The following is a 120467-nucleotide window of genomic DNA, read 5'->3' on the forward strand; positions in this document are numbered from 1 at the left end:
GGACCGGAGCTGAAGTAACAGGATGGTAAAGAGCCCTTAAAGCATTAGTCGTCTCCTCCTCTGGGATGCTACAACGGTTCATCCCAGGCCTGTAAGAATTGGAAAAAGTGAGTTATCCACATTGAATAACTTCTAAGTTCGCCAACATAACAGCAATTGACCATCAAAGGCAGTATTGAAAACTTTGGATCAACTATAACACTGATAATAAGAGAAAACATTTCCAAAGCAGCAAGTCACGTGACAAAGATCCTAAAAGAATACATATTTTAAAGTGGCTGTAAAGTGACAACTTACAGCCAGGAAAGCATCCTGCAAAGCCATTTCTCAGGGAGATTTTTGGGATTAGTACCAAGTGGGAGTAGTCTCCATGTTTTACACTTATCACATAAAACCCAATCTTCTTGGACCAGAGGAATCGATCCACCTGGAGCTTCAGAACTCGGACCATTTTCAAGGGGAGGAGCTGGCCGGAAAACGGATTTAGCATTTTTTTCTAGTGTTTTTTCAGAATTTCTGCCTGTATGTTTTTCTCGATACATGTTATGATCTTTACTTAAATTTCTTTTTCCAGCAAGTTGAGAATCTTTTAACCTTCCTGAGGATGTCATTTCCCCAGAAACTGATTCATTGTATTCATTTTCGAATTCTACATCTCCAAAGAAGTCCTTATACCAGTCCCTTGGTTTCTCATGCTCCTTCTGGAGATCAGGTGTGCCATTTTTAGATATGAGACTATTATTAGTCTGAGAACTCTTGCAACTTTTAGGAACCAAAGAAGACTCAACCAATAACTCATCTTTTGCCCTGTATGCACCTTCAGAGTCTTTATTTTGAGCTTCCTTCCGTTTCCTCTTCCCCCCAGTTGATGATTTCTCAAGAGATGATTCCAGGCCTTCCTCTTTAACTGACCCTCCTTTCTGAGTTACTAATTGTTTCAAGAGATCAGGCGGTTCGGCAGCAGTGTGAGCTTTTATTCCCTTAGAGGCATTAGACTCCGACTGGTCCAAGACAGGAAGCTTTTCTGCCTTATATACGTCCTCCTGAGGGCAAGCTGCAACAGTACCTATTAAATTTCCTTCTTCAGATTCAGAAGCCTTGACCAATGAGCCAGACCTCACACACAATTTCTCAACTCGGCTAGCATCATGAGCAGGTGCCGAACCCTCCAAATGTTCCTTCTCAATAAACGGGGTTAAGGCTTCTTGCTTTATCCCATCTTTCACAGCAAAAGCTGCAGGGGACATACCCTTTGATGGATCGGAAACAATATGCTGAGAACTCGATAAAAGTGGAAGCTTCAAAGCATTACAGACGAGCTCCTCATACCCAAACGCATCACGATCATTTTCTTCCTTCTTCAGTGGAGAAACATTACTCTCCACAAAAGCATTATTTTTCAGATATGGTAATTCTGTGAAGTAATCATCAACCTTTTTCTGTTCAGTAACTATATGGTTGCTCCTACTGGAAAGAGATCCATTCCATAATGGCCCAGACATTTTGCTTGTTTTGTCACCTGGTTTAGTTTCACTTATTCCCCTCAACTTCCTTTTTTCTGTAAGATGAATCAGATCCTCAGATAGAGGGGATAGAAGAAGTTCCTCAGAATAAGATGTCATAATCTGCTTGAGCACCGAAACAACAAGAAAAGCTTAAACATTTTTTACAAAAGATAAATTAAACAAAAAGTTCCCGCAAATAAATATCAACAACAATATTACCTGAAGAATATTGGTTGGTGATGCCTCAGGCACACCCAAAAGTTTACCACATTGCCTTCCACTAGTTGTGGGACTGTCGTCCATCGAAGAGGATGGTGAAACTACAAGACCAAGTCCACTGTAGATTTCAGCATTCTTCTGTGCTGACAGGTTTTCAGAGCCAACTTTGATCCGGACCTTCAGTGTTCTCTGATCACTCGCAGATTTTTTATTTGTTCCACTTTTTAAGCTTGATTGTTTAGCATGTTTAGATTTTAAGTAGCCATTGCCTTGCAAGGAGGTTCCCACTGATAAAGGTTTTCCTGAAGCGGAAGGGGGCCTTATTGATGGAGAAGCACTTGATGAAGCTAAAGAATTCTGCCTTTGATCCTACATCAGAGAAAAATCAATAAATCTACTTAACATGATTTTAGGTTAAGGTATACTTTCTATTTCTGCTTTTAAGAGGACTTGGGGGATAGAAAAACATCAGTTGAATACCTCTGTGTGGGGCTTTCTTGGTGACTCATAGTTATGAGCCCCGGCTGGACTTTTTGTATGGGACCAAGATGGACTCCGCTGATATGTAGGTAAAAAAGAACCATAGCCACCAAATTTTGCCCCTATAAAGTATTTGATTAGTACATAACATTCTAAAATCACATCTACATGGCCCTACAGTTACATAACTGGTTGTACTCGTTCTAACTTACCCAAATTCTCAGCTGAAACACCTCCTTCAAAATCTTTCTGGAGGTGACCCAAAAATTTATGGACTTTTTCCTCCTATAAAAGGAACATGAAATGCGGAACATATCTATTAATTAAGGAGAACAAGAATGAAAATCAAAATCAAGCTTCATTACTATATAGCACCTAATACTACAACCCCATCAGCTCACAGTGATGGAAGGAAACTTAACATTTAACATGTAGTCAATGTTGTCTGTCTTAAAAGCCACTATCATCTACTAAACAAAACTCCGGCTTAATTAATCAAAAAGAAAAGGTAATATCCTCTAGGATTACACATAAGCACATATGGAATACAGATGACCGTCAGATATTGGTAACTAGCAGCTCAAGTTCAATACTCAGTAGCATCATTGATCCAATTATTCCATAAACCCAAATATAAATGACAGAGCTCATTGATGATCACAATACACGGGTCAACAATTTATAAACAAGATCCAAACTGCCTACTGCATACTTGAGAATTAACATAACATTACAAACTGAAGAAGCGAATCATATAGAAAATTAAAATATGGTAATAACTAGTTAAGTAAAGATCCTTACAATGTAAGAGAGAGCAATATCAGGGTTAATGGTGGAATCTTCTCCCTCCTGATAACCAAGAGCCTCCCCTTCTTCTAGCTCAGTTTCTTCCATGTCTAATCCCAAACCCATCCGCTTTCTACCATCTCTACTGCCCACAGATAACATCTCACACAAATTGAAACCAAGGGAAACAGATATTACTAACAATAACAATCAAAACTCCCTTAAGTGAACTTTTTTCCTCCACCGTTTACTTTTCCGCCAAAAAAGTTTAAGGCATATATACAATAAGAGCCCCCAGAAAAACCCTTTAATGTTTTTCCCTGATCATACTTAAAACTCCGATTTCCTCACCAAACAAAGAAATAGAAAAAAGATTATTTTGCTCGGCAATACACCAATCTACATTCGGGAGATGAAAAAATCGGCAAATTGTCAATTTATTTTGAATCTGAGAGCTTGCTTGATTCACGTAACGTGGAAATTAGATCGTGTTATGCGATCTCTGAAGCTCAAAATGTTGAGCAGGAACAAAAAGTAAGAGAGAAGGGACTCTGGTTTCAGCAGCCGCGATTGTTTCTCTAAGAGTAAAAATAAAATTGGAAAAATAAAAGCTTTTACAGGAAAAACACGAATATTCTAAATTCTTTTATTTTATAGTTTTTGGAAAATAAACACTAGTAGTATTATTACATCGAATTTCTGTTTTTGCCCCAACTGTTGTACTACTGGTTTATTACCTTTTTGCCTTTTGGGAATATATAAAAATACACAAATTTGTCCCACTATTTTCACTTCTAAGATTAATTTTTCATATTATTTTATGCATGTATACGAAACTACTTTAGTATTAGTATTAAACTTGAACTACTTCATTCAAATAGTGTTGGTATAAGGTTTTTTAGAATTCTGTTATCATGAATATTATAAAACTATTTCAGGATTATTTGAAATTTCAATGTATATAAGTTTTATTAATTTAAAAATTGAACTTATATTATTATTATTAAGTACTCGACTGATGTTAATTACACTTGCACACAATCTCAACCATCATTATACGTAGGTTTGGTGTCATGGTATTTATGGGTCAAATATATATATGACTTACCATACCTTGTGTGGGTCAGCTTACCAAAACTTGTACACGCAGCTTTCGCATGAAATTCAATTAATCCACCAAACTTATGTGCATAGATTTGAAAAGGCCTAATATAATTAGATTAAATTCATATCATATTTGTCAAATCTGCATTCAAAATACGCATTTTTGTTTGCAACTTCAATCGATTCGTACCTAATTTGTAGTGTGCAGATTTTGTATGTTACGTATAAACTGGTTGAATCCATACCAGATCTGCCAATCCTATGAATTCTCTTGTATACCTGATATACATTGGTCATTGGTCAAGTTTACACTATAATTACCCATTCTTAAATAGGTTAGATATATTTTCGTCAAGATCAAATTCACTATTTGGTCTCCATTAAATGTCTCATATTATTTTATTTGAACAGTCCCCAATTCTACTCACAATTATTATAAAACTAATATTCCATGTAAAAGTGAGGTCCACATTCTACAACTTTTTCACTCACCTTTCTTCACAAAGTCAAATAATTTCTTAAAGCCCGCATCGGTCAATATGAGACATTTAATGAGAACCACAAGGAATAGTATATTTAAATTATTAAATTTTTATTCCATATTTTATATATATGGTTGCCAAAAATATTAATAAGTCACAAAATATTAGGAGTATGTAGCTCAATATTACTTATATAGTAGTATATTTTAAAATTAATAATCATTGACACGCTATACTTGATTTAAGAGTATTTTGCCTGTAAATACATGAACTTTCAATATTTTATGATTTTTTCCCTAAACTTTTATCTTTGAATATAAGTACATGAACTTTAAGTTTTTCTTATTTTTCCCCAATAAAAAAAAATTCAGCCAAATTAAAGCTGATGTGGAATATACTATACTTGGCATATTACCATCTAAGTGGTGAAATGTGGCAAGTCAATATAACATGTTGTTAGTATGTAAATACACGAACTTTCGAAGTCGTTCGATTTTTTCTCTAAACTTTCATTTTTTTTTAATTTAAATATTTTTTTCCCAACGAACCATTTCTAATATTATTTTGTGTATTAATAATAATTTTACTCTTTTTTCAAAATTGTAATTTTTTGTTGTTTTAGAAAATAAATTTTTAAATTATATTGAAATGTCTAATTTGTTGAAAAAATAATAATTTTAAGAGAGACACTTGTAAATTTTGTCTTTCAAATTGCATTTTGGTAGAATGAAGATCTTTTTCGTTTTTATAGGATTATGTTATCATGAATAATAGGAGTATAAAACTATTTCAAGATTATTTGAAATTTCAACATATATTAGTTTTATCAGTCCTGATATAAATTCATTTATATACGTAACATGTTAATTTATTAGACTTGCACACAATCAGCATTGTAATTTGGTAGTAGTATTTTGTGTTTCGCATGAATCATCATAAGTAAAAGAAACAATAACTTGAAAATCCAAAATGCTTAGTTTCTCAAGAACTACTAAGATACTTCACCATCTGACTTTCCTTCTGGTTGAAACCACATCTAGTCTATTATAAAACGACACATTGTCACTGCTGCAATCAAGAATCACCTTGTAACACCCCATCAACCATTATCTTCTTTCCTAAATGCTTTCATCCACAACCACGTCTTCGATATGACCAACTTTACCCGTATGAATTTATTCTATACGAAGACGCTCCCCTCCCGGTTGCAATGATCTTGCCTGAAATTCCGTCTTCTATCAAGATGGTCGTTGCATGCCATACTCACCCACCTCCACGAACCCCTTCTTCTTATCCGACATCTCTAACTTCCTATCCGACATCTCTAACTTCCTTACTTCCAATGCTTTGTCGTCGAAGATGGAAGACTTTGTTGTTTCCATCGTTTATTTTTAAATGGGCTTTCCATCCAAATTTTTGCAGGAATGAGAATCGCCATCAGTCTTATTTTTATGTGTAGATTTAGTGACTTACCAAAGTCTAATATATATAGACTAAATCCATAACATATTTATCAAATTTTCAATCAAATCACGCATTTTTGGCATGCAAGTTCGATGGATTCATACCAAACTTGCAGATTTCATATGAAATGTATAAAATATTGGTTAATTATATATTGACTATTTTACTTCTTTCATAAATATAAATACACAATTTCATTGCTAAGGTAAATGAAAATACAGCCTGATTACATATACGTATAAATAAATTATAGGAGTACACTATTCAGCTTACACTTAAATTAATACATATAGACGAAGTTAATTAAATTTTGTATTTTTCATTAGGAGAAGTCAAACACTGTTTTTTTACTCTTTCTAATTATCATCCCATTTATGAAATCGAATCATGAAACATTTTGATTGAACTCAAAAGAAACGTCTCTGCAGTTTTATCCTTCTATTCCATATCTTTTTTCGACTATATAAACGCACAAAATCAATAAACATGTGATAGAAAACTAACTAAATATACGAAGCACGTTTGGACCAACGCCCAATCTCTACTTTGGGCCAAAAAGAGATCCACTCTAGCAACAGACAAACCAATCAAGATTGGTAAAATAGGTATGAAATAATTTATGTTCCTCTCCGAATGCCCTAACTATAGTCTATATCAACTTTCTACGACCAATTCCTTGCTGAAAAAAATCCTAAATAAAATTTACTTTTAATTAAATTGTAAAATCTCGATGATTGTCACATAGTTATATAGTAGTAGTACGCATGTATTAAGAGACACTTTTTAAGTATAAGTTTGATACTCTCTTCGTCTACCGTTAACTCTCACACTTTCACTCGATACAAATTTTAAGAAATAGTATAATAAAAATAAAGTAAAAAAATTAGTAGAATTTAGATCATACTTTTATATACGTTTTAATTTTATAATAAAATTATAGTTTTATTAATGTAAATATAAAAAATATAATTTCCGTCGTTCGTTTATCCACTCCTATTGAAAATGATATTTTGGATCCGCAAGTGGTGAGCGGCAGAATCAAAGCATAATTATGATTAAGATAAGAATAAAATAATGGTAGCAGGCAATTGATAGTTATGACATGAATGTAGAGTGAAAGAATGGTGGATTTCCATTTTCCAGGAATCTAGATATAGATGACTGTGTTACTATTTCTTGATAGATTAGAGGTAATAGGTTGGTTGGTAAAACTCGTGGTATGTGTATCGCCTAGCGTGACAATTAACAACTAACCTAACCTCTGTTCCCTACTTCCCACCCTTATTTATTAAAACACATTCATTCACCTCTGTGTGTGTGTGTGTGCGAGAGAGAGAGAAAATGTCTGCAACTGCAACGCCAACCGTCTCCAAACTCCAAGTGGAATCCGTGGTATTCCCGCCAACGGTAAACCCGCCGTGCTCTAATAAGACCTTATTCCTCGCCGGCGCAGGTTAGTCCCGTACGTGTCTCTCCTTTTTACAATCACACTTTTTCACCGCCGCCCGCTAATGTGCGCAGGGGTGAGAGGCATAGAGATCCAAGGCAACTTCGTCAAGTTCACCGCCATCGCCGTCTACGTGGACCCCACCGCCATCCCCGCACTCGCCGCTAACTGGACCGCCAAAACCCCCGCCGAACTGACTGAATCCGACGACTTCATCCGCGAAATCGTCGCCGGTAAATCCATCAAAACCGAATTAGTAGTAATTGATTTTTAAAAATCACCAATTAATTTTGGTAGGTCCGTTTGAGAAAATGACGCAAGTGACGATGATCCTGCCATTGACGGGGCAGCAATACTCAGAGAAAGTTGCGGAAAACTGCAGCGCTTACTGGAAAGCAGCGGGGAAATACACTGATGCAGAGAGGGAAGCGATACAGAAATTCCTTCTAGTCTTCATAGATGAAACCTTCTCACCTGGTGCATCCATCCTCTTCACTCACTCACCAGCTGGCTCGCTCACGGTAACCGTTTCAGCAGACCGTTGCTCGACGCGATCAACCTCCCATTTTGACATTTTTTTTTGGGCTCGCAGATCGCATTCTCAAAAGATGGTTCCATCCCGGAGCAAGGGAAAGCTGTGATAGAGAACAAGCTGCTGGCCGAGGCGATTCTCGAATCGATCATCGGGAAAAACGGGGTATCGCCTACGGCCCGCCAGAGCTTGGCCGCAAGAGTTTGGGAGCTGTTGAATCAGACTGAGGCAGAGTGCATCAAGAAAGAGGAATAAGATCTTCATCACCAGCTTTGAGCTTTCTAATATTATAATAAGCCTTTGCATATGTTGGTATCATGTATTTTTCACTCCAATTATAATACTAGTACTGAGTTTTTATGGTAAGTACGTAACACCTTTAATTTTACATGGCTTCCTATCCAATCTAGTATACAATAAGAAACCATGGAGAAAACAGAAGAGCTACTGCATCTTATAACACCCCCTGAACTAATTGCAACCTGCGTCGGAACTCACTAATCGACCAGAGATCCGAGCATACTCGCTTCATACACCGGAGGACTGCACGCAAAATTCTGGCAGACGAGCGCAGCAACCTTGTCGGGGACATAGTTGGTCTTGGCCATAGCAGCAATCTTCTCATTGTTTTCCCCCCAGAAATCCATTTCCTCTGCATCTCTAGGGTCTATATGAATCACCTGTATTTACGGGTCCAAACACGAAACTCGTCTCTTAGAGACGAAGAATGAATAATACAGTACGATAAAACGAATCGCAACACTTCTTGTTACTTACTGTTTTATTAGGATTATACGATGAGTGAGCAGCAGCGAACATTTTGTCGAATCCGTCACTCGCCTTGTCTCCCACCACAACAACTTGCTTTCTTGAAGGGACACGGTGCATATCTGCGCCCCAGCACATCAAAGGCATGTCCATTGCCGTTTCTCTTAAACTATTCTCGAAAGCAGCCTGCAACAGAGAGAGTGAGGGAGATGGTTGCAGCGAAAAGTGTCATCGGGAATAGGAAAAGATCATACCAGCAGAACTTCTGCGTTTTGCCTGTAACAGTCAGAAGCCGGCGCTACTAGTGAAGCCAGTCTCACTAAGTTGATCACTGCAACAGAGTTCCCCGACGGTTCTGCACCATCATTGTCCTCTTTGAGGCGGAGGAGGAGTATTGAAATAACCTCCGCCCTCCTCATCCAGAAACAGCTTGTCCTGAAAAAATTATAGAGTTGGTACGAAATCAGAGAATCCGGAGACACCACGTTAGTTTGCAATTTATCACCGCGTTACCTGTGTCTGCTGAAGTTCAATAGCCCAAGCTAGCCAATTTGTTGAACTCCCACATTCATACATATTTAAAAGACCAGATATTAGGAAGGCATAATCGTCTAAAAATCCAGGTGCCTTAGACGGGCCGTTCCTGAAACTGTGCTGTAGTCTTCTTGTCTGCTCGTCGTAAAGTTGATTCTGGATAAAAGTTGCTGCCTTCTCCGCAACTTCCATATACTCCCTAGGCTGTAGTTCACATTAATCAAGAAAACATAAAAATCATTATTGCAAAATTCGCATGACACGTACTTGAAATTAGGAGTCCTACAACTTACGTTAGCTCCAACAACGGGAAAGTGGAACTGTGTTCCTTCATCTTCGTCCTTTAGGATTTTCGACGCTCTAGCAAAGGCAGATATTGCCATCCCATTCCACGAAACGATGACCTGAGAAATAATGGACATCGTCTTCTCTGTTGTAAGATACTACTACATGTAAGATGTTAATGGTTTCTTTCCATATAAATCGTGCTACCTTATCATCCAAAGATGGTCTTGGGCGTTTCGAACGAACATCATAAAGTTTCTTTCTACAGGTCCCCAAGAGCTTTAGGTACTCATCCAGTGGCATACCAGATTTCGACGCCATTGCAGAAGTACTATTTCGACGCCATTACTGTTTTTGGTGAATTTGCTAATGTGATTTAAGCTATGGAATAATGTAATATCAAGGATGCATGAATAAATGATTTTGTTCGCAGCCTATTTCTTGTTCTTCTCTGATAAATAATGTCAGTGGTGCTCATTAGTACTGTCATGGTGAACTTTGCCATTTCTAATATGTATAGACATATATTCCCTTGACCAATTTCAATGTACAATGATCTGTATAAATTGTTGTATTTCTTTGAAGGTGTTGAACTAGTAGGGCTCTTTGAAGTAGACAGCATATAGAGAAGAGAATGATCAAAATATCAAAGGTTAGAGGTTGTGTTGCCTGGTCACTGAGCTCCATGTTCCTCCCCCAAACCGATCCACCATATCTGGAACGGACTCATATTGCTGCACCTCTCGCATGTATGGGTCATCCAGCTTGATCCTCATCTTCCCGGCTTGCTGCCACCTGAGCCAGTGTCCAGTCATAGAACCTGCGCTTCTAGTATATTGTAGATCTCTCTTAATTTCATGAACTTGTGTGAGGCTGTTCTCAGAGGAAGTACAGTTGTGTCTGGATGGTAGGCTGCCTTGATTTCTTCGACGTCAGCGTTTGCAGGTACTCCCAGAAGCATCAGTACTGTTTCACTCATCAAAAGGTAATTCATTAAGAAGATTGAGGTGTAGTTTGTTTGTACTGGTAATATGAATCAGTTGAACTGTTGAGCGAGCAAGTCGTCTTCGTCTTTGGCCTGCTCCTGTGATGACTGCCCCCAGTCCATCCTTCGTCTTCGCTCTCCCAGTGGATTCTTGTGTCAACTCCAGGTGGCGCCTGGCCCTGCACGGCCTGGGCTCGGAAGCTGCAGCGGCGTACGTGGCAGGTGAGTTCCCTTGTCCTCCTCTGTGTTGCATGGGGAATTCTTGATTTGGTAATTCGGTTAGTAGGTGAGAGTGAGAATGAAGCAGGGGGAGTTGCTGTTGGTGCGTGCAGCCACGGAGAAAATCTGATTGTTTCTAGTTTGAATTTCTATGTGGCTCAGGATTATTGTTCAAATGGGGTTTTGTTGTTAGTCCTGAGGAAAAATAATAAAAATGTTATTTTTTTGGAAGTGAAAATGAGCCCATCTGAAGTTTATTGCTCACCCACATTTTATTTAAAATTAATATATAAAAGTAGGATCCATATACCACTAATTTTATCAACTCACTTTCTATTACATTTTTTAAAACTCGTGCAATTTTGGGGAACGGAGGGAGTAATATAGATCGGAGTATCGGAGAAATATAAAATGTATGTGATGAGCATATACTAATTGTTGGCAATTGAAACATAAAAATGAATATAATAATATCTCAATACACAAAAAAGCTTAATCCACTATATAAGTCTCATGGGTCTCTCCTCTTATCACCAATTGGTTTTAGGATGAAACCCATGAATTTCTATCACTAATATTATTAAATAGAACTAATATATAAAAACTTCATCTAACATTAAAAAAATATGAATTTCTTACGTGGTCTTTAGTTTGAATCCTTGCAATTATATGAGAATTACAATGCTATAATTAAGAGCCATTATTTTATAAGTAAAATGTAAGGTATAGATTTTACGCTAAATAAGGTTTTATAAATAATATAAAAACATGAAATTAAATGATGAGAATATTAGTATTGTAAGAAGAAATTAGTGCAACAATTACTCATAATATTACTAATATTGTAGGGAGTAGTAAAAATGATGGAGTAGTGGTGGGGGTTTACAAGGTGGTGGAGGTAGTGGATCATCCTAACCGGCCTATTAATCATACTTTGTGGTATGAATTGTGATAATATAAACAACGAAGAGTGAATAAAAAAACCCTATTTCCCCAAACCACCTTCCTACACTGCTACTGCCGCCGATGGCAACTGAAGTTGGCAGCCTGAAATGGGTTTTCAATACTAAGAAAAATTTGGACGGAAGCGTTCAGAAACGCAAGGCTCGTTTGGTGGCCAACGGCTTCGACGGCGAATCCGTCTCTCGCTTCGAAACGGTGAGAATGTATCTAGCCTTATCCGCACATCTCAACTGGCCTATTTACCAACTCGATGTCCAATCCGGCACTCTAGAAGGAGATCTACACGAAGACATCTACACCTCGCAGCCGGAGGGGTTTGTCGCCCAAGGCATGGAAAATCGCGTCTGTAAATTGAACAAAGCGGTGTACGGATTGAAGCAGGCGCCGCTGGTTTGGTTCACCAAGCTCCACTCCTTCTTCCTCCAGAATGGGTTTCAGAGGACCCGCAACGACCCCTCGCTCTACACCAAGAAGGATTGCGCCAATCGTCTTCTCTTGCTCGTCTGCGTCTTCGTCGATGATGTGATCTACATGGGATCGTCTCCCTCTGTTGTTGCCGAGTTCAAGCAGAGCATGATGCGCGTTTTTCGGATGGAGGATTTGGGGCTGCTGCATTCCCTTCTCGGCTTAGAGATCAAGCAAGGAGAAGGCGGCGTGTTCGTCTCCCAAATCAAGGCTGCTCACCACCTTCTTAACCAATTCAACATGATTAACTGCAAAGCCGTGACTACTCCCATGAGTTTCGATGAAAATCTGCAGGTTGATGATGGCAGCGATAGTATCGCTGATGGAAATAGCTTCACTAGTCTTGTTGAGGGTTTGATCACCTTGACACGCACTAGACCCGATATTGCTTATGCTGTTGGTGTGGTTGCCAGATCCAAGCATGATCCAATCCAACCTTTTGAAGCTGCTAAGCGGATTCTCCGCTACATAGCTGGAACTCGGGATATGGGGATTTGGTATTCGAGTTACGATGAATTCGATCTGGTTGGCTTCACCGGGGCGGGGCCGTTTGGTGATAAGAGAAGTAGCTCTGGCTTCGTCTTCAATTTCGGGTCAGGGGCAGTGGCGTGGGGCTCTAGGGAGCGAGGGCCGGGGATAGTTTCAAAAAGCGAAGCTGAATATGTGGGTGCTGCGCGTTCAGCGTGTCAAGCAATGTGGCTTAGGAGTGTGTTGGCTGACTTGGGTCACCAACGAAAGGAGGCGACCCGGATTTTCTGTGACAATGTGGACATGACCAAGAACACGCTGCTGCACGGAAGAACAGAGCACATTGATATGAAGTTGGATTTTGTAAGAGAGTTGGTTGCTGCTGAGTCCATCTCTTTCAAGAGCTGTGATACTCGTGAACAACAAGCAGACATCTTAACCAAGGTGGTGTCCCCGGACAGACATGCCGGATTCAGAATTCGACTTGGTGTCCGCAGTTATTAATGAAAATCGATGCTTCAAGATTAACTACTTTAGTTCTCTAATTAGATGGCACCTTTTGCTACTATGGTCGATGCTTCTTTCTTCCACTCTTTAGTATGCTCATTTTGACTTATCTGCATTTCACAATGCCATTCTCTTCTCTATATGGAGTACTACTACATATGATTATCATTTTTCTTCTCTCTTGGTGCATATCTGTGTATGATTTTTATGTGTCCATATCAACTGAGTGAGCGCTAAACTTTGGCTAATGTATAATCTCTAAACTGATGAAATTTTAAATGTGTAAAAAGAATAACAATAGTAGTTTTTAAAATTTTCTTGAAAGGTGATCATCATGTTGAATCTGCTTGTGTGGTGTCATAGTTAAGTACACATAAATTTTACTGGCTATATAGTGCCTTTTGATATAGTAGGTGATAAAATTCACATATTCCATGTCAAAAATGACTGCATAACTAACACTTGTCCCTTCTTATCACTGGAAAGATGAAACAAAATTCTCATTTCAACATCAAATTTAGACAACGATATATTTATATCAATGTTAATAATCTCAATCAATCTATTTGGTCTATACTTTTGTTGACATCTCATTTCAATCAGACAGCAAAAGGCCAACTTGTTTATAAATCATTCCACACTCACACTTCAATACTTCATCATTAATTTAATCATGTGGTCATAAAATTTTACCTTTTGAGATTTTATTTTGTGGAATAAAAAGGGTATAATAATACCTGAAGGCTTTTACTTAGTGCCTATATTCAAAATGAATGAATTATGTCCTAAAAAAAATCCTCCACATCCAAGTATGGAGGAAATTACACACCCATATTAATGTCCATCAGGAACAGGAAAGAGAATATACCATGATCATCTTTTTAGAACGTAGATTGATCCTATAACGTTTAATTTTATAAAATTAAACAGTATAGGATCACATCACAGTTCATTCCTATGCACACAGAACACAATAACACACATACACACACAGTAAATGGAGCGTAGAGTTGTGTATAAAAGCGTAGAATACAAGTAGTGTGTACGTACGAACTACACAAGTTGGTGGTCGCGACTCCAAGATTCACCACCGAAAGCCCTCCATTTATTCTCCATCTTTCTTTTAACACAGAATAAAATTTATCTTTTTCCCCACCAAGGATGATTGCAGGAATCTTGCTGAAAATCGACCACCCCTTCTTCACCAAGCATGCGATGATTTTTATTTGTATTAAGAGAAGAAACGTGCACCTTCAACGGTCAGTAGTGGCTCAACGTGTTTTCCTCTTCAAAGATTCTTGAGATTATATTCTTGATCATCAAGGAATTTGTGTTTTTTTTTTAAATAATAATTGAATTGCCAATTCTTCATATCACCATACGGTCAAAAAATGTCCCTATTTCCCCATAAAAATCTAAATATTTTGATGTTCAATTTTGCAAACTCTGTCGCACATTATAAAAATTACTACTAGTATTTTTTATGGACGAATATAACATATACCATTAGATAATAGTATAATACTCCATATTGTTATAGTAATAAATTAAACACGGGTGATAAAATAGTGAAGTGAAGTGAAAAAAAGAAAGGTTTTTTGTTTCGTTTTTGTATGCATCAAACACGGCTGAGCATCCAGAATCGAAGTGTCAAACTCAAAGTAGTGTAAAGCCAACCAACTTTTGAATGTTCTTGTTCGAAAAAGGTCCCTTCTCTTTTCATATATAAATAGAGCCGTAAAACCGCTCCATTCGAGGCAAGGAAGGTTTGTTAGAAATTGTGCAACAAACCTTAAAAAGATCGAAAAAGAAAGCAGCAAAAAAGGAAAGAAAAATGGACAAGATAGGGAAATTGGCATCGGAGAACGGGGTGGTGGTCTTCAGCAAGAGCACGTGCTGCTTGTGCTACGCGGTGCAGATCCTGTTCCGCGACCTCGGGGTGCAGCCGCTGGTGCACGATATCGACCACGACCCAGAGGGGAAGGAGATCGAGAAGGCGCTGATGCGGATGGGCTACAGCGCGCCCGTGCCCATGGTCTACATCGGCGGCAAGCTCATGGGCTCCACCAACGAGATCATGTCGCTCCATCTCAGCGGCTCCCTTGTCCAGCTCCTCAGGGCCTACCAGCAGACCAACTAGTCTCACTTTCTCTTTTTCGATCCTACCTAATCCTATTCCTATTCCTATGTATATACTCATTATCAATGTATTTGTAACGTTGTAGTGGTGAGAATAAGAGTTGGTGCCTTGCCTTGCCTTGCCTTGCCTTGCTGGATGAGGAACAACAGCAAAGATTAATGTAGTCATACTAATTAATTAATTAATGGTGTGATTAGGGCTAGCTCGGATTTATCTGATTCACAAATATTGTTCTTCTCTCTTTTCCTTTTGAATGTTAAATCAACATTAATTAGTCTTCCGTTGCTCTTATTTTGACTTTCGGCCACGTCTCTTATTATTTAATACTCCCTCCGTCACCAACTTTGATTTGCCTCGAAATATAAAGAAAGTGTGAAAAAAGTTAATGAAATGCAAATACACTTTTGTTTGAACTACTATATGGCATAAGTAATGTTAAACCAAGTCAAGGTTGTAAAAAAATTTTAAAAATGATTTTTAGTTTCAGAGTTATATTTTTTGATTATCCATATAAAAATTGTTTTTTCTGTATTTCAAAATTATTGACTATGGACTTGCATAGACATCTTCCTGGTTTATCCTTTTTGTGTAAGAATGTTTCATAATAGCATAGTACTATATGTTTATTACGTTCTAATTTGAACAAAATAATAATTTCACGTTTTGTTCTCTATATGAATATATGTTGTAACTAAACATGAATATATTTGGCTGGAAAGAAAGGGACTCCAAGGGATGCTTTCCACTTTATGAAATTCCTTGTCCATTTCAATTTTCCATTTGCATAAAGTTGTAACAAAAGAAAAATGCTCCACTTTGTGTAGTAATAAGAATCCATAGATTCAACCACTATATTATAGATAAGGAAAGGCATGAAATTCCCTCCAACTTTTCCCATACTGTTTATTTTCTGGAATCATCTGCATATATCTATGAAATAATGTACGTATACCTCAACATCAAAACATTATAATGTTGGACCATTTTTTATTTTGAATTTCGCATATATGTTTGGACAAAAAATCATCAGGAATTATAAGGTCATCCTTGTGTTAATGTTGTAAATTGTAATGGCTTTTGTGATGGTACTGCTTTCATTTCTTCGGGGCTTCGATCGTCGACTGATGTGTCGGAGATGCTGCACTGCACAATGGCCTCTAATGAAGATGATGGTGTTGTTCACTGGTAGGGGTTTCTTTCAAGTTTCAACTAGTTTATGAAAGAAGGCTGATCTTTTCTGTATTTCCTCAGCCTGTATGTTTTTGTATTTGGAGATTTACTAGAAATTTCCCTTTTTTTCATTTTGAAACTTTCAGTTTAGGTGAAGTTATCATCTTGGTTCTCATTTATGACTAATAATTATCAACTAAATGTAATCCAAATTACTAAGTGACTATTAGTTCTTAAGCATGTGGGACATTTTTTTATTTACTTTTTTTAGTTTACACGACTCCTATCTCAAATCCTTAATCAAACTTGTGTCAAACATTTTATGCAATAATTCAGATATGTAACAATCAATCAACGAATGCAATATATATAATGATAAATGAATACTACAAAAAGAAGGTTAATGACTAATGTTTCCCCACTCATCCAAGTTATTTACATAAGTCGTGTGGCGTAAATCTTACTTACAGCCAGAATTAAACCAACAAAAAGCGCTTTTAGCTGAAACTGCAAACACCGGAGCATTCCATTCCCGCAAAATTGCCGCTGCCGCCGTCAGATTTCGAGGTTCAGTTTTTGAGTGGTGGCTGAGAATTTTTGTGGCTTCTAGCTGCTTTAATTTATCGGGTGGCGCAACATTGCCGCGGCCGCCGTGAGAATTTTTCGATTGAATTTTTGAAATATCCTTTTTTTATTTCCCAATCAGCCCGACGATCCGGCGATGGAAACCCTAGGCGCGAATTCTGCAGCTGAACAAACGCAAAATCGTGATGATAATGATGTTCCGCGGGAAGATTTCGGGGCATTGCAGCATGGGTTCGTTTCCTTCTTCCCAATTTTTGTTACATCTTGGTGCAAGTTTTCCTTTTTTTGTGTCTGAAATGTTGATTTCGGTTTTCCAAACGTGGTGTTTTAGGTGCGACCATTATAGGAGAAGATGCAAGCTGAAGGCGCCTTGTTGCGATCAGATTTTTACTTGCCGTCACTGTCACAACGAAGCCACGGTTAGCTTGTGCGCTGTGAAAGAGAGGGAGCTTTTTTTATTGTTGATTGTTTTCTTTTATATCTGCAATTTTGTTAATACATGTGGAATTTTGTGTAGAGTATTTTGAGCAACCCGAGAGATACACACGAGATTGTTCGACATGAAGTTAAGCAAGTATGAGCCACTTCCCTTTACATGTCTTTGTGTTTGTTAAAATTGTAAGCTTTTTTCCTACAAAGTATGGTTGAGTAAGTGTTCTCTCTTTTTTTAAATCATATTAGGTTGTTTGTGCAATATGCAATACTGAACAACAGGTTTGTCTGTCATATGATTATCTGCGTTTTAGGCTTTTTGTCATTTTGATTCCTTTTGATTGTTATGGCTATGATCTGGGTTGTTTCTTTATGAGCAGGTTTCCAATCTATGTTCGAATTGCGGCGTCAAATTTGGTGAATACTTCTGCAACATATGCAAATTCTATGATGATGATGTAATACACTGCCCTTTGTTTACTTTGTTGACACAATGCTCTTTGAACCAGGGATAGTGTCTTTTTTTTTTCTTTTCTGTTTAATTAGTGACACGGGTAGCTTGTTGTTGTGTCAGATCAGTAAAAACCAGTTTCATTGCAATGACTGTGGCATTTGTAGGTAAAAGAGTTCAATTAGTGAATTCACATTGCAATTTTTTATTTAATTATTATATTTTCCTGATGCAATCGTAATTCCCAGAGTTGGTGGTCGCGAAAACTTCTTTCATTGCCCCAAGTGTGGTAAGTAGTTTCAGTCTTTTTTTTGCTTGGCCTGTTCTTGTGATGCATATTCATGTGTGTGATTAATAATTTTCCATTTTTATGAAGTGCAATTTCATGGCTCTGTCTGAAGCACTCAAAGATGAGATCTTCTTATAATTTTATTTCAAACAATATACCTAGTGGCTAGTGTGTCTAGTATCCCCATTTTTCTTCCATGTCAGTCATGTATATGGATTAGAATACATCTAACTATCTTCTTTCTGCACAGGTTCTTGTTATTCTGTTAGTTTGCGTAATAATCACAGATGTGTAGAGAACTCAATGAAGAATCACTGTCCTATTTGTTATGAGGTTTAGTACATTACTCGTGTAATACTGAAATTCATGTCGTTTCATGCCCTTTAATATATAATCTTGTTCCTTTCATGCAGTTTCTTTTCGACTCAACCAAACAGACTACAATTATGAAATGTGGGCACACAATGCATGTGGAATGTTATAATGAGATGTTTAACCAAAACCAGTACGTGTGACATCTATGTCTTTTCTACCTTATTTAAATCATTTGGATCTCACTTGTCTCGCTCTCTGAAAACAACTTTTCAAATTTTATATCCCAATATTTTACAGGTATCGTTGTCCAATCTGCTCCAAGTCAGTGTTCAATATGTCTAATAGTTGGGAAAGATTAGATGAGGAGGTACTTTGCAATATAGTACTTTTCTGCTTGCAGCTGTATGCACATTCTCTTGCGTGTTTATACTTTTAGTTTATTCCTAAGATTCCCTTCCTTCTTCAGGCCATGATATGAAAGATCCCGATTCTGGTTTCTCCACTTCAATAGTTTTCATGGAATCATGCTAGATAGTTCTTCTATGCCATTGTATGAAAGTACCTGACTCTGGTTCTTTCACCTACATTGTTTTCTTGAAATCATCTAAATAGTTACTTTGTGATTCTAGCTGGTCTTCTTTAAGTTTCCTACGAAAATACGTACGGCATGTCTGATCAGCAAGTTAGACTGTTGCAGACTTTTTGTGTTTCTTGCTTTCTTTCATAAATGACATTTATTACTGTCATAGTCGCAATCATGTCTTCTCCTTCACTGCATTTCACTGGGATGCCTTGTGAATTCAAATATACCCTTGAATATCAATTAGACCTTTCTCACATTTCCAGTAAAAGTGATAGTACAAACATAGTTGGAACAATGGGCTATCTGTGGCTTATTGATGGTCTCCATTTATGGCTTAAATTTTGAAAATATGACTCCTACGAGTACTTTTAGAAAAATTGTATGGGTACATGTGAAATGGTCCAATCATAGGCGACGCCCTGAAATTCCTACTTTACTAGAAAAATTGGTTTCTGGTCTTCTCAAGATTTCAAATGGAGTTGTAACTAGTTGAGCATATTTTATTTACAGTTCTGCATCATATCACTACAAATTCTTCCATTCTGGTTTGCACAGATCTTGATTTATGTGGAGATTCTTGAAAGCTATATTCTATGTGGTTCTCCCTTTTTTTTTTATAAATTTGAAGATACCTATACCAAGCATCCAACATTGTGACATGAACACTGGTCAAATATGATCTCCTTTATTATTCCATAGACACTCTGTTGATAATGATATGATATGATATTGATATTGGAATTTGACATTCTAATAGATTGCGGCGACTGCAATGCCTGAGGAATACCGCTACGAAGTAAGTTCATTATCCATTTCTTGATTGACATTTTCTAGTGTTACATTTCTTTGTGGAAGATAATTGATGCCAATCAGTCCGATATCTGTGGCAATGGAACATCTTTACAGAGTTTCTTCTTTTTATTCTTGTATAGTGTATTTGATAGAACTAGATAACAACAATTAAATGCAACTATGCAGGTTGAAAATCTATGCAACGATTGCAACCATACTAGCAAGACGTTCTTCCACATATTTGGCCACAAGTGCCAACACTGTAATTCCTACAATACACGTGTGATAACAAGTGGGGAGACCGGCAACCATAGCTCTACATAGAGCAGTCATACAGAGCATATGTTTTGCTGGATTAGCGGAATTATTACTTCTTCATGGGGTTTGATCCACTGGTACGATGTTTACCAACTATTCTTCATATCATATGCAGTGCGCATTGATCTGGAAAATCCTTCATGCTTGTGGTTGCATAAGTGAATATTGATATAAATGATTTGCCATTTTTCTCTCACATTTTTCTGTATGTATGTATTTTGCCTTGGATGGACAATTGCATTCTAGTCGGAAATATTGAGGATATTATATTTCTTGGACGAACAATTGAGTTTGTAGCCGTATTCAGGAGAAAATAGCCGTGCCCATTATATTATTTTTATTTTAGCTTTTTTTTAAGATCCATTTTATGAAATCCTTTTGTCGATTAAATTCTCAGACAAACGTTCGAAATTACATTTATTTTTATTTATCTCTTTCTTTTTGTCTAGATATGGGAATAATATATGCAAATTCCTAGCAGATTCCAGACTTAAATGTTCTAGTCTTCTGGTATTTTCATAAAACAAATATCTGTGCTAGAAAATGACTTGTTAGTGATGTACTACTGTATTATCAGATATGTGGAGTCCAAAAACCCAACATTTGTCCTTTCTCCTAAAAAAAGTTATCCATTTTGTTTAATACTAAGATCTTATCTAGACCATTCATCTCGCATTATGATGGAGTAAAAATAATCCATTAAAATAATGTATAAAAAGCGTTAGTCTATGCATGGATGGAGTCAGAATAGTAAGGCGAAAAAAATCTATTTCGACTAATATAGTAGTAACATATTTCTTGTCCTCATTGTACTAACAAGGACCGAAAGTGTATTGAAAAGTGAAAACGATGAGTTTTCATGTACAACTATATTAAAATTGAATGTATTGTAGATTAACCAAGATTTTTATTAATAATTAAATGCTTATTCATAATTTCAAACTTGGAGAACAAGAAAAGAAAAGAAAAATGGTCATTGTTTGATGTTACATCTCTGTAGCAAAGTAGCAATTGACTTGCAGCCAACTTTTGGACTGCGATTGTGGCAATTGATATCACTAATTACGCAACAATATCGCCTTATTAGATTCTCAAAAATGTTTATTTGATGTATCTACATTTTACACACACGGTTGTTTGTTATCCTCTCCTGCTTTTCTCCCAAGAATGTGTATAATAGATATGTATACTGCTATATATTTCGGCGTTTGTAGCATACAGAAAGAGGTTTAAGATTATTTTATATTAGTAATATATAATTAAACATGAATTAGTAACTATATAAGAATATTTAAAGTTTACAATGTCACAAAAGTGTTCGTGAGGAATGGTTGAAGTGTATCATACATTGTCCATGGTAGGGGATCATATTTCACTAGATAAAAATATATAATTAAATCGGCCGACGATTCATGGTCAAACCGGCCGATTTTTCGGGTTCCGATCAAAATTTTGATTTAATTAAATTTATTTCTTTATAAGTACTGGACCTAACTGGATTCATTTCATTTTAATTAAAGAATCGAATTGGGGATTGGAAAAAGAAATAATTTATTGCTTTTATACTTTTTGTGTATTCATTAATTGTGATTTAGACATGTATGCATGCATCATGGACCTCGTGTCGTCCCTCAAATTCAACGGAGATTTCAATAGTTAGTAATAATATTAGCCTCTCCCTAAAAAAATATTACTAGCCCGAAAATCTTAACAAATTTACTTAGTTACATATGGGCACACCTATGCACGAAATATGACAATAAATTAATTACTCGGTTATTTCAAAATTAATTTACATATTATCATATAAGCAAAGCTTAAATACGAAATTAGTTAAATTTAAATGTTCCAAATTTTAACAATTTATCATATAAGCAGAATTTGATTTTGAGTTCTCGAGTTAAAGCAAGGTTTTGAGTTTAAATTAATTAATTTTACTTATTTTACAATTTATTCAAATTTAATTTAAGATGAACTAATATTAAATATTTTCAGTTTTTATCTTACAATCTAGTCAACTAAAGTACAATATTAAATCCAATGCTAATTTTATCTTACATGAGGTTATCTCGACTAGTTCACTATTATTATCTTATCTGGTGAACCGAACGACGTTTAAGTGCATACATATTTACTAGTATTATTTTCGTGACTATTGGCCCATAACGAAATTTCGAGCCTGTAAAATTGGCTCGGCCCGTTACAAGGTTACCCTTATTTGGGGTTGGCCACGGCGATTATAATCAAGCCCTGAACCAATTCAGCCTAAAATGGGCTGGCCGAGCTTTGGGTTAAAAGGCCTGGGTTTCGGGCTGAAAATATCAGGTGTTTGTGCAGAATTTATCTATTCCCTTTCCGAATTTGCAATTAGGGTTCGCTTCTTCCGTCGCAGCACTGTAACTTGATCGAAATTTTCACGATGAAGAAAGGTGGAGGGGTTCCCCACCGTAATGATGACAATGATGAGGCGAAAATTGGCGGCGTCACCAACAAGAAAAAAATGAAGAAGAATATGCAGAGACTCGGAGGGCGAGGTGGCCTGTCGCTCGCATCATTTGCCGATGCTAAGGCTAGGAATGACACGTACAACCCTTCGGTTATCAGTATGTCTCTCGATTTCTCCTTTTTAAATTTTTTTTTTTGCTTCTTATAGTATACTGAAACTTGAAATCAGAAACCGTTTGCTAGTTTTGTTTGATGTAATCCCCTTAACTTTGAAGCTATTAGTATCTTTTTCTCTTCAATCTAGTGGATTGCAATATGAATGTGTGTTTGGGTAGCTATATTCGTACGAAACATGGTAACTTTTGCTGAACCGTTCAAGGAAGTTGTGAATATCCACGTTTTTTTAATGATTTTTGTCCATGTTGGGATTCTGTTGTTGTGGAGTACTATATTTCCTCAAGTCTGAATCCTTGATTCGCCTGAAATTTGTTAAGTTGTTATTGGGAGCTAGCTGGCTGGATCAACATATGGTTAATTGCTCACCGAAACTAAATCGCTCTGCATAAAGTTGATTGGAATAGCTGTAGTTCAGTAGTCCCTAGTGAATATTAAGTTGGGGATAAGGGTTTTATCCACCCAAAGCTCGGTGTGAATTATTTGTCGCGTTAAATGATTTTCGCAACAGGCCTGGCATAGCACGGTTGTGGAGGTTGAGACTCGATTTTTGCTGATCTTGGAATTCAATTTAAAGTTGCACTTTTGTTCACCAATTTATCACTTGTAGTGTTGATAAGGTTTAGATGTTGCGAATGCTGCAAATCATGTCTATAAGTGTGTCTAACACTTATGCATAAGGAGCCAAGAGTTTCTAAATCCTACGCCTGCTTACTATCAGTTGGTATCTTCTGCAGAAAAGCAAAGAGAATTCTATAAGAACGCAAAGTATGTTAAGAAATATAAGAAGTCTATAAGTCAGCATGAGCACCAGAGCACTCCTTCCACTGCTCAAGAGCTATTAGAGGTTTGAATTTATACCCAATTAATTCATTTTCCATTTCTTTCTCGCCATTCTTGCTTCTTATGTAGTGTTCCTATGTGGTTTCGATTGCTGCTCGTATCCAAATGCATTATTTTATTTTCAGGATAATTTGTCTCAAAGTTTACAATTCGGCTTATGGCAGGGTGAAAATGGCGGTGGTAACGCCAGCCAGAAGAAGATGAAGTACAAGAAGAATGCGCGAAACCTTCAGGAGTTGTACGAGAAGAAGCATGGCGAGCAGGAGAAAGATAGGATTGAGAGGGAAGCCATGTTGCAAGCTAAGAAGGAAGAGAGAGAGGCAGCAGAAGCTCGAAGGAGAGCACTGAAGGAGAAAATGTATAAGAAAACGAGGTCTGGTCAACCTGTCATGAAATACAGAATCGAGCATATGTTGGAAGCAATCCAAGGTTCAACTAGTTAACACACCTTTTTGTTGTATATGTAAAATTTGCCCCAAAAATAACTCCTCTCCTCTCTCTATCTCTATAATTTTTTTGGTTTTACTGCTGAAATATTGTCCCATGGTGTGAAATGCCATTCCTTCAAAATTCAAATTTTGTCAATGTGTGAAATGGTGTGAAAGAGAGTCCAGTTAACTTAGTATTTGTGTGGAGTGAATTTAAAATCAAAGAATTTGTAATGTTGATATATTTTAGTTACGGATCTGTAATCTTGCCAAATGAGTTGTTACGAATACTAGAGTCATCAAAAAGTCTAAAACAATCTCACTTATATCACGTAATTACAGATAAAATGAATCACGTTTTGTCAGAATCAGCAGAAATAATTACTGCTTTTGTTTTATAGTATGTGACACTTCCTTAAGTATTACTAGTAGTAGTACTATCTATTTGGTGGTGATCTTTTTTTTTTCGTGTAGTAGCATTCAAAGCAGAGGTAAAGTAGTATGAGATTATGCATTGTTTTAATTGCTTGAAAGACCATATTCTACAAAAATTGAGGGCTTATCAATTACCTTGCCACAACTTTGGCAAGGACAAATCAAATAGTGGCACTTTTACCCAGAAAAAAAAACTTTGATACTACTATTATTCAATTTCGTTAGTATAGTCATATTTCTTCAAGGCAAGAAATTAAAATTAGAGTCAATGATCGAACCTTAGCACAAGCTTTACTTGTTTGACTGAAACTTATCAATTTTGTTAATTCACAAAGTAATTTCTCATTTAGTTGGGGTGGTAAATGGAGTTAGGAGTCAACTTTGGAATCGATTGTGAAGATAATTTATCTATGTAGAAAATGAGATTCATTACTGTGTAGGGTACTTACAAATGTTGAGTAAAAACTTATAAAAATCACTACAAAATTGGGAAATCCTAAAAAAATTAGGATATACGTATTCAACAATTCAATAACAAGCAAATGAATTATTGGTTCAGAAGAATAGAGATTATCATCATCAGATTCAGATATACTTTAGTAGTAAAGTATAGTTATAGTACCCCCCCCCACTTGTTTGATGTCAGCCTTCCCATTACACTTTCCCTCTTGTTTTTTTATTTCTTGCTTGCCTCTGCGTTTCTGTGTTGTTATTATCTGCCCACATAAGATTCCACTGCTTTTACTCTCTATCTAAAAATAAAATTTCAAAGAAACGACAAATCACAGCAGCAAAGAAATTATTATTCAACTCAATTATTTGTTGCCCCTTATCTTTCATGCACCCAAAGGTCACGCATATCAAACCATATTTTATTTTCATGTCCAATTCTGTAAGCAGACATGAATTAGTAAGATACAGACATTGAGTTGATAAAATCCATCCATAACCGAATAAACTAACATAGAAAAGAAGATTGCATCTTTATTTGTAACAAGATAGTAGCTCAGCCAAAGTGAAAAATGATGGCTTTTTTCGAGCTAGGTCGTCTCAGTGGCAATGTACCTTACTGCAATCACACAAACCATTTTCAATCGAGATGCTGCATTTTGTTAGATTAGGAATACCTCAAGGATGAATCCTCATCATGAGTCCACACAAAGTCAGGCATGTCAAGCCTCTGCCTGCTAGCGACAGTGCGATACACATAGGCTCTCTCAACAGAGCAGCCTTCAGGCCTTGAATCAGGTGGGCCTCTCTCGTCTATGACTTCAACGTTGAGCCTAGGCATCTTCTGTGCCAGCAGCTTACAAGCTCCAAAACTCACAGAACAAGAAGACATCCAAAGGGATCGCATCGTCTCTAGCTTTGCAGCATTGGCCAAGAGAGCCTTGTCCCCAAATGGGCAGTCCCTGATCTCTAGTTTCCGGAGGCTGTCGCAGCCAGACAACACGTGATGGAGGCCCAAGTCACTATCCCCTGCGAAGGCTATTGAAAGCATCTCCAACTTCTTGGCGTGTGATCCAATGTATTTGAACACGCGGTCAGTGAGGAGGCCGGTCATGGAAAGCCGGCGCAATTCTTTACACTTCTCCACAATCGCTCCAAAACCAGCATCAAGTGGTTCGAGGGTTAAGTAGTCGGGTGCTTGAGGATCAATGATACAGAGGCGGAACCGGATAAAATTAGGCCGATTCTTTGCAATAGCAATCAGTGCAGCATTTGACATCTGGCGGCAAAAGTAAAGAACAGATTCAAGCTTGGGGCAGCCTTCAGAGACAGACACAAGCCCTTGTTCTGTCAAAGACACATTTGGTTCTGCTCCAAAAGGATCAGAAGGGAACACCCTAAGTTCTTGCAGATCCTTGCAAGATGCAGCAAGAGCATCCAATCCACTGTCTTCGATGTAGTCCAACACCTATACACAAATAAAAGTTGTTGATCAACTCATAGATTCCATACGACTATATTGCAGTGAGAATAAACACAAGACAAGAAGCAAGAATCATACCCATAAACGCTGCAAATTCTGGCATTGGCTAATAAGCTTAACAAGATCAGAACTCGGAATGGCAGCATAACTTAAATTCAGCGAAGTGATTCCAGAACAGACAGAATACATGGCTGGAAGATAAGAAGGAACCACATCCCAAAAACCAGACAAAGCCTTAAGTTGCTTACAGGCTGAAAATGCGTCAGCCAGATTTGAAAATGTATCAGATCGAATTTCAGCTGAATAGGCACCGGTACCTAATTCAACCAATTGGGGAGCACGCCGAATCAGGTTAGCAAGCCTCTCAAGGGGCACAGCACGGTTCAGCCGAAGAGTCCTAAGGTTAGGGGAACGTGCAACCAGTCGCTCCAAGGCGCAGAAACTTACCTCAGAACCCAGACAAGACATGTTAAGCGACACCAAAGAAGTGCAGCTATCGGGAAAATGGCTAAGCCAATGCCCACTCAGGTCCTCCACTTCACTCTCCCTCAAATCTAGTTCCCTCAAATGCCTGCAGTGAACAATCACAATCAATAATCAAAACATTGTATTTAAAAGCAAACCACCATTTCATGGTGATAGGAAACAATACAAGCTAGTCCCAAGTAATACAACAACTAAAGTACAGCAAGATTCAATAATGATGCAAGTGTTTTCTACCATTTAAAATCTAAGTATCTAACAGAATCAAACTTCATCCTGAAGGAACTAACTTAAATTAAAAGCAAAATAGTGGAAGCTGATAGAAGAAATAACTGTTGAAACTGACATAAAAACCCAAAAGGAGTCTAAAAACAATAATTGAACGTAGAAAAAATACTAGTAATAAAAAGCAACACTTTACAAAACACAGTATTCAACAAGAACATGCCTTACTATAAAACCAAGGCGATCAAATAATTTTCAAGATAGTGCACCCCCTTTTAAACTAAACTCTAACAAGCATAGAATCTCAGACTTCGCCTATGATAATAAGAGCAAAAGAAGAAGACTTCCAGCAAAAATGTAAAAAAAAAAAAACTGATCTTTCTCACGAGCTTAAGTCAAATGGGTAAAGATCAAATACTATAAACGAGATCCGGCATTCCCTGGAAAAGAACACAAGAAAACAACCCTAGAATTGAATCGATTCATGAATTCAAAACCTAAAAAGGAAAAAAATAACACATTTTCAACTATCACGACATTGCCATAATAGCGAAAGTCAGCAAGCATTTAAATGGAGTAAAAAACAAACCTGCAATTAGCTGCAATCGACGCGAGACCATCCGTGGTGAAACCCTCGCATGACGTCAGCACCAGAACTTTGAAACTCTTATAAGACTTGGAGATCAGCTCCAAGCTCTCGTCCGTCACCACCATGCGCTTCAGCTTGATCTCCTCCAGGAACGGATACGCCTCCTCCATGGCCGCGATCCACGGGTAGGCGTAAGCGCCCCAGCCCTCCGGCACGAGGTTGAAATCAGCGAAATGCGGCTTCCCCTTCATCTCCACCGCCCTCAGCTCCGGGAACCGCCGGATCACGATCTCTGGCGAGACGGCGTAGCAGTTCCCAACGAATATGCGGCGGCGGCACCACCGCTCAATATCGTACCAGGATTTGCAAACTAAGGAGACGGCGTTCCGGTCCCTGTCGGAGCTCAGGAAGGAGAACACGTGCTCCAGAACTTCCTCCGGGAACGAGTACGCCATGGGAGGTAGAAATGGTACCAATCCGAGCTCTGGATTTGAGCAGTTTAGAGAGAGAGAGGCCTATTGTATTGTGGGGAAGAAGATAAGGTTATAATTTTTGGAGAGGTTTTATATTAATCTCACCAGTGGTGAGCTCAAGGATTTAACTAATGTCCAACCAACGAGTGGGAAGGCGACGCGTGTCGTGAATGCGTTCCTGCCGTTGGATCTGATTGTCGGGGGGATTGAACGAAACGTCACCGTAGAACAAGAAAAATGTGTGAGTAAAATTTGTTACGTTTCTTTCTACTTTTTAATATTGAGGAAAATGAAAAACGTGGTTATATCATTAATTCGGTAACCTATGTTTTGTTTCAAAAAAGAAAATCTAAGTTTAACTAGTAAACTACACTTCAATTCAATTATTAGTAATGGAAGGAAGTGTGGAATTTTGTGACAATTTTATTGTACATACATCATCATATTTTACCGATGATATATTGATACCGGATTCTAATGTTAATTTCCTATATGCCTATATCCCTTGTAAAGTTATTTTTGGTACATAAATATATTACACTACATATCTTATATACTCCATATGAGAAGTAAGTAATTCGTAACTACGTTATCATTACCATCTAAAACACCAAAATCATCGTGGCAATTGATCTCCCACTATTATATTATTGCCTTTTTGTATTAATATTTATTCAATTTTCTATGTCGTCAAGCCTAAGTTTATAGTTCAATGAGTGTTCAAATTTTTATCCAACTTGTGTTTAAGTTCAATGTTCAAATAAATCAAAACAAGTTTTGAATGTTTGATTTAGTGATATAATACTGGATAATCTGTTGCTAGATTTTATGCATCCAAAAGTTGTAGAGAATTAGGCAGCCGACCCTCCCTCCAATTATGCTGGATATTTTGTAAGTGAGAAAAAAAAATTGTGAGTGAAAATAAAATTAACATAGTGGAGTAGCATTTTGTAAATATTGTTATAGAAAATTTAGAGAAAAACATACAAAGACCATTCTGATTTAAATAATTTTATCAGTAGGAAATCACGATAGTTAGAATGTGGCGATCGAGAGAAATGAAGGTGCAAATCTGATTGATTATTGTTAATTAATTTTTAATCAAGTACACAGGTTGCTGAGTTGTAATGCACGTAAAGTTAAAGTTTGCAGTAAGATAATGCAATCAAGATTTAATCAATTATTAATTAAATTGCTAAGATTTAATTAATTACTAAGCCCACGCATGGTTCTCCGGGAATCTCTCTCCTTCCTCGAATGTGATAGATTGGACTTTGCAATATTTATTAAGAGCATCCGCAATGGGAGGACGATGGCACGCCCGATGGCGCGCATCGTCCGCGCCATCCATCGTCCGCACCCATTGCGGGTGCGTGCCATAGGGCGCAGACGATAGTCGCGCCCTATACTTCGGTCGCGGAGGATAGCGATGACGATGGTCATCGGCTGCGCCATCGTCCGCCCCATTGTGGAGGTCGCAGACGATCGACGCGGACGATGGCACGCGGTTTTTTATTTTCTACTTGGCCGATGACATCTACCCACGGTGGCCAGTTTTCCTAAAGACGGTCAGCTGCCCAATTGGTGAGAAGAGGGTTTTATTTGCGCAAAAGCAGGAGGCGGCGCGGAAGGATGTCGAGCGGGTATTTGGGGTGCTCCAATCACAGTGGGCAATTGTGAAAGGGCCGGCTCGTTTCTGGTACAAGGAAGTCATCGCCGATGTCATATATGCGTGCATAATCATGCACAACATGATAGTCGAGAGTGAAGGCGGAAGCATCACCGACTGGAATGAAGACGACCGTGCATCTAGCTCTTCCGGCACATCGACCGACACACCAGATAGAGGGTTACCGTTAGGCTTCGAAGAGGTTCTATCTAGACAGGCCTCAATGCGCAACCAACAGGAGCATGCGCAGCTCATGAGCGACATGATTGAAGAAGTGTGGGCTCGTAACCGCCGTCGCTGAGTTTGCGTTTTTTTTAATTCGCATTGTAATGTATTAATTTTTATTAAATGAAATTCAGTTTTTGAAATTCGTATTTTAATGTATTATTTTTTTAAAATTCGTATGGATTTTGTAAATATTAAAAAAATGATGACGTGGCACGCCTTAGGGCGCCCCACTGCAGGTGGGGAGGTAGGAGGATAAAATTGCTGACGTGGCGCGCCTTAGGGCGCCCCATTGCTAATGCCCTAATAACATTTTTGGGAAATGAATTCTAGGGTTTTTAAGCTATCATTCTTAAATGGAGGCCATTATTTTTAGCATATTTTTTGTAATCTTCAATTATTTTATTATATCATGTTTTGCCCCCATACTTGACGGTGTGATCAGCGTGTGGCAATGAATTACATTTTTATTTTTTTATCGAAAAATGTGACATGTAATGTTATGGGGAGTAGTGGAGTACTAGTAAATAATAGGAGAGTGTTTCTCGGCTTTGATATATTTAGATGGATCATAGATTTTTGTGAACCATGAAATGAAAAATTAATAGAGATGAGACATTGTAATCATATGCATCTCAAAACTTATATTGTTGCTATAGGCAATTTAAATGGTATCGTCTATTTATAAACAAAATAATAGGAGTATTGTTTGGTTGGAAAACATTATCAATATTGCATAGGTGAATACACTTTTTAAAAATAAATCCAATTTTCAATTTTTTCACATAATTTTTAAATTTGCCAGATTAATCCGAATTTGACAAAATTTTATGATTTTTAGAATTTCCGGCAATGTGTTAGTTTGTACTCCCTCCGTCCCACACTACTCGCACTTATTTCCTTTTTGGGCGTCCCAAGTTACTTGCATTCTTTTCATTTTTAGTAAAAAATTTCACCTACAGCCGTCATTTTTGACTTTCCTATACACTCATTCCTTAATCTCCGAGCCGAAAAGGAAATGAGCGAGTAGCCCGGGACGGAGGGAGTATAATAATAGCATGGTTAATGCTGATTGCCAAAAGATTTCGGGTTCAAAGCTCAATCTCCTTTAAAATTTATGTGTATTTCCTATTAGTGGATTTGAAGTAGGTATAATCTATTTGTATTTATCCATGTACCAATCAATTTTTAGGGTAGGTTAGGATTTGAAGAGTCAATTATATCAGTGGTTTTGCAACAAAAAGTGCATTTGTTGTATGTATATACACCCTCCAATCCTCCATTTATGTATGTCCACTGTTTGGCATACGCAATATTCCATGAATCATCATTATATTTCTCACCTTTTTCTACCATTTAAAATGGATTTCATGTTTGGCAATTATTGTCAAACATTTTGTTTTTTATTGAATTATAACTATGTTGGCTTTTAGTTGATATATATAAAGGAGGATGCAAATATTTATTTTGATCCTGACTATATTCTAAGGTAGTATTGATCCCTCAAAAACTCTAAATATTAAAATTTGAAACTACGAAGTTGAGAGTTTTGCCAAAACGTTTCTATCAATTTCGAACATCAAAATGCATAATGTGATACGATCCCTATATCTTAGTATTTAATTATCTTTTGATTCACTATATCTTTCTCATATATTGTTTTCTTGTTCCATAAGCTAGTTTTATAGTATTATAAATAGGGTAGGTTGTTTTCTTTTTATTCATTCAATCGATCAATATATTATTTTGGTCAAATTCCATGTGTGATACTTTGAATCCCTAATTCCCTACGCCACTTGCTGCATGGCGGAATCTCTCCGCTCACAGCCGGAAACGTAGATTTGATCTGTAGCCGTTGCCCGACGGGTTGGAACCCACGCACAACAGCCCAGATTCTTATCCCCGCCGACTCTCACGGGCGTCGGATTCTCTTTATCGTGTTATTTTCCGTTTTATCGGTTCGTTAGGAATTTAGGTTCTTAACAACTGGTGCTTTCATCCCTTGCTCATCCTCCATTTTCGTTCATCCATATCCCCAAATCAATCGCCAATACCAAAAAGAAAAAAAAATTCAGCCGCAATACCACCATCACTGCCACACCTAATCCTCCATATTCTTTCATCAATAACCAGAACACTCACTCATCATAAAAAAAATTCCCACTTACAAAAATCCACCGAACAGAATTGCGTATTCCCTATTTTCCACCTCCATCTTCTTTCATATTCATTGCCGCTCTCCGAACTTGCTGGGACCCGCCATATCAGTCCCACCACCAGCGATTGGGGCAGCCGAGATAGGCACCATGGGACCTTCCAGGACAGAGACGATCGAGGGGAGTCCGGACCTATGACCAGTCTAAGCCACCACATCTTTGTGCCTTCTCGCCTCGATAGGCCAAAGCAGCAAACCTACAGGCAGACACCGCACTACACCGGAATGGAGCGTTATGAACAACTGATCGATCTATTAGACGCCGTTACCTCCAGGCTGAAATCATGATGCGAAGAAATTGATCGTCATATGAAAATTTTGCAAGCGTCATCTTAACATAATGCGACACATATGCTAAGGCCGGTGACAAATAATTCAAAATTAATTACTTATGTTACTTCCCTCAGTTAAAAATGTAACCCTTAACACCACTTTTCGAAATTAAATTTATAGATCGATCTCTGTGTAGCTGCCACCAATAGCACTAGCAGATACCATAGAAATTGTTGGACCTACCAAACGACATTATCTAATAGCTACGTAAAAATTAAATTTTATTTCAAGAGAATAAATAAATCATAAATATGTCAATAAAGAGATATGAGTGGGTCTCGTACAATGAGCGAACCAATTAATAAACATAATAAATAGAGCTAATATTGTGGCCCACTAATCATGTGGAATTAAAATTTCCTTCTCCTTTTTGCAGGACATTATTATGTGGATATACATTAGCTCAATTACAATTTATTAATAACATATATTTTGCTCAAATATTATTTTTATTAGTCCTTATTTTTAAAGTTTTTAAATGTTCCTCTAAAATCATGGAAGGATAATTATTAATATGCTTATTTGCAATTACAATTAAATCACGGGTGATGTAACGACTTAGTAATTTAGTAAAAGGAAAAGAAAAAGTAAAATAAGAAAGAAAATTAAAATAAAGAGTGACGTGTGAGGAAATTGGGAGGAGAAAGATAAAAAAGTAGACTAAATAGTTGGTCTGAAGAAATAAATTGGGGGGGCCAATTTAGTAAGGTATTTCCTTCTGCCAGCCTTAAAAAAACTGTCATTTCAAAACTTTTTGGATAATCAAATTGTAACGAATTCGAATACTACTAAACTTACTTTCTTCATCAATATTGACTAATTTGCACATAGAAAAGAGAATTAGTTTGTTCGCTATAGTAGTAGAAAAAGAAATTGATTGATAAATATTTGATTATTATTGAGGTTTTATAATCAATTATGATCTATATATATTGGAACATGAACAACTATTCTTTTTTTTGTCTTTTCAAAAGGGTGGATGTAGATATTGCTCAACTTAAACAAAATATAGTTATTATATGTTTATTTCATCCATTTAATATTTAACTAGCCTACTTTTTTCAATTGTTTTGTTATGCTAGTAGTATTAAAAAACTCAAAAGCTCAGCCTACATCCTACTATTTTCAATACTCCGTCAAGAAATTATTTTTAATTAATCAATTTTACTTATCCCTATTCCATTTTAATTTGTCATAATCCCACACATAGAAGAAATAAGGTAAATTAAACATAATAAGTCAGGTTAAGCACATATACAAGAAATACACACGGAAAATATTTCTCTATGATGACAAAATCAATTTAATTTAAAAAACCTTTACCGATATTTTCAAGTTTGATATGAACTCTAAAAATTATTGAAAAAATATTGCAATTTATACATATACTATATATTAATATCAAAACGAAGAGAAAAAAAATGAGTTAGCATGATTTGATTTGATAAGATTAAGTGGATTGGAATCAATTCCCACAGTCATGCACAATTTATGTCAAAAGTAGTTATCTTATCAAAAATCGTCAAAAGCAACAGAATTGTCAAAATTAACCAATTATTTTCGGTGCTTAATTCGTTTGGGATTTTCCTAATGTTAGAGTTATTGGCGGTTTATGTTTGTCTACATATGATTTTTTCATAAATTACGCATGAATTAATTTTAACTAGGTGCTTTTCTACCTATCTAATAGTAGTACTTTTTACGATATTATTAAAAAAAATTTAGGGTTTAATCATTTTGAAAGAACAACAAAAACCTTTAATCTTATTGAATATATTTGCACCGAACCTTATATTAATGACATGTGAACACTTTTATATTGCTTGATTTTGAGATACTTATATTAGCATAAAATTTGTCCCATTAAAAATAAAACGTTTTTCTTTTAGGGTTGTTTTATTAAAAATGAAAAGTTTCCTTCTTTCTTATTTTACTTTTTCTTCATTAACTAACAAAATAAAACTGCATAAAATCTCGCCCCGAAAACCAAATTTTCATATTTATTGGGATGGAGGATATTTATTTATTTATTTTGCTCCTAAGTTTCGAACACACTCAAGCTCATTAATAAGTCCAATAATAACGGCACATTAATAAAATTAGCGGATAAAATGGAATAAAGTTTAAATACATCAATCACATTATTCACACTTTGTAAAGTTATGATAGACGTAAACCTAAATCTTAAACGCGTGACGACTGCCAAACTCAAATTTACATATGATACTTATCCAAACTACTTTTTCAAATCATGACAATATATTAATTAGTACTACTACTACTATATCTTTGCACACACCGAAATTCATCGCATGATAGATTGCAGCTATCAATTTTTTGAAAAAGATGTCTAAACAATAATTAATCCTATTATACAATGATGATGATCAAGCATGTGATTATTACATCTTGGTCAAATTGTGTAAGCTTGTCAATCAAATAACTCCATAAATTTCACTATCATGAACGCTACGATAGCTAGTCACTTAATTTCAATTCCTCAACTCTCTATTTTTTGCTTTACTTTTATGGATATATATGAAAATAAAAATTCACAAAATATATTAATTTTAAATAAAATAATTGAGCGTCATTTGAGAATTTATTGTCCACTTCAAACGTGAAATGGACCACTCACTAAAGTGGATGATCGGTCCAAAAGATTAATATACTACATTATACACACAATAAATGTGGGAGTATTACCTTTGTTGTACATAGAATAAAGGATAAAAAAAGAGGATGAAATACAATGACTTGTCCAACCGTCACAACAACAAAGGAAAATAAAGTTATTGATTAGACAAATTTTTTAAATGAAACACTCTTTGGACAGCCTAGTTGGTGCCTGCAATTTATAGCCATATATTTGGTCTGCCAATGGATATTATATACTCAAAACAATTTTGTAAAAGTAACAATATTTGTTGTGGTAATGAGCTAAAGAAACTACTGCTTTAATGAAATATAGCTTTCAACGATGAAATGAAAACCATCTATATTTGTTGTGGTAATGACAGAGAAAGAAGGTATGGTATAGTTTAATGAGATACAAATTTCAAATTTTCAACCATGTTGTAAACCTATTCCTCTCCCTATATCTTTGGGCCCTTTTATATATTAAATGGCTTTTAAATAGTTATAAATGGAGAGTTTAAAGATTTGAAATTGAAAAGATGTAATGTGAATGAACCTTGTGAATATTGCCATTTGAAACTAATTACACTAGTTGTATTTGGTTCTTTAATAGTGAGATACAATATGAGATAAGCTCTTCGCACGCATCGAAGCTGCTGAGACAAAGGGCAAATGCCTGGAAAGCAGACAAGGGATACTGATAATCCATGATGAAGGTATCCTTTCCCAAATTGGAGGATTACATCCTCACCATCACCACCCACCAGCTGAAGTTGAGACACCAGCTCTATAGTTGCTCGTGCCATCGGGGAGCCTTGTTTCTCAAGACGAGAGCTTCTTCCGCATCTGTAAACCCCGTCACTGGATCTAAGCTATCCATAAGTGTTGATTTCGGCCTGAAAAATGGGTCCAACGTAGTTGCTGCTGCCCTTTAAAACATCATCACCCTTTAGGGATACTATAATATATACGTTGGACGTCTACATCTTTGAATTTCCCCTCATCATTAGAAGCTGTTGAAAGAGGAAGCTATTAGTATTTTAGAACAGGTGAAAGATAAACCATAACATACATATATCTGAGGCTATATATCTTCTATACTAACAAAAACATATCAAAACAGTTGTGATTGAGGCAAAGGTGATAGGTTTTGCATGCCATATTTCCTCTTTATGAAACATTGAATCCAAGAGCTTCTTACACCACAGGCTGCATCAATCACAACAAAAGGACAGCATGACAACAGCTTGATCAAAATTAAAGGACTACTACATGTGATTCAGAAATAGCAGGTCAGATTCTTCTATCTTTATTCCATAATCCAACAATCTTCCAATGAATCATTTGGTATGCTAAATCAAGAAAATAGGCAGTATATAGCAGCTCTGTCTAAAAGGATCACCAGCACTCAATGGAAAGTCCTCAACCGCTTGATCACACCTTCACCTCATCACACTATCCAAAAAATCTAATCTTTCTTCAACAATTCCAATCAATACAAATAAATCAGCTATACCTCTCATATAATAAGCATGGATTATCACACAGAGCTCCCAAAAAACTCGAAAAGAGCAAGCTTTATAGATAGTGAGCTAACAAATTTACACTTATTTAACAAAATCATATACTCTAATACTGGGAAAAGCAAGCAATCTAACCAAAAACTAGCAAACCGTAATAACATCCAACAACAACATTGGTCTAATTCAGAAGTTGAAGATTATAGATATGGATGCTCTGCGAGAACACAAAATATTGTGTGATACGAATTTGTTAGCTTTAAAAGTTGGGGAATTTTGTTTAAATAGTAGGGAAAATAAAGGTAACGAATTTATATGATTCTTGTTTGTATTTGTACTATATAAATGGACTTGTATATGAGCAGTTAGTGGTGTAGATTGTCTACTGAAAGTTAGTTTGAGTATTAGATTTCATTCAACCGTCGCCAATAGTCTCGTTGTTTGACAAGTTAAAAACGTTTTTATATGTAAGCAACAAAAGATTTGGCACACTCCCTCCGTCCGTCATATAATAAATTGATCCAACTTGGATTTTAAAAAATTAAAATAATATGAGTGAAAAAGTTAATAAAATATTAGTTTTTTATAATGAAAAATTGTTTCACATTTAATTGATTAATTAACAATATGACAATAGTACGAAAATAAATTAGGTAGTGCGTCATTAACGCTAGTTTTATAATAAAATGTAAGTGGTATAAAATTACGGAATATTGGATCAATAACCAAAATTATAGAGTAGTACATAAAAATTAAGTGTGACAAGTAATAGTGGACGGATCGAAAAGAAACAAGTGATAAGTATATGCCAAATTTTGAGGTTTTATAAAATGTGTCCTCAACTTTCCCAAACAATTGATTCATTTTCACTTTAACATAGAGATGCCCAAGGTTTAGTTAACCGGCGGTTAACGGTTCCGAACTAGAACCACAAAATTAAAATGGAATTGGAACCGTGACAATTTGAATCGTGGACCGGTTCAGGTTCAAAAAATCTAGAACTGAAATCATACCAGAACCGCTGTTTCCGAGCGGTTTCGATTGGACCGTGAAAAACCGCCGAAAAACTGTGAAACCGAATTGGAACCATGAAAAACCACTGGAAATCCGGCGGTTCATACCATGAAAAACCGGCGGTTTGGAACCAAAACCAGTGATTTTCGAATCGGAACCTTAACTATGATCAAGGTTCAGTTCCAGTTTGAGATTTACCGAAACCGGCGATTCCTGAACTCAGTCATGTCTACTTTAACATATTCTAGTGAAGAAATAATGACTCATCTCGTCGGTTATTTAGCTCCCAATCTAACTGCTATTTTTACGTAAAAAAATATAGAATCAAGCTTAGATTTATTTTGGATTCAAAGTGACTGTAATCGTCGTTGATTGGTGAAGTAAATTGAGAGAAAAAGATAATTGAATATTTTAATATAGAGAAAGAAGAGATGAATTTATTTTTAAATATAGAAAGAAGAGTATTCAAGTGGAATAAACTAAAAAATATATAATGAATGAAATACTAAATTATTAAATCAGAAAACTTGTCTGACTAATAACTTATTATATTCCAAAAGAAGCAATTCGACCGTTAGATTATTAATTTTATACATATGTCCCACTCCACTTTAGCGCCGAATAAAATGGAAAATAAATGGAGTGAATTGAGTTTATAGTAAAAATAAAACTGTAGCACAACTTTCAAAATTAGTCGGACTGCAGTGACGTTTTAGTAAATAACCCACTTCTCTGGGGGCATAAACGTCAATAGCACCACGAATTTGAATTTATCACACGCTGGAAGGGAAGAAAAGAAAAGAAAAGAAAAGAAAAGAAAAGAAAAGAATAAAATAAATTAAATTAGAGTAAGACAATGTTTAAATTGCAGCAGCATCTTCATCACTCTCACTGCTTTTACTTTGAGAAAGAGGCGCCTCAAGGTCAGCTCCACCACCACCACCACCACCACCTCTGCTTACTTACTCTCTATGAATTTTTCTTGATACACAAAACTGGTTGTTTTGTTTTGTTTGCTCTCTCTTGCTGATGCATATATGCGTCAATTCATCAGTCTTTTCTTGTTTTCATCTACTTAACTTTGCTGGAATAGATTTCGAATTAGAATTGGACAAAATCTAAATCCAACTTTAGAAATCGCCAAACTTCAAATCAGTGTTTCTTAGTAGTACTACTTACTAACAAAGAGAAGCTTAGTTTTTTTTTTTTTTTGAATGATTTTCTGAAAAACATAGGTTAGGATAAATTAAACATAATAATTTGTATATCCCCAATCCAAGGCTAGTCAGAATTATATCAACTGTAACTGCGCAAATTCAAGCTGGCTTGTTTACGTAAATTTGATATTTTCTTCCACTCTCTAATCTCTATACATTTAAGCATTCTGCATATTTCTAAGAAGAAGATGATGATGACGAAGGAGGCAAAGAAGAAGGATTCATCACACTGGTGGTGGTTTGACAGCCACAGCAAGGGCAGTCCGAATCGATCGCCGTGGCTTCAGACAACACTTTCAGGTCACCTTTATTTTGTCTGATTATTTCGTTTCCTTTTTGCATAAAAAGGTCTAGTTTGACTTTGAAATGTAGTATTCACTTTATTCCCACTTTACTTTAGATCTCAGCATTTGACCGTTGGTGCTATGCATACAAATATCTTTCCAATGGAATCTTCTTAGCTTTTTGTGATTCACATTTGTTGATGGTTGTGTGCAGAGCTAGATGAGAAGACAAGAAGAATGCTGCAGGTGATCGAGGAAGACGCGGATTCATTCGCGCAGCGCGCTGAGATGTACTACAGGAAGAGGCCCGAGCTCATCAGCATGGTGGAAGACTTCTACCGGACTCATCGCTCTCTAGCAGAGCGATATGATCTACTCAAGACGGAGAGCGGGGGCCGCCTCCCATCCTCACCATGGTCATCACTATCACTATCATCATCATCATCATCATCATTGTCTCCACTGCCTTTCACCAAGTATCACCTGGAGAAGTCTCCGAGCTTGTGTGAAGGAGCCTATGACAGCTACTCCGAGGCCTGTGGGCCAGATGATGAGTCAGATGAGTCTGAGGTCGATGATCCTGAGGAGGAGGAGGTGGTGGTTGGATCAGACGTGTCAAGTGATGGCCGTGATGGGGAACTCGTGAGGCTCAGGGAAGAAGTGGCGAGGCTCGTGGAGGAGAACGAGAGGCAGAGGGAGGAGCTCAAGGCGAAGGATGAGGAGAAACGCGAGGTCATAAGGCAGCTAAGTCGAGCCATGGAGTTGCTTAGAGAAGAGAATGTGATGTTGAGAGAGTGTCTGAGCAACAAAACTCCCAAGAAGGAAAGCAAGATTGAATACACCAAAATGAAGGAGAATTTCTTTGGGAGATTGTTTAATGGATTTGGGAAACCACCAGTTATTGCTCTCTAAATGTTGGAATTTGTTTGAACTACAATTTGTTTGAGGGCTTCACTTTAAACTGTATTCTTTATTCTTTTGTGTGTATTGTATTATATTGTAATTGTACTATTGTCATTCACTTCTAGAACTCAATATCATTTGTATTCTTGTAGTAGTAAATTTGATTTTTGTAAGTGATTAAATTTGAATTCAAAGCCTGGATTATCTTTTAGAAAGCTAAGAACAGAACAAATATATTAATCCCTAAATTCTCTACAACACAAATATATTAATCCCTAAATTCTTTACAAAGCTAAGAACAGAACATTATTCAGAAAGTCATAAGAATCAACCCCTAAATTCTCTACAACACTACAAAAAACATCAGAACCAGTGTCATTAAAACTTAAGAGGAAAAACATATTTCAATACTTAGAAAAAAGACTAAGAAATAAGAAGCTCATCACAAAACATAAATTAAAGCTGGATTTACCCAAAAGGAAGCATACAGCACCACCACCAAGCACAAGAGCACCTCCCACGTGTGGCCGGTGTGAGGAAGAATCCGGCAGCATCCCCAAAGGCGAAAATGCAGCCCCGGGGCCCTCAGCTGCAAATGCATCAGGATTTGGAGGACTGGGGCTGGAGGGAATTAAGGGAACTGAGGAGTCACTTGGAGCAAGCTCGGGGCCACCCGGTGAAGGGAAAACCGGATAAATATCTGGTGATAACGCAGGCGGAGATGATGATGATGTTGGAGAAATGGGGTCAGGCAGCAATGCAGGTGCAGCAGAAATGATGGAGGCAGGCACATTCTTACATAAGACAAGTGTACATGAAAATGTCATAAAGGTAGTGATTAAACTAGCAAGAATTTGAGTTGTGTAGTAAGAAGCAGCCATTAATGATAGAAAAGAGAAGCAAATCTATCAATGTGCAAGAAAGTGGCAGTGAAATAAATGCAGAAGGATGAATGAATGGGTGAATGATTGTTGGAGCCTTGAATCATATCATGATGATGAGGGGTGGGTGGGAGTGGGGGGTGTGAATGACAGGTGGCAGGAGGTGATTGGGTGGTCCATCTGAGGAAACAGCTACACACATGAGAAGGAAACGGACAAGATTTGATAAATGAAAACACATGGTAGAGTGAATTGGCCAGTGTTGTCCTGTTCCTAAATGGCTGTTTTCTGCTGCTAACAATCTTGTGTATGTTGAGAGCATATTAGTGTGAAAGGACAATTGAGTTCTTTCAATTTTTGGAATCATGTGACCCACTTTTTGGAGGTGGGTTTTGCATGGAGGGAAAAGGGAGATGGGGTTCAAAATATATGGTTTTTTTGAAAGGGATAAAAGATGACACTTTTTTCAATAAGATTGCAGTTTTTAAAGATTATGGAAAGGACAAAAAATAGTAAAATTAAGTATTGTGGTCTGTTTTGTTTACTAGTGATTAAAATGTTGTGTTTTGTTTTTAGGAAGAAGATGAAAAAACAATGAAATTGTTGGGTGTATCTGGGTTTCTCCTTTTATTATCATTTTTGTCAATACTTAATTGCCATTTATTGGTAAACGAGCGTTTAAATATATTACGAAAAAGGAAAATTCAACCCAAAACTGCTTGATTTTCTGGTCTATTTTGGAGCGGCCCAATAGTACTCTTTTGTAATGAGCCCTTAGCCCACATTTTACTCTTGGCTAGTAATCATAATTTTTTAATCAATTTGGAACACAAAATAAAGACCACAAAACTGATTTTTAGTAGACTGATTCCACATCTTGTGACTATGATTTCATTGAGACCACTTGTTAATTTGTAGGCACCTCAATAGGATAGTTGGCCCAAGAAATTTGATTATAGTAAACATCCAAAAAAGATTGTAATAGCTGCCTAAAATTTGAAGGGAAATTCTATACGGAGATTTAACTATGAAATTCAATGCCTAAAGAGGGGCCTTTTCTCTCAAAGATGTTGGTACATTGGATACGAGCAAAAGTAAGAAGATTAAGGTTTGTTAATTGATTGAAGCTTCTTTATCATGAGCAGTATTTGAATTATTATATTTTTATTCCAATCACAATAGTTGGTAACATGTATATAAAAATATATGATCGATGAATAATTAATGTGCTGATTATCATGTGTAAAAAATGTCTTGTCTAACTAAATCTATACCTACAGCCCCATTAGATCAGACTACACGCACTCACTAAACAACTAAACTAAAGCCGTTGCACAAAATTTTCTTGTGATATGTGAGCAACTTATGAAAATTTAACAGTGATATGGTAACATAACACGAAAAATAGGTAAGAAAAATGCTTACGCCCAATGCAGGTCATTGTTACCGATCTCTGAATCTGAAACGGCTGAATCACCAACCTTGCGTTCATCGTTCTGTCCCACTGGATCTACGTATGGAGCTAATAGATCGTCAGATCTTTCTGATGGAATTCCGTAGCCTTTTAGTATGCTCTTCGAAGCAGCTAAAACTGATTCCCTCTCCAAGACAACCAAAAAGTTGTCTTCAAACTCGAACACCAGATATTTGTCCTTGCAAGCTGATCAAATTCTCCAATTGTTAGGGGATGCCGTGGAATAATGTTAAAGCAAATGAGGATTAGGAACACATACAATCAACTAGATGAGTCAGGTGGTGAATATTTTTTATCCATGTTCCGTTTAACTTCAAAACCTGTCATAGTTTCTCTACATAAGTTTAAACCCGCAAATGGCAGAAAATGCTTAATAATTCCCTGATACATCTGACAATTAACTTACCTGTTCATTGCTCATATCTTCATATCCAATGTTTTCATCGTTTGCCAGAACCTGTACATAGTTATAGAAAAGTGTATTATAGAAAGCACATTTCTTTTGTTGGGTACACTTGTATGATGCATAGCTTTAGTCGCAACATTTTTTTAATAAGAGAACAACTAATAAGTATACAAGAGAGAAATTTTTGGGTGAGAAGTGTGCTTCTACCTGTGATAGGATCACAATCTGTTCTCCTCTGAACCTTGGCATGGAGTACCGGGCCTTTGTCAACAATTTCAACTGGCAAAACAAAGCAGCGGCTCAGCAAGCTAACTTGAGAAATACTACTAGTTAAGTTTACTTTTTAGCAAGGAAACAATACCAAAAAAAGAAAAAGGAAATTACCCCGATGCTATCTTCACATTCTTCCCTGTCAGAACAAAATAAATTAGCTAAGGATGAATGAGATTAGCAGTGTAACACCTAATAAGAAGTCAATTGAATAATTGCAACAACTCCGATAAACATACGCTATCAGGGGTTCTGAAAGAGGCGTGAACACCAAACCAGCAATTATCAAGTATGAAGGTTGATCTCCCTCAATGTGATATGGAACCTTCAGGTTAATGATAATAGAAAGACAAGTTATACTGAATGAATTTCAAGTCATTTTACAAGAATTGAAAAGTTCAACCCATTGGAGAGCATTTCAGTTACCAAGTGCACTCGGGTATCCAAGGTCACTTGGACTTGCATTGATTGTCCTCCCCTAATAATGCCAAGTTCTGCTACATCACCGGTAAACCTGAAATTGAGCATTAGTATCAGGGGCAACAGTATTAGCTCAATAATAGTATAAAACAGAAAGTACTGTGTTGATCATTCATTAGATTTGAGGAGTGAGTTTTCTAGAATGAAATTGTGATTCATGAGAGATATTAGTTGAGATCGAATGAAGCATGAGCTTCTTCAGATGATCGCACTACAAAAAAGCAGTTGGAACTTGGAACAAAAGTTGGGAGTTCAAAAGAACAGTTGGGAGTTCAAAAAAAGAAGTTGTAAGTTCAAAGTAGAGCTTGGAATTATAGTTCTAATCTCAATTATATGCAGAAGACTACCAGACAGTGAACGCACTTCAAAATCATATGGGCGTTGAGAAACAGCACTCATCTGAAACAGGAAGTTGCATCTTACGAAATGAACTGATAGTCTCTCTCTACTGATATCAAATTAAAATAACACTGGATGTGCAATAAAAGTAGATGTATGCAGTTTGTAGTCTGAATTTACAGAAAATAAATTTTACATTTGACTGATAAGATAGCGAAATGCAATGCGCTCAGATGGTCGAAACGGTACAGTTCCTTCACATCCAACACGAACATTGTTGAAGCTCACAATGACATCCCCCTTGGAATACAACAAAAAAATCAATTGATAATTATTAATTGATTTGAAAGCAACTCAAATTTATCATTGTTCACAGCTGTCTACTGAGGAATAAGCAGGAAATATATATGTCGAGAATGAATCTTTTACCCCCTTCACTTTCAGCAATAGGCCTGATTCTAAATAATACTACCTCCGTCCACCAAAAATAGATATAGTGTTAGTGGATAGTATTTTAATGTTTAAAGCTTTCCATATTTAGAAATTGGTATAATTTTGGTGGATGGACCGAAATGGTAAACTAGTCTATTTTTTGTGGACGGAGGTAGTAGAACTTTGCAAATATTCTGCAGTAAGACGAGGGGTAAACAGTCCAACCATCATCCAAGAAATTTAAGAATTTGTCCAGATGTTTTCCCCAAATGGAAATTCAAGTATCCAATCCCTTTAAGGCACCAAGAAACTTAGTTTCTTAACATAGTGTTTCGAGATATATTTGCGAATTTGAAAACTGAAACAAATACAAAGAAGCAAGTTCAATTTTGAGTGAAAGGATGTGTTGACTATTTTTGCAGAAATAGCAGAATAAACAACAAAACTGAGAATGATTAAAAATAGAAGAAAGTGGAAAAAAACTGCTTAGAATTGGTAAAGTTACTGTTTGATTTGAAAGGAATTTAAAAAAATCATGTTGAAGGACGATATATGAAAAGAAATACAGAATGCCAAATAACTAGCAAGAGCAATCAAAAACATGACAACAGAAATCTGGGAGGTAGATGTACCTCCTTTAACACATGACTGGCATGGGAAGTTGGTTCAACTTTCCGTACAAGCACTCCCTGAAGTGACATGTTGAGAATTATCAGGAGAAGCTTATACTTTACAACAATAGCATGAAACAAAACCAATCTAGCTATTTGTAATTGATTGCCGTTGGAGGCAAAGCAAAAGCACTCCACCAGGCCTTAAATTAAGGATCTAATTAAGTTTCACTTACAAAAGAATTCCCAAAGATGACCTTAAATCTAGTATATACTCCCAGTATTGTTTCGGCCAGAGCCCATGGTAATAAGTAACAATTATCACTTGATAAAAGAGAGGAATTTAAAGACAAAACAATACCAAAGAATGAAGAGGATAAGGAGGCAAGTAAAAAGATTTGTCTTCTGGAAAATTAAGGAGAGTTCTTCCAACAAGAAGAACAGAACTTGCTGCTTAGATTATACTTCAGAGAGTCATTTTTTGTGAATAAGGCACACAACTACTACCTTCTCTAGATTATACACCAGAAAGCATCTGTATACAATTGTATGCCAAAGAAACTCTCAACCATAAGGTTGCTCTTGGTATTAATTAAGTATAGTCAAACTACTCTAACTACCAACGATCTCAATCCATCATCACCTTCCTTGATGATAACCCATATGGATCATACAGGTATGAGATACGGAAGAAATACCTAACTCTTGGTATAATAACATGAAATGAAGTTAAGCAACAAGAATATTCCACATTAGAGAGTAATATGCAAACTAGAAAGAACAAAACAAGGTTCTAGACAAACTATTCCAATGATCCTTGTCCAGTTCATAAAAGAGAAATACCTCATTAGATGGCACATTTAAGCACGCACGCAAAGCTGGATTCTCCAATTTTTGCAATAACACACCGAGACAAGGAAAACCTGAGAACATGTGGCAAGATTACAAGAGTTAAGAATACCTTTACAAGAATAACATTCAAAAGACTAAAGAGACAAGCATATAAAGTGATTCTCGAGTAATATCTATAATTTGATGACTGAAGTAAAACCCAGACGAGTTTGCAATAAAACGCATGCTTACATTTATAGTGTTTTAGCATTTACTTTGCGTGGCACATTCTTGTGGAATTGTATAAATAAGAGCTAGGGTGAGAGGAACTAAAGCTTGGGTATTCACCCAAAAAGTAAAACTAGTCATCTCCTCCAGACTATTTTCCAGAATTTGAAATTTTGAATGGTATTGGCAAAATTATCAGTCAGCAAGAAAGTAGAGCTCACCCGTGTATTTCCCATTCCTCTCATAGTCTTCAAGAAAATGAGAGACAACTGTCGTTGGAATGACATAGCCAATATTCTCCACCTCATCGGATCTGTATACCTAAAGGAGAGGCCTTCTGAGTATATTTAAATGAAAAGAACTGACATTGATTAAGAACTGTATGTAAGGGAAAGATCCCCAGTATATTTAACGAAATCTTTTCCTGATCATTGCCAAGAAGCCATTGGGTGTTTAAACCAGGACCATTAAAGAGCCAGAAGTTCTGTAGGCAAACTATTTTTCACATTGTACAGCAGACAACAGTCCTATAAAGAAAACTGCATAACTTAGAGGAGCAGAAGGCTACCAAAACATTTTGTAATGACACACCTGAAAGGCCACACCAATGCATTCTCCTAGGTCATTGAATGCAGGACCACCACTGTTACCTAAAAACTTCTTAGCATAAGTAAAGGCACAAAATAGAGGAAAATAACATAAGAATGGAAGTTAATGCTTGTGTAAGAGTAAATTGATATACAGAATATCTGGCTTCAAAGCAAATAGGTCCACCAAAAAGGAAATTACGCATAGTCACACGGGATAAACTAACCAGGATTTATTGCAGCATCAATTTGAATTCCTAGCAAGTCAGAAGATCCATGGGCGTATGAGGTTACCTGAAAGTACATGACAAGCAGCTAGTGGTCTTAACTGCATGTGCATGAGATAAATACGAGAATCACAATTATCGATTTTGTTATGGCTGATTATTCTCTTTGTCCCTTCCTAATGTTCCCATTAAGATTGTGGAGTCAGAAAATGTGTTTGTGCAGTTGACCAAGTGGAGTTCCAAAATAAAAACAAAATACTCTTGTAAACAGATCGATGTAACAAGTAGGAGCTTCACTATACAAGTGATTTCACTAAATGACTTGAGTAGTGGCATATAACCCCATGTATAGGAGTGAGATAGTTAGAGCATCAAACAGCGGCAGAATGTAGCCAGCAAATCTTGAAGTTACCGTCAAAATATTGGCCAACGCCATAAAATATTAAGTCAATGAATTTCATGTGAATTAGTTTCAAATATGAGAGTGTAAGAGTGAACTAACCTCAATTCTCGATACCACACCCTTGGACACTGATATGGTTTCTCCTCCAAGAGGATAGCCCACAACAGTCACGGAATCCTGCAAATTTCGCTTATGATGGTGAGATCAATTTATATTAAAATAGGACATTTAATGAAACAAATGTAATCTACAGCTCAACGACCAGGCAGTAAGTTAGGTTTTTGATATCAGCTTTTGACAGACACAAAATGGACATGGATAGTTTCAAAAAATTAATTATGAAGGAATTTATTTTATATCAGAACAAGGACACTAGGCCGCCCACAGCAGACCAACTCCTTTCACATCACAAAGTAGCACATATCCTTATAAGAACTGGATAAAATCACAGCAGCAAACACTAAGTATTATTCTCCCTTTTCATCCCTTCACAAAAGCAGGGCATTCATGTATTCTTTAAAAGTGGAAAGGAAAGTACTTAGAGATGCATCAGAAAAATAAGAAAAATTATGGAACATCAGTGTATTAGACGAGATGAGATGATATGCTAACCAGCACAATGCCAATTTTTAGTCTTTCTTCGTGAATCAATTTATATTACTCTACTCTAGTGAAACAATAATGATGAAACACTCCAATCAGAAAACATATGGAAATAGTAAATTTCTTCTATTTGATAAGTTATGCTATAGATTCCGTGCTGTAAACAGGTGGAATCAGAAAAAGTAAAAGAGCACTATGCAAGAGAGTGGATATTCAATCAAACCGATCCCTGCATACCTAGAAGAAAACAGTAGAACATTTAAGTTTCCTTGCCAGAAAGCATAGAAAGCAAACCTGTAAATTGGGTAAGCGTCCGAATTGCAATGGCTCAGTGCCTTCCCAGAATTCCTTGCTTTCAACAAAAAGAAGAGCTAAATCACATTCTACACCTCGCGTTAGAACCTGAAATCATGACAGAGGACGGTGTAAGCGACATAATCAAAGATCAAACATGAACTTCTTAGTTCTCTTCCCCAGACCCAAAAAAACAGAGTAAATTATGCAAGAAACACAAAAAAGAATGGCATCGGCCATGGAAAATCAAGGATTCTAAAAAAATATTGAAACATATTAGCATTTACTATTAGTAAATTCAGCTTTACACCTTTACCACACAAGAAATACAGGATGCAAAAGTTGTGAGAGAAAAAGAACATGATGCAGTCACTGGATAAAGCAGTTACAGGTATAATATCCCAAGATATAAAGAGGATCATTTTTCTATTGCTCAAGAAACGATATGTAAGTCCTCCATTTCCATCTTTCTTTCCCTTATTTTTGTCATTTTTCCTTATCCTCTTTGTAACCTTTCTATTTCTTAATGAGTTTTTGGTACCTACTAGTGGCCCTAACCGTTTCTGTTATCAACTTAAAGCTTTACAATCAGAAGAGAGAGCACAAAACACCTTCATTATTATCAACATATTGAGATGGGATTATTGTTGCATCAAACAATAGTGCCAAAATATCACATAGCATATCAAAATCTAACAATTCGTTACTTATGCATTTACTGCTAGGTGGGTGATTAATATATACCCGTCTGACAACCGTCAAGTATTATTCAGATGTATTACAGAGAACAATGCAACTTGAAAGAGTAAAAAAGCAATACAATCGAGACTGGGTGATTCAATTCCAAAGAAGGTTACCTTGGCAATATACTTTGTATCGTCCCCTCTTCTTTTTACTTTGACCTGAAATTAAGATAAAAATTAAACATATAACTGAAGCAAAAACCTATAGCGCAAGTGAAGACATAATACAGCTTGGACAGAATAAATGCTTGATTTTCAATTCTCAAGTTTAAACCAATTAACTAGGGACTAAAGAATTTTCAAATAGTACTGGAAATATGTAAGTTAGCAGTAACTAGATATCAGTAATAATGAACATAAAGAACAATCCTTTTATAACCTAAAGGTATTGCTCCTTCCGTCCCTGAAAAGTGTGAACATTTGGTTCGGCACGGGTTTTAATGTATAATTGGTAAAGTAAGAGAGAGATAAAGGGTAGTGTTAGTAGTGTTAGTGGAGAGTAGGCTCCACATCATTAGTAGTGTAGTGTAATGGTATAAGTTGTAAATAAAATGATGCATATGGGTATTGTGTAGTTTAACTATTCCAAAATTAGAAAGTTCATACTTTTCAGGGACGGACTAACAAGGAAATAGTTCATACTTTTCAGGGACAAATGGAGTATTAAACTTCTTAAAAAGATCATGTCCAAACACATGCAACATTGCAACACAATTTGTGAAATAGACTAGGGTCCATACATGAAGTAGTTTGAGTTAAAAAGACCCTAAGCTGATTGTGTCAACATGATTTTGAATATTGAACTAGAGCAAATAAAAAAGAGGGCCAATATATATGCACTTAGTACAACAAGTTTGGTTATATTGAGCAACTTGTATATAAACAATAAATGGGAAGGCATTAAATATTCAGAGAGTACCTGTGTATTATACTCGACACAGTGCGCATTTGTCAACAGCTTCCCATCCCCAATCATGAAAGCACTACATAGGAAAACAATATTCATGAGGTGAAACTATTTTCTTCACTCTTCTTTCATTTTTATTCGGAAAGAATCGCAAAGAATATCACCCAGAAATATTTTCATCTAGATTCAGTCAAAATAACATATTCTTAAAAGTTGACATATAAATGGTAGCTCGGTCATGCCTTCCTGTACTCGTGTACTGTTTTTGTTTCTGCCAAGGAAGGGAATAGTCTGGTTCAGTGTGAGTGCAGTAAACCTATGAAGGGAAAGAAACAAAGAATTAGCAAAAAAAATCAAAATTATTTTAAATTTTAGAACATGTACATCTGAAAAAAACTAAAAAAGTTTCAGCAGAAGTTCTATACTTCTATAGTGAGCTCGTTTGAGAATATATCAAAATTAGTACCAAGGAAGAACATGAAACTAACATTGATCAACAAATGCAAAATCAATCATTTTTGTTGAGACCAATTTTTCTTTACATCAACATGGTAATGATCCTATCTCTTCTATATAAGTTAGGGTAATCATCCCTTTTTATAAGGCTTTTTAAGGGGGTGAGTGGCCCCATGTGTACAGTTTTCAATGAGAAAAAGGGTTATGTAGTGTGCTAATGTATAACTGTCGGAGATTAGAAAGAAACAAAAAAAAAGTGAGCACCAATCACTTTACAGATATATAATTTCCACAGACCTATATGAGCAAATAAGCATAATTATCACCAAATAATTAAGTACTTTAAAAACAATAAACTTTTCAGGCATCACATAAATGGTGATTAACCTCATCTGCAATGTCTATGTTGCTAATACCATCATTATTAGCCCTCCATGGATGTACGAGCACTTAAACCTGTTTATTAGAGGAAAAATTACTAAATTCATTTGGATTTAGTAACTGGTCATTGTTCATGAGTCTCTCTGTAAAACTTTACAAGATTATAAGTAAAATATAGTATCTTGTCCTGTCAGCAAAATTAAGTGTCGTGATACAGAGCAAAAGGTGGTGTATATTCTTGATAATATGTCGGCAAAGTAGCATAACGCACTACGCCATGATAACTTGGCTAAAAACATTAGGATGGAAATAAGAATATGAGCATAATAGATAACTATTTCCTCATGGAAAGCCAAATTGTCATTTGATACTATATTCAACGAATATAGTACATGGCAATTCAGAAAATTAAATAAAGTTCATTTTCCCACCTAAAGTATCATAAAAGATTGGATGAACAATAATAACACACCAAAATCAAAGCAACCACACAAAAATAATTTCAAATTTAGCTAACCATATTATCTAAAATTCCAGTTATTCACCTTCACGACAGCATTAAGGAAAGAAGCATCCTGAATATCACTTGTATCCACCTGTGAAATAAATGTGGTGAGCATTGGGGAGAAAAATCAGTGGAAGTTAGCTACAGAGTAGAGATAACCAGAAACTAAGTGCATAACCCTGGAGGAGTAAATAGCTTTACATATAACAATATGTTTTGCATTAAATCATAACACGGTTATAGCCTTTTAATCTAAAGCATGCAGGCCAAAATATGAATGACACAGACGACATTTTTGCTATAGCCATGAATTGAAAAATAACTAAATGTTATATGGTTATGCTATGGAGAGATGAGATGACCAACTAAGTATTTATATCATCTCAAGACCATCAATGGGTAAGATACCTGTGTCATACCATTCAAGGTATACCGACATGTTCATTTTATTGTAAGATATTGTTATTCATGATATTGATGTAATTTAAGATCATTAAGAGAGGTTCTCCATATACTGAATATTCTGAAAAAAAGATTGTCACCCATAGGGGATTATGTCCCATGTTATAGTAAAGTTTAAGAATTCTACTAACATTTAAAATAGCATTATTCACTTTAGCTCCCACCTCCTATCTACTTATCATTTATGTAAAAACATAACAACATGAACAGACTCTTTATCCTCCAAATAGAATTTCACACAAATGGCGCAGACTCTATTCATCTCGAAAACTCCATCCCAATCAAGAGAAACTTGAGCACTGCGATGACTTAAATAAAAAAAATGAATAAGCAGATTTTATCGAGGATGCTCAAAGTACCTTTTGCTCGTCCAAGTCAGCTAGAAATCCCTGGCTTCCTTTCTTCTCTACACCAACTCTTTTAGACATTGTCGATTGGGATCGTTCATTTTTAGTTCTACCACTACTACCGTCAGAGTTTGAAAAGGTTTTCTCATCTTTTGATCTCCGTGACAACTTCTGTGTGATAAATGAAGATCAAATACATGAGCTAATGGTTTCATTCAAAGATAATCTCTTGCTCCAAAGAAAGGCTATACAATATATTCAACATTATTACGTAAAACAATTATGAATAGCCATTTTCCAGGGGAAAAAACAAAAACTATGAATAGCCTCCATCGCATAGTGTGAAGATGCATATTAACTTCTAATCACCGAAAACCTAAAATACAAATGACAAAGAGAGATAGGAGGATATAACTCGGCAAATTATACAATTACTGGAGTCTGGAATAAAAAAATACTCCAATAACAAAAAACGATAAATCCTCAGTTGAGAAAAGCAAATACATCAAACTTAATACAGAAGCATTGAATAGAATTAAGGTTTTGGTGTGTAGCTTATACCTCAATGGGGTAATTGGCGGGTGATTTCTTAGGTTTTCCTTTAACTGGAACTGGATTCTGATTGTAGGAGGCACTATATAGGTAGTTAGGTGTACGCAAAGTGTAGAATAGGCGGTGGGTGGTGGAACGGCCGGTGAATGCGGCGGCGAAGAAACAACAGTTTGCGGCGGCGACTGCCATTTAAAAAGTCCGGCAAGCAGGGAGGCGCCAAGGACCTTATCTTTAAAAGACTATCTATTCTAATTTTTGCGAGCTGTTTTTTAATAGGGAAGCTTTTTACACATAAAAATGTGAGGAAAAAAATGACTCAACTAACTTGGCACGAAGTGAGTACTATATTATACACAAAGTACTACTTCATTTCTTCCTCAAGAAACACATATAGGTCATGTTTGTTTCCAGGATTCTGTAAGGGAAAGTAATCTGATTCCTCACGGATGATACGAGTTTTTACACAAAACTAATGAATATGACTATACATAAATACTAGTTGAACTAATGTTAATTGATAGTGGAACTCACATCTGTAATGTACAGTGAATTTTTTTTTAAAAGTTAGATCCGTTACGTGTTACAAATCGGGCAATCAAGTATGCCTGATTATCCGATTGTGCATACATGTTGACCTGTCGGGAGTGCTGCAAGAAATACTCATCACGTTTAGTCAATGTATTAGCGATGTACTCAACAAACAGTCGATGCATGGAAAAACGACGCTGAAACACTTGGCTACCCCATCAGAGCTCTGCGACAAAATAATCTTCAACAAATCGTGCAACAATCACTTCATGTGCTCAACGAGAATAAGACATTGGTCGTGAAATACGTGCATCGGCTATCCTCGCAAAGCAATTATCTCCTATATTTACTTTACTTAATACTAGTAGTAGTAGTGGTGGATAGTATAACAAAATGAAATGAAATGAAATGAACTAAAAATTAGAGATATAGTAATAAACGGTTATTAAAATACGGCCATCTCTCCAATCCAAAGTGACGAGGTTTTCATGAGCTTCGTAGCAATAAAGTTGCCAAAATCAGTTGGGCTTCGGCCCAAACTAAATACGTAGATAATGCAACAAGAAATGAAAACATTTCGATTCTTCACTGATTGAATTCATATGTAACTAATCATTCTAGCATAAAAATGCTTGTGCATTAAATGGACGTAAAAAGTAAACCCATACTAACACACCCAAAACTGGATTGGCATTTAAGTTGGTAGTCCTCGTATTCAATGACAATTGCAACTTTTACATATGTTCAATCATTCTCATCGGCTACAACATATTACCAAAAAGATCACAATATTGAACCCGAAATCTTTCCCTACTTGTGCTTCATTAATTTCATGTTACATTTGTATTAGTTGAAGCTAACCATCATATTCATCTTCCCATTACGAGCATATATTATTAGATTCCCAACAATATTCTTTCAAGGCTGAGTGAGTGAGCTCACTTGACACAATCATCAATGAGAAAAAGTGGAACCAATATGGTTCATGTGGGTCACTCAGCACATAAGCGGGCTAAGAATATACTATTATATTAAAAATAAATAGAAGCATGGTCATCGAAGGGCATTTGGTCTAGTGGTATGATTCTCGCTTTGGGTGCGAGAGGTCCCGAGTTCGATTCTCGGAATGCCCCATTTCTTATTTTTCATTTTTCATTCCAGATTTTCACTTTTAACATTATGCAAAATTACCTTGCAGTGCATAACTAATGTTTTACAAGAAAGAACATAGTTAGCACAAGTATTAAAATTTTAAGTTTATGCATAAAACGGAAATATTAATACTAAGTTACTTATTTTAATAGTTACTGTAAATTTTAATTTGTAAAGTTGGAGTAAATATCGGAATTCAAGTAAACAAACTATTTTAAAATACATATTTAGCGTTAGTATTTTTTTTTACATGCGTGTAAATATACATAATTATAGAAATGATTGATATTTTTAACTTAAAATTAATGTTTTATTGTTTCCACTACGAGGTTTTGGACGGCGAATAATTTATTTTTATGGATTATATAGGCAATTTCGTAGGAGTATTAAAATACTAATAGAATAATAAATATGATATCAATATTAACTAACATTAAGGGTGTATTTGTAACCTAAACGCCTAAAACACGTGAGTATTTACTCGTACCTTAAGATAAATATGAAAGGTTTATTTGACCATTTTCCCAAAAAGTAATGAATATATCATTCATAATGAATAATACACGGTCCACATGAACGCACACGAAAAAAATAAAAATAAAAGTCCTAAAAACAGAAAAATAATGATACAAGAAAAATACTTTACCATTAAAATTTAAAATATAGAATTATGAAATATAGTAATTCATACAGAAATGGAGTAATATCTTTCAAATCGAGTTATTCAAAAATGTTCAATAAATAGAAAAAATGGGAAAGTAAAACCAAATTCAAAAATTGAGGATACAACAACCATCTGATGGTCACGATAACCAACAACCTACTAAAAGCCAAAATAAAATTCTAGTGACCAAAATTAGGTTGAGTTATAATCTGTTATATACATAAAAAAATACTCCATTACTACTACTATGTGATTTGAATATGGACATAATTAACACTAAAAAAGAAGGCACCAACCGATGGGCATTGCCTGCAGACAAAGTATATCCAAGTCAATAAACGACAAAAAATAAAGGACAAGAATTGATATGACGTTAAATTAAATTTTAGAGTAAATTCAAATGCAAGTATTATTCATATTTAGGAATGTCTTGTACGTTTGTCTTTGTTTGGACCATTTTTATTTTCATTATTATCATAATGGACCACTTTACTTCTGGAGTCTAGCACCTAGTGCGATCCAGGATTAATTAAAAATAACTTTTCCCTTTTTAAGATTATCTAATTAAATTGTGTAATACTACCAGTGATGGAGTACGTACTAAACAAGCCCAACAGCAGTAAAGCCCAAGAAAGAGTATCAGTTCGGCATGACTAAAGAGTATCAAAGTTCAGTTCGGCACAACCAAAGAGTTCGGCCCCAGCCTACAGCTCGGTTGCTCTCAGGTCGGCATCAAGCTCTACTCTCAGATCGGCAAAAGCTGCTCGGCCATAATTCAGCAGTTCGGTCTCAGTATTCGACCGAACTAGGAGATAGTGGACTCATGCAGGATTTCCACCTCCACCACCCACGATCTATTTAGTGGTGTCAAGCAGTCATTAACTCATGCAGGATAGTGGACCCATGCAAGATCGCCACGATCTCCACGACATCCACTACCTAGTAAATGGCTGCATGCCACGATCTAGGTTCAATGTATAAATAGAACCTAGATCAGATAGATAGGGTTAAGTTCTAAATAGACTCTCTCGCTTTCTAGAGATAAAACACAAAATAGCAAGTCTGTATTGTAAGCTGTAAGAAAACAGATCAAGCAATACAACTCTGCTCTCATTTCTTCCCGTGGACGTAGATTTACCTCAGTAAATCGAACCACGTAAAATCTCTGTGTCGTGATCTGTGTTTTCCAGCATTCTTCACCATCAAAAATTCGCCGCTTCATCACTGGCGCCGTCTGTGGGAAACAGAGAACCAAATTTGTGATAAAGCGAGTTTTTGATCCTCTTCTACCAAAAAAATGCATACCAGATCACATAACACCCGTGCCTCCGTTCGTGATAACCATGAGGAAGCTAATCCAGCAGCCCATAGGCCTGGAAAGCAGCCTCGTGAAAAATCTACTTCCAGTTCTCACGGAGAGGGAACAAGCCGCTCAAAAGGTCCACACACCGAGTCTTCCCAGCAGCCTGATTTAAATGAAGCTGTCAAGCTGTTCTTGGCCGAGAAGCAGGAGGAGTTCTTAACCTTCCTGCAGAAGAGCCAACAGCCGGAGAAGACAACGGCGGATTCTCCCTCCTCATCCAGACATGAAAGTCACTACCGCAGTAGTGACGTGTCTTCCAGGAGAAAGAATCCTCAACCCCGACATGTTCCTGTTCCTCCTCGGTACCGGAACCACAGGAGAACTCCATCTCCTCCGTACCGAAGAGATGTCGGGTTCGCCATGTACGGAGCATTAAAGACTCCGTTCTCGGACGATATCACCCGAACTCCTTTGCCGCGGAACTACCGGACACCGTCAATGACTTATGACGGGCTAGAGGATCCTCATGACTTCTTGGGACGCTATCAATATAATATGGCGAACCAGGGTCTCAATGAGGTCCATATGTGCAAGCTGTTCCCCGAACTGCTCATCGGGAACGCCAGAAGGTGGTTCGACAGCCTTCCTCAAGGCAGCATTAGATCCTACCGAGATCTAATGGGTGCTTTCCACAGGAGGTTCTTTCAGAAAGCGGAAGCCCGGATCACTTCGGCTCAGCTGCTTTCTATACGTCAAGGTCGCGACGAAAAGATCAGCGACTTCCTGACGAGATTCCATAAGGAATGCCTACAAGTAGATAATCTCAATGATCTACTTGTCATTTCGGCATTCCAAAATGGAATCCTGCCCGGAGCTCTCTACAGAAAGCTCGTGGAATGCAGTCCGCAAACAGCTCAAGAGATGTGGGACATTGCGGACCAGTTCTCTCGTGCCGATGAGGCAGACCGTCGAAAACGGTCTTTAGACAGCTCATCTAGAGGAGACGAAAAGAAGCCCGATCATAGCGATCAGAGGCTTTCTCGCCGAACTCCTTTTGAAAGAATTCAAAGGGCACCGGTACAAGGCAGATTGGGACCACGTCTCAATCCTGAGAAGTCGCCCGCTCAGTTCGTACCCTTAAACAAGTCAAGAGCGGAAATTTTCGAACTACATTCCGATATGTTCGAAAAACCAAGGCGGATGACGAAATCGGCCGCGCGCCGACCTCAGGATCAATATTGCTCCTTCCATCAAACCCACGGTCACGATACCGAGGAGTGCCGAAATTTGGCTGCAGGTATTGATGTTCTTGTGAAAACAGGAACGTTAAAAAAATACCAAAGCAAGCAGCCGAAAAAGAACAAAAGGCAGAGAGGTGCGAACTGCAATCCTCAGGATCCGAAAAGGCATGAGGATCCCGAAGACGACGACGAGCCGCAATATGATGGAGTAATCCTGACTATTGATGCTCTCCCTGCCGGGAAGACTAAGTCGTCCCTAAAAGCAGAACGCAGAGGTTCCAATCAAGAGGAGCCAACACATAAAAGGCTGAAGAAAGACGAAGTGATTACATTCTCAGATGCCGATCCCGTCCCAGCCATCTCTCCTCACCAAGACGCTATTGTCATTCAAGCCGGAGTGGCAAACAAACTGATCCACAGAGTATTTGTGGATACAGGAGCGTCAGTCAGCATTCTTTTTAAAGAATGTTTCGATAAAATGGAAGTGGATCCAGCTCGGCTCAGTCCGGCTCCACTTCCTCTGAAAAGTTTCGCCCAGGAGGACACCCGCCCTGAAGGTATTATCAGCCTTCCGATCACGGTGGGAAAAGCGCCTACAAGCTCCAATACGATGATCGAGTTTTTTGTGGTGAAAGCTCGGTCCCCGTACAACATCATCCTGGGGAGAGACTGGCTCAACACAGTTCGGGCCGTTTGCTCTACTTATCACCTCACCATCAAGATCCCCACTAAAGGTGGGATAGCGGTCATCCGAGGTGATCAAAAGAGAGCAAAAGAATGTCTGCAGATTGCGCTTAAAAGTGCCGAACAATCAGTTCGGCACCATCAAGCATAGCAATCACAGCAACCGGAGTCAGAGGCAAGCGAGATGACCGAAGTCACTTCAGAGCCGAACTCAATGACCGTTCAGTTATACGAAGATGATCCATCCAGAACGGTCAAGATCGGCTTCGCAGGAACGCCTCTACTCCGGGAAAAGACCATTCAGCTCCTCAAGGAGTACAAAGATGTCTTTGCATGGTCTCCGTTGGACATGACCGGAGTGCCCCCCGAGGTAATCACTCATCGGTTAAATATTGATCCTTCAATCCGGCCAGTAAAACAGAAGCAAAGACTCTTTGCGGCAGAAAGAAGCCAAGTCATCCATGACGAAGTCCGCCAATTGCTAAAAGCGGATGTACTATTCGAGGTGAAATATCCTTCTTGGGTGGCCAATCCTGTGATGATCAAGAAAAAAGAAGGAGGATGGCGGATGTGCATAGATTTTACCGATCTAAACAAGCACTGTCCTAAAGATTGCTATCCCCTTCCGAATATAGATAAAAAAGTAGAAGCTTTGATCGGCTTCGAAATTTTCTGTTTTCTTGATTTATACAAAGGATATCACCAAGTGTTGATGGATGAGAGTGACGCTCCGAAAACAGCTTTCATTACCGATTTCGGCATTTTCGCTTATAAAAAGATGCCATTCGGTTTAAAGAATGCCGGAGCCACTTATCAAAGGATGGTAGACAAGCTTTTTCGGCACCTAATCGGAAAGCAGGTTGAAGTGTATGTTGACGATATAGTCGTCAAAAGCAAAAGCACTTCGGAGTACGAGCTCAACCTCAAGTCCACTCTCAACGTGCTCAAGAAAGCCAACCTCAAACTTAATCCCCAAAAGTGTACCTTTTTGGTAGATTCGGGAAAGTTTCTGGGTTGTTGGGTTTCAAAGGATGGACTCAAGGCAAACCCTTCAAAAGTTCAAGTCGTTCAGAACATGGCAATGCCGAAGTCCATACATGACGTGCAAAGGCTAACCGGATGTCTAGCCGCACTGAATCGATTTCTTTCCCAAGCAGCCGAAAAGCAACTGCCGTTCTTCAAGGTGTTGAAAAAGGCACCAAAGTTCGAGTGGGGAGCCGAGCAGAAAAAGGCCTTTGACGAGCTCAAAAGTTATCTAGCCGAGCTTCCTATTCTCTCTGCTCCAACCGAAGCCGAAGTAATATTCTTATACTTAGCGGCATCAGATCAAACCATCAGCGCGGTGCTTGTACGAGAAGAAGGCCTAAAGCAGTTTCCCATCTACTTTACAAGCCGAGCATTAAGAGGTCCAGAAACAAGGTATCAACCTCTGGAAAAAATTGCTCTGGCGTTAGTAAATGCAGCAAGGAGACTGCGGCCATACTTCTATGCTCACAAGGTATGCGTCTTAACCGATCTGCCTCTTCGGCAAGTTTTGACCAAGCCAGAAGCATCAGGCAGAATCGCCAAATGGGCCATAGAGCTGGGAGAACACTCAATCGAGTACCTACCTCGAAAAGCCATCAAGGGACAAGCCTTGGCAGATTTTCTTGCAGAGGCCAAGTTCGATCAAGCAATCCCTGTCATTGCCGAACAGAAAAATTCTGCCAATACCGAACTAGCACAGCCCTTGGAATCCGAAGAAGAGCCGCCGGACTGCTGGAGCGGATTCGTAGATGGAGCTTCGAATAAAACGGGAAGTGGAGCTGGTATTCTGCTTATCGCTCCCGATGGACACGAGGTAACCTACTCACTTCGGTTCCTATTCCCCACTACTAATAATGAAGCCGAGTACGAAGCCCTCCTGGCCGGACTCCAGTTAGCGCAAAGTCTGCTCGTCAAGTCTCTCAAAATCCATTGTGATTCACAAGTCATAGTGAATCACATGTTGGGTACAAGTGAAGCTCGTGACGAGAGAATGAAGAAGTATTTGGACAAAGCGCAAAGCATCAGCCGAAGTTTCTCCTATTTTCGGATAATCCGCATTCCCAGAGCGGAAAATAGCCGAGCAGATACCTTAAGTAAGTTGGCCTCAGATCCGAGCTCAAAGGCGGAAGAATTAATGCATCGAAGCATTGATGAAGCCGAGGTACATTCAGTATCCAGCTCGCCGAACTGGATGACGCCGATCTTGCAGTATCTGGATCAAGGACAATTGCCCGAGGATAAGAGAGAAGCTCGGAAGATCACGTGCCGAGCACTTCGGTACGAACTTCATGAAGGAGTCCTCTTTAGAAAGTCTTACCTCCAGCCGTTATTGCGGTGCGTAGGACCAGAAGAGACGGACTACATCCTCAGAGAAGTTCATGAAGGATCGTGCGGCAGCCACATCGGAGCTAGAGCTTTAGCTAAAAAAGTTCTAAGATGGGGATATTATTGGCCAACCTTGGTACAAGAAGCAGTGCAGCTCGTCAAGACCTGCCCGAAGTGCCAAATCCATGCAAATATCCCAAGGATGCCGCAGACCGATCTATCCACTATGCAGAGCCCTTGGCCTTTCATGCAATGGGGCATAGACATAGTAGGACCACTTCCTCAAGCTCCTCGGCAAATGAAATTCCTAATCGTTGCCGTGGACTACTTTACGAAGTGGGTGGAAGCTGAACCATTAGCTACGATAACGAGCTCGAAGGCATTGGATTTCGTCTGGAAGAACATAGTGTGCCGATTTGGCATACCCCACATCCTCATCTCGGATAACGGGACTCAGTTCACCGACAAGACATTCAAGAATTGGTGCCAAGAGCTGAATATTCAACAGCGGTTCACTTCGGTCTCTCATCCACAAGCAAACGGACAAACGGAGGTAACAAATCGTATCCTGGTGAAAGGGTTAAAAGCTCGGTTAGAACAAGCCAAAGGACAATGGGTAGAAAATCTCCCTCAAGTCCTATGGTCCTACCGAACTACACCCACAACCTCCAACGGTGAAACTCCGTACAGTCTGGTGTACGGCACTGAAGCCGTAATTCCGGTGGAGATCGGCGTACCCAGTCCCCGAACTCTAAATTTCTCCTCAGAAATGAATGACGACGGACTGAGAGCCGAGCTAGATCTTGCCGAAGAAAGAAGAGAATTGGCATGCATAAAAGCAGCCAAGTACAAGGAGCAAGTAGCCCGGTATTACAACCAAAGGGTGAAGAAGCTGCAATTTCAAGTGGGAGATCTCGTCTTGAGAAACAACGAAGTAAGCCGAGCAGAAAAGCTGGGCAAGCTCGAACCCACATGGGAAGGTCCGTATCGGGTGTCAGAAGTCCTCGGCAAAGGGTCTTACAAATTGGCTCACATGTCAGGAGAACAGGTACCCCGAACATGGCACATTTCCAACCTCAAAAAGTTCCATTTGTAAGAGACAGTCCGGTCAGTCAGTCTTGAGTCATGTTCAGTCAATGTGCTTTATTTGGTTTACTTGGTCTTTATTTGTCTCTGTGCGTTTTGTCTGTGTGTTTTGTCTGTCTCTGTGCGTGTCGTCTCTTACAAATGTTACTGAGGTATCTTGTTCTTCGAAGGCTGATCCCCTTCTTAGAACATATACAAGCCAACGATTGTGAGTCAAAGCTTCTACAGAAGATACAAGACCACAATTCAGCTTAAACAAGCAGTTCGTCTGAAACGAGCTGCAACAAGCCAACGATTGTGAGTCAAAGCTTCTAAAGAAGATACAAGGCCACAATTCAGCTTAAACAAGCAGTTCGTCTGAAACGAGCTGCAATAAGCCAACGATTGCGAGTCCAAGCTTCTAAAGAGGATACAAGACCACAATTCGGCTTAAAAATCAAGCACTTCGTCTGAAACGAACTGCAACGAAAGTCCGATTCTCGCGATAAAACTTGCCTGAATTAGGACAAGGGAAAGTCCGATCCACGCGATAAAACTCGCCGAATTAGGACAAGGGAAAGTCCGATCCCCAAATTAGGACAACGGAAAGTTCGATCCGAGCGATAAAACTCGCCAAATTAGGACGCAAACCAAGTCCGGTCAAAGAAGAGTTCACTTCATCAGACCGAGGACAAACATCAACTTACCCCGTACCTTTATCCAGAATGCCGAAGTGATTCACTTCGCTTTCCGGGGGGGGGTAGTGATGGAGTACGTACTAAACAAGCCCAACAGCAGTAAAGCCCAAGAAAGAGTATCAGTTCGGCATGACTAAAGAGTATCAAAGTTCAGTTCGGCACAACCAAAGAGTTCGGCCCCAGCCTACAGCTCGGTTGCTCTCAGGTCGGCATCAAGCTCTACTCTCAGATCGGCAAAAGCTGCTCGGCCATAATTCAGCAGTTCGGTCTCAGTATTCGACCGAACTAGGAGATAGTGGACTCATGCAGGATTTCCACCTCCACCACCCACGATCTATTTAGTGGTGTCAAGCAGTCATTAACTCATGCAGGATAGTGGACCCATGCAAGATCGCCACGATCTCCACGACATCCACTACCTAGTAAATGGCTGCATGCCACGATCTAGGTTCAATGTATAAATAGAACCTAGATCAGATAGATAGGGTTAAGTTCTAAATAGACTCTCTCGCTTTCTAGAGATAAAACACAAAATAGCAAGTCTGTATTGTAAGCTGTAAGAAAACAGATCAAGCAATACAACTCTGCTCTCATTTCTTCCCGTGGACGTAGATTTACCTCAGTAAATCGAACCACGTAAAATCTCTGTGTCGTGATCTGTGTTTTCCAGCATTCTTCACCATAAAAAATTCGCCGCTTCATCAACCAACATTCAATATACACATAACTTGCGTAGGAGTATATATTGTTGTTTTGTTAAATGGAGTATATACACATAACTTGCGTTGGACTATTAAAAAATAAAAACTTCAGAACTACACACAAAGGGAAAAGTTAAAATGAAAAAACTTACACTATACTGTGGGATAAGAATATAAATAATGTTGGTTGTAATAAAAAAATTCTACTAAACATAATGCAAATGTGTTGGAGTCAATTTCAGATGGAATAGTCAATGCACATCAAGACTCTCCTAATCGAGAGGTCTTTCTTTCAATCTTGCATGTGTACCCATTTCTGTAGTGGTATAATATCTTTAATTGGGTATTGCGAATTAATTTGGTTAGATTCGTAAAAAAAAGTAGAAGGTCAAACTTTGGTACTGAGCAAATCAAATTTTGTTATCTCAAGAATTTTTGCCTATTGGCTATGATTTTATTAACATGACATATGCTAAATAGAATTCAAATAGTTGCATCCAAAAATAACTCTAAATATCAATGCTACGAACAAGCAGGCCGCCGCGAATTTGCCATGGAAAATACAAAATAGTGACAATATTCGAGTGCCGACAGACAGATAATTAGACAATTAATTAATAATTTGTCTTAAACAGAAAAATCTCCATATTAATGACAGTGACTTCACCTTGTTTAGCAAAACTCCAAAAATTTCAATAAGAAGTTAAAACAAACCAGCTAATCACGTGAAGAAGACAAATCATAATAGGACAGAAGAGATAAAGTTAATTAATTTCAAACCTACCCACGCTGAAATAATCAATCAATAAATCAACAGACAAACCAAAAGCAATTAGTATAATTCATAGTATTAATAATTACTACGACAAATAAATCCCAGAAAAAGTCAAATGTGAAACAGGAGTGTTTTATAATTTGTTGTCATTGTCTAATTATTTGAGCTGTTTTCTTTTACCACCATTTAGTGGCCATAGTAACACTCACCAAAAAAGCAATCCCAACAACAACTGTAATTTTTAAAGGTTTTTTTATGGGAATTTCAGAATGGTCCTAATTATGTGATGAAATTAAAGAATGAATTTATGATCCAGTGATATCTCAGTGTATGCAAAGGCAAAAAGATAAAACCATCAAGGGGGTGCCAAAATTAATCAAATCAAGGTCTGATGATTGTGAGATTCAATTATTAGAACTAAATAATGGCCAATCATACTTTTTGTTTATCATACTACTACTATTTGTTTTTGGCATGAATCAAGATTGTGATGCACAGTATGCTCTATTCCTTTGGTGGACGGACGGGGTTCTTTGATTTAGCAGTGGGGGCTCCACTTCCTTATAACGCTGTTGTGAATTTCTCAGTTACACATACAAACAATATTTTTTTGTTTTAATTCAAACAACCCATAACTAAACACAAATATCGTTCATTTGTAGGTTTTAAGGTATTAATCCACCATCATGGAATACACAAATAAGACATGGTTGAATTCACACTACCTTTGCAGTCTGGGAGTAGGGAGATTTTGTAAGAAACAGACACAGTGACACAACATGCGAAATAAACATAAGATACTCTACTTTTATGGCAACCTTGGTCCCATCCCCATTTTCCCATTTCAGGAAATTTGGTTGAAGTTGTGAACATAATCCTACAATTTAGAACTCGGATTTTTAAAAATTCATACAATGAGTCCCTCTAACTTCTACATATTATATAGTCAGAACTCAGATGTAGTAGATCATAATACAACATGCCCTTCTTAATTACTACTAGTGGAATATTAATTTACAAAGTGGAAACCAAAAAAAAAGACTAGTACTAGTACACAAAATCATAGCACCATGGATTTCCCTAATCCATGTTGCCGAATCAGCTTCTCCCCACCTATAAACTGCGTCAATCGATTTGTTAAATAGAGTGACGATCTCATGACTTGATGCTGGCAACCAAAGGCTATGTTATGTATATCCACCAAAAAAGGGGGGATGGTGACTTGATATTCAAATGATAAAACTATTAACAATAATTAGGAGTGAAGAAAGGCGTTCATCTCCCCCATCAAACAATGGAAATGATTATTGTTTGGCAAGAAGTAGAATCCAATGGTGGCCTTTTCAAGATAGAGCAATTTCACCTCATGCCCTGATCCCTCCAAGCCATGGACATACCCTAATTGCCAATCTTGGAGGAGATCGAGCCCGGCCACCACCACGAGGCTCTTCGGGAAGCGTAGCCCCTCGATGCTCCGGCTGCGCTTCCCGAACACGTTGCACGCCGGGTGATCCCGATCCTCTCCCTCCGGCAAATACGCCCGCCAATACCAATCCCGATCCTGAATCCGAACAAAGTACTTCCCGTCCAGCCGCGTCTCCGATTCCGTCCGCTCTTGCCCTCCGAAGAGCGGGTGGAGGAGGATGTTCCCGAGCACCTCCACGCCCTCCTCGGCCGCGCGGACTGCCACGTGGTGGGCGATGTTCCCGCCCGAGCTGTCGCCGGCTAGGTACACGTGGGCCATGGCGGCGCCGGCCCCGCTCCGGAGCCACGGCCGCGAGTGGGCCCACTTGAGGGCCGCCCAGCCATCGTCGTAGGCGCACGGGTAGCGGTGCTCCGGCGACCGGCGGTAGTCCACGGACACGACGGCGGCGCCGCACGTCCGCACGAGGCGGCGGCAGAGCGTGTCGTAGATGGTGCTGTTGGCGGAGGAGTGGACGAAGCTGCCGCCGTGGAAGAAGACGATCACCGGCACGACGGCGGTGGCGCTGAGAGGCTTGTCGAGGTCGGTGATCCGCCAGGGGGAGTCTCCGTCGGCGGCGGCGAGGTAGACACGGTTGAGGAGGCTGGTGGCGCGATCCAGGACGTCGAAGGAATAGACGCCGTCGACGGGGACGGCGTTGGGCGGAACCTTGCGGTCGAGGAATTCGTTTAGGTCGCGGTTGAATGTGCCGTCCGATCGCCGGAGCATGTTGTAGGCGAGCTTGAAATTCGATATCAAGATCCATGTATTCAGAGGAACCACTCTCTGCAACGGAAATCACAATTCACAAATTTATACAGAGCTTAGCTAATCACATTTGTAAAAGACTAAAAACAAAATTGGATACTTATTAATGAATTTGGATAAAAGAAACGAGATTATAAAGTAGAGAAACCACCCAAAAAACCCCAACACGCGAGGGTAAATCCGACTGCTAAATCGGTAATAACAATGAGAAAGCAGCCAAAACCCTCAAAATCAAAGGTAAAAATCGAGTCTTTCCGACACAAATCAGAGCCCCTTTCCCCGAGAAGCCCCCCAAAAAAAGGGAAGTAAAATTACCTGTGATTCATTAACATTTACTTCATTACTGCCCGCCATTATAGGTTGACGATGAATTACACTCTTCAAATCGACGATGATGATGATGATGATCTCCTCAACAAAAGATAGTAGTATGTTTTTTTTTCGATATAGACAGACGAGACGAGACGAGACGACCACTGCTATTTGTCCGATATAGTTACTTCCTCAAAAATCCCGCTTCTCTCTCTAGGAAGAAGACATGCGTGAAAAAATGCAGAGAGACAGAGAGAGGATTAAGATGAGATGAGCAGCTCTCCCACCCAACCACAACTAGAAAAGTTCCAAAACGGAAAACAGAACTACAAAGAGAGAGACGAGCGTTTAAAGGAACACTGAAGGTAGCGTGTCAAATTATTTAATACTCCAAATCAAAGGCAAAACGACGACGAAGCGAGTGGATTAGACGACACAAACGACAAACTGGGGCGGCCGAAATAGGTGGGGCCCTCATTTTTAAAGTTACAAAACCAAATCTACGTGGTACTACTAATACGTGGAATATAATTAAGGAAGAAGAATAACCAAGTCATTATTTTCGACTCACAACATTGTCTAATTTTTTAGGTTTGTGTTGAGTTGTATTGACTTCTTATAAGGTTATCTTTTTCCATAAATAATTAGCGTGAGTTGGAAATTAAATAATTAAATAGTAACTGAAATCACTTGGAAGTACAAAAATTAGCTGGTTTTTGGCCAACACTTTACATGAAATAACACCAGCAAATTATAATATACTAGTAATCATATACAATACTTCATATACTCCTTATAATACTTCCTCCGTTCATAAAATATTGTCCACTTAGGTTTTATTTTCTTTCCGTTTTTGGTAAATAGACTCTACTTTCCACCAACTCATTACACTCACATTATATTATAAAACTAATATATAAATGTGGAGCCTACGTTCTACTAACTTTTTCCACTATTTTTTTTTCATATTTCTTAAAACACGCACCGAATCAAACGTGGACAATATTTTGCAAATGGAGGGAGTAGTATATATTTAAAGCTATCTTTGCAGCAAGCAAAATAGTTAAATAAATTGAAAAAAGGTCAAGTTCATTGTATTTGTGCACTTATTAATTAGTTCAACCAATGTGACACTCCGTACTCGGCTTATCTAACTTTTACAAAATGAAATGCACAATGAATCAAAACTATGGCTTCCCCAAATAATCTCGATTCTTAAACATTAAAGTTTCGATCGTTGTGAGATTGTCGTCGCCCACAGCAGCTCCCAATCGAACTAGCCTTTCTCCATAATCATATCCTTCACTGTCCTGAGTAGAATACAACCGAGAGATAGAATAAACCATCTCGGGTATCTCATCTTTTGGAATGCGTGGTGGTTTCAATTATGGCGCTTTTGATCAAGTGGTGATAGGTTTCGATTGGTGGTCATGTCCATGGATGCACATAAGGGGCGTGTTGATGAAGATATACTCCAACCCAACAAATAAATTATAACCTTATTATTGGGATTCACAACAGAAGATTTAGCAAATAAATCCACAAATCAATCTATTTAAGTGATTATATGATTGATTGCTTTAGGCCGTTAGCAATGGTTGCCGATGGAGAGGCCCTCCCGATCAGCCCCCATTGGCCAACCATAGTGGAAAAAGGGCCTATGATAGGCCATTTCTTCTCTCTCCATATGGGTTGATGTATCGGCCTTGGCCGATGAGTAAGGGCCAATCATCATCGGCCCTTTGCACATATATTTTTTTAAAATTTAATTTAATTCAATTCCTCTATATACACATCCATTTCCCATCGTTTTCATGCATCCCTCCACTTCCCTTCATCCATCTTCTCATTCTACAATTTCTCTCTCTACAAAATGAATTCCGACAAGTTGTATAAGTTCTACAAGCTGCATAAGTTGTACAAGCGGTATCGAGATGAACCGGATGATCGTATCAAAGCGGACATCTGGAAAGCTATCAACAAGATAACGAAATAGTTGGCTCTGCATTACGACGACGACGACGCCGCCGCTTGAGTCTTATTTGTGTACTTCATCGTGTTTTTTTCTAGGTTTTTATTTGTGTTTTTGTTGGTTTGTTATTTTCTATTTTTTTTAATGTAGGTTTTTTTAAATTTGCATCTCGTTGTATTCTATTTTCTAATTTTGTGATACAACGAAGATTTGTGTACTAATATTTTTTTGCATTTAAGTTTATTTAATTTGATAACATATTAAAAATACAAGTGCTACAAACTTAAAACAAAATAATTGATGATATGGATATGAAATGGAAATGGGAGGGCCCTTCTATTGTGGGAAGATAGACTGTCTCAAAAATTGATGATGTGGAAATAATAATAAAAGAAGGGCCCTATGGAAGAGCCCTTCCATTGCTAATGCTCTTAGAACATCCACAATAGGGCATCCTATAATTTTTAACCCACATTTTATATTTAATTTTAATTTTATTTGTTTTCAAAAAATAAATAGCAGTATAACATAAAAAACCTAACAATACTTAATTTTAAAAAAACATACATTTAGGGTTTGAGATTCATATTCGATTAGAGTGATAGAAAAGATGGATTGAACCTCTGTAGTGGGCGGACAATAGGTCCAGACGATGATAGGGCGGACTATCGTCCGCGGCCGTCGTTCAACGGGCGAATATAACTTAAAGTTATACTCCATATGATGATTATTGACACTCAACCATAAATCTTATGACATGTGTGCGGACTCAAATTCTGATTTTTTTTGTGAACATTAAAATATTTTCAAGTGCTTGTGATGTGATTTTCTTCCCATATTTTAAAATTTTTAAAAATTTCCTCACATTGATAAAAATATGATGCCAATTTCATCAAATGCTAGCTTGTGCCTTGTAGTATGCGACAATAATTCCCGCTGGCAATCCTTGTGTCTACGAGCTAACCAATAGCAACACATCAACATAAAGTTAAAGATCCACGTTGGCGATCCGCGAGAAGAAGCAACCAGCCAATCAGAAACAAGACGCATATCTTTATATATATATATTCAACGAAATTGCATTCACCAAATTTAAATTTGAAAAATCCCTCCAAAAATTAAAATAGCAGAAATCATGGGCGGAAAGACGACGACGGCAATGAAGAGCATTGGTGGCCGCGGCAAGCCTAAATCGAAGTCGGTTACCAAATCTTCGAAAGCCGGTCTCCAGTTCCCCGTAGGTCGGATTGCTCGTTTCCTCAAGAAGGGGCGTTATGCTGAGCGCGTGGGATCTGGCTCCCCTGTCTATCTCTCCGCCGTCCTTGAATACTGATGGGGTGCGTACTAAACAAGCCCAACAGCAATGACGGCCCATCAGCCCAAAGCCCAAGGAAGAGTATGAGTTCGGCATTACCAAAGAGTTCGGCCTCAGCCTACAGCTCGGTAAAAGCCAACCTATCAAGCTCTGCTCTCAGGTCGGCATCAAGCTCTACTCTCAGATCGGCAACCAAAGCAGGAGTATGAGTTCGGCATTACCAAAGAGTTCGGCCTCAGCCTACAGCTCGGTAAAAGCCATCCAATCAAGCTCTGCTCTCAGGTCGGCATCAAGCTCTACTCTCAGATCGGCAACCAAAGCAGTTCGGTCTCAGTATTCGACCGAACAAGGAGTTAGTGGACCCATACAGGATGTCCAACACACCCACTACCACGTGGTGTCAACTCAGGCCACGATCGTAGGCCATGACCTACGCTACATCCACGATCTTAGGCCATGACCTACACGACATCCACGACTTAGGGTGGTGATGCAAGCCACGATCTGAGTTCAAGATATAAATAGAACTTAGATCAGATAGAAGAAGGTTAAGCTCTCTAGAGATAAAATGATATAGCAAGTCTGTGTTGTAAGCTGTAATCCCAGATCAAGCAATACAATCTTGCCCTCCCTTCTTCCCGTGGACGTAGATTTACTTCAGTAAATCGAACCACGTAAATTCTGTGTGTTGTAGTTTTCATTCTCTACCAGCTTTTACTAACATCAGAAATTCGCGGATCCATCAAATACCTCGCTGCGGAGGTACTCATTTCATTGATTTGGGGAATTTGACGCGGTAATTGTCGATATACGGTGGTAATTTTGTTTTGATCGTAATTAGGTTTTGGAGCTTGCTGGAAATGCGGCGAGGGACAACAAGAAGACTAGGATCGTTCCAAGGCATATTCAGTTGGCTGTACGGAACGACGAGGAGCTGGGGAAGCTTCTGGGATCTGTGACGATTGCTAATGGCGGCGTTTTACCCAACATTCACCGCACTCTGCTGCCGAAGAAGGCTGGTGAAGGCAAAGGAAAGGGGGAAATTGGGTCCGCATCTCAGGAATTCTAGGATAAGCACGCCGTGTCTCTATGATCGTTGTTGTTGTTCATACCATTTGTCCATTTTCTGGAAAAAAAAACCTCTTTTGTTGATGTAATTACCAGTTTTATCTTAGTCTTATGTATTCCGATTCAACTCCTTTTGATTATATGAAAATTGTAGTTTCATTCGAGTATGATTGTTATGAGGTTTGTATGGGCATTTTCTTTGATTGCTGCAATGCTATTTTATTTAGTAAAGGGTAATGAATGTGAGATTCCTTGATTTTCTCGTTAATAATTTGGATTATTAACTCAGGTAATTCATTTTTCTCCTTGTAGGTAGAATCAGAATTACCTGCACCAACTATACATAAAATTTGATTTTTAAGGGATAATTACATCTTTCGTGCAAAATATTTTACCTTTGTTTTAATTTAGTATAAAAAGTATTATGTTTATATCTTTCATACAAAAAGTTACATTGTTGTTTTAAATTAATACATTCCGTTAAATATTTCATTGTTAGTTAGTTTATAATTTGTCCAACTTATGATCATAATAAAAGAATAATTAGAGATTTAATACAATTAATCACTCTAAAAAATAACAGTCAATATCAATTTTTCCAGCAATTGATCGTGGTTTAAAAAAATCTATCTCTCGATATACTCTATTTTTATTGTATTCCATATTTCATCTTTACAAAATGGCTAATTTGAGCTGGAGTCATAGGCAATGACCGAAGCATAGCAATCACAGCAGCCGGAGTCAGAGGCAATGACCGAAGTCATACCGGAGCCGAATTCGATGACAGTTCAGCTGTACGAAGACGATCCATCCAGAACGGTTAAGATCGGCTTCGCGGGAACGCCTCTACTTCGGGAAAAAACCATCCAGCTCCTCAAGGAGTACAAAGACGTCTTTGCATGGTCTCCGTTGGACATGACCGGAGTGCCCCCCGAGGTAATCACTCATCGTTTAAATATTGATCCTTCGGTCCGGCCGATAAAACAGAAGCAAAGACTCTTTGCGGCAGAACGAAGTCAAGTCATCCATGACGAAGTCCGTCAATTATTGAAGGCGGATGTGTTATTCGAAGTGAAGTATCCTTCGTGGGTGGCCAATCCTGTCATGATCAAGAAAAAGGAAGGAGGATGGCGGATGTGCATAGATTTCACCGATCTAAATAAGCACTGTCCCAAAGATTGCTATCCCCTTCCGAACATAAATAAAAAAGTAGAAGCTCTGATAGGCTTTGAAATTTTTTGTTTTCTTGATCTATACAAAGGATACCATCAGGTTTTAATGGATGAGATTGACGCTTCAAAAACGGCCTTCATTACTGATTTCGGCATTTTCACTTATAAAAAGATGCCATTCGGTTTAAAGAATGCCGGAGCCACTTATCAAAGGATGGTAGACAAGCTTTTTCGGCACCTGATTGGAAAGGAGGTCGAAGTATATGTTGACGATATAGTCGTCAAAAGCAAAAGCACTTCGGAGTACGAGCACAACCTCAAGTCCACTCTCAACGTGCTCAAGAAAGCCAACCTCAAACTTAATCCCCAAAAGTGTACCTTTTTGGTAGATTCGGGAAAGTTTCTGGGTTGTTGGGTTTCAAAGGACGGACTCAAGGCAAACCCCTCAAAAGTTCAAGTCGTTCAGAACATGGCAATGCCGAAGTCCATACATGACGTGCAAAGGCTAACCGGATGTCTAGCCGCACTGAATCGATTCTTTTCCCAAGCAGCCGAAAAGCAACTGCCGTTCTTCAAGGTGTTGAAAAAGGCACCAAAGTTCGAGTGGGGAGCCGAGCAGAAAAGGGCCTTTGACGAGCTCAAAAGTTATCTAGCCGAGCTTCCTATTCTCTCTGCTCCAACCGAAGCCGAAGTAATATTCTTATACTTAGCGGCATCGGATCAAACCATCAGCGCGGTGCTTGTACGAGAAGAAGGCCTAAAGCAGCTTCCCATCTATTTTACAAGCCGAGCATTAAGAGGTCCAGAAACCAGGTATCAACCTCTGGAAAAGATTGCTCTAGCATTAGTAAATGCAGCAAGGAGACTGCGGCCATACTTCTATGCTCACAAGGTATGCGTCTTAACTGATCTGCCACTTCGGCAAGTGTTGACCAAACCAGAAGCATCAGGCAGAATCGCCAAGTGGGCTATAGAGTTGGGAGAGCACACAATTGAATATCTACCTCGGAAAGCCATCAAGGGACAAGCCTTGGCGGATTTTCTTGCAGAAGCGAAGTTCGATCAAGCAATTCCCGTTATTGCCGAACAGAAGAATTCTGCCAATGCCGAACTAGCACAGCCCTTGGAATCCGAAGTAGAGCCGCCGGACTGCTGGAGCGGATTCGTAGATGGAGCTTCAAACAAGATGGGAAGTGGAGCTGGTATTTTACTTGTCGCTCCCGACGGACACGAGGTAACCTACTCACTTCGTTTCCTATTCCCCACTACTAATAATGAAGCCGAGTACGAAGCCCTCCTGGCCGGACTCCAGTTAGCGCAAAGTCTGCTCGTCAAATCTCTCAAAGTCCATTGTGATTCACAAGTCATAGTAAATCACATGTTGGGTACAAGTGAAGCTCGTGACGAGAGAATGAAGAAGTATTTGGACAAAGCGCAAAGCATCAGCCGAAGTTTCTCCTATTTTCGGATAATCCGCATTCCCAGAGCGGAAAATAGCCGAGCAGATGCCTTAAGTAAATTGGCCTCAGATCCGAGCTCAAAGGCGGAAGAATTAATGCATCGAAGCATTGATGAAGCCGAGGTACATTCAGTATCCAGCTCGCCGAACTGGATGACGCCGATCTTGCAGTATCTGGATCAAGGACAATTGCCCGAGGATAAGAGAGAAGCTCGGAAGATAACGTGCCGAGCTCTTCGGTACGAACTTCATGAAGGAGTCCTCTTTAGAAAGTCTTACCTCCAGCCGTTATTGCGGTGCGTAGGACCAGAAGAGACGGACTACATCCTCAGAGAAGTTCATGAAGGATCGTGCGGTAGCCACATCGGAGCCAGAGCTTTAGCTAAAAAAGTTCTGAGATGGGGATATTATTGGCCAACCATGGTACAAGAGGCAGTGCAGCTCGTCAAGAAGTGTACGAAGTGCCAAATTCATGCAAATGTCCCAAGGATGCCGCAGACCGATCTATACACTATGCAAAGCCCTTGGCCTTTCATGCAATGGGGCATAGACATAGTGGGACCACTTCCTCAAGCTCCTCGGCAAATGAAATTCCTTATCGTTGCCGTGGACTACTTCACGAAGTGGGTGGAGGCTGAACCATTAGCTACGATAACGAGCTCAAAGGCATTGGACTTCGTCTGGAAGAACATAGTGTGCCGATTTGGCATACCCCACATCCTCATCTCGGATAATGGGACTCAGTTCACCGACAAGACGTTCAAGAATTGGTGCCAAGAGCTGAACATTCAACAGCGGTTCACTTCGGTCTCCCATCCCCAAGCAAACGGACAAACGGAAGTAACGAACCGGATTCTGGTGAAAGGGTTAAAAGCTCGGTTAGAACAAGCCAAAGGACAATGGGTAGAAAATCTCCCTCAAGTCCTATGGTCCTACCGAACTACACCCAAAACCTCCAACGGTGAAACTCCGTATAGTCTGGTGTACGGCACTGAAGCCGTAATTCCAGTGGAGATCGGCGTACCCAGTCCCCGAACTCTAAATTTCTCCTCAGAAATGAATGACGACGGACTGAGAGCAGAACTAGATCTCGCCGAAGAAAGAAGAGAATTGGCGTGCATAAAAGCAGCCAAGTATAAGGAGCAAGTAGCCCGGTATTATAACCAAAGGGTAAAAAAGCTTCAATTTCAAGTGGGAGATCTCGTCTTGAGAAACAACGAAGTAAGCCGAGCAGAAAAGCTGGGCAAACTCGAACCCACATGGGAGGGTCCATATCGGGTGTCAGAAGTCCTCGGCAAAGGGTCTTATAAATTGACTCACATGTCAGGAGAACAAGTACCCCGAACATGGCACGTCTCCAACCTCAAGAAGTTCCACTTGTAAGAGACAAAAGTCCGGTCAGTCCGTCTCGTGTCTAGTTCGGTCATAGGGGTATGTGTTTTTATTTGTTTGTTTTTTACTTGTACCTTTTACTTGTCGTTTTTTAAAAAAAAGGGTTTAAAGTTTTTTTCCTTCGTCCTTTTCATTTTTTCTCTATGTGTTTTGTCTCTATGTGCTTGTCGTCTCTTACAAATGGTACCAAGGTATATCGTTCTTTAAAGACTGATCTCCTTTTTAGATCGATTATTAAAGACTATTGTGAGTCCAAGCTTCTACGGAGGATATAGGACCACAATTCAGCTTAACAAGCAGTCCGTCTGAAACGAACTGCAATAAGCCAACGATTGTGAGTCCAAGCTTCCAAGGAGGATACAAGACCGCGATTCAGCTTAACAAGCACTTCGTCTGAAACGAACTGCAATAAGGGAAAGTCCGATCCACGCGATAAACCTCGCCGAATTAGGACGACCAAGTTCGGTCAAAGAAGTTTACCTCATAAGACCGGGGACGACCATGTCTAGTCAAAGAGGTTTACTGCATAAGACCACTTCGGTTAACAAGGAAAGTCCGATCCACGCGATAAAACTCGCCGAATTAGGACAAGGGAAAGTTCGATCCCGGCGACAAAAATCGCCAAATTAGAACACAAACCAAGTCCGGTCAAAGATGTTTATTTCATCAGACCAAAGACGAGTCCGGTCAAAGATGTTTATTTCATCAGATCAAAGACGAGTCCGGTCAAAGATGTTTATTTCATCAGACCAAAGACGAGTCCGGTCAAAGATGTTTATTTCATCAGACCAAAGACGAGTCCGGTCAAAGATGTTTATTTCATCAGACCAAAGACGAGTCCGGTCAAAGATGTTTATTTCATCAGACCAAGGACCAAGTCCGGTCAAAGAAGTTTACTTCATAAGACCAAGGCCCAAGTCCGGTCAAAGAAGTTTACTTCATAAGACCGAGGACGAGTACGATGAAATTTTTTCGCTAAGCTGTAAATACAGTGTTAGAAGCGAAAACAAAATTTCATTTTTCAAATCTTGTTCGGCATACAACTTAGCTACCCTACAAAATGGCGTTACGCTATTACAAAGGACTATTCTACTGTCCAGGGTTGCTGAAGTTAAGCCACCTATCTGCAAAATCCTCTGGAAGCCGAGTTCGGTTGTTCCGAGCAGATGAAGAATAAGCAGGTCGACGAGATGCTATCCTCGACCCAACGCCTCTTCCCCGAGCCCGAGAAGTCCTAACACCTCGGCGATGAAGAGTCTCTGCAATAAGCATCTGCTGATCTTGCTCGCTCATAGTCACAACTCCTCGGCGAATTTCAGTCCGTCCCTGTCTTGACGATTCCGGTTGCTCCTGAGCCCGTTCTCGTCTTGACGTTTCCGGCTGTTCCGGAGTTCGTTGTTGGCTGGGAGTAGGATTTTGAACAAGGGAACCAGAGGTTTGATCTGGAGTGCGAGCATCTGTTGGCACGATATGCCGAAGGAATCTTTCTATGGAGGGGCGCCGAGAAAGAACAATGTTGTACCGAGAAGCCCAACGCCGCAGTGATGTCACAACTTGTTGGCAAGCCGGGCTCTCCAGCACATTGTTCATACGGAGTACATGATATTCCTCCCACAGTTCGTCAACTCGACTCTGAACATCCGAGATGGTAACTCCCCCGCGCTCACGGATATAATCCTCATACGCAGTCCTCTCAGCAATGGCCGTATTCAGCTCGGCCTCCAGATCTTTCTTATCGGACTCTAAGTCTTTGATATCGGCCTCCAGCTTCACTAAACGAGCCAGAAGCTCGTCATTCTTCGTCTGATCGGCTATAGCTCTTTTCTCAGCTTCGTCTAAAGCCGAAGAGTACAGCCGTTTCCAGTAAAGTATCTCCATCTCCTTGAGTACAAAGCAGCTATATTAGTTCGGCAGCTGTACCGAGCAGATAGTAAAATACAACAGGAATAAAGGCGAGTACGAAAAGCTATACGAAGACAAGTGTAGAGAATTTTTCACTCACAAGGAAAATTTTTTACACTAGGAGGGCTTCAAGGCCATTTTACAAGGAAGAAACTAGACTAAGAGAAGGGAGACGAAATCATACTCCGTCAGCTTCGTCTCCGGCTCCTTGGTCTGGTTCAGCTTCTTTCTCCTGAGCTACCTCAGCCTCGGCCTCGCATCCTGCCGGCCTCGCCTCCGCCTCCTGATCGGCCTCCTTCTCCGGATGCCCGGCCCGCTCGACTTCGGCCTCCAGCTCCAGCGGCTCGGCCTCACCCTCTCCGTGGTAAGTCGAAGCGGGTGAAACGGGTCCCACGGAGACAAAGATAGCCTCCAGGTTCTCGTCCCGATCAGCTCGACAACTCCGGACTCGGTCTGCAGAAAGCAGGACCGAAGATGAAGCGAGCTCCTCAAGGAGCGGCAGATTCTGAAGCCGAGCCGCTATCTCTCGGCTGTACAGAGGCAGCACGACGTCGGCCCCCTGCTCGCCCTTATCGGCAATTAGCCTTACCAGACTACCGACAAAGGCCGAGAACTGGCTGCTCAAAAAGAGTTTCTCCGTGTAAACACGGAGAGCCTCCCCTTGGGCAACCACGGCAGCAGCATCCCTCCGTTTCGTCTGCTCCCGCTGGATGACGAGCTGGTTTTTGGCAAACTGAGCTTCATCCTGGGCCGAAATCCTAGCAGCTCTGGCCTTCTCAAAGTTAGCCTCAGCCTGTTCGGCCCGATGACAAGCAGCCGCCAACTTCCTCTGCATCTCAGCATAGTCATTGGACGCTTTGGAGAGTTCGACGGCGACGAGCTTGGAGAGCATATCGTTCCTCTGAAAATGAATAAAGAAAAAAAAGTCAACAAAGGGACCACAAAAAATACAGGAAAAAAGCAAGGCCAGAAAATCAAGAAGAGAATTCACCTCGGCGAAGTCCGTGGGCCATAAAAACGGCTCACAGATATGTTCCGAAGGAGGCGCCAAGACCACGTCTTTCTCTGGCGCTCTCGGGGGCTTCTGGGCCTTCCCCCTCCCCTTTGCCGAAGTTGACTCCGGCTTCTTCGGATCCGAAGAGGTTTTTTGCCTTTTCGGAGTCCTCTCGGCATCAGACGCCGAGCTGGTGGTTTTCGGCCTCTCCGGCTCCTTGGACTCCGAAGATTTTCGGGTAGCCTTGTTCAGCATGTACACTGCCAAAAAGCAAGAAAGCAAGGTTAGTTTTCTTCGTTAAAGCAGTAGAACATAAAGGTAAAGAGAAATCCTCACCCTCGGCCTCTTCGTCCGAAGACGAGATGTCGAACACGACGTCGCCCTTGACGAGCTCAGACTCCGTGTATTGTTTCCTAACTATGGGAATCTTGTTGAGCTCGCCATCGAGCTCGGCCAATGGTTCTAACCGAGGATGAGGAATCACGGACTTCGGCCCTCTCCAGGGGAAGCCCGGAGCCGCTGTCCTATTATAAAAAAAGAAGCGGTTTTGCCATTTCGGCCACTTGGTTTTGCAGAATGCCCTAAAAGGCTGTAAGGGGATCAAGTAAAACCAAGATCCCTTCCTTTTAAATTGGAAAAAATTAAGGATTGCCCGCAGAGACAGATCCTTATCTAACCTACGGAGTTCGGCAGCAAAAGCCGACAAGTGCCTCCAAGAATTCGGAGTCACCTGACCTAAAGGGAGTTGAAAAAAATCAAGAAGCTCTACAAAAGGTGGGGGAAGAGGGAAACGAAGCCCGCATTCTAAGCAGGCTTCGTAAACGGTGGCATAACCCTCCGGCGGGTCGTTAGCCCTATGATCATCGTCGGGAACCACCGCCTTCCCCCCAGGAAAAGAGTATTTTTCGTAAAGGGATATCACAGTATCCTTACTCAAGATACTGTGAAAATACTCTACGGTCTTCTCCCCGGATTCTTTCCGGCTAGAAGACCCCTTACCCCCTTTTCTACCGCTACCAGACTCAGACGAAGAAGAAGCAGACATGGTTCTTACTCTTTGAAAGTTTGAAGAAATCCTGAGGAAATTTTTGAAAGCGGAAGGAAATTTTTCACGCAAAAGATAGAGAGTGCAGAAGAAGCCAATAGCAAAGGTGTTCAAATGATGAAGAAAGGCGGTATTTATCAGATTTGGAAAAGATTTCAAATCATCGCACCGTTTCATATTCCACCTTTTCAGGATTCGACGGCCGGATTTTACTGTCGCATTTAATGCCGCATTTAATGCAGTCACGCGCAGGGCACGTCCCCTGACTTCAGCCTCCCCCGTACCCTTTTCCAGAATGCCGAAGTGACTCGCTTCGCCGAAGTGATTCACTTCGCTTTTCGGGGGGGGTAGTGATGGGGTGCGTACTAAACAAGCCCAACAGCAATGACGGCCCATCAGCCCAAAGCCCAAGGAAGAGTATGAGTTCGGCATTACCAAAGAGTTCGGCCTCAGCCTACAGCTCGGTAAAAGCCAACCTATCAAGCTCTGCTCTCAGGTCGGCATCAAGCTCTACTCTCAGATCGGCAACCAAAGCAGGAGTATGAGTTCGGCATTACCAAAGAGTTCGGCCTCAGCCTACAGCTCGGTAAAAGCCATCCAATCAAGCTCTGCTCTCAGGTCGGCATCAAGCTCTACTCTCAGATCGGCAACCAAAGCAGTTCGGTCTCAGTATTCGACCGAACAAGGAGTTAGTGGACCCATACAGGATGTCCAACACACCCACTACCACGTGGTGTCAACTCAGGCCACGATCGTAGGCCATGACCTACGCTACATCCACGATCTTAGGCCATGACCTACACGACATCCACGACTTAGGGTGGTGATGCAAGCCACGATCTGAGTTCAAGATATAAATAGAACTTAGATCAGATAGAAGAAGGTTAAGCTCTCTAGAGATAAAATGATATAGCAAGTCTGTGTTGTAAGCTGTAATCCCAGATCAAGCAATACAATCTTGCCCTCCCTTCTTCCCGTGGACGTAGATTTACTTCAGTAAATCGAACCACGTAAATTCTGTGTGTTGTAGTTTTCATTCTCTACCAGCTTTTACTAACATCAGAAATTCGCGGATCCATCAAATACCTCGCTGCGGAGGTACTCATTTCATTGATTTGGGGAATTTGACGCGGTAATTGTCGATATACGGTGGTAATTTTGTTTTGATCGTAATTAGGTTTTGGAGCTTGCTGGAAATGCGGCGAGGGACAACAAGAAGACTAGGATCGTTCCAAGGCATATTCAGTTGGCTGTACGGAACGACGAGGAGCTGGGGAAGCTTCTGGGATCTGTGACGATTGCTAATGGCGGCGTTTTACCCAACATTCACCGCACTCTGCTGCCGAAGAAGGCTGGTGAAGGCAAAGGAAAGGGGGAAATTGGGTCCGCATCTCAGGAATTCTAGGATAAGCACGCCGTGTCTCTATGATCGTTGTTGTTGTTCATACCATTTGTCCATTTTCTGGAAAAAAAAACCTCTTTTGTTGATGTAATTACCAGTTTTATCTTAGTCTTATGTATTCCGATTCAACTCCTTTTGATTATATGAAAATTGTAGTTTCATTCGAGTATGATTGTTATGAGGTTTGTATGGGCATTTTCTTTGATTGCTGCAATGCTATTTTATTTAGTAAAGGGTAATGAATGTGAGATTCCTTGATTTTCTCGTTAATAATTTGGATTATTAACTCAGGTAATTCATTTTTCTCCTTGTAGGTAGAATCAGAATTACCTGCACCAACTATACATAAAATTTGATTTTTAAGGGATAATTACATCTTTCGTGCAAAATATTTTACCTTTGTTTTAATTTAGTATAAAAAGTATTATGTTTATATCTTTCATACAAAAAGTTACATTGTTGTTTTAAATTAATACATTCCGTTAAATATTTCATTGTTAGTTAGTTTATAATTTGTCCAACTTATGATCATAATAAAAGAATAATTAGAGATTTAATACAATTAATCACTCTAAAAAATAACAGTCAATATCAATTTTTCCAGCAATTGATCGTGGTTTAAAAAAATCTATCTCTCGATATACTCTATTTTTATTGTATTCCATATTTCATCTTTACAAAATGGCTAATTTGAGCTTCAAACAATCAATAAGTCAATATTTAAAAAAAAAGATTCAATATCTTTTTAGTTGTATTCTCCATTGTTACATGAGAAAGTTTTGACAATAAAATGCAATTCGCTAATTTGATGGTGAAGAGTGGTGATTTTTTTTTCTATGTGTTTTTCATTTTTGTGAGTTATAAAAATAACTGTGTTTGAAATAATTAATGGAAAGTTTTAATTTTAAACTTTTTGTGCAAATTTGAAACATTGATTAAACTTTTTGTATGTATGATGTAATTGGAAGTAACGGTGTTAGTATGGACATAACGAAATGTATTAATTTAAAACACTAATGTAACTTTTTGTATGAAATATGTAAACTTAATACTTTTTATATTAATTGAAACAAAGATAAAATATTTTGTACGAAACATGTAATTACCCCGATTTTTAACCCTATTGAAGTCAAATGGGGATGTAACTCATGCAATACTATCGGAAAGAAAAAATTACTAGTACTATAACTCATGCAGTATACGATGGGTAACTTTAGTTCCTTTTAGAATATGGAGTAAATATATATTGACCTTTTATAATTATTTAAAAATAAATATCCACGAAAAATACAATTGAATTGCATCAACCGCAATATTGTAAGTACGATTCGATGCACATAAACCGACAAGTTTCGAAATCCATATTGATTTTTACTAAAAGTAAGTCGGCAGCTGTTAGAAAAAATCATACTCCTGCTACAGTAGAATTTACTTGAGAATTAGTAGAATACACTGAAGAACAACAAAATAATCTCCATGTTATACTATTAGCAACAGTAGCACTTCACAATAGTTACAGTTACTACATTTGCTTGCCTTCAAATTTGGAACTTGACAAACAAAATGAACCCAACAGATACTATCAAGCTTGAGCCCGTTTGAATCACTACGCTTGCAACCGGGAGAGTTTGTTTGAATCCCACACAACTCTCATCACACCAATCCTTTTCTGAGACTGATAGAACGAGTTGCCCGTTGCTTCCACTGGATGCGGCAGGTCAGCAAATCTATCGATTGATAATTTCTTGATGTCAACTACGCACATCCCAGATTGCTCCAAATACACCCCATTCCAATATCCACGTGCTTGAAAAACCGTGCCCTTCCCAATCTCCTGTTGTTTATCCCCCCGAAGCATCACGTATTCCCCGGGCTGAAAGTAGAGAAAAACTTTGTTTATATCCCACAAGACTCGTATCAAACCAAATCTTTTTTCAGTCTGATAAAATGAGTCGCATGTGCCCTCCACAGGGTGTAGAACATTGGAACTTTTGTCGACTGAGAGTTCCTTGATGTCCACAACGCACGTGCCAGATTTATACAAGCTATTCCCACACCATTGTCCACTAATTTGAAACACTGCACCTTTCCCAACCTCCCCCCCTCTCTCGTCAACAAGCATTACATATTGCCCCAGTCCAAAGGACAAGCTTGGTGTTGTTGCAATATCCCTAGGTGCAGCACGTGAAGTCCCCAAGTCTTCGTCCGTATTAGCTACCACTTCAATGTCTGTAACCTCAATATCCATAGGTGCAGCACATGAAGTCCCCAAGTCTTCTTCCGCATTAGCTACTACTGCAATGTTGGTAACCTCATCAGCAATGTTCCCTCTTGCAGAAAATGAGATATGGGCATCATCTATAGAGCTCCGGGGCGAGTCGAGATGCCCAGAGATTCCTAGTCTGTCAGAACTGTCTCCATCATATGATACACGAACATCTTTAGCTGCACGTGCCAGCCTAGCTTTCCGATTATTCAGCCTGGAGATTTAACACAATAAATAATTATCATTGTAATGTAAAGAATCCAATAATTAAACAAAAATGAACTTATGCACAGAATTTTTACATCTACATATGCAAACCCAATTTATGGCAAGTAAGAATGTCAAACATTTGGACAAACACTAAACCAAAATCATATGATGAAAACTGAAGAACTCATGGAAAAGAATATGAGCCCCCTACCAATTTTTTAGCCTTGAAGTTGTAACCTCGGCACCCTGAGAAAAAAATAAAATAAAAAACTGAACTTCATAGAGAATAAAACCAATAAATGATACTCCTACTAAGTATTATGAGTATATCACAATATAAAATATATTTATTCACTCACATGAATACTCAATTTATCAGCCCACAACCGTAGTACAGGTGCATTGCGGTGCATATCAGGTTCATCTATAAGTGCAGATTCAATAAGAGCTATCTGTTTATCATTCATTACAGTTCTCTTGCGTTTCCTTTGCTGCTTCTCTTCAGAATGTAGAGGATCGATTTTTTCCTCTTCAGCAGTTTCGTCAAAGCTATGTCGCTTGATACGATCAACACCCATTTGATCAAAGTGGATCTTTCCTCGAGTGGGGCTGGAATCTGACCCACTTGTATCAAAAGCTCGAGCATCTTTCTCATTATCTCGCGAATTTACAGAGGGCCCATTGGATTTGTCCTGCTCCATCATCCCAGAGTTCTTCCTATCAAAAAATTGCTCATCCCCATTCCTGGTTGCATCAAATTGATCCACTTCTCGGAAACCAAGGTTCAGTGTGCCCTGTCCCATGTTGACAACATTATTTCCATGACCTGGGCTTATTTCTCTGTGTAAGGGTAAAGAATACACCACTGCATTTTCCTCATCCTAAACCAAAAACTATAAAATTTCAGAAAGAAGTTACAGTAGTTGAAAGAGAACTAGAAAAATCATGATCTAACAGGACCATGTCTTAGTCACATACGGATATCTTTGTAATCATGGATCAAGCACATCGCCAAATAAAAACGTTGATAATTCAAAGTTGCGCTGGAGCTTGAATATACTGTTGAACATATAAGAAGTTTACAATTATGAACTTGTAGAGGTCCCAAGGTGATCATCGGTTAAATCAAATTACTTTTAAAGGATAACTACATCTGAAATACGGACACTTTACAACAATACACGTCCAAATTTATAGATTGCAAACACCTCTGGATGTTTGTTTTCAATGGCAAACTGCAACGACTATTTATGACTACTTAAACATATTTTCACATATAATCTTTGCATACACGACAATGCAAGTGTAGTTAGGTGAAACCAAAAGATGAAAAGTACAGTTAGCGAAATAGGAGATAAGGGATGTCAATGTACATTTGATACCACAAAAGAGCAGTTTCCTTTAATAAACCATTGTTTCTGTAAATAGGACCTACCAGTCAGATTAATTTTAATTAGCATTGTGTTATTAAACTTCATAATCTGTATAAAAAAATAATTTAGGCTAGAGAATGCTCATGGACAAAAGAATTATAATGAAACCAGTCATCCCAAGACAATTTATTTTTCCAAGTTCTTTCAGAAGTGAAGTGTGATCTAGTTGAATCAAAGACTACATCACAAGTACTGTAAAAGGGGAACAAGGATACCTCAAAAAAAGAGGGACGTGATGCAAATATTCGTATGTCCTCTCTTCTAATTTTCAGCACTTACCTTTACTTGAGCTCATAATAAGTACTGTAGTAATTTATAGCAATGATTTCTGTTGTTGTTTTCTGACTGCCGGTATGTCATGTTCGTCCAATAAGTCTTTGACATGTACTATACTATCTACCCTAGTCAGCAATTATGTTAATGCCCGAAAAAGAAAAGAAATCCAAAGGTGTGTGCCCATTTTCCAAACATCCATTGGTTTTAGCTATTGTAGGGATGACGGTCTAAAAGCTAAATTAAACACTAAATGACTGAAATGATATTATGATACAAAAAATGGTTGGTGATAGAAAAAATATAAATGCCCTAACAAATGAATTTGATGCTTTCTGAAAAAAAATGACAACTATCCATAGTTTAAGCCAGAGAGGATTTACATGGACCAGATGATCTTCAGATGCAGCACGAACAATCCGCGACTCAAATTGACTTATAAATAACCTACAAAGAAGATTTCCACTCTTAGATAGCGTAATAAAATAATAATCAAAGAATGCACGAATGCACAAGATGAATACATGTGGTGACTGAAGCAAGCCTATTCCAGAACAAAAGGTGACTATAAGAATCAGATAGTGACCATCTGTTAGAATGTTTTATTATCTATACTGCAAACTAAGAGAGATTGGAAGGGGACAAATATATTCAGAGTACCTCAGCAGTTGTACATCATCTTCATTCAAAAATTCTGGAACTAAAGATTCTGCGTGACTTAACAGTGAACCTACATGCAAAAGACTAATTAGAATATAGAAATTACTTGATTAACCAATGCAAAAGTTAGAAGCAGTCATACATAAGTTCTTGCTAACTGTGGAAACTTTGTCAGCTTCGGAAGTAGAGAGGATTCCATCTGACAGTTTCTGATAGTCATTCTGTATGAACTGAATGAACTTGTTGAGAAACAGATCTTTCTCGTCTGGGATTGAAAAAAATCTTATTAGTTAAATAATAGCAAACAGCATACCCTGATTGGAACCGGGAATTACTAAATCATTTACCCTGGCATACATCAGGATTAAAGCAATGAAGGTTTGCAATCACTTTAATCAACAAAGACGTTCTCTGATGGGCATAAGACGACCGAGGAACACTGCAAGGCCAAAGGGTCAATTTTAATTGAAGTGTCTGCATACATACATGGTTTAGGCCTTAGGGTATTTCAAACCATGCAATAGTTGTAACTGGCTAATTTGGTGAAATAAAAATTATAAAGGTGTGGTAAATAATACATACTCTAATGGTGCATCCTCTTCAGAAACTAGAAGATCAGATGAGCACCAGCCAGATACAAACTCTCCATGAGGGAGTAGAAAGATTGCCGCTAAAGCTTCCCTCTAAAGGAACACATTGGAAGGATCAGGAAAAGAAAAGAAAAAAGCATGATTTCCTTGAGAAATAATAATAAAAATGCATGATATCTAGTAACTCTTGAGATGTAACATCACAAAATAAAGAATTGAGCATCATACTTTTTGTATCTGTAAAAATGCATGATATCTAGTAACTCTTGAGAAATAGCTGTCAGTCTTCTAACTAATCATTTGTATCTGCCGTTAAACTTACAAACTCATTGTATGTGCTAAGTAAATTGTGAACGTCTAAACTACAGTTTAGGACTCTTTCTTTATTCCATTTCACAAGATACCAGCATACACAAAAATTTAAATGTCGGAGTTCAGAAATTTGCCACTAGATCTTCAGACACAGACTATGCTTGCAAATAATATGCAAATAAAAGATGGTGTCTCCAGAATCCATATTTCCATTTAAGATAAGATAAGCATAGTAACTGTCAAGTTTAAGTCACTCAAGGTGCTAAAGCTATCACCTTTTCATTCAAAAGTTACATTCATAAGATTAACATCCATTTATTTAAACCTGCATCTGATCTCAAAAATTTGTTCAAGTACATCATTAAATTGTTGGAATAAGCAAAGACGTTTTCTAGGCACGGGCCTAAGCTGATACATGGTGTACCAATTGCAGCTCCATGTATGAGAACCAGTAAGTTATTTGTACATTATAATGGCATGGGTAAACTGTTCCAGGGGAGGGTTTATATTTCAATTTTGCACTTGTATTGTTCAGATATCATGCTTGAGTCTTTTTGACCTTTAATCATGAAAGGATAAGAATTCATACCATGGAAGCAAACAGCACACACACACACCAATGAAAAATCATGAAGCAGCAGCACTCTACAAAACCTAAAATTAGCTGTACTGCTGGAAAGCTTACAAAATTTATCATGATGAACGATCGAAAATTTGAATCATCTGAGAAAACATCTGCCAGGCGCATTGCATTAAGTTCCAGTTGCCCCTTTGGGTAGCTTACCTCAGAGGGAGCATTTAACTGTGTGGAATCTATACCAAACAGTTTTTTCAGCAAGTCAAGAACCTATACAAAAACAAATGCCCATAATACCACCAAGTTAGGGGTATAAGAGTTAAGCCATGTAACAAATATATACCAAAATCATTAAGAACAAAATAACAAATTAACAATTGTGTATGTATAGAAGGCAAAATCTTCTCAAAATGCAGATATTGCAACGCTTATTGTACAGTAAATACTATAAACATTTGTTATAGACCCACTTACGCTAGGAAAATACAACAGACTAGGATTACGATAAGCAGTTGAAAATCATAAGAAATTTGTCATATTTGGGTTTTTTCGATGTGTGAATTTCAGCAGCACATTTAAGATTGTTCCATTTTCAGATTAACCTGCTATTTTTTCAATGTATTTACAACAACAGATCTAAAGTAACTCAGAAATGTTTGTTTAATTATGAACACAGCAAAACATGTATCTCTCCGAGAGTTATGACAGAAAATTCAAATCAAAGTTAGTTCTAGAAACCAATACCTCGAGTCCGACAGACTTTGCCAAATCCTGACTGGCAGTATTGCTGGCCACCTCATCAAGGTAGGATACACTTTCTGCTTCACAAAGGTGCAAAAGCTGCAGCAGAAAATATCGTAACTAATTAAACAAAGAAGGATCTGTTCACACAACCATACCAAGCACATGCACATAAAAAATCTGAGGTGTGCTTACTTTATCAACAGTTAAAATATTCAAAGACCTGTCCACTTATCTTAATTGGATAGTGAACTCACAATAGATAAAGCTTTAGATTTTAGACGAGAGGTAGCAGCCAAGTACGAGGAGGTATTGTCTGAGCCTGATAACTTTAAGTTCATGACGGCCTGAACCAGAACAAGAACACCACCATTGCCACATAACTCCTGGAATCAATTATCAAGGTTACCAGGGAGAAAATCAATTAAGAAACAAAAGAGGATAAAGAGATAAAAGAAAGGAATAAGGAGAGATTCAATAGTGTGAGATTTTAGTTTAACCAATGAGCTATTGATAGAACTTTTGTTATATGCTCATTCACAGCACTACTCTAGCTAAAAGAACAAAAAAAAATTGACTGCCCCACATTGTAAAATCATTTGGTTTGTATGGATACTTCTAATAGTTACATTCCTCCATAGCTGACAGCAACATTTTCACCCAAACTCAAATGTAACATACAAATCCTAAGCCATACAGGAGACCAACATTCATCAGATAAAACAACAACAAGATAAGCAAGTCAAACTGATTATGGAATCTTTTACTCTCTCACATGGAAAAAAACTAAAGTCCTAGATCAATGAATTCAGATGCATCAAAAATAGAAATTATGTGTGAATGTTGGCCAAGCGGTAGAGTGGTTAATAATAATGCCTAAGGCCAAAGGTCTCAATTTCAATTCCTGGATCAGAAAACATGTTTTGACCACATTTGATCTCATAAACAAATGTCAATGCATTCAGGCAATGAGAAATCTAGCATATGAAAGGAAATAAATCAAGAAAAACCTTGTTCTTAACAACGCATTCCCGAAACAACTTTTGCTGACACAGGGACTGTAGAAATTGAAGAGAAGAATCACACTGCTGGCAAAGGTGATTCAAGGTCTCTTCAGCAGTAGGGGAAGCACTTCCAGATGAATCGCCATGTTGAGCAGAGAGTTTGGTCTGCAGAAACTTGACATCAACACAAACAGCAGAGAACGCTGCCTCCGTGAATATGTCCACCTGCGATCAACTCCACTTACTCAGCCACGACATCATTGAACAAAGTTTTGAAATAACAATAATCAAGATGATGGAGTACGAAAGTTAAACCAAGGTTATACACACATAAAACAAGTGATTTACACAGTTCAGTTTTCACCAAAAATTTCCTGGATAACCTTGTAATATGCAGTCAAAACTTGAGCAACCTCTTGGTACTGTGGAGAAACAATGACTGTCAACAATTTTAGACTGCAAGCAACCAGAGCTGAATGAAGAAGAACCATATCATTGGGAATGGTGTGAGTTTCCTGGAGACGAAGAAGTCAATACACATCTACCAACAACAAAGCAAAGATCTAGAATTATAAGAAAGAAAATGAATAGCGACCTGTTTGTATGCACCAAGGAGAACTAGCAGATAAAAGACCAGGTCAATTAGCTGTTCTGATATCTTCACATCATCAAGCAATATCTGAAGAAAACATATAATGGTATGTGGATTAGGGGCATATAGAGGAAGTATATGTCTATAACCAGTTAACCACATCATAACACACATAACAAGTGAGTTTCCAGAAGTCGATAATGACAATATTTTCCAAGTACTAAAGAACAGGGAAGATAGATTTCAGAGGAAGCTAGGATCAATGTGAAGATAAGGAGCTATAATCTTAATTATTAGAGATTAAAAACCTAAAGGGCACTGGAGACACAGAGCTAAAGCACCTATAGAAGCATTAAGCAGCTAATAACTTGCAACTCCCACAAATGATTAATGAGCTTATGAGCTTCGGAAGTTATAGTTTATGCAAAAATGCTAGCAACTGCAATGATCTAAAACTAGGGAAAATTAAGCAGAAAAGGTTGTCACAAACTCACATGATACCCAGAAAAAACTCATTAAAATACTTTTGAACCTCTATATATTACAATAAGTATTCCTGACTGCAAGTATCGTAATATTAAGGGTGAAATTGTGAGCGAGCAACCTACAGCGGGAAAAGGAATCGAAAAAAATGCAAGAAACAGATTGTTATATGATGCTGAAAACAACCCAAGAGACTACAAGCCACTAGTAAAGGAATCGAGTCAAAATAAGAATTTTCTTTCCATCCCTTTATGTCTGTTCAGCTTGCATCTATCAGCAAACACATAGCCAATTATAAATGTATAAAAGCCTTAAACTTCTGCAAACTTAAAAAAATTAGACCAGTAACATCTGCTTGACATGATGATAAAATATAGTTCTAACCTGCTCAATTTTGGGTACCCGAGAGGCAAGATCACACATGGAGTGCAAGAGAAGAATTCCACATAACAAATACTTGAATGTTGATTTGTCCCTTTCCCAAGCCATAATCACTGCAATAAGATGAAGAGGAAGATACCTTGCAAATTTTTCCAAGTCAACCTGCAATAATCATGAGATTCCAACATCGGCATTGGTTACAAAGTTTAAATAGCAACAATAGTATAGCTGTTTATTTCTTCCTAATAACCTGTATACATGATCCATCCTCAGCAATGTGCCTGACCACATTGTTCCCAGAATCTTTGATTAGTTTGCCAAGCTGTTGAGGACTAAGCTCATGCAGTCCCTTGACCGCAGCAATTAAATCAAGTGCCTTCATTAAAAACAAAAAACAAAATCATTATGGAACCTTATGATTTTCCAAACACATAGTCTAACTTCTCTAAAATGTTAAAAGACTAAGAGGGAGTTTGTTCCGAGAGTGATGAGGAAGTCAGCAAGGCACAAAATGCAGTACATTGGTGATATATTTAGCACATAATTACTGAGTGCAGACAATAATTTTGTTACAAAGCAATCTCTTTTAACGACATATAATCCACATTAAATGATCCACAGTGCCACTTTATTATTAAAAAAAATAGGTGTATAAAATCTTCCTCAAGAAATGCACACAGAGCACTTTAAGAATAAAGATTCAACAGTAAATATCGGTTAAATTAACTCTCTAGTGATACACACAGGTCATGCAAATTTCAATACACATAAACATAAAGCCTTGATTTCTTTATTAATCTTTGGCGTTCATTTAATAACTATTGAAAAAATCTAACGTATCGAGCTAGTTCTCTTTTACTCAAACTTACCACCTCAGATCGGCCTCGAAATAAACTGTTCGCCAGCTCAATGCTGGTGGAAGCTTCGTTTGATGCCCTCATTCTTCAGAATCTAAAATCACGCAGTTAATTTAGGGAAAATAAGAACATAAATAACTCCTTCGCATAAAAACGCATTTCGACAGTATAAACACACAGCAGCATGTAGGAACATTTATTTCCCCTTCAAAAGAAACTATGCATGACTGTTCTATGCAAAATAAGCGCGAGTGCACGCAATTTTTATGGCTTTTTCCCGTTATGTTGGAACCTAAAGTGGCAGAATTGACATGAGATTCATGAAAATAAGTGAGAGAAAAAATTGAAACCCTCTTAAAAGCCCTAAAGATACAACATACCTTGAATTTTGAAAGAGAAAACAGCCAAAGATACTGCTTCGAGCATCGAAGCGCGGCATAAAGTGGAGCGAATTCAAGTAAGGCTCGCAGCGAATTGCGCAAATCTTAAATCAATTTTGTTTCCTTTTCATGAAATGTTTGATTGATTATGCTGTTTTATACTCATATGCACCAGCAGCACGCGATGCTATTGTGCGCCGCGGTGTCGTACGCAGCTTTAGCCTATTAATGCCCCATGTAATTTTTTGTAGATTGAGTTTATCTTTTTAGGAATAAAAAGGGAAATTTTTACTACATTGTTTTACATTAAAAAAAATCTATTTAAGATTTAATGAAAATAAACTAAAAAGTAAGTTAACAGAAAAAATTATGGATTTTGGTCCTAAAACTTTGATAATCAATCATAAAATCACAAATTTTTGTATTTTCCTTTATTTTTCCACAAGGTCTAATTTTTGGATTAAATTATATCTAACGTGAAATCCGAAAATTTTATGAGGACAACACTACTCATGAATTTTACTCATGTTTCTCAAGTCTCCACATACTTATCAAATAATTCAACTACGTCGTTAATTTGAAATACTTATACACCAAATCAACAACGTATTACCAATATAATATTTGGCTTTTTTGCATGTGAAAATATATATATATATACTATTAAAATTTAGTATAGTTTTTGCAGCTGATCACGGGATAGGTTTTTCTTTTCTGGCAATTAAAAAAGTACTACATGTGGAAGAGAATTTTCAAGTTGGGGGATAAAAACACCACAACACGAAGCCCACAACCTTAAGCCCAAAGATTATAGCATACCCAACATCAAAGGAGTGGAAAAGAAACAAAAGCCCACTATCATCCAAATAATGTCTCAAACTTTTGCATAGAATGAGTCAGAAAAGCAGGAAGAATCCGATGAGGAACGGGATCTGCAACGGTCGAATCAATCTAGATGGCCAAACAATGCATAACAAACAAATAAATAAAAAATGAATTCGTTAATACTCCCTCCGTCCCACACTACTCGCACGTTTCCTTTTGGGCAAGGAGATTAAGGAATGAGTGATAGACAAAGTCAACAATTACGGCTGTAGGTATAAATTGTTACTAAAAATGGAAAGAGTGCAAATAACTTGGGACGCCCAGAAAGGAAATAAGTGCAAGTAGTGCGGGACGGAGGGAGTACTTACTAGTAGTAATTTTGAATTTGAAATGCAGCAGCACCACGATTGGTGGGCCCCCCTGATTCACTCGTGTCGGATCTATGTATGTTTGCCGCTAAATTTGGTGTAAAATATGCTAGTATTAATTGAGTTTGTTTAGGAGTATAAGATTACTTGTGTTTGCCAATCGCCACAATTAATAGCTGGAGTAACACTTACTACAACTTTAAAATAGTTTATAAATTTATAATGCAACTAGTATTTTTTTCTTTGATAACATCAATTTTCTAAGCAATTTGTATTCTGTAATCATGTAAATATGGTAGGTTCGTGTATCACTACCGGGTCAACCCAAAGTGGTTTGTGTCGTTATCGTGTTTAGGTTGTTGTCGTGCTGTTATCGTGTCGGGTCAACCCAAAGTGGTTCGTGTTGTTATCGTGTTCAGGTAGATATCGTGTTGCTCTCGTGTCGGGTCAACCCAAAGCGGTTCATGTCGCTATCGTGTTTGGGTCGTGTCCGGGTCGTGTTCGGGTTTGGAGGTGGCGGGTCGGATTCGTGTTCGGGTTTGGGGTTTCCTTAATAGGTTGGGTTCGGGTTTGGCCTTATTGGGTTGGGTCGTTATCGGGTTGACCCGATAACGACCCAATCCGCACGATTTGCCAGCCCTAGCTAATACTATAATGCAAATAGATCAAAAGATTATCGCTAAGCCTTTTGAGGTATTTTGTTATCGATCCATTTAATAAATGGTATGCTTTACAGTACTACTAGTAAACAAGGTACATATAGCTCAAGCGAGAAAAAATTTGTAAAAGCAATATAAATATTTTTAAAATTAATCTACCAAAATACTTTCCTCGATTAAATATAATAACTACATTATTCAATTATTATAAAGACTTCGACGATGACATATTACACGATGAGAGGGAATGATGGATATATATGGGGCATAGTTTCTTTTTCTTCAGCTAGCTACTACTATATGTCGTCTCTCTCTATATATATATGAGCATTTCACATTATACAAAAATTAATGATTTATCTCTTCACAAAGAAGCAATTTGGATTATCTCAATTGACTTTCAATTACATACTACGGATGCTATTTATATGTGAGGAGTACATTTTTATACTTGGTCCTAAAATTAAATATATTAAGCGACAAAGTTAAGATAACACAAAGGTTACATTGTAATTGGCAAAGTTGAGATGACACATGACTTTACTCGTAATAGTTCTATTAGATTGCATATTGTGTAATAGTTTTGTTATTGTATCGTGTAATTTTTTTGTTAAGTATCAGTATATGTGTAGTACATGCAATTCTATATAAAAAAAAAAGATGCGTCATTATGAAAACATGGTTGGCAAATTGGATGCTTATATGATGAGTGCTAAACGAATAAAGTTGGGACACAAACACGACAGCAAAATCTACAATCATGGTTTCATCAAACAGAGGCTCCTTGATTAATTGGCTGGCGATTAATTCAAATCTCTTTATTTTGTACTAGTACTCCGTATTATATAATTGAAAATATCATAATAGGAGTAATACAAATAGTTTGCGCGGCAGGCATGGCTATATTGTTACGCCTAACTAATAGTAAGAGATATAATTGTATCCTTAATTTTTTAATAATATCAATAAATTATAGTATTATAATTAAATAATACTATATTACTTATTGATATAGTATGCAATTTATTATAAAAAGTTCAATATTATTATCCGCGCTAATAATAATACAAGCTCGTTACTAATATTAATTCATGGTTCTTCAATTGTCAGTAGTTAGTAGTTAGAGTCCAGTGGCGTATACAGGGGTAATTTGGGGGTACAACTTACTTAACACTAGTATTGAGGTATAATTAACTAAAATTGCAAGAGATTAGGTGGCAGAGCAAAAACATTTTCACTTGGTAGGCCAAAGATTGAGTCCTACCACTCTCAAGTTTTGGTTCATTTATTTTTTTACGTTCCATTTCTCTGTCTTTATCTTAATTTAATGAGTTACATAATTATTGGTCATGTATTCCGCACTCCGAATCAAATATCCTGGATACGCCACTGGTTAGAGAGTAGGTAGAGGGAAACTTAAACTTAAACCAAAAACTCTTCTACTACCTATTGCTACTAAGTGAAACAACTTCTTTCTCGTACCAATTATAGACATTTTGACAATCCTTTTATAATTTTTTTTAAAGAAGAGGGTTCCTTGTTTTTTTTTGCTTGTCAAGTTATTTTTATTATTTTGGTGGCTACTACAAATGCCAAAAGAGTGTTCCATTCCTATGGAATGGACGTTTGTGAAGAATATATTGCAAAAATATATATATATATATATATATATTGAAGAATATATCAAAATTTACTACTTTCAGTTTTATTAGTATTTTTTATTTTGTTATTATCATGTAGTAAAATTTATTGTATAACCAGTATTATAATTGCAATTGTAGATTACATAGATGGCACATTGCAGTTACTCTTTCTACATTTCGAATAATTAACAATAAAAATAATTATAAAAAATGTACTAATTTCTCATATTTCATTACTTGTAAGAAAGAGCATAACTTTTGTTGGCCTTTCACGGCTTAACGTTAACCTAACCACCTTTCGACCAACGGTCTTCTACAAAAGAAGAAGATGCTAATTGTCCGATTTGCCCTTAATTTTATAGCCGAGGAGGAGTATTATTTACATATGAGTATTAAGACTGATAAGATTTGGTGTGCACATCTAAATGTGTAATAGAAGTGTGTCCAATTTCAGTTAGGCGTCAGGTAACTTTCTCATTATTGAACACCTAATTTAATGCTATATTAATAAATTTATCATAGACTTCAAATAATTATGATCACTTGAGGGAAAGCGATTAAAGGAATTACTAGCTTTTAGCGCCTCCTAATTCAACTCCTGAAACTGAAATACACATGCAACCATATATTTCCACACTTTTTATCCACATAACAAATAAATTACGATTACTAATCAATTGGGCTAGTATTTTTTTTTCAGATTTCAACTTATTTTTTCCCGTTTGGTTTTCTAAATAGATCAAATTTAATTCTCTTTCAAAATTGATAGCTCAACTTAATTTGGAATATCCAAATGCAATAAATTCGGTTCAATTACCTTTTTAAGTACTCCTATATTTAATTCATATCCAACTATATTCATACAATTCTAACTGTATATGCTTTCATAGTTTCATTCCATGTACTTCCAGAAAGCATTACAATAAACAATATTGGCCACACAAGATTCAAATGATACATGGTGCCTATTTTTTATACATAAGATAAGATATTGCTTATTTACTTTGTTTTGTTACGTTAATATTTTTTTGAATAAAAAAGAGCACGACATACAATCCAAGTGGCAAAGAAGAAATATACCACAAAACAAAAACCCAAAACGGTAAAAGACAAGAAATAAAATATTTATAAAAAAAGTAAATCTAAAAAGTGGACAAACAAGAATTTGAAATGAATGGCCGTTTGAATTAACAGTGTAATAAGAATAGTTCAAACTTCAAAAAGCCCTACACCCTTCTTGAATGCAGCAGCAACATCCATAAAAACAAAAACAAAACTCGATTTTCTTTCTTCTCAAGAGAAAGGGAGAAGTGCTTCAAACCATGACTGGGATGGTTATGGTGACGAGGGGCGGTGGCTGCGGAGGAAAGAGCTCAAAATCCGCTGCGGCGGAGGAGCACGATAAGCAGCAGCAGCAGCTCTCCTTGCTTGATTTCATTCTGTCAGCTCTGAGGAAATCAATGGTGTCTACGTGCAACATCGACCGGCAAGATCAGGAAGTCATCTCAGCCCTCCATCCCATGGAAATCGGGTGGCCCACAAACGTTCAGCACATAACTCATGTCACATTTGATAGATTCCACGGTTTTCTAGGGCTCCCTGTTGAGTTCGAAGTTGAGGTTCCTTGTAGAGCTCCCAGTGCTAGGTATCAAGGAATTCCAAATCATTCCCCCCTTTTTCCTTCCAAGTTTAATTTCTAGGTTTTTTTTGTTTTCGTGTTGATTTTCTGTGTTAGCCGTTTTATCTTAAAAGATTTTTGTAAAATTTTTAAGCTTTTCGGTGTGGTGGACTGTTGTAAAGTTTTCAACTTTTTTTTTAAAATCTTATCTTTTGAAAAATTTACTGGATTTGTTAAAAAAGGAACCCTAAAAAAGTAGTCTTTTCATTTGTATGTGTGTAGATCTGATGTTTCCTAACAAGTGATACTGTGCTAATATCAAAAATTTAGTAGCTAAATCTCAAGATTTCGAATTTTATATTTTCAGTACTAAATTTTGCAGTAAAGAAATTGGAAATCATGCTTTGTATTATTCATACTCCCTAGTTATTAACTCAACAAATCCGATTAGGTTGCTATACAGATTACTAGCCTCTAATTAGCTATAACGAAGATGAGAAGGAAGTGTTGAATCATACCATTCAGCTGTGTTTTCAAGCTAGTGTGGTACAACAATAATGGAGATTTGACTGGTCATAGTTATTACACATTTACTAGGGTAGCTGCAACCGAAACTACAATTTAGTGCTCATGTATATGAAAAGTAGTACTCCTACTTCTTTAAAGATTCATGGGACCTCAAAATCAATTCTAAGACTTCAAGTTAATGGGATGTTGAGGTCTCAAGAAATTTCTAACGGCGTGTGATCCACTGTAATTCCTTTGTTGCATTTTATCTGGTATATGTTGTTCAATGACCTTGTGTATGCAGTGTCAGTGTGTTTGGGGTCTCAGCTGACTCGATGCAGTGCTCCTACGACAATAGGGGGAACAGCGTCCCGACTATATTGTTGTTGATGCAGGACAGGTTGTATTCACAAGATGGTCTTAAGGTTAGTGAGCCAACATGAGTTCTTGATTTAGACGATGTTACTTTGATTTAGTAGCTGATAGGTGACTGACCGGTGTGTCTGAATGTTTTTTGTAGTCGGAAGGGATATTTAGGATAAATCCGGAGAATGGCAAGGAGGAGCATGTTAGGGACCAGCTCAATCGGGGCATTGTGCCTGAGGACATTGACGTTCATTGCCTAGCCGGTTTGATCAAGGCGTGGTTTAGGGAGCTCCCGTCTGGGGTTCTTGACGGGCTTTCTCCAGAGCAGGTGTTGCAGTGCAATACAGAGGAGGAGGCAGTCGAGCTGATCAAACAGCTGCAACCAACCGAGGGTGCACTGCTCAACTGGGCAGTTGATCTCATGGCTGACGTGGTCGAGCACGAAGAATCCAACAAGATGAATGCCAGAAACATTGCTATGGTGTTCTCCCCAAACATGACTCAGGTGGCTTAGATTACTTTATATTGGTTTGATGTTTTGAAGAAATTAATGTTAATTGGGTTGCTGATATTATATGGTTGTTCTATGCAGATGTCTGATCCATTAACTGCCCTAATGCATGCAGTTCATGTAATGAACTTGCTGAAGACACTCATCACGAAGACGCTGCGAGAGAGAGACGAGGCTGGCGATGAGGGCTACTCGCCCTCATCCTCTCTCTCGTCAGAGAGGCAGTCTGACGAGGAGGAGGAGGAGTATGACAGCCAGCAGGAGATGGAGACTAGCTGTGAGTCTTCTTGAGGCAGCTGAATGAGAACCAGAATGCCAAAAAGGGATTTTGCTAGCAGCTGGAGGGGATCCTGTGCAGAGACCAGGAGAGTGGCTCCTCTCCCTTCAATGCAGATTCTAGCCTCTCCGTGTCGGATAGTAGGGTCGAGAGCTCGTTCTTCAGCACCAGGAACGGAGAAGACTCGAGAATGAGCTCGACTGTTTCCGGACTTAAGAACCAACCCTCTGCAGCCATACAGGAACTCCACGACGTTGTCAACCAAGACATGGACATGGATGTGGTTCGACAACGTCGGAGAATCTGTAATAATGAAGCAGCTACATGTCCCAGATGCAGCTGTTTGATCAATTACAGATTTAGTTATGTTGTGCTAATATCTAGAATTTTCAGCCATGCCTGGTTATGTAAATTAATTTATGTGGTACTACTATGTTTTAGGCATTGATGGACATAGATTGGTTTGGTTTTGTTGGTTGTAACTGTATGCCACTGTTCAGTTTAGGGCTGACATAGTGCTCCATTTCTCCCCTTTGCTCCACCGGCAAAGTTTAGATTTCCAGAAAATCAATGATGAATTTGTACCTTATTTCTTACTTTAATTGTTACTACAAGTGTATCAACAAGATTCTTCTTGAAATGTGGTAAATTTACTTATACTACTGTACTGTCATTCTTGTGTATTCATAGTAATCATCTAAATAAACTATAAATAGATATGCTAATTTGGTATTTTCTTGTACTCCATAAAACAATATTTTTTGGTTGTATTTAGTTATTTTCCTGAATTGTGGCGTGTGCTGAGTGTTTGTTGCCGTCACTAATTGACTATCACAAGTTACATTCAATAAGTAGTTTTCTGTAACTATTCTTACTTTGATTTGATTTGATTTGATTTATTTAAAATAAAGTCTAAGATGCCATATTTTGCATGAGGGACTGACAGATGTATATTGACAATAATCACTTTTATATTAAATAAATTTGTAGTGCTCCATCTTAGGATGACCTTAATAATGAATTTAAGAGAAAAATAATTAACACAACTCCCAGGATGCATAAAAGAAATGTTTATTTACTTATCAATGAATGTTTAAACAACAGGTGAATACAATTACGGAACTCAATAACATTTTCCGCTAAACTAAAATATTGACGAATCATTGCAAAAATACCATTTTCCGTAGCAAAATAAAATAAAATTATATGGCAAGGATGAAGAATAAGCTAATGCTAAATCTAGCAAGACGAAGAAATTTTATGTACAGTTGTGTGAATATTATACAGTACATCTGATAAAGAAAAATATGTTCATCAAATTTTGGAGATTAATGATTCTTTGCCAATTTTTTGCAAAGAAATTTCTCGTGCATCCTTCACTAATTAGTTGCTTAAAAAATAAATTGGAAGAATTAAGTGGAAAACAAACAATTTATTTTCCTTTCCCCCCTAAGGATTTTCTAAGACGCCAAACACGCCTCCCAGAAGAGCCTATCCCCCTCTCTCTCATTCCTCATCGATTCTTCACAGCCCTTCGCCGGCTCCACCGCCGCGCTCCGGCTCCGACGGCGGTATTGATCGACGACGCCGTCCTCTTCGTCGCTTCCTCCGCGGTCGTCGTCGTCGTCGAAGTAATTATCAAATTGCGCTGCGCGAGTATCCTCACCGCCGTAAACCGCCTCATACAGCCGCGCGGAGGAGCTGTAGCTGCACGACTGCGCATCTTCCTTCGCCTCCGCCTCCGCCTCCGCCGCGGCGCCGGAATCCTGCTCTTCGGAATCGCCGGTGGCCTCGAACAACATGTAAGCTGATGCATCAAATAACATTCTTCCTTGCTCCATTGTCAAAATCAAAATTCTACACACACGCACATGATATATATATATATATATATATATACAGGTGAATGTGATGGTGTGCGTGTGTATTTATATATAGGGCAAATAAAAGGGGGGTTTTTAGGTAAAGAAGAAATGTGAGTTTGGCTGTCTTGTTTGACACTTCTTGGGTAATCTCTCAAGGCCGACACCTCTTTTTCTCACTTTATTATTTTACTTACATGGAATTCTCGATTATAATTATTCTCCATCAATATTCTAAACAATTGTAATACGTTGATTATTAGTAGAATTTTGTGTTAAATATTTGAATCTATTCTATTCTATGTACCTTATATATCATCCCAAATTGATACTTTTAGTTTTAGTTGTTTATGCAAACAAAATTAGACTGTTACATTAACCTAATTACTTTGACTGGATTACTAATATACTAGTACAAGACTTAGCATCTAGATTGAATCCACAAAACGTATCAGATGAGTATTTTCCACGTCCAATTAATTAGTGTTTCGTTATTAGATTTATTGTTTTGATCAGATCTACATCCCAATTACTGTAATATTTTATCGGTCTCACTCATGTTATTAAAATTATCTTGATAGTATGCCTACATAATATATTTGATACTAAAACATATACTCCTAACAGTCAATTACACCATTAGCTAACATATTGAATTTCAATACTATAAATATCACTATAGTATTGTCTAGTTGAATATAACTATATGTACCTAATTAATAACTCTTAAACTAAAATATAATTAAATAACGAAAACACGAATCTCGAGTAATCACCAAATTTCAAAATAATATACACTAATAAGTCTACTTTTGTCTGCGAGAAAAAAAAACATAAAAAAGGCAGTAGCATTTTAATTGTGATAATAGTACTATCCCAATATGATATAACATGTGGTTGGAACCTTGTGATAATACTATTCCTATATGATCCAACATTGGTTGCCGATCCAAAATTGAGAATATGCAAGTTGGAATAAAATTAGTTTCCACGAGTTAGATCCGTGTTTTAATTAATTTGTAATTTAATATTAGTATGTTTGGCACACATATTATATTAGTAGCTATTTATTTTCGAGAGCTATCAGTTGTCGCTACGTGTACTTTATTATCTAAAATTTCACGGTCCTTTTTATTTTTTAAATAAAAAAGATAGATCTGATCTAGTTGATGGCATGCATTATAGCTTCTAGAAGGAGTTCGTTTCATACGACCAGCCTTCGGTTTCGTACATTAATTATACTGCTATACCCCATCTTCTTCTAGAAGGAATTGGGGGCAGGGTGGACCCACCCAACTTTTCTCTTCGACGTGTTCCTCACAAATGATAGATATGAATATTTTTTCATTAATCCATCAAAATAAAATAAACAGATGAGATCGATATCAACATAAGATCATATTATTATATGATACTTATATCTAAAATTGGTTAAATTTAATTATTGTTTTATTTATAAAAGCGTTGCTTTTTATCTGTTAATAACCAAGATATCGTTGAAACTAATAGCAATACTCCAATTTTTTAAGGATGATGATTTCTATATGCAAATATATTACTTTCAATTAATAATTACTCTCCTTTTTTCCTCATAGTTTAGTCATTTTCATATATAATAATAATTAATATTTTTTCTCACGCTTACTTTATTTTCTCTTACATTATTTTTTCTTCTTTATTCACTTTCTACTCTATTTTCTCTACTTTTTTCTTCCCCTTATTTTTTATCTATCTACTTAATAATAAATATCTATTTCTTAAACTCCACGCAGAAAAAAGTTATGTGGGAACGGAGGGAGTATATAACTGAATAATTAGTACTAATTACCAAATTACTACTGTTATTTTAACTAGTTGCTTGATTTGTAATTATTTGTTATTTTAACTAGTTGCTGGATTTATAGCAATGAGTGTTGTGAAAACCAAGTGATCAATAGAATGGTTGTTATTCTTGATAGTGAAATTTTAATTAGCTTTTTGTATATATAGATTTTTACAATCGTAAGTCGTAACCATGTAAATCTTACATCATCAATTCTTTGATTTGTAGTTTAATTTAGAGCATCCGCGAGGGAGGATGTCCCGCGGGACGTCCGCCATTAGGTGAGGGAGGGGCGGATGCGGACTTCGGCTGCGGACACCGCACATCCGAGGCTTTCCGGCGACGTCCGTCGTGACGTGCGCCATTGCGGTGCCACGACGGACGTCACGATTTTTGATTTTTTTAAAACTCTATATATACGGCTTGTTGCAAACTCTATATATACGGCTCGTTGCAAACTCTATATATACGATTTTTTAAAAAACTCTAACGCATGTATTATCGTCGAAAATGAAGGCCTAAAACAAAAACATATCATATCGTCGGCTAGCGGCAAACTATATAGATTCGAGGCATAACATGTACTTTGTTTGAATCGTTTTTTTTGTTTGGGATGTTTTTTTTTAATTTAAATATGTATGCTTTTTTAAAAATAAAATCGTTGCATTTTCCCCGTATTCGTGTCGAAATTTTAATTCCGTAAATTGCATATTTGTGAAATTGTGAATTTTTATTATTGTGGATGTCCGTCGGGATATCCTTGGGGATCTCCGCCATTGTGCAGTGGGATGTCCTTATGACGTGGCAGTGCAGTGTGAGGTCCTTATGACGTGGCGGGAGGTGTTTTTGGGACGTCCGCCGGGACATCCGCACCAATGTGGATGCTCTTAGACTATTATTTTCTTCATTCAGTTTTCAATAGAATATTAAATCAAGCTCGTGGAGCGCGTCTGGACTATATTTGAATTAGTCAAGTAAAGACTAATTTGAGCCCTGATATAATCTTACAATATCATCGTTACATTATAGTAGTAGTAATTATTATTAGTATTTCCTACATCAGTCCATGTGTAAAACGTATTTGTTTTTGGATAATCTCACTATAAATGAGACATTTCCTTTTTTGCCAACAAGAAACACTCTACCTCTCTTACTTTATTCTATCATTTATTTTTTTAATCTATTTTTCTTACTTTATTTTATTTTTTTCTATTTAACCATTAAATACCAATATCTAAAAAATACTATGTGTTTTTAAAAATATGTCACAGGTACAGGGAGACTATTATTTTTGAATTTCATCATTTGACGGTCGCATTCAGATGCTGTAACACTTTGTCTTAAAGCATCTCCAATAAAAGGAGAGCGACCGGCTCGCCGATTTTTGGTGATCGCCGGTCCGCTCGCTGAACTATTGCAGTCGGCGAGCGCACGCCGATTCCCGGGCGCTCGCCGATCCGCTCGCCTCTATTGCAGCCTCCCGATCGGCGAGCGACCGGTGAGCGGATTTTTGATTTTTTTATTTTCGGAACTCTATATATAGGCGATTTGCAAGTCATTTTCATTCGCACCACTTGTTTTAACGAGTACTCTCTCTATCTTAATTTCTGTAGAAGATCAACAACGCAAAATGAGTAACGCGGGTGGTAGTAGTAGTGATAGTGGTGGGGATGCTGAGGAGTACGAACGGCGTTTGAACGAACATTTGGATGCCTGTACGTCCCGAGAGATAGACCGGCTGCTACAACGGGCCTTGCAGCTGGCGGTACCTCGACCTCGACCCGTTGTCCACCGCCGAGCAGTGATTGAGCGGGATCACGTAGCTGCACATCAGCGGCTATACGAAGACTACTTCGCACTGGAGCCTCGGTTTAACGCCAACCTTTTCAGACGGCGTTTTAGGATGAACAGAGCCCTGTTTATGCGTATTGTTGACGTTTTGGAGCGTCGATATAAGTGTTTCCGCTTCAGGCACGATGCGTCTGGTAGACCCGGCCACACACCTATTCAAAAGTGCACTGCGTCAATCAGGCAGCTGGCCTACGGAGGCGCGACAGACATGTTGGACGAGTACCTCCACATCGGCGAGTCGACTGCCCTTGAATGTATGAAGTATTTCTGTCAGGGCGTGATTGAAATATTCGGTGAGCAGTACCTTCGAAGCCCTACCCCCGAAGACTGCCAGGAGCTGATGCAGATGCACGGGGAGAAGCATGGTTTCCCGGGTATGTTAGGCAGCATAGAATGTATGCATTGGGAGTGGAAGAACTGCCCCACTGCCTGGAAAGGGTTCTATACGACCGGCTACGAGAGAAAGAATCACTCGATGATCCTCGAGGCCGTAGCTGATTACCGGCTGTGGATTTGGTATGCGTATTTTGGGGTAGCCGGGTCGAACAACGACCTCAACGTCCTCAACTCGTCGTCCCTTTTCAACGAGCAGTGCCAGGGCGTCGGTCCGGCCATCAGTTTTGTCGCCAACGGGAGCCAGCATGATATGGGCTATTACTTGGCGGATGAGATATACCCTAGGTGGCCCGTCTTTGTGAAGACGATCAGATGCGCATCGGATGAGAGGAATGCATATTTTGCGGAACGGCAGAAGTCGGCGCTCAAGGACGTGGAGCGCGCATTTGGTGTGCTCCAGTCTCAATGGGCGGCAATTAGGGGTCCAACACGTTTGTGGGATGTCGACTGCATTGCTGATATAATGTACGTCTGCATTATCATGCACAACATGATTGTCGAAGATGAAGGTTGACAACTGACTAGTTGGGCCAACGACGATAACGAAGCCGGTCCAAGCCACGGCGTGGCCACCCCGAACGTATGAAGTGGGGTACCTCACGATGACGCCAGCCGCCTCCAAGCACATGCCGACATGCGCCAAGTGGAAGCTCATATTCGACTCCAAAAGGATTTTAATTGAAGAGTTGTGGACGCGGAGGACTGCACGACGTTAGGGGTTTTTTTAATTATGTCAATTTTTTAATGTACCTTTTTAATTTAAATGAAATTATTGCATTTTCCCGTGTCTGTGTCGTAAGTTGAATTCCGTATTTTGTGTGATTGTTAATTATTTGTTTTTAGTGCTGATGATGTGACATAAGGATTTTAGGGCTGATGATGTGGCAGAGGAGTTTGTGGCTAAGCTATGACTGGGCTATTGCTTGTCCAGTAGCTATTGGAGATGCTCTTAAACCAAAACCACAATTTGCGGCGGTGGACACGTCACTACGAGAAAAAATTCCCTAGTCTAGGTATACCACATGACAATGTGATGTGGTATGCCCCACCAATATTATTTTGCCAAATGGAAATATATAGCATACATGGCCAAATGCTTATAATGGTATAATATGATGTTTTAAGGAAACTTTTACAATTCTCATATGAGTATATATAATCATATATACACACAATGTATATACGCAAGCTCCATCTTTTTTACTTTTAGTCAAGTAAATATGTTTTTGGCTATGTTTATAATTAATAGATTATTTCTTTATATATATTTTAGTCTTCTCTTCGTTATTTTATAGTATTTGTTTTTTTATTGTTAAGTAATTATAATAGACTACATAATTATGTCTACTAGAGTTTTATCTTCTTAATTTTATAGTTGATGTTAAACAATAATCTCATTTTAATTGTATGAAATAAGATTGTAATCCTTAATTTGAATACCGTAATTAATAGTACAAGTAGTATTTTATTTTCTTAAATTTCATATTGAATTTTATACTAAATATTTTGTCTATTGTATAAAATCCATCATATCATCTTATATTATTAGCAATCTTAATTAATATTTTAACATAACACATTATCATATCATTATATATATATATATATATCTTAATTAATATTTTAACATACACATTATCATTATTTAAAATAATAAATCTATTGTGTGCAATGCTAACAAATTTTAAATTATGCATACATCAAATAAAAAAATCCATTAAATAAATAAATTGAATTTATGTATATATATCAATATAAAAGAAAAGCAGTAAATTGTTGGTGCGAGACGATAATAATACCATTCATTTTTTTAGTATACACATTAAAAGAAAATGCATATCATTAGGGATAGTTTCCTTAATAAATGAAAATGCATTTTTATTTCCAAATTGTTTATGCTTCTAGCTGGAAGTACATGACATGTGTATTTCCATTTGGCAACATAATATTGGTGGGGCATACCACGTCATATTGCCATGTGGTATACCTAGACTAGGGAATTTTTTCTCACGTCACCACATGCATATCTATCATAAATATACTCCATTACAAATTCGTGTAGAAATTACATATGGTAAAAATGAATATTCAAAATTCAAGTATATAGTAATTTTAAATTAACAATTTCACTCTAGCATTTAGGAGTATTTTTGACTGCTGACATTTTCGGTGAATAGACGATAATTCCACCCATATTCATTTTTTCCATTAATTGACATGTATCAATATTTCCACCCATATTCAATTTTTCTATTACTACTATTCCACACGTGTTTTTTTTTCCTGCGTACTAGGTAGCACCACACTTTTCGTGAACGAACGAATATGAGAATAAGAGAGAAATTGTTACGAGAACGAATAATTACTACTCCACATACTTGTACAATTAATAATTCTTTAATATATTGAGGGTTATTGAAAGGTTAAGAGTCCAAGGTATAAGATAATTTTTCTAATTTTAATATTTTTATAAATTTTGAAACAATTTATTGATAGGAACTAGACTTTTGCTTTATTATGAAAGTGAGTTGATAATCTCCATATTATTATTTAATTATAATTTATTGTTATGTTGTTTGAATATTTGATCATAATTAAAAATGAAGAATTAAAATAAACAGTTCTCTCATCGATTTCTCTTCTTTTCCGTCATGATTTTTTTTTCTCTCCTCTCCTGCTCTCATAAAAAATTTCGGTATTAACTCATAATTAATATCTACTCCGTATTAGTTACTCACACGAAAATAAAGGATTATAATATTAATTTATCAAAATAATTTAACTAGCTGATGTTCTTTCATATTATTACATCAATACCATCGCCGGCAACAAAACGCCGTTTATATTTTGCAAGCGTAATGACACGATTACCCATCTGTAGGAAGTCAAGAAAAGCATAATCTCTTTGACAAAAAATAAGGCATCACTACTAAAACGTGCCATACAATTATCGCAATGTAACTTTCGTGACCTAATTTAATTTTTACGTCTACAATTACCATAGTTTCAACTATGAAAATTCATGATGATCTCGGGAACTTTCTCAACTGAAAACTTAGATATGAGCCATTTTTCAAAATGAATTATATTAGGAATATAAAATAAAGTATGTATATTTTTTGTCATTTGATTGGATGTTTTAACATTTTCAGTAAAAGCATTAATAGTGTTATATTAATAAAAATTCACTTGTGACGTCAAGTTTTCCTTAATATTACAGTGCTCTCTAATTACGCATTTCAAAGTCGTATTAATAAATTTTGCCATACCAACGGGTCGTAGCGCAGTTGGCAGCGTGGAGTTGTGGTGACCTTGAGGTCACGGGTTCAAACCGGCCACATGCTAGGAAACTTTCGGCCTTAATCCACAAGCCCGGTCAAACAGGATTAACCGATTTCCGCTAAAAGGCGGATTCGGTACATCTGATCTGTGGTTAAACCAAAATAAATTTTGCCATGCTCAAGTGGATAGTAGTCAACTAGCTTATGAAACGGGCATTCAATAATTTTCGATTAAGAAGCATCCAGTCAAATTTATTCATTAATTGCTAAAAAAATTGCACATGGAGTATTTACTAGGAGTAAATCTGATACGAGCCTCCTTCGTCTAGTTTAGATTTGTTCCTTCTTCATTTAATTAGTTTAGATTTATTAGGGTTATGCATATCTTTACATATATTTGTTTCTTGTTCGATAAGTTAGGACTTAGTATTATAAATAGGGAGGAATGTGATCAATTCATTCAATCAATAAAAAGAATATTATTTTGCTCTACTTACGTGACCCCTTATCAAATCCTAGTTATCGCGTTGCCCGACGGGAAGATCCCGCGCACAACTCGTAACTATTCTATCAAGAAACTCTAGCAAGCGTGCTGCCCGACGAGAGCTCTCGCGCACAGCAGCTTCTGGATTCCTCCGACCCCGTGTTGAGGGCGCCGGACGAGTGTTAGATCGACGACAAGGTTCGTCGAATTGTGGTTAAGGGAAAGACCTCTTAACAATTGGTGCTTTCATTGAGAGTACTCATGAATCGATTCAACAACAACGACAAAACAGCCTGGAGCAGCCATCGCCCAGATACGTTCGCGAACAGAGCCTCGCGTCGTCCAAATTTCAACATCCGACGTAACGAGGTGTTTCAACGGCAACCGTTCGATGATGATGAATTGGAGGGGCGTCCACACGGTGATTCTCATCATGATGATACCGTGAGTGGGAAATTAGATCGCTTGCTGGAGAAGATGGATAAATTAGGTTTATGGAGGGAAGAGACGGATCGACGCTTTGATAATCTGGACCCATATCTGTCGCGTGAGACAGAGCCTCCGCTGGGGATCGACGATGATGATGAGGAGTATGATGTCGGTAGGAGGAGAAAATTGGGGTATCGAGGCAGCGGTATCCCTACTTGGGGTTCTCGCGATGCGGCGTTCGACGATAGGGATCGTCGCGGCGCGAGGGGTAGGAATAACTCGGGATGGGACCCGCCGGGGAATCGCTACGAGCGCGAGCAGTTTGGAGACTTTCAGCAAGGATTCACGCCTCGTACGTCGTGCTGGAACCCCTCCCATCGTTACCATGCTGCGGCGACGGGGTTTGACAAGAATCAAGTGTCAACGAAGCCGCCGCGCTTCGATGGCAGTGATGCAACCAATTGGGTATCCATGGTTCATTACTATTTTGATCACTTGATGATACCGGAGGTACAACGAATACACTATGCGGTGATGTTATTTGACCCCCCGGCTTCGGAGTGGGTGTTTAATTATTGTGCAAATATTGAATTCGTCACGTGGCAAGAATTTTTGGAAGATGTGCTCCACCGTTTTGATAGGAAGAGTTTCGCGAATGCAACAATGGCTCACACATTGGAATTTGCTGACCCTCAAGCAAGCAGGGCTCCTCAACCCCAGCCGATCGCTGATCCTCGTCGACCGTGGCAGAGCAGGGAAAACCGTGGCACGACGGTGACCTACAGCAGACACCCTCCGACTCGGTCTACACCTGGTACGGGGCCGTCACAGGAGAGTTCAGGACGGGCTCCGGAGCAGCAGCGCCGCCCTTTAATTCGGGTTTCTCGGGCGAAAAAGGCGGAGCGTTCCCGTTTGGGATTGTGTTGGAATTGCCCCGAAAAAGGGGTAATGGGGCACGTGTGTAACCATCGTCTCCTATGTTATGCGGACGAAGATGATGTGTTTGAGGAGAATATTGATGACGATAATCTAGCTGAGGATGTGGATGACGTCGATTTGGAGAAGGATATGACGGAGGATTTGGCAGACATGGAGGTAGCACACGTACCGCCACGAAATCCCCCAGAAATGGATCGTTTGAAGCTTTTCGACAGCAACGACATTTCTTCAGACGACGACCTGTCCAAAATTGAAATCAACCAGGAACATGCCAAAAACAAGAAGCAATTGATTAAGGCGGGTCCAGAGCTAAGTAATGAAGATGATGAGAAGATTGGTGAAGAGGAGGAGACATGGTTAGAAGATAAGGAGAAGAGTGGTTGTATTGGTAAAGGAATCAAGCCGGGTTTGGGTACTTACAGCTCGAGTTTAGATGGTGCTTGCAGATATAACAATGGAGAGGTGATTGAGAATGTTTTATCTTCTATGGCACAGACGGGGCTTATCTTGAAAGGTCATGCTTCGAATTATGATTTGATCAACAAGAAGCTTTGTGGTGTGGGGGAAACGTTCGCAATGGATCTCTCCCTCATGAGGGCTTGCATTGATAACGCAGAACTAGAGCATGCTACGTATGAGTGTATGTTTATGGCGCTGCTGTGTGAGGGAAGACATTCAACTGTTCGATATGTGTTTGATCCCGGAGGATACGCATCGCCAAAGCTTTCAACTATCATCGTTGCTTCGTGGTTTCCACCTTGAGGACAAGGTGGATTTTAACCGGGGGAGAGTTGATACGAGCCTCCTTCGTCTAGTTTAGATTTGTTCCTTCTTCATTTAATTAGTTTAGATTTATTAGGGTTTTGCATATCTTTACATATATTCGTTTCTTGTTCGATAAGTTAGGACTTAGTATTATAAATAGGGAGGAATGTGATCAATTCATTCAATCAATAAAAAGAATATTATTTTGCTCTACTTACGTGACCCCTTATCAAATCCTAGTTATCGCGTTGCCCGACGGGAAGATCCCGCGCACAACTCGTAACTATTCTATCAAGAAACTCTAGCAAGCGTGCTGCCCGACGAGAGCTCTCGCGCACAGCAGCTTCTGGATTCCTCCGACCCCGTGTTGAGGGCGCCAGACGAGTGTTAGATCGACGACAAGGTTCGTCGAATTGTGGTTAAGGGAAAGACCTCTTAACAAAATCACACCGAACCCCAACCCCACCCACCCACCCAGGAAAATAATCTTACAAAAAAACGAAGAAAGAGACAAATAAAAAAGACATGTGTGGAAAATGTAATTGCTAGCACACAATTTTGAAACTTGAAAACTAAAGGTGCCTAGCTTGTTAAATTTTGCATGATCAGAAAATTCAAGGAAAATTAAAAACGGTTTATTTATGAATCATTACTTCTAGAACGGGAGTGGGAACTCAGATTCTAATCAGATAATTCACTCCCATAAATATGATGAATGTCACTAATTTATAAAGCTTGTGATGAGGGATTGGTAAACGTGTAAAAGAACATTCTGAATTAGAATGTGAAAATAAATAGAACCATGTTTTCTTATTGAAAGGGTTAAATCTGAAGATGATAGAGAATAGGTCCTTCCTAGAATTAAGTAGTGATATTCCTTAACATGAAATAGTGTCTAAAAATAGACACAATTAATTTATTATGATATGCAAATTTAGATGTGAGCAGAGGAAAACACAAAATTGTTTATAGTTTATGGTGGTTGAGACAGGCAGAGTATTTCGTTTTTTATGTTAAAATTATATTTTTATATGCAATTCTCTGGATAACATATGCTACGTGGGAATTTTTATATTTTATAGAGGTATTTCGTTTTTTATGTTAAAATTAGAGTACTAGTTTTTTAACACATTATTATTTTAATTAGTTAAAATTGAGAAATATTATTTGTTATTCCTCTGTAAGCTTAATACTAAAAAAATTATAAGTACTAATAAAAATATGATTTTGGTGGTTCATATTGTAAGTTGATTTTAGTTTTTATTTTGATTTCAAATAAATATTGTTCAGTACACTATATGCTGTTGTAAATTGTCTAGCTCTACCACTAGATTTATGGATAATTGTAAGTAACTAAGAAAAGTGAGAAACAAACCTTATTTTACTTATGGATATTTTTATTTATTTCTACATAGTACTCCCTCCATTCCATAGTAGTGGGGGCATTTCTTTTCGGCACGGAGATTAAGAAAGTAGAGAGATGAAGAGAGAATAAAGTAAGAGAGAGTAAAGTAAGTGAGAAGAAATGTGTTAACTTTTACTAAAAAGGGAAATGACTCCACTACTATGGAATGTACCAAAATGGCAAAATGACTCCACTACTATAGAACGGAGGGAGTATATATTACCATTAATGTGAAATTCGAAACAAAAAAGGATCATATTAAAGTTTCATACCAAGGTATAGGATTTAAAGTGGTGGTACCACAAAGGATTCCCAAATTTTATGGAGCCCCACACTATTAAAGTAGTAACTATGTATTTTCCAAGTTTGACATTTAAAAAACAGATGAAGCAATCACAAAACTGTTCAACAAATTTACATGTTCAATTGTTGTAAAGAATTCAAGATTCATATAGCAAACTCTATCGCAACAGGGAAATGATCTATTTCCAACATTGCCAACTACACAAACTTTAAAAAGCATTCAACTCGAAACCCCCAATTATTTAAATCCCACATTTCCTATATTATCCCACGATGAGATAGCACTTGACCCCTAACTACAAGTGGCACCAATCAAGGAAAAATCTATGTCGCATTTTATAAAACAATTCACCAAATCCATTCGCAGGTGACTTGTGTACCTGTGAGTAATCAATCAGACTTGTAACTTCCACTCGAAAAAAATCGGACAAAGCGTCCAAAATGTAAATCCATCTTCAGTTCTTGAATCATGTGTATAACTATAAGCGAGTCAGAGTGCCTCGAGTCCTGCAAGTCCACGCAGCTGCTCACAGACAATGAAGGTAATAGTTGTTTGTGGACCCAATCTTGCAAACATCGCGAACCCCCTAGTTGATTTTCAATCCCAGACGATTAGTATGGTAATCGGCCCAATTCAAGTTGAATCATAATGAAACTACAAGTGGTGCTCACCCTTTGTAAAGACCACGAGGACCTTCTGTTTGCAGAACCTGGAACCGTACACAAAAATGCTTGTCATATAAGTATGCATCTAACATAGAAGGTTCAAACAAAAAGGCTACAAAAAAATCACGTAGAAAAGACTCAAATGATGAATGACTAGGGAGTGGGAATTACTCAAAGAAAAAAGGATAACCCCAACACACTCAATCTAACGCTAAATGAGAAGGAAAGAATAAGTCAACCTGATAGGCACAGTGGAAGCCATTTTTGTAGCTTCCAACTCTTTGAGATTGTTGTTGCAGCATAAGTCTTGTTTTAACCATATCAACCGGCGCAGTCATAATGGTACTCACAGTTCCAGCTATAGTACTCGCACTATAAGAAATGACAAATTGCAGAATTACTATAATTTAGAAACAGCAGAAAGATCCCCACCCATACAACTTGTGATTAACCTTTTTCTTGAAAATTGAAGCATAGAGACTCCATCGAAAATTTTCTAAATTGGGATATGTCCACTAACCATGCAAGAGCAACTTAAGGTATTTCGTCATACTTTTCAGCTCCAAACTATTATGCTTCTTCATTACACTATTTTGCATATTTCATATTATGAGACTAGCTTCCATAGACAACTATTGAGATGATGCAAAATTATGAGACCAGCTTGTTTCAGGCTAAAATTTGCTATTTTCATAGAAGGTTCAAATGAATATCACGTAGGCAAGAAGCAAAGAATTTCTCCTTATTTGTTACACAGGTAGATGATTAACTCTAGATATCAGGACATTATTTTCCTTAAAGGTGTTAGCAGTTTTCAGGTATCTCAAACTTACAGAATCTCCCCCTCCCATGGTACTAGTATCAGTAAGTATATGTATAGTGTCAATCAGTCCAGGAAGAAAGAATTCTGGAGTAGTGCAATGAATTACCAGATAGAGTGGAATTTATTTTCAGCATATCTTATAGTATTTCTATTAAGATCCACATTAGTTCAAGACTATCTACTGCCTAACCAAGCTAAGGAAGCTTCCAAGTTCCACAGGAGAGTGAAAGAGCACAAATATTAAAACTATACAAGGGGAAGCCAAGTACATAAGATGCAGATAAAATCCTTCCTGAAGAGAAGTCCAGTTCATCAACATCTGAAAAGAGGGATGACAAAATTACAATGTTAGACTGCCTCAAGTCATGAGAATAAACTAAAACAATGAAAAATTAACTTTGTTGCGACAAAGGGTGGTTCACCTGCTTGGATTCATCATATGTTGCCAGCTGTGATGCAGTCAATGCAGCAGCTCTGGTCATTGCAGGGCCGACCCCCTTCCATAGGGCTGCAATGCCCTCTTCTGAAGCAATTTTTTGCAGTTCTTGGATCGGCCCAAGGGTGCTTGTTCTTCTCATCTGCAACCGCACCTAAGAACAAAGCACAGTTAGTTGGAATTTTCTAGAGACAGCTCGATATCCATCACTTTCAGTACCTTCAGCACTTCCACAGGATTGGTAAGTGCTGTTGCAACAGCGCCAGAGAATGCTCCAGATGCAATCTTCATCAAGACATTGCGGGACTCAAAAGCCAATTCACACACATATTTTGAAGGTTCGTATAAGCCTAAACGGAGACCCCCATAAAGAACTGACCTCATTAATGCAGGTGTCAATCCCAAATACAAGGCCCTGAGTCCTTCACTTTTGACTACTTGCATAGAAAGTTTTCCCTACACCGAACCAGGAGAAAAGTGTTCATCCTCGAATCCACCACCAGATATAACTAACTAAGAAGCTTCTTCTATTAAAAAGAAAATCAAGTATTGATGCACACCATGCCAGTCAACGGGCCTCTTTGGCCAACTAGCTGCATTTGCAGCCTGACCTTCAGAACATCTGTATTCCAACATATACTAAGTCACTTCATTCCCAAAAAATAAAATAAACAAAAAAGGGGGAAACAATGACTTAGAGTTTAAAGTTCTATGTACAGGAGCTATCAATTGGCTTTGGTTTTTTATGAATCTTATCATTTAAGCATCAGCCATAAGTCTAAGGAAAAGACACTCGTATCAAAGTTACAGCGTCTGACTGAATGCTGTGGGTTAAGAACCAAATTATCGACCTACTCACCAAAAGCACCGTTTTGTTACACTAATCAATTACAAATCCAAGTTGATAGCTTTGCAAACACTCTCCCAAGCAAGAGACACCAAACACTTCCCAAATTCTCAAAACTAGTTTTTCTTTTTCAGAAAAATAAAAGGAAAGGTATCACCGGCAAAGATTTAGCATACATATTAGTAAGAAAAAAAACTATTGTAACAGAAAAAATGATAGGTGCTAAATAGAGAAAGAAATAACCTAAAGGATGGGTAATTCCGGTTGCAGTAGCAACAGACATTCCACTCGTGCTGAAATGATAAAAAACATCGGATGAGGACACTCCCCATTTTGCTTTCATTGATCCTACAACCATCATCCAATCTAAAAATCAGAAATTAACTTATAAACTAAAAATCGACGTTATATCTTCGAAGCAATCAGCAGAAACATGCGGATAAACAATTGGGCCCACCATTATGAACCATTTGCATAAACAATAGGAATTACAACTTGTGCACACACATTACTTTCAATCAATTGACAGAAAAAATTAACGCAGATTTACCAGCGGAGGAGGACGATGAGTTCTTCATAGGCAATTTCGAGAGATTCTCCCTCTGACCGACTCTATTTCCTCAGACGAAATGATTGAAAGCTGAAGCGTTATTTTGAAGAAGATGAGGAAAGGCAAAGTTGCAACTTGCTGTTGATGATGGGTTTCTTTTGTCTTTTTTTTTTGTTTTCAGGAGATATTTAATTTTATAATTAATTAACCAATAAAAATGAATGGTAATTTATATTTTACTATTTTTTGTTCTATTATAAGTATAAGAGCACCCACAACCGTGCGCTTGCCAGCGGCACGGTTGTGGGCCCGGGCGGTACTATTCATGCCTGCTCTCTGGCAAGAGCACAACACCCACAACTGTGCTCTTCCGCAAGGACGAGCACAATTAATATAAAATTCAATTACACAAAAACATTTTCATAATACTAAAATTCATTAAAAAAACCACAATAAAAATGGATATGAGAGATTGAAGATGAGAATGGAGATGAGAGAATGATGATGAGAGTTGTGTAGTGAAAGTGTGAATTTTTGGGAAATTGGGGGTATTTATAGATGAAAGTGTGTATTTTTGGGGTAAAAAAATGAAAAAAAAATAAAAAGGTGTAAAAAACGGTTATAAACGGATATTTTTTTTTGGGGAAGTGAATTTTTTTTTTATTATCGGTTTTTTAATTAAAAAACCGATTTTTTAAAAAAAAAAATAAATTTTTTTAAACTCAACGGCTATGCCGTTGACGAATGGGAGGGCGACACGTGTGCGTCCGCTGGCACGGACGTGCTCGATACATCGAGCAGCGGCGTGGCTGCAGCGGCGGCGGTCCTTCGCCTTGCCAACGGCGCGGACGGCGGTGGCGACTTTCGCCACCGCTGCGGATGCTCTAATACAGTATCGTAGCATATCAATTACAAATCCAAGTTGATAGCTTTGCAAACACTCTCCCAAGCAAGAGACACCAAACACTTCCCAAATTCTCAAAACTAGTTTTTCTTTTTCAGAAAAATAAAAGGAAAGGTATCACCGGCAAAGATTTAGCATACATATTAGTAAGAAAAAAAACTATTGTAACAGAAAAAATGATAGGTGCTAAATAGAGAAAGAAATAACCTAAAGGATGGGTAATTCCGGTTGCAGTAGCAACAGACATTCCACTCGTGCTGAAATGATAAAAAACATCGGATGAGGACACTCCCCATTTTGCTTTCATTGATCCTACAACCATCATCCAAACTAAAAATCAGAAATTAACTTATAAACTAAAAATCGACGTTATATCTTCGAAGCAATCAGCAGAAACATGCGGATAAACAATAGGAATTACAACTTGTGCACACATGTTTACTTTCAATCAATTGACAGAAAAAATTAACGCAGATTTACCAGCGGAGGAGGACGATGAGTTCTTCATAGGCAATTTCGAGAGATTCTCCCTCTGATCGACTCTATATCCTCAGACGAAATGATTGAAAGCTGAAGCGTTATTTTGAAGAAGATGAGGAAAGGCAAAGTTGCAACTTGCTGTTGATGATGGGTTTCTTTTGTCTTTTTTTTTTGTTTTCAGGAGATATTTAATTTTATAATTAATTAACCAATAAAAATGAATGGTAATTTATATTTTACTATTTTTTGTTCTATTATATAATACAGTATTGTATCATATCATATCAGTTAAAAGATTAATTAGCCTGAATTTATAATGTAGATATCATAGTTATTAACGTGGCTAATAAGAATATATTGTTTAGTTTTGAGACTGCACTTGTTGTTTAAAATTGTTAAAAGGAAATGCAGTTGATCAAGCAACGCGTGATAATTTTGACGAAGAAATGACAAATAAAAAATATACCGTATTTATGATACACTGGAACAACAATAGACGTATAAGAAGACAGGTAACAATTTCTGGTGTACAAAAAAGTGAATTTTCCTGCTACAAGCCTCAAATAAATTGAATCTTCACTTGTTCAAGCCCATCTCACCACTTGAGTAGGATGAAGGTGATCGTTGTTTGAGGGCCAACTCTGGTGAACAATGCAAACGCCCTTGTTCAAAACACAGAGAGTTCATGTTAACAAACCGCATTGGTGCAAGATTTTGCAGAATGCAAAACACCCTTTGTGCAAGCCTCGAGTGCCTTCTTTTCTCAGAAGCTGAAACCACACGCAAATATAGATATGTCATTACTTCTACAATGAGGCTCAATAATTACTCCAACAACCTGATAAGCACAGTCAACGCCAGTTTCCAACAAGTTTGGACTCTCGTTGCAGCATAAGCCTCGTCTTCACCACATCGATAGGAGCAGTTGCAATGGTGCTTGCGCTGTGTTAGGAGTAAGAAACAGCAGACACTTTTTCAATGTAAACCATCAACAATGGAGGTATTGTAAGTTGTAACTATACTAGAAGCAAGATTGTGTTAGGTAAGTGGTTACATGAGATGCAGATAGAATCCATCCTCAAGTGAAGTCCATCTCATGCATGACAAGCTGAAATTTATGTTGAAAATGTTACTTTTAGTGGATGAAAGCAAGAGAGAATGGAGGCAGAAACAGGACTCAACCCTCTTGGTTTCATCATATGTAGAAGACAGCAGCTCGGGTCATCCCCTTTCCAGAAGCCGGTCAAGCCCTCGTCTGCAGCCATCTTCCGCAGCTCCTGCATCTGCATCTGCATCCGCACCTAAAAAAAAACAAAGTTTGGAGAGGTGGTTAGGAAAGGAGTTGAGTTGAAGATCCATGAAAAGTAGTACCTTCAAGACTGTGATATGGCGTGCTTAACTGTGTGTGCAATGTTGTATTAACAGTAGTTTTAGAATTGATGGGATGAATCAAATAATAGCCAAAAGACTTGTGATAGAGAAGGTCCTGCAAAGGGAGAGCAGTGCAGAGTGTGTGAAAAAATGTGTATCTCCATTGTCAAATGTGCTTAACATAATTGTCATACTCATCGGCTGTGGTATAGGCTCTGTCATCATGCTGCTGCTGCATTTGACGTTCGTTACGTGGGGCTGGGGCTGTGGCACCGGCATCGGCACCCGAAGGCCATGCTCCTTTTCACTAAGCTAGAAAGAGGATTGACTCAATCTATACTACATCCATACTGTCAACTCTGTTTGGAACTAATAGCTGTCTCGTTTCTCACTGCTTTCTTAAATTAAACACGATCCAAACTATGAGAAGGGTGGTGGACAAAAGGCTGAGCTGGGAATTAAACCCTCATTACAAGCATAAGCTGCTTGAGATCATAAATCATATATCATAATCATAGGGGAAAAGTTTAATAAGATCTCATCACAACCTCCTCCTTTAAATCATAGTATTAAGGTTTTCTTTTTAACACTCTTACCGAGAACGAGAATTCCACCTTCCAAGAATTTAATACATTCTCGATTCTTATTAGTATTCCATTAACTTATAATCCAAGTATATATGGATACAATCAATTCACATTATATGAATAATTAAAGTTGAGTATTATGTTATACATGATTAGTAGGATATTCAAATATGCAATGCACCAAGTCGCATATACTATAAATTAATGAATTCTCATTTGGATACTCAATTCTCAGATTCGATTATTTGAGTATCCGTTTTCCCACCCCTTCATATAATACTTCGATTATAAACTCATACAAATAATCATGAGACTGAATTTGCTATATATCAAAGAATATATCACTGCTCACACAGAATCTAAAAAATAATTAAACTAGATAAAAACTCTAAGGGCTCATTCGGTATTTGCTAAATGGACATATTTGAGGAGAAAACTGGGCAATAATGGCAGTTTGGTGTTCCATAAATATTTATGCATGACCCTCGATATGACCAAGGGCCCGCACTATTCCTTTTGACTTTTGGCATAAATAATTATTGCAACCCACTTGATTTTGTAAATATGGTCCGCTATAGTGGCAGCAGAATTGAGTGCAAGATTACCAATTTGCCCCGTGAATTTTTTATTTCCCCCAATCCCCAATTTGTTGTCATTTTGTAGATACACGCTTCCAACATACTTTCTGTCTCTAGTCCAAAAACTTTAGATTTGGTGTGGAGTGTGCAGCACCGTTCTAGTTCAACGGCACGCTCCAGCGATATCTCCGGCGAGCTTCAACGCCTCGTGAGTGTTCCTGATCCGGTTGTTGATGAGGTCACGAGCTCTGAGCATGAGCAGGAGTCTTGTTACGGATTTCTACACAGAGAGACGTTTTCGACGGAGAATCATTTTCAAGAGAGAAATTAATGCCCTCTCTGAATGGAATCACCCCTAAATCCCCAAAACGAAAATAATTTTCATCTTTGTGCAGCATTTCTTTTTCTCTCTAAACTCTCACCGTGAGGAAATTTGTTTTGAGGCCATGTTCTTCAAGAGAGAACGGAGCCGCTGCTGGACATTCCTAGTCGGATTCAGAGTCACTACCACCATTGTCATTAAGATGTCCCTCAGTCTCACAGTGGAGGAGGCAGCGAAAATCTCCATTCGTGCATAGGCACATAAAGAATAGTCACTAGTTTTGGTGAATGAAAAAGTTCGTTCATCATGGAAATGAATATCCCATCTATGATTTTATCCTTTAAAATCAATTATAAGACTCCAATGATAGATTTTGAGCATTGTTTGTCCAAAACTGAGCTTGTCTGTGTTCCCCGATTGGGTCGTGCAAATAACAAAAATGGTCTTTTACTCATTGAAGAAGCTGCCATTATTGGTCCATTTGTATAAAAAAACATCCTAGCTGCGTTCTCTCTCTCTGCTATCGGTGGATGTGTTTGCTGCTGATAGGTTCATCGACTTAGAGCTTTGGCCACAGTCTTGAGCTCACCGGTAGCGCCGTCGGATTGAGGCGGCAGCGGGGAGCACCATAAACACGGCCTTGAGAGTTGAGCTGAGAGAGAAAGAATCGAGATATGTGTTACTCTTAGATGTTGCCGTCGAAGAAGGAGGTGTTAGACGTCATTTGGATGGCCGCTCATTGCCATAAATGCCTTAAGAAGAAGGATCAAGCCCACCACACCCACATTCCGTCTTCTGTCGGTCTCTCTCTGTTTAAAAAGTCCCATAAAAATGAAGAAATGTAAACGATGGTATTTGACAAATTTTAAGGGGATATAGTTGGAAAATTAGGTGAAATATTAATAGTGATAGCATCGGTAACACTCATTTCAGGGTGCAAATATTGTACACCAAACAACACATTTATATCAACTAGTTTTACCACCCGTGCTATGCACGGGCCATAAAACTTGTAATAAATTCTAAGATAAATGAACTTAAAAAAAAGTAGATGATAAATATTGTATGATTATGCTTGCAGACAGAGAATTCGTTGTTTGTAAAAAACACATTGTAAATATCAAGACAAATACATAAGTGTCTATTTCCAATGAACAAATAATTGTTATGAATTTGAAACGCAGATATGGGGGGAATAAATAAAATATAATACAGAATAAAGATGAGAAAATGATACATATATACATACATAATACGTAAGAGAATTGTAAAATAAGTTCATTAAAAAAATGCAATATTCATAAATAGGAACTTACGCAAACATAAAAAATCCAATAGTTCATAAGTTTTGAAAAACTTATTTATAAACAATATTAGCAGTAGAATCACCATTGCATTCACCTTGTTCATCTTTACACACCAAAATCTTCAAACATTCACGACTTGTGACTCTTGATATAGCAACATACAGCTGTCCATGATTGAAAATAGGTTTTCTAAAAAATAATCCAACATGAGAGAGTAATTGACCCTGATTCTTGTTAATGGTCATTATGTAAATCTTCAAACAATTGTCCATGATTGAAAATCTTCAAACATTCACGACTTGTGACTCTTGATAGAGCATTTTTTTCTCATTATTATTAGTTTTGATC

The 120467-nt window shown here is 38.0% G+C and overlaps 14 protein-coding genes, 2 long non-coding RNA genes, 1 other non-coding gene and 3 pseudogenes across 24 annotated transcripts in view; 9 read left to right on the forward strand and 11 right to left on the reverse strand.

Moving 5' to 3' along the window:
• LOC121805802 (cysteine-tryptophan domain-containing zinc finger protein 3-like) overlaps positions 1-3577 on the reverse strand; it is an 8815-nt gene extending 5238 nt beyond the window's left edge. Inside the window, exons 1-6 of one of the 2 annotated variants that reach the window (XM_042205808.1) lie at positions 3006-3577; positions 2417-2489; positions 2205-2326; positions 1725-2093; positions 298-1625; positions 1-89 (exon numbers count right to left, since the gene is read on the reverse strand). The exon at positions 1-89 is cut by the window's left edge and continues 372 nt beyond it. In XM_042205808.1, the coding sequence (XP_042061742.1) occupies positions 1-89; positions 298-1625; positions 1725-2093; positions 2205-2326; positions 2417-2489; positions 3006-3152 (2128 nt within the window). In that variant the 5' untranslated portion in view covers positions 3153-3577. The remainder of the gene's footprint in view (positions 90-297; positions 1626-1724; positions 2094-2204; positions 2327-2416; positions 2490-3005) is intronic. The other variant, XM_042205817.1, reaches the window with a different exon arrangement.
• Positions 3578-7261: 3684 nt separating this feature from the next.
• LOC121792913 (chalcone--flavanone isomerase-like) lies at positions 7262-8385 on the forward strand. Its single transcript, XM_042191053.1, has 4 exons — positions 7262-7493; positions 7562-7720; positions 7785-8008; positions 8080-8385. Exons 1-4 carry the CDS (start codon positions 7382-7384, stop codon positions 8272-8274), a joined length of 690 nt encoding a protein of 229 aa, XP_042046987.1. The 5' UTR covers positions 7262-7381; the 3' UTR covers positions 8275-8385.
• A 126-nt stretch (positions 8386-8511) lies between these two features.
• Positions 8512-9777, reverse strand: LOC121792921 (annotated as a pseudogene).
• Positions 9778-10113: 336 nt separating this feature from the next.
• LOC121757223 lies at positions 10114-11081 on the reverse strand (annotated as a pseudogene).
• A 3879-nt stretch (positions 11082-14960) lies between these two features.
• LOC121805855 (glutaredoxin-C13-like) lies at positions 14961-15633 on the forward strand. The gene has a single exon (XM_042205882.1). The coding sequence runs from the start codon at positions 15048-15050 to the stop codon at positions 15351-15353; it is 306 nt and encodes a 101-aa protein (XP_042061816.1). The 5' UTR covers positions 14961-15047; the 3' UTR covers positions 15354-15633.
• A 670-nt stretch (positions 15634-16303) lies between these two features.
• Positions 16304-20628, forward strand: LOC121805822 (E3 ubiquitin-protein ligase MIEL1-like). 4 transcript variants are annotated; one of them, XM_042205853.1, is made up of 13 exons: positions 16304-16538; positions 17230-17339; positions 17440-17527; positions 17626-17682; positions 17790-17822; positions 17921-17998; positions 18115-18158; positions 18240-18280; positions 18531-18613; positions 18694-18785; positions 18893-18962; positions 19936-19974; positions 20157-20628. In XM_042205853.1, the coding sequence occupies exons 2-13, from the start codon at positions 17245-17247 to the stop codon at positions 20292-20294; spliced, it is 858 nt and encodes a 285-aa protein (XP_042061787.1). In that variant the 5' UTR covers positions 16304-16538; positions 17230-17244; the 3' UTR covers positions 20295-20628. The 4 variants fall into 4 exon arrangements, with proteins under 4 accessions (XP_042061787.1, XP_042061791.1, XP_042061780.1 ...); XM_042205836.1 differs by lacking the exon at positions 16304-16538 and adding an exon at positions 16600-17090; XM_042205857.1 differs by lacking the exons at positions 16304-16538; positions 17790-17822 and adding an exon at positions 16597-17090.
• Positions 20629-22601: 1973 nt separating this feature from the next.
• LOC121805849 lies at positions 22602-24335 on the forward strand. Its single transcript, XM_042205868.1, has 3 exons — positions 22602-22891; positions 23645-23754; positions 23915-24335. Exons 1-3 carry the CDS (start codon positions 22708-22710, stop codon positions 24191-24193), a joined length of 573 nt encoding a protein of 190 aa, XP_042061802.1. The 5' UTR covers positions 22602-22707; the 3' UTR covers positions 24194-24335.
• Positions 24336-25464: 1129 nt separating this feature from the next.
• LOC121805813 (protein TRANSPORT INHIBITOR RESPONSE 1-like) lies at positions 25465-28391 on the reverse strand. Its single transcript, XM_042205825.1, has 3 exons — positions 27844-28391; positions 26625-27117; positions 25465-26531 (listed from the first exon to the last, which is right to left on the reverse strand). Exons 1-3 carry the CDS (start codon positions 28296-28298, stop codon positions 25731-25733), a joined length of 1749 nt encoding a protein of 582 aa, XP_042061759.1. The 5' UTR covers positions 28299-28391; the 3' UTR covers positions 25465-25730.
• A 7520-nt stretch (positions 28392-35911) lies between these two features.
• LOC121805879 lies at positions 35912-37454 on the reverse strand. The gene is made up of 2 exons (XR_006051547.1): positions 37054-37454; positions 35912-36408 (listed from the first exon to the last, which is right to left on the reverse strand). It is a non-coding gene; the product is annotated as an uncharacterized LOC121805879 (long non-coding RNA).
• A 1192-nt stretch (positions 37455-38646) lies between these two features.
• Positions 38647-40492, forward strand: LOC121805873 (protein NETWORKED 3C-like). Its single transcript, XM_042205904.1, has 2 exons — positions 38647-39446; positions 39645-40492. Exons 1-2 carry the CDS (start codon positions 39335-39337, stop codon positions 40340-40342), a joined length of 810 nt encoding a protein of 269 aa, XP_042061838.1. The 5' UTR covers positions 38647-39334; the 3' UTR covers positions 40343-40492.
• Positions 40493-40660: 168 nt separating this feature from the next.
• Positions 40661-41214, reverse strand: LOC121757240 (classical arabinogalactan protein 26-like). The gene is made up of 2 exons (XM_042152756.1): positions 40822-41214; positions 40661-40684 (listed from the first exon to the last, which is right to left on the reverse strand). The coding sequence occupies exons 1-2, from the start codon at positions 41212-41214 to the stop codon at positions 40661-40663; spliced, it is 417 nt and encodes a 138-aa protein (XP_042008690.1).
• A 1145-nt stretch (positions 41215-42359) lies between these two features.
• Positions 42360-53006, reverse strand: LOC121805864 (protease Do-like 2, chloroplastic). Its single transcript, XM_042205891.1, has 21 exons — positions 52762-53006; positions 52213-52371; positions 51432-51482; positions 50292-50365; positions 50062-50125; positions 49257-49301; positions 48400-48507; positions 47602-47679; positions 47100-47166; positions 46877-46935; positions 46507-46606; positions 46070-46149; positions 45248-45304; positions 44380-44483; positions 43791-43878; positions 43604-43689; positions 43479-43503; positions 43302-43373; positions 43095-43145; positions 42948-43008; positions 42360-42874 (listed from the first exon to the last, which is right to left on the reverse strand). Exons 1-21 carry the CDS (start codon positions 52939-52941, stop codon positions 42636-42638), a joined length of 1848 nt encoding a protein of 615 aa, XP_042061825.1. The 5' UTR covers positions 52942-53006; the 3' UTR covers positions 42360-42635.
• Positions 53007-54341: 1335 nt separating this feature from the next.
• TRNAP-UGG lies at positions 54342-54413 on the forward strand. The gene has a single exon. It is a non-coding gene; the product is annotated as a tRNA-Pro (tRNA).
• A 10374-nt stretch (positions 54414-64787) lies between these two features.
• LOC121805886 (gibberellin receptor GID1B-like) lies at positions 64788-66814 on the reverse strand. Its single transcript, XM_042205922.1, has 2 exons — positions 66461-66814; positions 64788-66163 (listed from the first exon to the last, which is right to left on the reverse strand). Exons 1-2 carry the CDS (start codon positions 66497-66499, stop codon positions 65171-65173), a joined length of 1032 nt encoding a protein of 343 aa, XP_042061856.1. The 5' UTR covers positions 66500-66814; the 3' UTR covers positions 64788-65170.
• A 3568-nt stretch (positions 66815-70382) lies between these two features.
• Positions 70383-70976, forward strand: LOC121805896. Its single transcript, XR_006051549.1, has 2 exons — positions 70383-70506; positions 70586-70976. It is a non-coding gene; the product is annotated as an uncharacterized LOC121805896 (long non-coding RNA).
• A 2-nt stretch (positions 70977-70978) lies between these two features.
• On the forward strand, positions 70979-80344 carry LOC121757244 (histone H2AX-like). The gene is made up of 3 exons (XM_042152765.1): positions 70979-71045; positions 79840-79874; positions 79954-80344. Exons 1-3 carry the CDS (start codon positions 70979-70981, stop codon positions 80179-80181), a joined length of 330 nt encoding a protein of 109 aa, XP_042008699.1. The 3' UTR covers positions 80182-80344.
• Positions 80345-81631: 1287 nt separating this feature from the next.
• On the reverse strand, positions 81632-91140 carry LOC121805903 (nodulin homeobox-like). Of its 3 annotated transcripts, none has more exons than XM_042205956.1 (18): positions 90938-91140; positions 90570-90651; positions 89951-90076; positions 89704-89862; positions 88840-88923; positions 88628-88759; positions 88251-88469; positions 87498-87626; positions 87244-87339; positions 86707-86769; positions 85603-85703; positions 85368-85459; positions 85163-85285; positions 85021-85090; positions 84744-84807; positions 83014-83535; positions 82866-82900; positions 81632-82658 (listed from the first exon to the last, which is right to left on the reverse strand). In XM_042205956.1, exons 2-18 carry the CDS (start codon positions 90639-90641, stop codon positions 81785-81787), a joined length of 2961 nt encoding a protein of 986 aa, XP_042061890.1. In that variant the 5' UTR covers positions 90642-90651; positions 90938-91140; the 3' UTR covers positions 81632-81784. The 3 variants fall into 3 exon arrangements, with proteins under 3 accessions (XP_042061890.1, XP_042061881.1, XP_042061873.1); XM_042205947.1 differs by having other exon boundaries at positions 83014-83448; positions 86608-86769; XM_042205939.1 differs by having other exon boundaries at positions 86608-86769; positions 90938-91139.
• Positions 91141-95614: 4474 nt separating this feature from the next.
• On the forward strand, positions 95615-98384 carry LOC121805923 (annotated as a pseudogene).
• Positions 98385-98934: 550 nt separating this feature from the next.
• On the reverse strand, positions 98935-99772 carry LOC121805930. Its single transcript, XM_042205979.1, has one exon. The coding sequence runs from the start codon at positions 99550-99552 to the stop codon at positions 99172-99174; it is 381 nt and encodes a 126-aa protein (XP_042061913.1). The 5' UTR covers positions 99553-99772; the 3' UTR covers positions 98935-99171.
• An 11545-nt stretch (positions 99773-111317) lies between these two features.
• Positions 111318-116184, reverse strand: LOC121805935 (mitochondrial substrate carrier family protein ucpB-like). Of its 2 annotated transcripts, XM_042205992.1 has the most exons (11): positions 115955-116184; positions 115682-115786; positions 114571-114660; positions 114264-114368; positions 113734-113795; positions 113393-113629; positions 113160-113327; positions 113007-113056; positions 112154-112286; positions 111921-111958; positions 111318-111835 (listed from the first exon to the last, which is right to left on the reverse strand). In XM_042205992.1, exons 3-11 carry the CDS (start codon positions 114596-114598, stop codon positions 111739-111741), a joined length of 918 nt encoding a protein of 305 aa, XP_042061926.1. In that variant the 5' UTR covers positions 114599-114660; positions 115682-115786; positions 115955-116184; the 3' UTR covers positions 111318-111738. The 2 variants fall into 2 exon arrangements, with proteins under 2 accessions (XP_042061926.1, XP_042061930.1); XM_042205996.1 differs by lacking the exons at positions 115682-115786; positions 115955-116184 and having other exon boundaries at positions 114571-114812.
• Positions 116185-120467: the final 4283 nt, after the last annotated feature.

Source organism: Salvia splendens, chromosome 1 (genome assembly GCF_004379255.2).
Source record: "Salvia splendens isolate huo1 chromosome 1, SspV2, whole genome shotgun sequence".
NCBI lineage: Eukaryota > Viridiplantae > Streptophyta > Magnoliopsida > Lamiales > Lamiaceae > Salvia > Salvia splendens.

Excerpts from the sequence above, each read along its gene's own strand:
- LOC121792913 (XM_042191053.1), top strand. The coding sequence starts at position 7,382 with ATGTCTGCAACTGCAACGCCAACCGTCTCCAAACTCCAAGTGGAATCC. Across the intron at positions 7,494-7,561 it reads CTTATTCCTCGCCGGCGCAG|GGGTGAGAGGCATAGAGATC; the intron begins GTTAGTCCCGTA and ends TAATGTGCGCAG. Across the intron at positions 7,721-7,784 it reads CATCCGCGAAATCGTCGCCG|GTCCGTTTGAGAAAATGACG; the intron begins GTAAATCCATCA and ends TAATTTTGGTAG.
- LOC121805855 (XM_042205882.1), top strand. The coding sequence starts at position 15,048 with ATGGACAAGATAGGGAAATTGGCATCGGAGAACGGGGTGGTGGTCTTC.
- LOC121805822 (XM_042205853.1), top strand. The coding sequence starts at position 17,245 with ATGGAAACCCTAGGCGCGAATTCTGCAGCTGAACAAACGCAAAATCGT. Across the intron at positions 18,963-19,935 it reads GGGAAAGATTAGATGAGGAG|ATTGCGGCGACTGCAATGCC; the intron begins GTACTTTGCAAT and ends ACATTCTAATAG. Across the intron at positions 19,975-20,156 it reads CTGAGGAATACCGCTACGAA|GTTGAAAATCTATGCAACGA; the intron begins GTAAGTTCATTA and ends GCAACTATGCAG.
- LOC121805849 (XM_042205868.1), top strand. The coding sequence starts at position 22,708 with ATGAAGAAAGGTGGAGGGGTTCCCCACCGTAATGATGACAATGATGAG. Across the intron at positions 22,892-23,644 it reads GTACAACCCTTCGGTTATCA|AAAAGCAAAGAGAATTCTAT; the intron begins GTATGTCTCTCG and ends TATCTTCTGCAG. Across the intron at positions 23,755-23,914 it reads CTGCTCAAGAGCTATTAGAG|GGTGAAAATGGCGGTGGTAA; the intron begins GTTTGAATTTAT and ends GGCTTATGGCAG.
- LOC121805813 (XM_042205825.1), bottom strand. The coding sequence starts at position 28,298 with ATGGCGTACTCGTTCCCGGAGGAAGTTCTGGAGCACGTGTTCTCCTTC. Across the intron at positions 27,118-27,843 it reads TCGATTGCAGCTAATTGCAG|GCATTTGAGGGAACTAGATT; the intron begins GTTTGTTTTTTA and ends TGTTCACTGCAG. Across the intron at positions 26,532-26,624 it reads AGAATTTGCAGCGTTTATGG|GTGTTGGACTACATCGAAGA; the intron begins GTATGATTCTTG and ends ATTTGTGTATAG.
- LOC121805873 (XM_042205904.1), top strand. The coding sequence starts at position 39,335 with ATGATGATGACGAAGGAGGCAAAGAAGAAGGATTCATCACACTGGTGG. Across the intron at positions 39,447-39,644 it reads GCTTCAGACAACACTTTCAG|AGCTAGATGAGAAGACAAGA; the intron begins GTCACCTTTATT and ends GGTTGTGTGCAG.
- LOC121757240 (XM_042152756.1), bottom strand. The coding sequence starts at position 41,214 with ATGGCTGCTTCTTACTACACAACTCAAATTCTTGCTAGTTTAATCACT. Across the intron at positions 40,685-40,821 it reads TTGTGCTTGGTGGTGGTGCT|TGTTGTAGAGAATTTAGGGG; the intron begins GTATGCTTCCTT and ends TGTTTTTTGTAG.
- LOC121805864 (XM_042205891.1), bottom strand. The coding sequence starts at position 52,941 with ATGGCAGTCGCCGCCGCAAACTGTTGTTTCTTCGCCGCCGCATTCACC. Across the intron at positions 44,484-45,247 it reads CCAGTCATGTGTTAAAGGAG|GGGGATGTCATTGTGAGCTT; the intron begins GTACATCTACCT and ends TTGTATTCCAAG. Across the intron at positions 43,009-43,094 it reads AAGATATGAGCAATGAACAG|GTTTTGAAGTTAAACGGAAC; the intron begins GTAAGTTAATTG and ends AAACTATGACAG.
- LOC121805886 (XM_042205922.1), bottom strand. The coding sequence starts at position 66,499 with ATGGCGGGCAGTAATGAAGTAAATGTTAATGAATCACAG. Across the intron at positions 66,164-66,460 it reads TAAATGTTAATGAATCACAG|AGAGTGGTTCCTCTGAATAC; the intron begins GTAATTTTACTT and ends TTTCCGTTGCAG.
- LOC121757244 (XM_042152765.1), top strand. The coding sequence starts at position 70,979 with ATGATTGTTATGAGGTTTGTATGGGCATTTTCTTTGATTGCTGCAATG. Across the intron at positions 71,046-79,839 it reads GCTATTTTATTTAGTAAAGG|AAATTCGCGGATCCATCAAA; the intron begins GTAATGAATGTG and ends TACTAACATCAG. Across the intron at positions 79,875-79,953 it reads TCAAATACCTCGCTGCGGAG|GTTTTGGAGCTTGCTGGAAA; the intron begins GTACTCATTTCA and ends GATCGTAATTAG.
- LOC121805903 (XM_042205939.1), bottom strand. The coding sequence starts at position 90,641 with ATGAGGGCATCAAACGAAGCTTCCACCAGCATTGAGCTGGCGAACAGT. Across the intron at positions 85,704-86,607 it reads CGTTCATCATGATAAATTTT|AGGGAAGCTTTAGCGGCAAT; the intron begins GTAAGCTTTCCA and ends GTGTTCCTTTAG. Across the intron at positions 82,659-82,865 it reads ACTTCAAGGCTAAAAAATTG|GCTGAATAATCGGAAAGCTA; the intron begins GTAGGGGGCTCA and ends TTAAATCTCCAG.
- LOC121805930 (XM_042205979.1), bottom strand. The coding sequence starts at position 99,552 with ATGGAGCAAGGAAGAATGTTATTTGATGCATCAGCTTACATGTTGTTC.
- LOC121805935 (XM_042205992.1), bottom strand. The coding sequence starts at position 114,598 with ATGAAGAACTCATCGTCCTCCTCCGCTG. Across the intron at positions 113,796-114,263 it reads CGGAATTACCCATCCTTTAG|ATGTTCTGAAGGTCAGGCTG; the intron begins GTTATTTCTTTC and ends GTTGGAATACAG. Across the intron at positions 113,057-113,159 it reads CATATGATGAATCCAAGCAG|ATGTTGATGAACTGGACTTC; the intron begins GTGAACCACCCT and ends CCCTCTTTTCAG.